Source organism: Grus americana, chromosome 4 (assembly GCF_028858705.1).
Source record: "Grus americana isolate bGruAme1 chromosome 4, bGruAme1.mat, whole genome shotgun sequence".
Lineage (NCBI taxonomy): Eukaryota > Metazoa > Chordata > Aves > Gruiformes > Gruidae > Grus > Grus americana.
In genome coordinates this window covers 58,189,934-58,334,112 of record NC_072855.1, presented here as the reverse complement: position 1 = coordinate 58,334,112, position 144,179 = coordinate 58,189,934, and the positions used below count along the sequence as shown (strand labels likewise).

At 43.7% G+C, this 144,179-nt stretch overlaps 2 protein-coding genes across 4 annotated transcripts; one reads left to right on the top strand and one right to left on the bottom strand.

Annotated features, from left to right (window-relative positions):
• The first annotated feature begins 53,479 nt into the window (after nucleotides 1–53,479).
• Nucleotides 53,480–67,881, top strand: PITX2 (paired like homeodomain 2). Of its 3 annotated transcripts, XM_054824268.1 has the most exons (6): nucleotides 53,480–53,624; nucleotides 56,057–56,112; nucleotides 56,294–56,431; nucleotides 63,561–63,827; nucleotides 64,616–64,821; nucleotides 66,594–67,881. In XM_054824268.1, the coding sequence occupies exons 2-6, from the start codon at nucleotides 56,067–56,069 to the stop codon at nucleotides 67,155–67,157; spliced, it is 1,221 nt and encodes a 406-aa protein (XP_054680243.1). In that variant the 5' UTR covers nucleotides 53,480–53,624; nucleotides 56,057–56,066; the 3' UTR covers nucleotides 67,158–67,881. The 3 variants fall into 3 exon arrangements, with proteins under 3 accessions (XP_054680243.1, XP_054680244.1, XP_054680245.1); XM_054824269.1 differs by lacking the exon at nucleotides 56,294–56,431; XM_054824270.1 differs by lacking the exon at nucleotides 63,561–63,827.
• Nucleotides 67,882–99,501: 31,620 nt separating this feature from the next.
• ENPEP (glutamyl aminopeptidase) lies at nucleotides 99,502–137,788 on the bottom strand. The gene is made up of 20 exons (XM_054825257.1): nucleotides 136,916–137,788; nucleotides 131,929–132,070; nucleotides 129,218–129,349; nucleotides 123,152–123,272; nucleotides 120,842–120,996; nucleotides 120,098–120,211; nucleotides 118,285–118,419; nucleotides 114,515–114,580; nucleotides 113,092–113,157; nucleotides 111,742–111,893; nucleotides 107,855–107,934; nucleotides 106,087–106,214; nucleotides 105,919–105,974; nucleotides 104,944–105,094; nucleotides 104,130–104,203; nucleotides 103,936–104,037; nucleotides 103,656–103,826; nucleotides 101,582–101,722; nucleotides 100,690–100,768; nucleotides 99,502–100,431 (listed from the first exon to the last, which is right to left on the bottom strand). Exons 1-20 carry the CDS (start codon nucleotides 137,527–137,529, stop codon nucleotides 100,285–100,287), a joined length of 2,826 nt encoding a protein of 941 aa, XP_054681232.1. The 5' UTR covers nucleotides 137,530–137,788; the 3' UTR covers nucleotides 99,502–100,284.
• Between the last annotated feature and the right edge of the window lie 6,391 nt (nucleotides 137,789–144,179).

Genomic DNA, 144,179 nt, shown 5'->3' with positions numbered 1-144,179 from the left:
AATCCATTGCCCCAACAGGACTTTCTTGGGGGTTGGAGGCCAAAGGCCTCCATAATAAAGAAGAGTTGGTCTTTTGAAGCCAAGCTACTTTCACCACATAATCATTGAGGTAGCACCCTTAGTTTCTGCAATACCATAAAAAGTGAACCATGACTTACAACATCATAGACTTAAATGCAGTGCAACCCCAAAAGGAAAGAAACCTCCTGTTACACAGCCTACGGCACTTCTGAAAGTAATATTATTAGGTTAGGAAAATTCAGTCAAAGTGATTAGTATGAATATCTGATTTTTAGATCTCTTAAGGCACTGGATCAGGATTTGGGAAACCTGCATTCAATTTCTGTCTCTGCCAGATACTTCCTGTGTGACCTTGGGAACATCACTCCACTTTTTTGGGCCTCTTTGATTGCTCATAGGCAAAACGTGGACAATAATACTTCCCCACTCTGCCATATCTATATTAGTTGTAAATTCATACCATAGCTGTGTCAGTCACTGCCGCACCACCTTGCGCCAGGTTGTCTCGGGGTCTGGGGAATATGAAGGTGAACACTAAAATTTGTTTTAACATCCATTGTTTCAAAAAATTCTAGCCTTTTAAAACTTCTTCATTGCTTCAAGAAGGGGATGTCTGTTCTACAGTGATTCAATAGCTTGCAAGGGAATGCGTCTCCACAGATTTTTGTATGTTTTAAAGGGGCCAGTCTGCAGACCGAGGAAAGAGACATCTGCTTTCCTAACACCAAAACCTCTTCACCACACAGCCTTTTCCTACTTCTCTCCCCGAAACTACTGTTGAGTACCTTGGCTTTTATTCAGTTCCTTCTCTCACTGAGTATATTCAGGACTCTTAAGGGCTACTCCAGTGCCTTGGGATTCATAGTCAAGATGTTTCCTTCTCACAATGCAATAGATTCTCACTTTCAACCTTCAACACATACCCTTCCTAATCATCTGCGTCAAGGGTTGCATGAGCCTAACAGCAGTGTCTTCAAAAAAACAACAAAAAAACTCTAAACCACACCATGTTTAAGAACATCCAACTGTTCCACATGTGCACTGTGCTCAGCCAGACTGAAAATGTGTTCTGAGTAAGTGATGGAAACAGGTCAGTGTAAATACTTGGCAACAACAACAGACATGACAGTGTCCCACTTTTTATTTCAAAAGCTAGCACATATCCTCTGTAATGGAAAAAAACCTCTGAGGACAAGGTGATTTGCTCCAGATAGACATTCAGCATGCCACTTTTGACGTTCAAGCCCTAGAAATCTTTTATTATGTAAACACACCTCCCCAGAGGTAGGATTTATATTTCTTCATTTATTTGATGACCAGAAAGGTCAAATATATTTAATTTCTTCAAGTGACATTAGAACTAATGTCCTATCATTAGCATTTTGAGCTGCTGTCACTGAAGTCAAGCATTTTAACAGCACAGTTATTACTCTCTTCCCCATCCCTTTTCTTTTAGGATGCTCCCAAAAAATTACATCAAGCAAAGTTATCAGTGTGATCATCTTTGCCTTGTACTTGGAAGAAACCTAGCTTATTTTTCACACATAAAACCTACTCAGCTTGTTTAAGTGCTCAGGACAAAGAGAGCAAAAACAGATAAAGGCATTTTACTTTTGGAAGCAGCCCTTAACAATGTATAACTTCATGGTAGTAGGGGGATATGGTTTCAATTCTAACCTGGATCAGACTCTAAATATTCTGACATGGATCAAGCAGAATTGCCAAAACATATTCTTCCCTTTCAAAACATTCCATTGGCTCTGGCCTCATTAGGCAGTTTAAACGCTATTTCATTTAAAAAAATTAAAAATACAATGTTAAAAGTTTACATTAAAATAGCGAAAAAATGTGGAACAGTAGTGTTCAATGGCACTTTAATTGTTCTACTTTTGCACTCTTTGGGATACCATAGCGTTAACTGTCAATTAAAGTTAGGCGTTGCCCAAATGAATAGCTGTTACATTTACTAGGTTAATTTCTATGGGTTATTTTGGAATTACTAAAATTAAAACCGTTGTTTTTCTCTTATGTGGCAGGTTAAGGCAGCTTGCTATAAACACCACTATGAGAAACACTTCAAGAACCACAGCTGGCCCTGCTTCAGAGTAGTATTGGGCCAGATGACTTTCAGAGATTCCTTTCAACCTAAATGACTCTAAAAACATCCTTAAATATCTTTTTCCGCTTCTTTTTCAAATTCATTTCCCGAGCATTTTCTTACTTGCATTAACAAATACATTAGATATCACACACAGTTTCTACTGGCCACACAAGTTGCTCAGTCACATTTTCATTCAACTCTATAGCAGCATTCAGCATCACTATGTCTCTTCCACTGTCACAACTTTCCTTTGTACTTGGTTACAAAAGAAAGCAATCAAAATACTATTAAAAAAAAGCATGTTATACTTCCCTTAAACAAAGGTGTTACCAGAATGTCCTGGGGTAAATTTACTATATCAACTTGTGCTCCTGATTGGTAACATCCCTGACAGGATGCTCTGAAGCAAACCACACCATTAGAGAATTAGAGAGAATGTCATCTTATAGACTGTAACTTTTTTTTTAAGAAAATCAAGATAAGGGGAGGTAAATTACTAATCAGCTTTCACTGTGAAATCCTATATGATATTATATAAAATATTATGCATATTATATTAGTAAATAGCCCAGAAAACAGTAAATAGCAAAGTGACAAAATAACTGTCTACTTCAAACAAGCTTTACATACATATGATTCAGAAAGATCTTGGAGCACTTGTAGAACATTCCCCCAAACATCAGCTGAACAGTGAAAGCATGAACTGAACTTAACAGATTATTAGAAAGTTACTAGCAAACAAATAGAAGACATGGTATGAGCTCAAGATATGCTTGCTGAGAAAGCAGACAGTGTACACCACAGGGAAAATAATTTCACATTTACACTGTTTCTTATAATTCTGCCTATCTGCAGGTTAGCAAACTCAGAGACGTCGCAAGGTCCCAGATGTATGTACCTTCTATACCACAATACCCATCCTTAGGTTTACTTAAGTACCCAAAGAGTTCAACCACCAGAGGAATAAGGCGTTTCTCTGACTTATTTTAGCCAGAACTCTTCATGCCACATTTTGCAAATATTAACAATGACACTGAAAAGCAGTAGAATTTATTGTTTCCTTGAAGTGCTTGAAGCCCAACACATCAAGCTAGACCCATAGCTACATAATACTCAGTCACAACAAAAGTCACAGTTGCATGTTGAGAGCTCAGAAATGCACAGATTAAAAGTTGCAGAAAAAAAAACCCGACGTGAAAATTTCACTATTAAAAAAAAAAAGAGGCAAACAAAAATTCTTAGCTTTTATACTTACTTTAAATCCAACTTTAAAAAAAAAAAAAAAAAATCACTAGAGTAGCCCAGGCCAGCAGTACCAATTCATCTAGTTAAATGACACCAAGAAATGCTGTTCATACCACTAATAAGGATTAGCATGCTGATGGTATTCTAAAGATAGCATTGTTAAATAAGCCAAATATACCTCAGGAATCAAGCTTAATATATAATGCCAATCTATGCCCGTCAATTAGGATGACACATAGACTGCTAAAAATATACATATTCATAACAACCATTGGTCCTCTGAACCCAGTCCAGCTCTCTAAACGTACAGGCTATGGAAACAGGCTGATAGAGGTGGCCTGTCAAGTCCAACAGTATTTGTGGTCAGTAGTGCTCAGTTATCACAGTCTGCCGGGAGCGCAATACTCTTATTATCTGTACCTCTGTAAGGCATTTTGATCTACTGCTAGCTGTAGATAGCAAGTATATTACTAGTTTTTCAAACGCTTTCACATAATTTGAAATTCATAATTGCAGAACAGTTAAACATATCAGCCCTCTAAATCAGCCTTTACAAGAGAAGGAAGCTCTGGGAAACTAGGTTAACAAGCCTCTCCTGAGCAGCCATTTGCAACAGAATGTTTCCTACAAGGAAACGCATCCTGAGCTGCGCAGCCAGTGCTGAACCACCTCAGAAGAAACACACTAATGCCTTGAACTAGACATTAGCAAAGTTGTCTTTGTAAGGGGCACAACTTGATGAGTCCCCTGTCAAAGATGAAGGAGACAGAGGCACAAAGGAAATGAGAGAAAAGGAGGAATAAAATTAAGGACTTAAGCAAAACAACTTGGAAAAAACCCACAAAGCATAGTACTTTGACACTTTCTAAAATATTCAGTCTTCTAGCCATTATACGTGCAGATGGTAAAAAAAAGAGAGAGAGAAAGATTGCGTTTGTGGAAGCCTGGCTGATTTAGTTTGTTAGTAATGTGGGTACCACTGACAGCAAACAGTAAAGATGGGAAGTAAGCTGTTAAACTCCCTTGTGATTGCTACTAGTGTTCTGCTTCCCTCCAAAAACCAGCAGAGTGAACAGTTCTAGCGAGAACAGCATAAAACAGATAAAAAAAACCATGAGACACAGCTGAGTAGTAATACCTAGCATGCTTCCACTGCTGGCATGGGAGGAATTCCCTTCTGGTTTCCATTTATCCCCATTCTGCAGCAGCTTTGACAACAGGTCATAAGTGACTGCAAATCAGTTGATTCTCCAGATCCCTTTTCATTCTTGCAGGGTTTGAGTAGAGATGCCAGGCCTATCTCTAGGATAGCCACTCTTCCTCTAACAAACCAAAGTAACTAACTTTGATCTGCCAACCTTGTTTGTAGAATAGAAGCACCTTTGACAATTTCTGTGCTCTCAGGAAAAAAACAAAAGGCAAAGCATCCAAACACACACAAGGGTTTTCTCCTTTTCTAGCTTCACAAGCAAAAACAGCCCTGAAGAAATTGCTCCACAAGGAATGATGAATAATGTGGTTCAAAGAAAGCTAAATTGAGAGTTTCAGCTAGGTAATTGATCACAATCTTTAGCTGGCCACATGTTTCATTTCACCACTTTGGGATGAGATAATACAGCACCTGTCAGTGAAAAAAATAGCATCACGACCTACAGTTGTGCCCAAACCTATCAAGATTTAGGATGATTTACAGTTCTGGACACGCATTTTGGACAGCTATTAAGTACGTAAGTGTATCCTATTTTGCTCTACTTTCTGGGTTGTTGTTGTGGGGTTTTTTCCTTATTTTTAGGGTGATTCCCTAACACATCACTGGTTAAGCTTTAAGTTTACCTGATGTCCCCAAATATACCATACATCTTAAAAACTCTTGTTATAATGACAAGAGAACAAAAGCAAAAAACCTGATTCTTTGTGGCTTCAGGTACCTGTAAAGCCAGCACTAGTCTTTTATCCAAGCCAGTTATAAGTACACCAATACAAACCTGAGAAAGTAAGAGCAGCCAGTCCCAATGGAATAAAGGTCTAGCAAGACTAACAGTGAAGCGCAGGACCAGTTAAAAAGGGTGTAATAAGACAGAGGCTGAAGAGAGTGACCTTTCCTCCATATATCCCAGTGCCTTCAACATTTCCAGAAGCACACAAAATATTTCATCCCAACCAGCACAGCTAATAGTTACCAGTGTCTCTCTACCTTTTATTGATGCTTCAGATACCTCTCAAAGCCTCCTTTGCTTAGTCCCATGACAAGGAGCTCCACAGCTAAGTCATGCACTGTCTTGCAAAAATGATCCCTCCTGTTTGCTTTTCAGCCTGTTGCCCGATAATGCTACATGTAACAACTGTGAAGCTTTCACGGCCGAAATTAGATGCTTATGTACTAAAGTACATTTTTGGCAGAAAGTAATTGCAAACTCAAGGTATAGATTTGCTTTAATACATCTCTGCCTCCAAATCATTGAGCAATTTTATACTTCGAAGTTATTTTTACACATACAGAGCATCAGTAAGTACAGTTCTGGAAAACCAAGACAAATTCAAATGCCTTGTGAAGTGACAGACAGTAGGTACAATACCTGGAACAGTTCTATATTTCCAATTGGTGAAACTCTTTGGTATGACAACCACATATTCAACACATTAAGATTATGCTGCCAGGCATGTTTCTTTGCATACAATGTAAAAATGAAATCTAGACCATCTGACTTGACTGTAAACCAAAAGCAGCATTTCTAAAGAGAGCATTACCCAGGCACCCTCCCAAAACCAACTCCTATGACAGCTATAAAATGCAAAAGCTCTAAAGAACAAGGTGCATTACTCCCTGCTTGTTGTGTAAATACTCTGACACTCAAAAAGCAAGGAGAAAACCGAAGACATCTCTTGGGGGAAAGTGGGGGGGGGTGTCACATACATTTTGACAGTTCTTTAAGAAAGAATGCTTTGCCTTGCAGGAAATTTCTTTTTATTTGTTGTACACAAGTATTCCAAAGATGCACAAATATAACTCTGTAGCAGGGATTATGTTAGATATTTAAAAATGGAAATCTAAAAATAAACCAGTGGGCTCAATCTTCAAGTTCTGGAGGCAAGTGCATGATTAAATGACTTTTCCTCATCTGAAAGAGCTTTCCTCCCACTAGGAAAGAATAGTAAGAGACTGCGTAGATTTTCATTTCACTTAATTTCTTACATTCTGCTCACTTTTTCTTATATAAAACAGAAATGGTGAAGCTATCCCACTTGTTTATTTCAGGTTTACTCACTAATGATCAGCGGAAAGAACTTCTATGGAGAGCACGTAATGCTTCTACATCAGGCTGCACGAGGGACATGGACCCCTTTGGAGCAGAGATCCTTTTATTTGGAAAGCCAGAACATCTATTACCTCAAGCCAGCTGGAAAACACAGGAGGACAACCGCAAAACACTTTCAGCAGTAGCATTTTTATTTCTAAGAAAGGTTATTTTGAAATTAACAATGAGTTACAGGTTGGATTTTAAGTGCCTGGAAATTAACTGGACTGCATTAGAGAAAGACTTTTGGTTGGAAGAATTAAGTAACTTTCATAGAATCATTTGGGTTGGAGGGGACCTTAAAGATCATCTAGTTCCACCTCCCCTGCCACAGACAGGGACATCCTCCACTAGGCCAGGTTGCTCAAAGCCCCATCCAGGTGGGGACTTGAGCCACAGGTGTCCCTTGAACACTTCCAGAGAGGGGGCATCCACAACCTCTCTGAGCAGAGAATTTCCTCAATCTGCATATCTGAGAAGTCACGCATGGCAGACTAACAGGTTTTAAGAACTGCTAGAGACATTGTGAAAAACCCGCAAAACCAAGAAAAAAAAATTAGCTTCATTAGGATACAGCCTAATATCTAGTAAATGAGCTGAGACAACTCTTCAACACTGGTTGCAAAGGTAGGATGCCTATTCACAGCTATTAAGAGATGGAGCAGTTGCACAGTTCTGTAGGACTGTTTAATTAATGTTGAGCCTGACAAAAAGTTGAGATTTGAGACCATACCTTAAGGCTCACGAAACTGCACATTAAAGAAGATGCAGTCAAAAAATACAGAAATAGAGTGCTTTCTGAATGTTTGCTGCAAATGTGTATCAGATTTAAAACCAGCAATCCGTTCCTGCTTCTTAGTGGTGTACAGCATTGCTGTGGACTGTTGAATAGCTGTCGTGCTATGCAGCCTGGCTGCTTTCCAGTCCTGGGTGAAGCAATCCCCACAGTATTGGCATGGAAGAAATGATGGGTTCCTTTGATGTGTATGATCTTGAGTGAATAAAAGGTGGGTTTGGGTTTTTCTGGCATTTATACAAATTTTTTGTCGATGCTTCTTGCTTACAAGTAAATACCTATGCCAGGTGTCCCAGAAACTCATCAAAATGTTTAAGTATTCTCTCTGAAGCACCATGTAGAAAATACCCAGTCTTCACGTCTTATGTTATGCTAGCCTTTGCAAAAGCTGAAGGCAATCCCTTCTCCAATAGCTGTTTTTCTGTATATTCAGGAATTGTCAGCTACAAGTATGCTGTGAAAAAGACAGTTCCTTTGATACAACACAAGTGTAACATTTTTATCGAAATGCATTTGTTGGTTTAACTTTACAGCTTTAGACAGTTTCTGCAAATAATTTTTTTATAATTACTTAAATGTTTTTTCATATGAAAGTCATTACTGCTAAAATCTGCACTACTTCAACCAGCAAGGAAAAAAAAAAAAGAAAAAGACAAAGGGGCAAAGTTGCAAGCACAGCTTATCTATTGTTTCTGACTCAAGCAGAGTTGCAAGTGCTAGAGAACATTGGCATTTTGAAGTGTCCAGATATTCCTGCAGTTTTCTAGAATTACATGGTATGGATCTTGGTGCTCCACAGACATTGCAGCTGATTTACTGAGAAAAATTAAAGATGCAATTCTCAAAAATTGTGTAGTATGCTCCATGCCTGATTGAAAACAGGAAATCCGTACACCGATGGCTGCTTAGTCAGGCACGCAGAGCCACATTGTCATGGTGGATTTAGAACAGGTGTAAGTTTTGCACCATAAAAAACATAGAGAGGGTGTGATGCATGATGTGCTCCAAGTGTTCATCGGCCTAAAGTCCATCTCTACTCTGATATTTATTCTTTTGTAACAAAGGTCCACTAGTGTTAGAGGCTTACAGGAGGAGAATAGCATGCCTGCTGTTATGAGCAAGTCTACATTAAAACAGGATTCAAACAATAACAGAGTAAATCCTTAACCTGACTAGGAAGCACTCCCAGCCTGCCAGTTTATGTCACCTTAGAGTTTACTCCTGGCCGTAAGTGATACTGGCAAACCCATGCAGAAGTTTCTGAAACAGGTGGACCTTGCAGCATTATCTGTACAAGTGGGTCAGTAGGAAATCGGTGAAGCTTTTTAGTATCTGCACAACACCCTCAGCCTTCACCAGTGACGTACCAAGCAGGGACATCCTCACCTCTTTCATGCTGACCAATGATTATATTAGCCCTGGCCTGATCCTGACACCAATAGGACCATTTGGGGATTTGAAGACCTAATCAAGAACAAGTTAAGTGTGCTTTCAGCCTCCTCACCCTGCATATTCATTTCCACAGCTTGGGGTTTTCTGCCCTCCCAGGTTTTTTTGTCCCACTTCCACCTGCATCCATGTTCTGTCAAGATGTGCACCACAGCATCTGCCCAAGCATAAGGGAGAACAGAAGCCAAGTTTATTGTGAACTTGCTACACTTCAGTGTTGCGGTGCTTCATTTCCTCTCAGAGGCCAAACAGTCCCAAAATAACGTAAACCTTTAAAGGAAGGCCCAGAGTGTCATCATTTTTTTTAAGGTACTTTTCTGCAACCAGGTTGAAAAATAACCAGTCTAGAAAGTGACATGAATCCAAAATATTAGAAAAGTCTTTCTAGGAAAGGTGTTTCTCCCAGTTTAGGGACATGTGATTATTTTGTAAGCAGAGAAAAACATATGTCCTAAGGCTTTCCCAGAAGTTTAGATCCATATCCAAAGAAATATTTTGTCTAAGAATGAACCATTGCTTCAGTAAAATAAGTCTTCCGGTTGATGGAGTAATTTCTTAAAGTACAAAAATAAAACATTTGAAAGCAGATCAATTTTATGTCTTCCAGTGACTGGAAGAATACAGGATGAAAAACAGATGAAGTTTCTTTTTTTTTTTTTTTTCAGTAATTGCAAAGGTTACAAATACTAAAGCTTTATATAAGCATGTAGATTCCAATCAAAGATAACAAACCTTTCTTTAAGGCAACCACCAAAACCCAGGAAAATCTAGGCTCCCAGCTCTGCGACCAAAACAAATATCAATCAATCTCTTCAGCAGGATCTACAAAGAAAGCAGCACTGGTTACTCAGGCGCCATAATAATTTCGGTTGTTGCCAAAATTAGTGCCAAGACACTATTCTGGCTCTAACAAGCTCTTTATAGCACAGGTTAAGTCAATTATGTTAAACCTAACTGCTGGAAAATTATGAATGGGATGTCCAAACAGGGTTTGCCTCAACTAATCTGCTTCTCAACCAACTTTAAATTTAACCAGGTCAGCTTTCTTGTTTGGACAAGACACACACACATTTCTGGGATAGTTTAAACATTCTCCAGTAATTAGCATTTATGTTTTCAAACACTGTAGTATAGAAAGTATCCTGAAAAACACTGGGGCTGTTAGGTTCCTGTCAAGTGTTTGCAGTATCTTCGCACTTCCTTATTCATATTAGAAAAGGCAGAGAAAAAAAAGCATTAGGAAGGTTTTTTTGGAGTTGTTTTCAGATTTCTTATTTAGAGTTTTTTTTATTTTTAATATACACTTACATAGCCTTACACTAGTAGTCTGACTCAGTTTTCTAGAATATCTTTGTTAATATTCAGCCACAAAGGAAATTCCAGTGCAGAAAAGAATGACATGTAAATGCATTTCTGAAACAAGCAAATATAAAAAAGTCGAAATAAAACTAGTTGTTCATACTTCAAAATTCCTCCACAGTGTTTGCCTCCCAAGCATTTCAACACCTGAGTTTAAGACATTTAAACTAATTTGTCCTTGTTGATTTGTGGACAAGGAGACCACCATCACAGCACATCCTGAAAGAATAAAAGAAACAATCAGAGCTGAATACCTGTGTTACTCAGAGGTGTTACTGGGGACGCAGAAGTGTTCTATTAAATGAAAGTTACCTTCGACCATCCAAAGTCCCATGATTTTCTCTTCCCAATCCCTTTTTAAAGCTTTACTCTGTCGCTACCATCACACACACAAAAAATCAACTGAGGCCACTAGAAGTGCAAATTTTATATCTGTGTCTACTGTTGTCACTCGTCACATTTTCCTTGCAACTACTGAGACCTACTGCACCTTTTTTTTTATAGCCATGTCCATGGATAGTCTTGTGTAACAGAGACCTAGGCTTCATACAGTGCAATCATTCAGATGAATAATATATTTAACCAATGACACTGAAACCAATGGGAAAGAATTTAGAAGCAGGGGGAAAATATGGAGGGCTAGGGGTGGAAATCAGTCAGATACTTCCACAAGAGGCTGGAAAGGTTCCATGCATTTGTGTGCCAAGGTTTCTTTGTAAGTGTCATTTCAGTGCTGGTGGCATCGGAAAGGTTTATCCTAATAAGCATGGCTTTTTAATGGTACCAAGATATATCCTGGTCTCAAAAATTAATAAATTCAGTCCAGTTTAATACTTAATACAATGTATTCCATTTAATTGGTGAATAAAGAATATGCTTTTTAATTATGTACAGAGACAGCCTGGATTTAACAAAAAATAAAGTATAATCCAGAAACTGGAAATGGTCGGTGACTAATAGCATTTGCACTTTCAATAATCGTGGTCAAGTTTTCTTTGTGTAGAGCTCTAGGATAAACTCAAGTGATGATTACTGTAATTAAGGAATTTACAGATCTCTTTCTTTAGAGACCAGCTATTTGGCAGAGATTTGCAGTCTCTTGAATACACTCCCTCCAATCCTCTGAAGCCACTGTCTTCTGCTCACTAGGTTCCCAACCAGCATATGTGTGCTGCAGATACTGGTGTCGGTGAAAGCCCCAAGCCAAATGGTTCTTTCAAATAGAGATATTTTCCAGCACCTGACTTCCTCAGGCACATGGGGGCCTTTCCAGTCCCAAGGGAGGAGGCAGACTCCAGCAAGCTCCAACCCACTTGATTCTCACTCAAGCATTACACAGCCAACCACTCCAGTTCCAGTCCCAACTACGTTAATACAAAGTAATTTCTTTGAGAACAGAGGAGAGAAAATCCAGATTTACACAGGTGTAATTGAAATCAGAGAGTTGCTTCTCTCCAAGGAGGTTCCACTTCACACAATCCAGGTCATTAGGGGTTTATATGACACAACTGGGTATATTACAGATATGCAAAAGCAGGTTACACACTGCTGGGAAGGATGGGTTAGAGACAACTCTCAAGTCTCCATTATGAAAAATATTCCTTACTGACAACCCCATCTCAGATTTCAGCTGGGAATAAAAGCATCTAATCACATGCCACAGACACTGAAGCAACTGGATACATCTTCAGATATGGTGTGCTTATGAATCAATGCCTTAGCCAAACAAGTAGTGAAAATACCTCTTTTAACTCTAATATAAGATCCAAGACTAAAATAACCCCAGCTCCTGATTGAGCCAATACGGACTATAGAAGAAAACCTCCACTGATTTGGTTGACAAGTCAGTGATTTGGGTTGCCCAACTTGAAATACCTTAAGTAGTATGATTTTGAGAAGATAGGTGTGGGGGGAAGTGCTGAATCTCTCAGATTCTAGATATAAAAAATTATCACCATAGTTATTAGACTATCCTCAGTGACAAACATGGAGACAATAGCTATTCTTTACGTTGTTATTTAATTCTGAATTCACAGTTACAATATACTTGAGAAGACTGGTTCAAGAAGAAAGGGGAAATTCAATGACATTAGAAGAATTTACGCTGAGTTTATTATAATTCATGCATTAGGCTCTGAAATTCATTGCCACAAGTAAAAAAAAACACCACAAAACCAAAACACACCCACACACTACTATCCAAAGGCAGATCAAATCTAGACACAGACAAGAATATTTAGAGGAGTTAGAGTCACCAACTTAAGGAGACTGCTGGAAAGGATAAAAGCTCCTGCTTCAGTTTTAGCTCCATTTCTCATTAGAAGGGATTAGAATGAAATTTTCATAGAAGCCTCTAATTCCTATGGGGTCTACCATCCTCATCTCAAGCATCTGGTATGGTCATCAGAGAAATGGTAGTACATTAGACAGACCACAAGCACAATCCAATATGGCAATTACTACACGTTTTCTTCTGCTTGATAAAAAGTTAAACAGTCCATCCGATGCTGCTGTCGAAATGCAATCCTGGAACAAAGCACCAAATAAACATTTGTGTATGGATAAAAGAAAGACTGAATATGCTCACTAGCAGCAACAATTAATATTCAATTCAGGAGATGTAAGATTACCTGCCCAGACCACACAGTCTACTCCACCGATCACTTTGGATGCCCTTTTTGTGAAATATTTCTTTAGATTACAGTGAAAACAGGCATTGTCACTTAGCTATACAGTTGGGTTAGGAAAAGGCAGAGTTCACTGTTTTATTTTTCAGATCAATGTGGGCATTTCAGTAGGATTTTGCTGCTCAGTGAGAAAGGGCAAAGGAACAAGTAAATTATTTTCTTCTAAATATCTTTTCTGTTCTTTGTGGAGCAGGTAATACAGCAATTGTCCTTCAGAGCCAAATGAAAGGAGGAACAAGGAATATTTAAATCTTAAAGTTGCTGGAAATATGCTATACTTAAAACTCTCCTTTAGGCAAATAAAGAGAAGGGGAATATTGTTGTTGCTTCCTGCTTTCTCCAAATCAACCACTTTTCTACAAATACACTAAAAAAAGTGATAAATACTAGTCACATGACCTCTCATTTCTCTTCCTGCCAGCAAAACTGTGTAGGGATTACATATTTTATTACCTGTTCTTTTTTACATAATTTAGCAAAAATACAATATAGGCCAAATACGTTGTTCTTGGAACTAAGGTTTAAATTCATGCTCAGACCTTGAAGAAACATGGCCCAGCATCCTGGATCAACCCTAAGCAAATTCTTTCTTAAAGAGAAACATAGGTATCCCAATCACAGCAGACCCATGATGCCAGCAACGGATCTGCTCTCAAGCACTTTGACAGGTGAAATGATTATCACATGTTAACCATTGTTCCAGTACAGCAATAGCAATAAAACAATTTTACAAACCAAATTTAAAAAGACAGTCACTGTACTTGGAAAAGATTGAAGTAAAAATCACTTAACACTAGAAAAGAAAGAATGGGATAAAAACCTATCAGTTGTCTCAGACAAGAAAGCACTAAAGAGCTTTCTAGCTCCTTTTCCCCCAGAATGTGCTAAACCATGAAAAAAAGTAATGGTAGGAGAAGCAGTGGGAAGATGTGATTTTTCAAGCAGGAGAAATACCTTACTTCCTTAACCTGTACAGCTCAGTATCTACAATGTGAAAAATGTCTCTTGCTTTTGATACATGTGCAACAAGGGAAGTCATCTTTGAAAATGTGTTTTCCTGCATACTTTAAAATTTCAACCAGTAAGAAGCAAACAGTAAGAGAAAACAAAAAAGTAAGACAGTGTTTCACAGCATCTTCTATGTCCTTTAATCAGAGCCTAGAGAATGGGACTCTGCAATGAGCGCCTTGAAAGGGTGACTTCACTTTTATGCCTTCACTCCCCAGCCTAGGCAGGAAAATGATAGTTACCCACCCTCAGAAAGTGCTTTGCAATCTACAGGTAACAGGTGACTTTGGAATGGTGTTATACAAGGATTGTCTTAATACGTATAATACCTACAGAATTACTGAAACATGTTGTTTTCTCTTACTTGATTAACAGCTATTTTCCCCTGATTTCTCTCTGCTTACTCAGTGACCAAAAATATTTCACACTCTTTTGCCTGTGGGCCTTCTCTCTGTTAGCTGGCAAGAGGAAAGCCTTGTTTCTCCTGGCTCTTACCTCTGGTCCCTTCCAAAGTGATATGCAGAGTTCATTGCTTACCTGCGTCAGAGGACACCTCAGCAGTATAATGAAGTCACCATAAGCCAAAGCAGAAACCCTTCCCCAAGCCTGAAGAGACTCAGGAAAATAGCACAGTCTGTGATGCTAACTTAATTCATTTCAGCAGATAATAACTGATGCTAATGAAGCACTTCAAAAAAACACCAAGCACATTAACGATTTTACTGCTAAGCAAAATAGGCAGGCAAGCTTGAAGACAATCTAGGGTTATGAAAAATTAATTCCTTTTTATTTCAGCCACAGGAACCTCTCAACTAATCTATACTAACTAGCTAAACATTGTGCTGCTAGCCAGTATGAGAAACTGAGGAAAGCCTGAAGCATATTTAGCATAGTCTAAAACTAAAAACATGCATAGAGACACTGGATATTTGCTTATTCTTCCCTACAACAGATTCATTTCTGCATCTGTCTGAAACACTCTTGGAGAGGAAAAAAAAACACAAACGTCTGGACAAGTTAGAAAGACATTCCTGCACTCCAGAAAGCATTCAGCTCCGGGAAGGAGAGAAGAGGAGCCAGGAGAAACTAAAGACGGATAGCCTTTAGGAAGATACAGTGGAGCTGGAAGGGATATGATTAGTTCCATTTCTTGAAGAAAGGATTCAGCTTTCTAACATATGGGGAGAAGTGGCTTATGTGGGGGCGGAGGGAAAGGAGTAGAAATCAGAGCTTTTCTCAGTCAATAGGCTGATTCTTGCTCTAAGGCTACCTTTTATGTGCATATTCTGCAGTAATCACCTCAAACTTTAATGTAACAGACTTTACAAACCTAAAATGTAATTTATGTTTTTTATCTAGGATGATCCATAGGAATGAAATTGATGGCTAACACCATTATTTTTGATACCCATGAAATACTTCAACTAAAAGAAGTGAAAAAAGGAGATTTTGTACCAACTAAGCCAATGGAGCTCTCACTGAGAAACGTGAAATTATGCAAATGTAGACTTTAAGAGCAACTGAGGAACTTTCTTCTATTATGTACACACAAGTATGAACAAAAGGTCACACAGTGGTTAGCTAAGCTTCACAGCAAACACAGCCTATGTAGGAACCACGCAATGATATATAAAGACTTGACATAAGTTATCAACAGCTACAGCAGTGATGTAAATTTGTGACTTGTGGAATGACTGTTAATTCTTAGCTGATTTAAACAGGAATAAGCTGCTGTTCTTCCTGGACCCAGATGAGATGGGAAGTACCAGCACACCTTGGGCAAATAGTGTTTGCTCTGAAGAGAGGATAATTTGTTTCTCAGGTCAAAAGCAAGCATAAATATGGCATACTTTAATTAAAGGTATCTTTCTCCATATTTAGTCAGTTATACCCACAGCTTTTAAGAAATTAGTTTCTACATTTTTACTTTTTAATCACATCTTTCTGATGAGCAACACATGCAGCTTCAGGCCCATGCATATTTAAATGTTTTTTGTTAACTATTTGCTCACAAGATGAGTTAGAGGACACTAATTCTAAGTTAAATTCTACTAATTCTAGTTACAGAAGCTGAGAAATTGGAACGAGCAAAAAGAAAAAAAATCCAGTTTATATCACTTCAAGATCAGGACCAGTAGTTCAAAACCCATGAAAAACAGGATTGACATTCTTCTTGTACTTTCAGATTTCTGAAGCATTTTGTATTTTATTAATATTTATTAACAAGATAAGCCACAAAATAGTTCTCTGCTGATGCCAATCATAAAACAGTTAAAATATCAGTAGGTATTAATTTCCAGGGGAATTCCCAATAAATTTAAAGTTATTATTAACATGACATGCCAATTTCACATCTACCCTACACACATTTGAGATCACTGAGGCTAGTTCCTGTTTTGCAAAGAAACTTCTTTCACATTGCGTTATATCGCATTCTTGGTTTAGAAGCTTTACTCTACACAGGGTAGATGTCTAGAGTCACCACATTTATTATCATTATTTTTAAAAGGATTCACAAACTTTATATTCTCATAATTGTGGATTGTGTGCATCTAAAGATGCAAACGTAGTATCTCATTAAGTGTTCCAAGATTGCTGGTTCTCATTACTTTCAAACACAGTCTAGTGCTGGTAGCATATTGACCTTTACAAGTGCCTTGAAATCACAGATTTTTACTGTATTTAAATTACTACTAAGATGCATTTAATTTGCAAGAAATCCCAGACTTCACGCTGAAGAGTAAAAATAACATGATCTCTAATAGAGAGAGGCTGCCCTTAAAACTGCACTATACCTGACATACTGGAGCATACCGTTGGATTTATCCATCCAAGTGATCAGGCATGAGTGTGAATGAGCCAAATGCACAAAGTAGAAAAAGCTGATCAAGTCTAATGGTTAGATTTTTCAAAAGCTCTGAGCTTTAGATCCATTAAAAAAGCTAAAGCCATCTCTGCTAAACAGACGACTGGTAACCCACCTGAAGACAAAAAAGTTGCTTCTTACTTTCTTATTTTAACCAATACATTTTAAAATATTTTTGCAGTACACAAATAAAGGATAACTTTTTCCAAATCACATGATACAGTGACTTTCTACACTTTCGAAAAAGATTTTTCCCCCCCACACAAAGTCACGATCTTTCTCTTCACCACAGCAATAACAACCAACCATGCAGTACTGGCACATGAGGAAGGACAGGAGGACAAAGGGGAAGTTCATTTGCACCACTGGTCATCATGTCTTACATGTCAGTTTGCAACAGAACTTGAGTACTAGTAAAATTTTTACCCAGAAATAGCTACATCTGATTGAGCTTTGAGAGAATTTAATTTATGCCCTAGTTTACAAAGGGGATTAAGTATTTGAGATACCTTACATTAGCTTTCTTTAAAATACACAACACTACATTATAATAAAATAAATTGACCAGAGTATTTCTTAACCCTGTAATTCCATTTTTTTTGATAATTCCATTGCTAGTCACAAACATTTCCAAAAATCTTCCGTGCTAGACCGAATTTAAATACTAGAATAACAGATTTATTGCTGTTGTAAAAGCACCAGCAGGTAGACAGGATGCAGAAACAGGAATTGAATTAAGTCTTTAAGCCTTATAGCTACCATCGTAGCCTTTCAATGAGTACACAGGCTGCCTTGCTTGTTTTCCTCTGAGTAGTCTTTCACCAGCATTTTGCAACATCACACATGTCCTATGGGCTTTACCCACTAACCTGAAGTAATCTGAGGTTAGCCGACAGATCGCAGTCTTCCCCTACCCCTTTGGAATGACTAGATTTTACTAAAATTGTACTTTTAATAAAAGGTAAAATGAGTCAAGCTAGTTTCCCACTAGGCAGTACATTACCTATAGACATACAAAGTGATTTAGCACAGGAAATACTAACATGCAGAGGCAGCTCCCCCACACTACCACACGCACAACTGTCAGTTTACTGCTGAAATGACGCTTCAGTGCATTGAATTGGTTACATTTGTTTTGATTTTGCCCAAGTACAATTACATCTCCCATCTTCAGTTCATTGAAACTTTATTCACCGTATCCAAATCTGGATTTCCCTTGTGATTACATCAACACCTAAACTTTAATGAGAGCTTTTACTAAATCTAAGACTAATTTTTACGTTGGCCAACGCACTCAAAGGTTACAAGACTAAATCCCTGCAAATCCACCCCAGCAGCCTGTCTTTTATTCCAATGGCTGAAGAACTGACTCTTGAGTGACCACACACAGATAGGACTCCAGAAAAGGTTGCAAAATTGGTGTCCTTGGCGCTTGTATACCAATATCCAAATTCGAGCTATATTTTATATACATAAAACATTGTATATGTGTATCACAGATGATGGACCGCAGCTTTTTTATGTCCTTTATGACAATATTTAAGAGGTCATCTTCTGTACCTCACTCCCAGCATAGTATCAACCATGGTTTGATAATTCTCAACAGGTACTTACTTAACTTCTTCTCAGTGTTCTCCAAGAACAGACCATACAGTCACCCAACAGGGTATTTCAGTGTTTCATCTCTTTTTTCTAAAGAGAATGTCGCCAAAAACCTACTTCTAATCCATCTTCCTGAAGTTCAAGTCCATTACTACTTCTCCTACTCACCACAGAGATAAAACTTACTTTGATTTTAAGGCAGGCTTGCAGACTATTGTGTCACCTCCTCTGGTACTCCCTTCATCATGTTAAAGAACCCAGTCCATTCAGTTTGTCCTCATCCTCCTAACATCCAGCAATTCTCAGTGCTTTCCTTTTGTCTCCCTGCAACTAGTCCAAGTCTTTCTTGAAATTTAATGCTCGAAACTGGATACAGCATTCCAGCTGAAGCCTTAAACTGACAACAGGGAAGAAAAAGAAAAGGTGTCCTTCCTGTTATAGTCCCGTTCAAATCTTTAGCAATAGAGCAACACAGCTAAATCATGTTTCTCTTGTGACTTAGCACTGGATCTTTCTCTGGAGAACCTCTGCTTACCCCGTTGCTTCTCACCTCTATGCAGGCAATTACTACCACCAAATAATCACTTAACCCCATTAAATTTCATCCTATACTTTTCAGATCACTTCTAATTTACCAAAATATTTTGAATTCTAATTCCACTCTCAAACAGAATTGCAGCTCACCCCATCTTTGGTTCATTAAAGCCTTTAATAAAATAGCCAAATTGTCAATTAAATCTTCAAACAGAATCAGGCTCCAAACAGACCCCCAAGAAAGTCTGTTTGGTAGAGCCTTTCATTTTGGCCACAAATCACTAGTAACTCTTCTATGGTACAATTGCCCAACTGATTTTGAACCTACGTTACAATAGTTTCACCTAGCTCACATGTCTTGAATTCATTACAAAAGTGTTGTGTAAGACTGTTTTAAAAGCTTTTCTGAAGCCAGGATACAGAGGGATTTATTGCTTTGCCGCTATCCACAGATATGTTGCCCTGCCATAGAAGGGGTTACATTAGTTAAACATGATTTGTTCTTGAGATATTTTTGGCTGCTCTTCGTCCTCTATTTCCTAGATATTTCCAAACTGTACGTTAATTTGTTCCAGAATTTTGCCAAAGATTAAAATCAGTCTGAGTAGTCTACAAGGTCCCCTGCTCCCTTCCTTTCACCAATCCCTCTCTATTTTAAAAGATAAGCAAGATTGTCCTTTTGCTCAGGTTTTAGTACTTCATTCACCTTCCACAAATTTTAGAGATACTTATTAAACAACTGAATAAATTGCTCTATGGTCAGATGACCAGTGAAAAATCCAAGGCTTACTACTTTCCTATCTCTACAGAAACACCACCCCTTTTCCAGGGGTATTAACTGCACTGGTCAGCAGCGTGCAATTGCCCCCATTCAGTGACAACAGATACAAAACAGTTAAAAACTTTAGCCTCTCAGCATCCATCCTCAGAGACACAGACCAACTTATGTATTACATCCCAGAATTTTACTCTCCTGAACCAGAGGCAGAACGGTTCCTCTCAACCAGCAAAATGGAGGAAGAAATCCTTCAAGCTTTCAGACCAGATTGATCACTCAAGAGACACAGCTAACTCGGATAGATGTCCAAACTCAAGGTTGCTTTCTGAATTGATGCTCTTGAGGTTTGCTCATACCAATCATTAGTCACTACCATTTATTAGCTTGCAGATAAACTGAAATAGATCCTGGGAAAGAGAGAAAAACATTCTCCCAGGACCTTGGTTATTAATTTTATTTATTAACCAAACTCAAGCTAAGGCAAAATTAATAACTTTCTACGTGTGTAGCAGAAACTTGGAGGAGAGAGGGAAGCTTTATAACACTCTGAAAGCAGGCCTCTCCCATTTGTATACCTCTGAAGAGGTCAGCTTCTATCATAGGCCTCACAAATTCAAGACCATAAAGATCAGCGAGCATTAAACACCAGGAGACAGGAGCGAGGCACGCACCAGGTTATTTGGGAGGCATACCAAAGCACTCCACCAGCACAACCCTCAAATGACCCCTGCCACACCGATTCTCAGACCCTAAAGAAACAAGCATGCACAAAAAGACGTTGAATTTCTCATGTCTGACAGATAGGAAATTTGGAGCTGACTAAACACATGCCCAACCCTATATTCTTAGCCCAGATAGCACTTTATTGACCCCTGGCTGATGGAAATGCCAGAAGAGTATCATCTGAATGTGACCCCTTAATGTAGTCCATGTGTGAAAACCTTTAGAAACAGTTCTTTTTCCAGTGGAGGCCAGGAAATGAATGAAAAACGTCCGCTGAAGTCAAGGGATTTACATTGGCATAAATCTGACACACAGAAAAGTTAGGGATCCAAACTCTGTCCTCCGATCTGAGGCCAAAGGGATCCCAGGCAAAGATCTTCTACAGCAGTTTCCATATCCATAGCCACATCATTCTGTTTAGAAAGGTAAAATAGACACTGCCATATTCTGTACCACTAACAAATACAAAATTTGTCCTGAAATAAGAAAAGGTTTCCTTTGAAGAACATAATTTATTTTTATGTAGGCCTAAACACCTTTCCAACTTAATTAAGTTTTCCAAAGAGCCTAGGGGCATAAGGTACTGAAATTGTATTGAAATTCAATAGGAGACTGAACACTAAAATCTTATTTCAAAAATCCTAGTGTAAACTAGTTATTTGTAAAGAGTGGATCTTCAGAAAGATTTACTTCACTAAATAGATATTCCCAGTATGTATGATCTTTGCCAAAACAAATTTGTATTTGCTTCGGCACGAACACATCTATACACCAATATTTATAGATTACACCTCTGTAATTCATTACTAAAGTCCATTTTCTGTACACCAGTTGAGTTAAAGAATATTAAAATTAATTCTAACTTCCTTGTTGGTTATGGAAGGGCATCATTTTATTGACATCTTTATTTAGCAAAAATGCTTTGAGAGATGTATTTGACAAATAATATTGCTCTTACAGATCTCGCTGCTTCAGAAACATGACTTCTCTGAGGAAACACTAGATCTTGTAACAGAAATATCTTTAAATCTTTTAGATAGCCAGTCCACAGGGAAAGGTTTAAGAAAGGATCAAAGCTTGTCCTTTCAGCTTGAATTATTCCATTACAGCTGAATGTGACATAATTACAAAAGATGTTGGATGTGGAATCTCATCAGGATTATCTGACACTCATCTTTGTTGAAAAAGTCTCCCCAGCTGTTGCTCTGATAGCACAAATGTGACAGGAGTGCAGAGCACAAGAGTAGTCGCAAGTGACTGCTGCTTTGGGGCTGGTTTAGGTTCCCTGTGCCACATTGTGACTTTTCAGCCACCGCAAATATTGAGGCTGTTTAGGACTGACTTGCAGGTGAGAGGGAATACCAAGGATGCTATTGAATTTCTGAATAAGAAATTAGTTTAAAGCAGCCCATAAACCAATATCTAAGTTATTTAGCTGATGCACATAAACAATTCATCATCTTCCTTATGCTAGGTCAACATAATTCAGTGAGTAGCTTGTTTTTGTTGTGCTGTTTTGGTTTGGGTTTGTTGTTGGGGAGTTTGTTTTGTTTATTTTAAAAAAGTCTGCTATATTGCTTGAGTTTGTTTTCATTGAGACAAGAACACAGTGCTGCTTACAACATCCAAGATAAAGCACATTCTCTTTACAATCTACATTTCTCTCTGCACTTGAGGTATTCTAAACCAGTACATGCAACCTCAAACAGCAAGGAGCACAATTATTCCTATAGTGCCACTATATTTCTTTTGTGTGTGTATGTATGTTTGGGGTTTTTTTTATTCTGTGAAAGGAGCTCAATTGTAAACTATAACATCAAACATCAAATCTTGAATAATTACCCATTCCAGAGGATTTGGTAGCTGTAAAAATACTTTTCTTTCCTTCCTTGTCATGGATTACATTTCCTTCATACATTATTAATGAAGTTAAACTACTAGTAACATGCCAAATGTGCTGCATAGGAGATTTGTGCCTAATCCAGCACAAAACAGGCCCAGTCACATAATGATGGAAAAAAAGAACAAATGTCAACAGTTTCACACTGGGACTAGATTAAGCAGACCATACTTACTGATTCCTTACACAGGGATTATCTCACTTTTAGTGCTATGAGAAGACAAGCCACACTTCTCCTATGTTATTAACACAGAACTGCACCTCAAAAAAAGACACCAGAATCCCTGAATCTGCTTCCAGACAGACACACACAGAGACTTCTGTTTAATAAACATAACAAACTCTCCTTTAGATGATGGATGCAAAACCAATTACTATACTAATAGTAATATAGATATATATATCAAAAATGCCCTCTTACTGTTTTAGATTTGTTCCAACTTTCAATGGAATTTGTGGATAGCCCTTAAGAGGATATTACTTACAATTAGACTCCGACTGAATCCCAATTGAATTAACGGGTGTCTATGGGCTTTACCTTCCTACCATGGAAAACTTTCTTTGGCTTAGGACCCAAATCATGCCAACAGCTAACAAGTGTTAGCCCGATAACTAAAGTGCTCACTGAAGCCAACAAAACTATACTTACTCTTAGGCATTTACAGGTCTGGGCATTCGGCACAAAACCGCCTGTCAAATAAGCAATAATAGTGTCCAATCAAACTAGAATTTGCCTCTTTTTTTTTTAATCTATCTACAATCTATATTCCCTAAACCCCCTGTGGCACAGGTAGATGTTTACTGAGATAGCATAGGTATGGTTTTGTGAGATGAAGAATATTGCTTTAAGATGCTTACTGCCTCATCAGGAATACTGCTGTTGCACAGACTGCAGAGCCAGTGAAAACTCACTTGGTCATTTTAGATTTGTTAAAAATGTTCAAGGAATAGCTGTCCCAGTAGACTAGGCGAGATCAGGTGTCATCTGTCTACACCACTCTTAACTTTATGCTGGATCAGGTATCGTCTCTGCTACCACAGCTGGCATTGGGCTGGTAGCAACAGCACAGCATGTGCTGCCCCTGGCTCAACATGGCACAACTGAGCGTACACGCTGATCCAGACCTAATCAGTATTAGCAGAGATCTGGCAGGAAGGATTGTTGAATCACAGACTAAATTTGCAGCTCAAAGTTGCTTTTTCTACAGGTAAACAGGCTTTAAGTAGTTGTCTTGTCCAATTTTAGCCCTGTCCAGTCAGAGCCACCTGGTCTGTGGAAGTTACCATCCCCTTCATTGTGTCATTCACCTGCTTGTGCGGCTGGACTCCAGAGCTTTGAGGGGTCCCTGGTTGTAAAAGTCAAAACATTAAATGCATGCTGTGTGCATGTTTTATGACCTGGGTCACTTCAGAAATCTAGACAGGAACCTACAAATGGCTCAGCGATAGCACAAGGACACATCATTCCCAATATAGGCCCACCTTAAGCCAGTTTTGACAGCACTTACATCCTGTAATCGACTTGCCATCTACCCAGGGGAAAGTCCAATCTGTTAGCGGTCCCACAACATGCATTAGAATATAGAGAGCAAATAATTAAATCAAACGAGAACTTATTCAGCACACTGTACATTCATTCTGAGCACCTTTTCCGCAAGCTGAGGGAAAAGAAGCGAGCAAGAAACTAGAAGGTTATCTTGTACAAGCTCTAAAGCCTTAGTAAATCCAATAATTATATAGTCACTAGCACATAACAATTAATTTGCTTACTAAGAGCCTAGGCTTATGCTCCCTTACTGAGAACATGAATCATTGCAGTCACAAGATCCTACACCTTTTAGTTTCTTAGGGCCTTCCACTAAAACTCATGAAGAAAACAGCACATTGTGTCCACCAGACAACCTTCCTGCATTTCTTCTGCACACACACCCTCCATGGCAGCATCCGAGTGGGGAATGCTGAAGGCAGGAAGAGACGATAACTTAAGCATATGCATCCCAGTCATCTCTCCTGAGCATCAATCTCTCTATAAAGAAACAATCCACAGATTGCTAGAAGATGCAGACAACATTATCTCCATGGAGCCCCTCCACTCCATACCAGGCTTAACATTTGTTGCTCTCATAGTGTGCTCCACACCACGTAACTCTGTGGAGCTGCTCTGCTGGAGCTTTCTGCAAATACCCCATGAAATGCAGTTTCTCACTGCAGAAGGGGACCCACGAGGAAAATGCTAGTCAGCATCAAATTCTTTCCACAGCCTATGGACATTTATTAATCCAGCCCTTTTCCTCCCTAGTCTGGGGCCTCAGATTTCCCTAAGCTCTGTTTGGACCCCACAGGCAGCAAGAAATGGTGTGTCTAAAGAGGCTTAATATGAAGGTTAGGGAACATCCTATCATAAAGGTTTCCTGCTTTGCAACTCTTATTGAGCTACATAATTCCATGGCATTGTCTAAAGAGGACACTGAAAAATAGATTTTTATGTTCAAGTTTGTGTGATTTTTCTGGCACACTTGCAGTTACTTAAATATTGATTTTTAAACCCATGAAATGTGTTAAGTATGAAATGTCTGGCTTCAAAGCAATATAACACCATGAACTGCATGCTCAGTTTCAGAAAATTCTAATTCATAATTGCAGCCTATGCTTTACCCACTTTTAAAGTAGTTACCAAGTCAGAAAACAGTCACATTACATTTCATTCAGTAAAAAGAGCACATCCCAAATGAGGTGTCTTTAAAGAAAAGAAACAGGACAACTTGCACTGACAACATTTATCCTTTGTACTATGCAAAGCTCTCGTGATTCATCACCTATTCATCTGCTGCAGCCACATCACTGGCCAACATCTGTTTGCCTCTTAAATCATAGCCTTACTGTGAACTCTCTCTAGTTATGTTCTCCCAGTAAAGTACAAGTCCCATTCCAATATAGTCTACTGGAAGGAGATCTAGGAACTACTGGAGGATTATAGTATGAGAATGTCACAACTATTTTTTCTGTCTTAATTGCTATCTTGCTAATTATAGCATTTCTTTTGATTTGTTAAATTTAATTATTTTGTTGTTTTAGGCACTTCAGATCAGAAAGGTCCAAGACCAGTAGTTTGCTTTAATGCAGAGAAAGACAGTTTCTGGTATTACTCCATTCTAGAGGAAAACAGCTGAAGTTCAGGACACTGGCCTTTTATTCATACCTTATTCTTTTGACCCCCTGCTGCTTTCTCCTCCATATACCTCGGCCTGCTCCAGGCATCATGCAAGTCTTGTAAGCAAACATCTGTCAGTTATCAAGAGCATGTCAATCACTAGCTGTAGCAAAGGTAGAAAGTTATGAGTGAAACAAGTTTTATCTGCTAGTATGGAGAAAAAACTAGATAGCTAGTTACTGGAAAACATGGGCCAAGGGAGCTAATGGATGTAGTGAACAACAGTATCTTCTCAGTTTTGCAGGCTTGTAGAATTTCACCACCATTCAGGATTTGAGCCTTTAATTTGGCAATTTGGGTATGTGTACATGAGGTTTTTGACAACTCACTTTAAAGAAATACATATATATGTACCTAGTGATGCACAAAGAGACTTCCCTAAGAAGTACTATAGGGAATACATGCTCCTGAACCAAAGTACTTTAATATTATCAGCCCACATGGAGTTTCTGAAGATACAGTTTGGACATTTACGCCCCAGAGCTACAGTGCCTTGACCCAAATGAGTTTTCCTGAGGAAATCTCTCACTGTGCCACCTATTAGCACCATTCTCTGCTCAACTCATTCCAGGAGAAAGAATTGCCTCATTTTTCCTGGTTTGCTCCTTACTCCCTAAGACACAAACAACAGAAGCAATCTCCACACTTTCCCCAAATGCAACAAAGCAGACCATGCGTGCTTATTTCTGCAGACAGACCCAAATGTTGAAAAAGCATTCCTCCAAGGAAAGAGCTAACCCAGTTACATGACTGGCAGGAACAGCCCCATGAGTCTTGCAGGAGAATAGGTTTCACTTGTGCTCCAGGTAACATTTCCATATCAAAAAAGCCAGGAGGCTTGCAACATTGGAGGCTTTGCAACAAAATAGGACATCTATTTGTTGAGCTCTGGTTTATGTTATACACAGTACAATAAATTAAGCCAATGAATGTTTTACAAGTGTGATGTTAGTATTCTATAAGGGATATTTCTCCATTAGAAAATCCTGATACTTAGAATGGATTCAGAGGGACTAATAAATTGGTCTGGTAGGTGTTAATCAATAATATAAATGAATAACCAATGAAAAACTGTCACTAGCATGCCAAAGGGGAAATCATCCAAGAATGAAATCGGTGCAATAATACAAGTGCATTGTATCCTTCAACAAATACACGTAAAGCATACTGGATAGAGACCAATTCCCAGTACAAAACCATGTGCTCCTTTAGACCACCTCAAAATAACTAATTTTATATGATATTTTTTTAAAGGATAGATTTTTTCCTAATTGTAAGCACTGATGAATTAAATTCAAAGATACACATATGTTGTGCTGGTGCACTGGATATTTTGTTTAAATTTTGCAGGGTTTTTTTCTTCCTTTTTAATTATTCCTGCAGACAGCTTTTTGCCAGAGCTCTGAACCCCAGAGGAAAATCCCTGGAGATTTACATGAAAAAAAGCTGGCATTCCCTCTTATTTGCCTACTGAACACATGCATAGTGACAGATTGTCAGGATGGGCAAAGTCTATCCTGTTTTAACATCTGAAACATCTGTCCAAGATCCTCAGACAGTCTCCACGCATTTACAAAGCCCTGACTTTAGTCAGGTTAATAACACTCATTTTAGCACTCTGCAGCTTACAGTGCTGCCCATAGCTTCTGCAAGAGTTGAGCTTGTCAATTTTTTGCCACTCAGAATTCCCTCTCAGGTATCAACTACTGGTGTCCCAAGTTCATTTGGCTGTCTACTTTAGGACTTCTGATAAAAACCCACAGAACACCTGAAACAAATTTTTATCATCTTCAAAATTAAACCAGGTCCCAAATCTATCTATGAAATACTTGAAGTTATTGGAACTACTTCCTTTGACAACAAGAGAAAGCTGGACTTTTCCTTCTTCATTTTCTAAGCAGGAGGGAACAAATGAACTAACACCTTCTAGGATCATTTGTTTCCTTTGTATTAATCCTTTTTTCCTCCCATCACCAAAAACTCATTGGCTCATTCAGCTGACCACATCTCCACATTCTCCCATCCAACAACACTGAAGGAATGGCAGCTACAAAGTTGGCACAGGGAATTTTGTCTCAAGATTGGCAATACTGATGCTGAATATTTGAATTATCATCAAAAGACAGTTGAAAAGTGCTTAAGATGTCCAGAAGAATTTTACATCTTGCAGTCCACATCCCTTGCAAGACTTGAAATTTTTATCTTCCATTAAATCTCAATAGCTACTTTTTGCCAACATTTGGGCAATAAAACTCCATATTCAGTAAACTCGATCTTTTAAATCTTCACACAGCAGTGTTATAGCTACAGTTGTCAAAACCCACACTTGTCTTGAGAAGCACTGAAGCAGCTCATCAGAAGGGGGACTGCTAGTATACAAAGCATCAAAGGCAGTCTCATGTCTAAAGCTGCTAACTTTGTTGTGAGGGACAAACACCCTTCTGAGTAGTACAATAGTTTTACACAATGCTAATCTCAGCATCGTGAAACCATATCACTGTTCAAGTCAGTGAAAGTTCAAATCTCAGATGATGTATCCAGAGAAGTTGTGCCTGTACTGTTCTTCGTTCAGCAACTGGTATCATATCTCTGCACTGGTGATCTGATGGTTTCTCTGCCTCATACTGATACATATACTTTTAAAGTTTATGTTCCTTTGGATGGGATAGGTGTGCTAGACTATCTACAAATCAGGAAGCAAAGAACAAAATACAAAACACTAGAAAGCAACCAATACCATAGGTCTCTGAACTAGGTATACAAAATAGTTGATGTAAATCCACCCCACCTCACCCTGTCACTTTGTTTTATGTTATTCCCACTCATGCCTACCACATCCCAAATTTTATGGCAAGAATTCTGCTGTGCAGCGCTTGGCCCCAAGTCTAAGCTATATTTTTATTGTGCCTCCTCACAGGAGAAAGGTTGTAGCAGCATAAGTTTCATAACATATTCGCATTTGCTCTCCTTTATCCTTGAGCTGGTCCCAGGCACAATAGTTCACACCTTGCTTCATGTGGACTCAGAGAGCTGTTCTGGCAGCCAGGAGTTCCTAGTGTGTGGAAACATTACAGCCTACTCACGTTTGCTCAGGAAAGCATGCTTACACTGAACAGGAAAGCAGAAGCCTTTTCAGGCAGTAGAACTGCCATCACTGTGACCTTCTGTCAACAGAAGAGTCTTCCAGTCATGGGTTAAGCCAACATTACAGCTACTTCACACTACCAGGTAGCTAAGCTAGAGACCTGTCTGCTCATCTTTTCTGCAGTCTTGCAAAAGGCTCCATCTAGGAAAAAAAAAAAATAGATAGGAGGCCTTTGACAGGCAGCACAAACAGAGTATGTTTGTCAGTAACGCCATGTAAATCTAGCAACAGATATGATATGTTGACACAGATATAATAATGTGCAGCAGGAGCACAAGTGTGCCTAGCCCTCCCACAGGTATCCAGTGAGCTTTTCCTACTCAGATCTGCAGCGACTGGACACATATGGCAGGTGCAGGAGGTTTTAAGATTGCTCCTGCATCCCTGCTGCTGCACAGAGATTTGCTGGCTTTATTTCAGGCATTTACCAGACTCTGCAAGCCCTTCTAGGCTTAGAATTGATAACTGCTGGATTGCATGCAAGAAGATGCTCATTAGAGTTGATGTTAAGGGAACTATTGGCACTCCATTGTTTTAAAATTCCATTCTTCCCTATCTCTGTATTTAGGAATAAAGTTTAAGGCCCATTTTTGCAAATGGTGTTGGTTATATCTTCAAAAGAAAATATACTATAGCAATAACCACATGCTCACAGGACACTTCAAATTGTGGGTAAAATTCTTCAAGCCAGTAAGAGACATTCAAGTATTACACGGGCTGAAAAGGTGTTATATTAAATATTCCCCTCCAATGCAATTCAAGTTTGGGTTTTGGGGGGTTTTTTCTTCATTAGCACTCTGCAGAGAACCACCCCCAGTCCCATAGATGATTGTTACAGTTCCCATAACAACAGTTGTTTTAATTAAAATTTTGACTCACAACAAACTATACAATAATGAATGGGAGTCTCAGTGCATTAAAGAAGGACCTAGAATATCCTCATCTGTATGTTTCCACCAGACTAACACCTATCAATCTGCTACTAAACTAGCAAATGTTATCCATATATGCACCCTATCTTCACTAGAGCTTGATTAATTTTTAATAAAATTCCTCTACATTCAATATATTTAAGATATAACTTCAACCTACTGTTAAACAAAGATGCAGAATACATTGAATATTTTAAGTATTAGGTTCAAATTTTAGTTCATGTTAACATTGGAGGTACAAATTCATATTTTAGTTGGACTGACATTCTTTGCTACTCATCCATCATTATAAACCAGAACCCAGTAGTAGCTTTTTTAACATCAATTATACAAATGTTCACTGCAAAATTCCTGTTCCTACCAGGAAAAGCATACGTAGCCTTACTTAAACTCCTTTTTTGCAAATCTTTCCTTCTAACTCCTCTTCAATTCAAATTATTTTGCTAAACCACATACAGTATCTTGAAAAATCCGCAGTAGTAAATTTGATTAGTGTCAATTCTGGCATTCCTCAAAACCTCAAGGACTTCAGAGACTTGTGCCTATTCAGAAACATTTTCAGCTGTTGATAGAAAACGTATCATAACATTATGGTTTGCAAAATTGTTTCCTGCACTTATTTAGACATGCCTAAATAAGTGACAAGAAATCATGAGTTTGTATCATTCAGGAAATGAAACAATTCGCAGTTAGAATAAAGCAGTCTCCCGAGCACCTCCAGGACAGCTGGTCTCTAGTATCCTTATTACTCATTATTTGAGACTACAGTAGATAAATAACAGACCATGAACTGAAACATCTGCACAATTCAACACAAATCTTTTTTTGGATCCCCTTATAAATATGATTCACATTCTGGGTTTTAAGGAAAGTTAGACATAACATTACCACCACCTCCCTGCTTCCATTTTTACTAATTAACACAACTTCATAAAGTTGATAAATGAAGGACATACCTCCACTACTCAAGATGTGCTCCATGCTTCCTATACTTGAACCTATATGCCTCTCTGAAATGACCATTCACACATATATTCTTCAAAAGGCACTCACATATCTAACTGCAATCTTGATCTCGCTTCTGTCACCTTTACAAGCCTTTGCCATAAATTTTATTATTTGCTATTCAAGTTTCAGCTTCACCTGATCTGCAGCTTTCCCTGGGTAATTCCACCCTCAAAAAATGCAGAGGAAAGCAGGTATGAAACAATTCACCAGTCAAACAGTCAAAGTATGTGCATCTGAAGCCTATTAAACTGGTAAAGTCATCATGGATAAGGAACTCCAAGGACTTGAAAGCTTTGATCTCCTAGCTGTGCCATGGAAACTTCCAGCATAGCCTTGAGCAGAATAGGTTGTCACCCCCATTATCTGCAAAAATGCAATAACAAAGCTACTTTTACCTCCCAGTCTACAAGAAACTTGGCACGTCCTGAAGGCATTCACAGGACAACACAACACCACACCACACTCAGTGGACATTTGACCCAGTTCTGAGCAAGCAACAAAGCTCCGCACGCAGCACGACACTCAGCGCTACCTCAGCACCACAGTGCTACATCAGCATAGTGCTGGGCTCACACTGATTTGGTGTGGTGCCCAGCTGACACAAGAAAGCTGCTCTCCCAGGCTCAGGTCAGTCAGTTCTTGCTCAAGTAGACCGTGCTACTTAGCACAGCACAGGTATGCACTGAAGCTGCAGCCATCCACACAGCCATCGTGAGACCACAGCCCATCGTGCACGACAAAAAACACTGACTCCTATCTCAAATTAACCTACAAGTCTGCTGCCATGCCAGAACACAAGAAAGTGACCCACTTTAAACCACTTTTTGTGGGAATGGGCTGAAATTGTGGCTTTGCAGGGAGAACTTTGACATCTTCAGAAGGACCAAGATTTTACCTGAAATCTTCACAAATGGGATTTTTCTGATCAGGATAAGAGCAGGGAGATCTCAATGATGTTTGACAAAATGGGATAGAAGGGAAGAACTTTAAGTAGATTACATTTTCTGCCCTGGCCCAAGCAAATTATTTTAGAGCAAGATGGTCATGATTTATTGGATAGTTGGAAAGTTTACCTATTTACAAGAACTGGACAAACTTCTAAAATGTGTATGTAAACAAAAAATAACATATGCAACATCTAGCCTTTAAATAAGGGGATTTAGTTTTCTGAATGAACAATTGATATATCAAGTCTTACAAGACCTGTAACATTTTTATCGATAAAAAGGGAGAAAAGAGACTAGTGAGGAAGTTGTTAGAGGCTGGTTTGTTTATACTCCGTGAAAAGAAGCAGTTATACAACCTATTAAGGGTCACCAATTTCCTCCCTTCTACTTGTATGCTTACCTCCCACAGACAGGTTGACAACTCCTTTAGCCACTGCATATGCGCTCTGCTGGTAGAAGTGGTGATATAACGAACTGTCTTAACAATTGCTCATTAATTTGGTATGTGATTAATCACCAACAAGAACGATGGCAATGCCCCTCTCTTCAATGGATTACGTTATCACTACAATACTTTACACTGCTAAATTTAAGTGTGGTTCAGCTCACACTTCACTTAAATATTCAACTAATGAGACCTTTCCCTTGGATATTCCTTGCTTTAACAGCATTCTTTCCAGATCACAGAAAATCTCTGCAACCAATATTTAATTCTGCAGTAGTCTTAAAAATGAATTATTGATCTGGGTTTTTTAAAACCACCTACATCATCCCAACTATTAGCAGTTCCTTCCAAAGCAGCAACTAAAAAGTCGAAATAAGGTGAAATATGGACATACATTGAGACCCTTGCAGGATCACCCATATTACCTCTCCCTCTGCCAAGCCCACCACCACACATACATTGAACTAAGCCTTGCACAGAAAAGCTGCATGCAATGGCACTTGTTAATTAAGTCTGTAGTAAGAGCATTTGTCTGAAAATAAATTCCAAACATCCCAGCACAGCCAGCAACATTTGGGCCTACACTTGATGTACAATCTTTGTCACACTCCTTGAGGATGCAGTCCAATCACCTGATTCAATCACATTATTGAACTCATGCTCAGAGGCATGTAGCAGATGACAGGTTCTCCATCATTTACAACAAGCAAAAGAGAGCATTTCAATATCTTTTCTGCAAAAGACATCATCCACATTACTGAGGAAACAGATTATGACTCCGGAATAGCAGGCATAGCACTGCTTAAAGTCAAACTTGGAAAAAAAAAAACTTTTTTTTTTTTTTACTGCCCTACATGAGAGAACTTTGGTCACTCCAAGACACCCAAGCAGCATAAAACTGACCCCTAAAAGCCACCATGACATTCTGACAGTGATGCATTGCTATTCCTTATGTCAAGGGAGTGCACATCTCAACAGCTGGCTGATGCAGGAATTGGACACACATCCTTTCACTGGAACACAACCTCCTTACGACGAGCCTTGCCTTCATTCCAGTTTGTCAGAAGAATTTCTTCCACTGCACCCGAACATATTGCAAGTGTTTTTCCTGTTTGGTGAAAGGACTTCTCTTTATTTGTTTCCTCCCCGCGTGCAAGATGCAGCCCCAGGGAATCTTCCTCACACATGAAGCATTTGTAGATAAAAAACCATACTTTAAGGCAATTGGTTAAATAATAAGCAAAGCAAGCTGTAAGACACTCTTAATAGAATTGTTTTTTAAAAAGATGACCTAACACTATGGGACACTTTCCACTTCAAATATGTAGAACTGAGATTCCATGTAGATTTTTTCATAAATTTAGTTTGAGATGGTTTAAAATACATAGTTTATGACAACTCATAATAGAGTGAAAAAAACACTTAGTTAAAGTGTTGTTGAATATTGGAATGTAAATCTCTGAGCTCCTTATCTTACGAAGTAAGTCTTTTTATGTGCATAAAATACAGTTCAAAGTTAAGTATCTTCTAGAAAATGGGGGACAAATCCCAGTGTAATCTTTAGACAAAGTTATTTCAGATGCTTAATGCCTGTAAAATTATAGCTGTGCCTGGTCCTAAACTTGAGGGTCTTTCAACATTTCCATTATAAAAGCAGTTTTTCAGGGGCTTATAACTCAACCATAAAATTTTAATTCAAGATGAATCTTGGCATAAGAATGCTCAGCCTGGAATATACCTACAGATATGCCCACAGATACAGGAGAGTGCATTTTCACCTGGGCATAGGTCCAGGTTCTCTCTCTAAAAGACGCTATTTGCATTTAGAAAATTCATATTTGTACCATTCACATACATGGGATCAGTTTCAAGAGAATAGCAAGCAAGCTGCATTTCTAGCTATCTGCCCTGTAAGCCTGCACCGGGCAACTGAAGAACAAAAGCCCTTGCTTTGTACAGTGAAGTGATGGTCATGCAAAAACTCAAACTATTTTATCATGTTCAAAAAAATAAAATGAGCACTTTCAGAAAAAAATAAAACCAAACAACTAAAGCCTGTTCCCAAAAAGATTTTCCTGATCTACAATATTATTTTAAGGTTAAAATAAGAACTACTTAGATACTGTAGTAAATTCTGAAAATTGCAGGTTTTTTTAAACCCATATGGAAAAGAATAAGAGGGCAGGCCACCCTGATGAGGCCTTCCTGCTGGTCTTCGGCAAAGGAATAAGGTAAATTGAGAAGCCGGATCCGATCCTAAAAACTCTCTTCAACAACATGAGACTCTGGCAAGAGCAAAGGGACAGGCTGGCTGGTTATTTTAGCCAAGTGCACGTGTGCTACTGCCTGCAGCTCACAGCTGCTGAATTAGGCAGTGGGAGCAAACAGACACACGGGCAGGCATCTTTAAGCAGAAAAGGATACAAGCAGCAACGTTTGGATTCATATTTCAAATGCACCAGCATCCAGTGGCACTCCAATCCAGTGCTATGGCAGCAGACACAGCTCTGCTTTCATTGTGCTCATCCACAAATTAAAACAAACAACGGAGGAAGCGTTTGCCCGCTCCGCAGTATGGCACCCTAGGAGACTGCCAACTAGATTAGGATTAGGGCTGCCACTGGCTCAAAGTCTAGTGGGAAGAGAGGCAGCTGCGGTTGAGGAACACACGGGTGCCTGAAACCAGCCATCCTCATTCCTACTCTCTTGTATGTTTTAAGTGCAGTGACAAACTACCTTCCAGATATTAGCCCCATGGCATAGTGAAGGGACAGCTAATCCTTCCTCCCCTCTTCAGAGTTTACAATCTAACTGGAGAGACAAAATGCATGCAAGCATGACCAAAAAAAATCCACAAAGAAATAGCAGTGCTAACAATTATAAATACCCACATGTAATCTGACTATAGGAACAACTCAAGTAACAACCAAATCATATTAAAAACAGCAAGAGACCAGGAGGAGGGAGGGCGCAGCTCAACTATTTGGTACCATTTAACTCTTGCCAGTTTCAAGTGCGCTTCACAAACATCCATCTTTACTTTCCCAGCAACAGCCCATTTCTATTACATTTGTGGGTTCTGCTAAAGAGAAGAGGAGCAGAGGCCTGCCAAGAAGATTCCTGATCATTGCTATGTGCCAAACACAAGTCATAAGCCAAATTATCTTTTCCCATTGTTTCTGGGGCTATGCTCTAGACAGCAACAGTCCCCTTCCCCCCCCCAACCAATGCACACATACTTCAACCCTGCCCTGGCCAGTCGCAATGACATGAGTCTTCCTCCCCTGTCTCTGCTGGGAGGCTTCCATGCCCTGGGATGTACTTGGGACATTGCCAGGTGGCTCCTCTCCTACCCTTTTACCTGTAGCTGGCAAAGTTATTTTATTAAAAATGTACGGACTCCTTACTATTCATATTTGGCACTTAGATCTCTACCTTGTTGAGCTATTGTCCTGGTTTTAGCTGAGAGGGTTGATTTTCTTCATAGTAGCTAGTGTGAGGATATGTTTTGGATTTGTGCTGGAGACAGTGTTGATAATATAGAGATGTTTTTGTTCTATGGACTTATTGTTGAGCAGTGTTTACACAGGGCCAAGGCCTTTTCTGCTTCTTGCACTGCCCTGCCAGCGGGATGGCTGGGAGTGCACAAGAAGTTGGGAGGAGACAGACAGGACAGGTGACCCAAACTGACCAAAGGGATATTCCATACCATATGACGTCATGCTCAGTTTATAAGGAGCTTGGGGGGAAGAGAAGAGGGGGGCGGCGGCGTTCGGAGTGATGGCGTTTGTCTTCCCAAGTAACCGTTACGCGTGACAGGGCCCTGCTTCCCTGGAGATGGCTGAACACCTGCCTGCCCATGGGGAGTGGTGAATGAATTCCTTGCTTTGCTTTGCTTGTGCGCGCGGCTTTTGCTTTACCTATTAAAATGTCTTTATCTCAACCCACGAGTTTTCTCACTTTAACTTTTCCAATTCTCTCCCCCATCCCGATGGGGGGAGGAGCAAGTGAGCGGCTGCGTGGTGCTTAGCTGCCGGCTGGGGTAAAACCACAACAGCTATGTATCAATAGCCTGGCATCTACCTGCCAAGAAGCTTCTAGCCTTTTCCAGAAATTGGAAAGCTGTCACAGAAGGGGGGGGGAATCACTATTTTAAATGGCAAATCTAAATTTTGCCATTTAGGATGAGATGCAAATCCAAGTCAAAACAGCTGCTGAACTGCTTAAAGTCAAGCCAAAAGAAAGCCCACACCCAGGTATTGGCAGGGGGTTTTTTAATTATTTTTAATAATATAATCAAAATACCTCTTCTTCACTTGAGAAGTTAAAACCTAGTGGGCAGTCAAGATTCCATTCATTTCAGTAGATAGCTAAGTTCTGCTTTCCCTCTTCCTCTCCCAGGTCCCTTTCATCATCACGCTATTATGCTGTATCAGTTAACATAAATAATGCCACAGCAGCTACACCTCCAGTAACTTACTATATCTCTCACTAATTAGAGAATTAAGATAAATTGACATATATGTTACTAACAACAAATTTAAAGATACCATGTCTTATTTTATACACTTAAATTCATATTTTACATGAAAAAGCCTATACCACTGCTGTACAAGTGTATTGTAACAGAACTGTGTGCCTAAAGGATCTATCGTAATTGTGTACTTTGTATGGTCAAGCATGAGGAAAAGCTTATGTGCCTGACAGTTTGTCTACTTTATACTCCCCATCCCAACTCAGCTGCCTGACTGGCAAGAAAGGTACGTTTCATTGGGAGAGACAACATACCACTGCTGTATTTTGGAAGCGACAGTGAGTTCGCATGCATGATAGGTCAATTGAAAGCTGACAATGAAAAGATTTCATGAGTGTCTTTTGGGCTAATAAGAAAAAAGTACAGCACTGCAGAATACATGCAAACCTATATAGGACACACTTATAAGAAGCATGAGTAGAAATACTCCAGCAGTGCTCAGAGGCCCCAGCCGAGATGCAGTTGTAACATACTAAGTGATGCACATATAGTAAGAGCCATGATCTCAGCAGTGCAATCTAGATAGGTACATCATTATAGAATCTATGGAACAACATTTGTTGTTCCATATGATAAATTTTGCAGAGAATGACAAGTATTTCTCATATTTACACAGAACAAATATAGTTAGCCTACTAGCATCTTCTTGATAATACACTCTAAAACCACACATTCCTTCCTAGATTTCTGTCCATACTGTGTCTGTATATTAGTGCAGCTAAGCACACCAGGCTGAGCCATAGACCCCTAAGGATGAATTCTTCACTCTCACCCAGCCCTTGCTCAGAGCACAGACCCCCACAGGTCTCCACATACGTCCCACGTGGATGGCAGTATAAAGTGCTTAACAGCAGCCTGCTGGGAGGGTTAGAGAAAAATTTTGGCCCTAATGTTTTAAGAGCAGTACAGAGTTATATTTTAGAGCACTATTTTTAAAGAAAAAGGGACAAGGGAGACCAGAAACAGATAGTGAGGGGCAGATCATTTTTCAAGTAGGGCTGCACGTAAAGTTTTCCCCTGCATCAACTATGACAAGTCCCGCTGGCATACATACACAAAACAAGAGCTTCTTGGTAAAAGCCTTCCCAAATTGGACCTGCCAACTTGTGCTCTTGACTTTCTGGGCAGAAGCTAACATTACCATTAACTCCATGGCACGGTCACATTGTTTTTATACAGCTTTTCTCCACATGACTCCTACGGGAGTTTCACCCACAGAACAAGGGTTTATGTCCTGGACGTGCTGCTGTACTGAACTTTGGCTAGGGGAAGAATATAATCAAGTATAACTAGCAGTGCCTTGCTGCTTTGTATTTCTCTTCAACAGCTGAATTTAAGGTATAAGGTTCTTTTTGAATGGAAAAATGCTTTTCTATTGCAAAAGCAAACCATCTGTAGGTCTCTACATTTCTTGAAGCATCCTCTACACATTCCCTATTAACTGACCTCAATTAATCAATACTCAATTTACAAAAAAAAAAAACAAACAAAACAAAGCCAAGCATGGATACTATACTTCCCAGGCTCTGCGCAGTATCAGCTGAATAAAGCACAGGAGCATACTGAATCTAGAGTCTTAAATTCTGTGAATCTTCAGTACATGTAGAGTCATGACAGGCCATACCCAAAGACCATAGAACCTGATCATGGATGTATCCTTTGTGTGATCAAATACAGCTGTACTTACAGAAGTACCACCCTGAAAATGCAAGGGAAGGAGATCAAAGAGAACTCTAGGAAGAGCAGAAAAATATTAGTAAGACACAAAGGAAAGAATATGGGGTCCAAAGAGAATAAACACCAGCAACTAACTAACCAGGGAAACTGGTGCCTTTGGACCTCTCAGCAGAATTGTTGCATCATCTTCATGTTGAAGACCAAACTTGAACACACACACCCCAAGGTCAGCCTATGAAAGGCCTGTGGAAGAGAGACTCTGGCAGGAAATGGGGCAGAGGGCGGGGGGGAAGGCAGGGAGTGCAGGTAGTCAGGGTTCACCCCATTTTGGGCAGCAAAATAACCATTATTGCTCTGAAACTGTTCATGCTTTATTAAAAAAAGATACATTCTTCTGTGGTACAGGGCTATGAATCACTTGTCTTCAGGTGTCAAATTATGGTAATCTGAAGGAAGAAATAGCCTTAAAAAAATCACCATGGACAAAGATACTTCAAGACAAAGCACGTGTGATGGCCTCACTGATCGAGAGGGACCTCAAGATGTTCTGTGGCATGAAGCACAGAAGTACAAATCTCAAGATTATCCAAAGTGTTCAGTTCTGTGTTTTGCAAACTACAAAGCAGAAAGCACAAGGTCTTTATTGTAAATACTTACAAACTTTCAGTATTTTTCTATTTGAGATGCTGCTACTTCTACAACTGATTCCACCACTATGGTTTTAGTTTTCTTTGGGTATTTTGTCAAAGGATGCCAGTCATTTTCTGGTTAAAACCGCTCTGTCCAAAGCATTCCGAACACTAACAAATCATTTTCCTTTGATGGTACACACACAGTGTTTATATTTCTATTTTGTACCTGATAAGAATACTGCACTTGGCAACAAGTATTTACATCACAATGCCTACTCCAACTAAAATTGGATGACTACATTTTATGTAAAATTTAGACAACATATTGTAAAGCTAAGTGCTCAGTTTCCCATGCAAGTCCACAAAAAAATTTTAAGAACTCAAATTTTAGAGTGTAAACAGATACATTAAACCAAGAAATCTTAAAGGGTTAAGTAAACATCATTACCACTGGCAAAACTGGAGTATTCCTGGAAGCCTTCATCTTTATCCAAAAGCAGCAGTTTAGTAGAAGAGATTTTTAATAGTCAGTATAGAACACATTTTCTTGATGTGTTAAGGTGCATATATATAGCACCACCAAAATAAAACCATTTATGAGGGAATGCACAGGTAACGAGGTTAAACTGCGCAGTTTGGTCAATTTCCATTTTAACTTGCAGTAGATTCTGACTATGAGAACAAATCAAAATTCAAAACCAAAGACATTTTTCAAGTAAAGCCACAGTGTGTATATATTTTTTTTTAATACTCCCAGTATTCTTGGCTACAAAATCTCTTCTGGCCAAAAGACAGACTGAAAGTAAACCAGAAAAGCAAATTATAAATATCCTTGCATGGATACCAGATTAAAGGAACTGCATGCTCTTTTGGTGTGAGTTACCTAGAGTAGTGTGCATCCTCATTTTATGTTCAGCCTGAATGCCTCCACTAGCCTACATTGCAAACTCATTGTTTTCATTCAGCAATCTTAACACATTTTAAGCAGATGTATCACCAAATGTATTACATGCCAATCTGTTTATCATTAAAATGAAAAATCAATATGTCCAATTCAAGCGTAAACAGGAGTTGAATGTTCAAGCTGTCATTGAAGATGACATATAATTATAGAATATGATTTGTACTTGGCAAATTATTATTTCCTGAAGAGGGCAAGAGACAGTAGCAAGAAACTTTTCACAGCAAGTCAGTATAGTGCCACTTATAGCCAGGGAATTAGCTTTATGAATGCAGAAACATACCTATGCAGCCAAAAGGAGCAATAAGCAAACAATCACTGTTAAATTTAATCATTATGTATGTTCAGCTGATGAGAGAACATGTAGCTTTATGTTACTGGGCTCAGTCCAGATTTTTATTTAAAACAGAAGTACTGAAAATAAGAACTTCAAAAAATACTACGAGGTTTCTGTTCTGGACCATTAATTTTTCAGTCAAATCAAACTATCATTTAATTGAATCCTGATGCTAGAACTTGGATTCTACATGAAAAACTTGAAACTAAAGCACATAGAATAATTTGCTATGTTAAACTATTCAGCCCAATACATCTAGAAAAAAAAATAAGACGAACTCAAAATAAAGTTAGCCTACTTTCTGTGATGACACAGAACTAATAACAAAAGGAAACAACCTTTGTCCTGGCCAAGAAACTAAGCCGTTAACTACCATTTCTTTCTAGTGGATGCTTAATTTAAAAACATACTTGCACAATGACAGAAAGTACTCAGTGGTATTGCAACATCTATAGGTACTACTTGCAAAAACCCAAGGACTTTCAAAGGCAATCAGCAATTTTAGGCATCCTCTTTGAGCCAGTACAAAAAAAGGTTGGCTTTCAGGAGCAGCAGAGAACAATTGCCAAACAAAGAAAACTACCCTAAAACTGTGTCAAATCAAATGCTTAAACACGATGGAGATGGAGCAAGGGACCACCTCACTGCCATACTTGTAATTTGATACCTAAAAGAGAATTTCACTTCAAGAAAGGAAACAGGAGTCCTTCCTCTCTGATTTTGAATTGCAACTTACAGAAGCCTCCCAACCTGGCATTTTGGAACCTTCAGTTAACATTTTGCTTCTCCTTGCATCTCATCATTTTTATTCTCCCCCACTGCTAAGTCACTAGTTAGCATCATCTGCATAATGAAAGAGGAAAGTCCCTTCATGTCATTCAACAAACCAGCTGTGAACTTTTTCAGAGACAAGAACATGCTGAAAGTATATGGCAGCTTTCAGCTGGGGAGCCAAAAGTATCCTGGTTCTGCTGAACAGTTGACAGCTTCTATTTGCACATAAACTAGAACATCTCTGTCTTAAAATATAGTCTTGGTACACCAGAAACCATCTGAGATTTCAAACAATGATAGAGAAGCCAGCATGCTGCTAGGTCACAAACAGTAAGAAATCTGAAAATCCTCACTGGATCTTCCCAATGACAGTCAGATAGACTAGGACAAAAGGTAAATGGGCACAGAAAGGGAGGGGTGAACAAAGGAAAAGAAAAATCAGTGTTCTAATTATGGTCTTGCATTTTGCCTCCAAATCACTTGCGTTTTTCTCTAGTTAGAGAGTTCACAGCTGCAGTCTATAAAAAAATTGGTATTACCACTTTGTAGATAGAAGAAAACATTAGCCTCTTCAACACTTTTCACATGTAAAGATCACCTAGGACGACAAAGTAAAAGTAGCATTGTTATCCTAATCATCTGATTAGGAAGACTAAATTTTAAAATAATTGTGCCACTCCATAGTATCTTTATTTTATTGACATTAATAAGAGCACTAAGCACTTAACACATTTACAGATTGTATCAGCAATATCACTGCCAGAAGTTAAGCATCTGAGCTCTAATTTTGACACTTCTAAGTGTATTCTTATTATTACATTTCCCTCCTTCCCCCTCAGGCCAGGCAGTTTACAGAACTGAAGGGTACATTTTAATATCTGCATTACAGGTGCATTTAACAAACCCCCATCAAAGATGCAGCAGCCTCCAGATACCCAATTGATATTCTAGCCTACACACCAAACAAAATGATTTTCAAATAGTGTGTGTTGAATTAGCACAGTCAGTTTCTTTTATTCAGCAAGAACACGCAGACATGCTTTATTCTCAAAAAAACATTTGTAAAATACTTGGAACTGAAGCTATACTATAATACCCCTAATAAATAGAATGGCTCAATGCCTTAGAACTCCAAGCTGTGCTAAAGATCTTTTAAATGCTAGCCTGCTAATATAAGCTTAAAATTCCCTAATAACTAAAATGCAGTTTTATTTTACCTAAAACCACTATCTCCTCTGTTACTGCTAAAACTAGGACTGTCTAACCTTTAAGAAGAGAGCAGCAAAGAGTTTGACGTATTTAAGATAGGGATACAGTAAGAAAGAATATAGCAAATTAATTTTTTCAGTTTCTTGTTATAAGACTAGAGCACAATTATCTTGTGTATTCATTTATATATATTCAAATTATTAACACTATTAAGTCAGAAATGCAGCAATCTGCATGCACTCAGTACAGTATCACAGACCCTAATAATAAAGCCAGAAAGGCAGGGGGAAGGAGACTTAGTTTGCCTTCCTTTTTTGCATTAGAAAAAAAAAAATAATCAGGAAGAACAAAGGTCTGTTGTATCAAAGAGCAGAAACAAAGACACCCTAAAAACCCCAGGTGCCCCACCTTCTCTTGAAAGCTTTATACCAACTACAGAGCTAATGAAATGATAGCACAAAACAGGAAACTCAGAATCTCAGATATACACAAAAAGTGCCAAGTCTAGGACTAAGAGAGGTCATAAGACTACAGAAAAGCAGAAGTTTTACAGATAGTAAAAATATTATTAGCTAAGAACAGTCCACAGGCTTTTACACACCACATCGCCCACAGGTAAAATTCCTCTCGACTATAGGTCAGCCTAGTCCACTCCCTAAGCACGTGGGCTCTTCCTAAGTGCCATTTTGTCACATCAGCCAGTCAGAAAACATCATTGGCATCCCACCAGCAAGGATAGTCTGGTCTCCTCCAGCTCACACCACACAGCTATGAGAAGATATGAACTTGACCACCCACACAATAAAACCACCTGAGATACAGAGAAACAGGCTAAGGCATTGACTCTATGGATTACAGTATCCACAGCATACCTTCTTGAACTGAGGTACTCAGCTTTAAAGTCCTTTTCTGGATATCAACTCAAAGCCTAATTCTGCTGATTATTAGGAATTATTAAGTGTAACAAAACCTTACCTCAGTGGAAGAGAAAAAACTTCCAGCAAACATCAAATCCATCAAAACAGCCAGGAGTAACAGATTTTTCTGGTAAATATATATATACACCCTCATACGTGTGCACACTCCCTTAAGGATGGGGCAGGGAACAGGGAGTAAAACAAATTAAAACCCTCCCTCTGTAACATTTTTAGGATGGAGCAAAGCCTATCTTAACCCTTAGCTTCCCAAGATGAACAGACCCTCAACCCCAACAAAAATAGTCCTCTCAGAGCTGGTATTCAAAGTGCTAACACCCGACTGGGGTTAACAGGTGTTAGGAGTTATGGAAATGGTGCTGTTGATTACTACTGGGTGTGTTTTCCTCTCCTACTCATAGTTCCCTCACGCTGCCTTGTCATAAGACCAGTATTCTTGATTGCTTGTAACAATGCTAAATTTTAACTGGGAAGGCAGTACTTTTCTGTGTTGAAGAGGTGCTCTAGGAAGAAAAGTCAACCTTTGATAAGCTAGTAACTTATCAGAAAAAGAGAAAGGTAAAATACTTTTCCTCTCTTAAAAAAAAATTACATGTTAAAAAAAAAAGCTTGAGAAGTTTTAGCATATGTATGTTTTTTTCAGTAATGCCTAGCACTTGGATGAGGTTCTGCACTGGGGTGAATTTTCTGTATCTCTAGAAAAATACATAAGGCTAAATTGTAATCCTCGTATAAACTGTGCATAAACATCCTCAGAATAGAAACCTGGAGTAAACCTGTGAGACCAAAAATCTGGAGAGCTGGTGTGGGAGAAAGAGACCACAGAAATGAGGAAAGAGTCTCAAAAAGTGAGCCCTCTGGCAGGCTGATGGGATAGGAAGATTGTAATCAACTCTGTAGTTCATCCTTCCAAGTCAAGCACAAAAAACTTAAGGAATGCCTAAGCGGCCTAAAGATGCCCTCCTTTTGTATTATCATATCATCTGCAAATACAGGATTACTTACTGTTCGTACCATAGCTCAGCAGGCATGACAAACAGCCCAAAAGTGGAACACTTTGTGTTTCATTGTGCTTCAGCAGATTAGGAAAACCCACAGACAGGTTTTCTAAAGAAACAGCCTGTCATTTGTTACAGGCTGGGCAGCCACAGCCTCAGCTGCACGTGAGCTGACGACGTCTGGCCTTTTCAGGTACCAGGCAGAGCTAGAGTTTGGCAGGCAGCGATGCTGCTGCCCATCACACCCTTTTCTGTGCCCACCACTGCTATTTCAGCCTGCCCAGGCACGACAGAGCTCCCTACCTGCATGTTCCCAGGAACACTTCTGCCATAGCAGCAGCTGCGGCTCTTGCTTTAGTATCTGGAAATCTTTTTCTCTCACCCCCCTGTCTGTGAAGTGCCAAGAAGGAGCCCAGCTGTTCAGTATTTCATTGCTGATTTCTTTGGGAAGGCCCAGAGAAGCCACAAGTGGGTTGCCTTTCTTTTCTGTGGGAGAAGAGGAGCCTTTTTAACTGGCAGGGCGGGGGGGAGGCAACTCAAAAGTTTCCTTGCTCCCTTGCCCTGTGTGAACTGAAGAATCTGAAAATCTTCATGCTCTCTGTATTTTGAGCCTCTCTCTGCCCTCTCGCAGGTCTCAGAGCGGCAGAGGGAGTGTCTCTGCCTATTACTCATCGAAGGGCTATACATGAGGCAAAGCCCATATTTCAGGCTTCTTGTTTCTTTGCAGAGACAGTGCAGTCTGCTACTGAGCACACTTAGAAGAGATCTTATCGTGCCTTTTAAAAGGATTTTTCTCCCAAACCAAGCAAAGTGGGAGTGGCCAATGTCATCTATATTCATGCCACGTTTTATAGCTCAAACATCAGATCGCTCTTGCTGTAACCCAGTTTGTAAAGTGTGTTTGGAGGGAATGAAAACAAAGCAAAAAAGTGGTGTTTTTTTTTCACTGCTTGCAGATCAAAAGGCTTACATGCTGTACTTTCACCACAAAGTAAATGTTTGTGCTATGTAAACTCCCAACAATTGAGATTATAATGAAAGCACTAACAGCCATTTTTGTTGACCTACAGCTCACTTATAATCACAGGTATGTTCAGTAGCTTTTAAAATCTGAGAAGAGACAGAAATAACTTCCTGGCTCTTCTTATTACGCAGTGTTTTCTGAGCCTCCCTGCTTTAATTCAGGCTTTCATTTCATGGCAAGGTGGTTGTCACAAAGTGTTCGTGGCCCCTTGTGTTCCCAGTGCTCTGAGGCAAAAAGGAAAATAAATGAAAGACAAATGGGCTGTGTGAAAATGTTTGGTCTCAGAAATCAGAAGGGAAAACAGTAACCAGAATCAGCTATAGCTGCCCAGTAGCAGGCAGAGACAGAGAAATCAGCTGCAGAAAGATCTCCTCCTGTCTCCAGCAACTTTTGTCTGTCAAATTTAAAAGGACTCTTTCTTTCCTCCCCGAAGGGTGCATGGGAAATATATTCATTTAAATGGCATGATGCTAAGCAGAGGAAGGCAGCATGGCTCTTATCCGCAGAAATGGTGGCATGAGTAAACCCTGCCCAGAATGGTAAAAGCCTGCAAAATAAGGCCAGTAGAGAGCAGACTCTAAGCGAGATACGCTGGTGTGGAAAGAGTTCAGTCGCGACACCGATGGCTGTAGTTACCATGAGCAACTCCATAAACGCGCATTCCACGATAGTCCACAGAGCATAGCTAGTTAGGGTCAACGGCGCAGGGATGGCCCAGCTGAATGGAGAACTGGTTTACGTAGTATGCTGTCCTCATGAAATTGTATCAACATCATCAGCAAAAGCAGTTGGAAAGGAGCCTGCTCCTCGCTGCACCAAGCCGTGCCTGCGCTCAGCAGAACGGTACAATGCCAGCCGAACCAGGGGTCATGCTGCTCTCCAGGGAATCAAGGTTGCTGAAAGGAGAGAAACATGAAGGAGAAACCTGCTTGTGGGCTCTCCTTTTCTGCTTTCTTGTCTACTGGAGTGGTTTGAACACACTGAACGCTTTTCTGAAGCACTACGTACATCTTACCTTTCCTCTCCAAATCCAACCTCAAAGTCAGTGTCTCTTCTGCCTGGAGGAAATGAAGACACTCCTATAGTGTACCTATAAACTTGTCTTTTAGGGTTCTTTTTTAACCTGGCGATCTTTCCAACTCTATTCTGCATTTTATTATACCCACATTTTGTTTCCAAACACTTTTTGATAAGCTGTCCAAATGCCTCAAAGTATGGCTTTACATGATTGCCACGATGTCATCAAGAGTCATTTTATCTAACCTACCACATTAAGCTAACCATAAATTTGAATAGCAGGTCACATCATAAATTCCGTCAGAACAAATATTTTTCTAAAAGCATTCAACGTTTTCTCTGATGGAGGATGTCAGAACAGCTTCAAATAAAAGTAGCGAAAGGGGGGAAAAAAACAAAGTAGGGAAGCAGCCCTCAACTGGTGAAGAAAATTTACCATTACGTTTCCAAGTGAAACACTTTTTAAAAGCAGTGTCTAATAAGGAGCCAGCTCTTTGACACGGTGTATTACAGTGAGTAAGAGAGCTTGGCCATGCTCCCAGACAAAGAACAACCCGCTGGGTGCCGCCGCCTTTGCCCTTCCTCGAGCAATTTCCCCAAATGCCATTTAATACTTTAACCTTTCCAAAGCACTGTGAGGAGGGCTGGGACACGGCCTGACTGGCTGTCCCGACTGCCCGGCACCCGCTTTAGGGTAGAGGGATCGTGGCCGAGGGGCTGGTGCCGGGGCGGCAAGGCCTTCCCAGTGAGGCAAGGGTGTCAGGGCTGGAGCCTCCCCCCACAGCAATAGGGGTTACTCAGCCACCCCAAATAAGCAGCCAGGCTGCTTTTAAGCTCAGTTTCCCTCACTTTCAGACGGCTCCTTGGGCACTGAAACCTGTCTTGATGCTGGGCGCGTCCTGTGTCCTCCCGCCATAGAGGGCAGCGGCAGGTGTCCCCTCAGCCCAGGAGCGGAGCCTCCTGAGGGTGGGCAGGATTTTCCCTTCCTTCTCCCCACTCCACCACCGGCAGGGAGGGGGGTTCGTGACACCCTGCACCTCTGGATGTGTTTTGTACGTGTCCTGGCCACGGGCGTGGAGGCATGGTGGTTGTGATGGGGCTGCTGGTCGGGTAGCCACCCCGGGCCGGTCACAGCCAGTTCCAGCCAGCTCCAAAGGCCGGGTGGTGGGACAGCCCTGCCATGTGCCAAAACCTGACTGTTGAGCCCCAAAATCTTACTCCAAAACTTCAAAACATACACAGCACCCCTTCCCAAATCATTTTACCAAAAAATCCTGGCAGCCACAGGGTGGGAGATGCGCTCTGTGGGCCTCCATGGCAAAGGGAGGCAGGCACCCTCCCTGAGGGCCTGTGGCCGCGGGCGACCTGCACCAGGGCAGGGACAGCCCAGAGAAAGCCAAAAGAAGAGAAAATGGTTTGCTGTGAGGAACCATGTGAGATCAGACAGAGGTAGATTCTTACTGTGCACATCTACCTTTTCAGCCACAGCAACGTGTAGTTCAGCAAAGATAGCAAAACCCAGGAACAGATCAGTCACAGACCATCACATCAGATGAGCACAAAAACGTGTAAGAGCAAAGCCTAAGCAATGCGCAGTTACCTCATCTTCTTCAATAAGCTTATTCACAATTACTTCATGCCCAACAAACAAAGAAGAGGTACTCTCTTTTGGGTAATAAACCCAAAATATATAGATAATTCGAGGTCATTCTGGCATCATTTTTCCCCCTTCTGCAGAAACAAAGGTCGCAGCTGAGGACCACGTGTGAACACTTTAGGCAGAACGTTTCGTATCTTGAGGGATGGACTGGCAGCAACAGAGGCAGGTGAGACACAGGAGAAACAGTCACTTGGTGAGCATGACAGAGGCTCCCTGCAGAGGGTGAGCACAAACACTGCCGGTACTCACAGCATGAGGGATGGGTCCCTCCACGCCGCGATGGACAGGAGGTGTGACACCTGCCTGCTCTCCAGACAAGAGCAGCAGGCAGGCTGTGACGCCCCAACGCTGGCAGCACTGTTGTGCTGTACCTGTTTTTTGAAAAATGTGACATCGCCTTCAGCTCACACCTGCAGCACTTACCAGAAGGTCTAATTTTACCAAGTTTGGATGAAAATGAGTTAAGCAGCTACACAGAGATCCTGGGTTTCCGTAAGCTTTTGAAAAGGTGTTCAAAGCAACATGGAAAGCCATGTCAAAAAAAAATCCAAGTGGCACCTCTTCTAGGGTTTCTCTGCTAAGCTCCCAAATCTCCCAAATTTGAATCCAGCTCCTGTAAGATAACAAGGGACGGTCTCGTTCATTCCCTTTGCTACAACATGACACTGCTGAGAAGGAAGTCCAGTGACAGTGTTGCAAAGCGTCAGGCACGTAAGGGAGAAGATAGACATGTTAAGTATACTGTGCTGTACACGGGATATGAGCAAGCTATGGGCTGAAGAGTCCTGTCACAAATGACTGAAGCCATACAATGAGGCTTGAAAATGAGTGCTAGGCCATCTAATCCTTATCAATAAAGTGTTGCCACCCTACATACCAGACTTTGAGGAGCTGAGGCTCAACAGAGAGTGTAAGACTGGGGTATAAGCAGACAGCCCTGGTTGCCATAGCTGAGCAGCTGAGCCACTGGAAATGGGAGAGGGGTGGCACACAGACAACAGGAACATTGTCAGCCCTACGCGAGGGGGAGACATGAACTTGTGGGGCTGGCATTTGCTCGGAAAGGACAGTGCCCCTTCAAAGCTAACAAGGGTACAAAATGCTAAGCAAAAGCCTGCTAAGCGTTCGCAGCCTCGGTCCGGCCACTGTTGCGAGGTGGACAGAATCAGAGATGCCGAAATAGGTGCTAATCCTGTCCCTTAGCTTTCTGACACCAAAATAAAGAGCAGCCACACATAAAGGGGCGGGCAGGGGAGGAAGAAGGGGGGGGGGGGGGGAAGATGATGCCCATAAAGGATGGTTTGCTTTGTCCTGCAGAAACAGCAGCCAGAGCAGGAAGAAGAAGGAATGTGCATGTGTGTATGCATCATGTGGGACAAAGGCAGCGTATTTCTTTTCAGCCAAGAGCACTGCTGTCATCTGTCAGCGTTGTACGCCTGTGTACAAGAAACACCAAGCATTATTTGCCTTCCAGTGCCTTCGACAATAGGTTTTTCATGTCGATTTCCTCAACTGAATTTTCCTTTCGGCTCCCCTGCTCAAAGTGTATACATGTAGTTTTGATGACATTCAAACAGCTGGCTGCAGACAAGTCACAGGCTTGTAGGTCTGCTGGAGTGTAACACCCGCACACACGCACACGCACATGCACGCCTCGTCCTGACCTCTCTCCCTTTCTCCTCTGCAATCTGCTGCACATGAAATGTTTTCTTTTGCAACTCCCTTCCCAGGCTCGCCTCCCCAGCCCCCGAGGGCTGCTCCGCAGACCTGCCCTCGGTCCGGGTGAAGGCAAGGTGGGGGTTGGGGGGGACGCTCAGCCTCGGCCGCCGGGCGGGAGCGCGGTTTCACAGCGCCGGGTCCCTCCGCAGACCTCCGCGGCTGCTCCGCGCCCGCGGGCTCGCCGTGTCGCTGCGCCGGTGGACCGAGAGCTCGGGGCTGCGGGGAGCGGAGGCTGGGGCGGGGAGGGGGGTGTCTGATTACAGGGCTGCGATTGCAGCGGTGGGAGCAGGAGACAAGAAGAGTTTCTGAGTGGTTAAAAAAGTTCGCATAAGCAAACTCTTGCTGTCAAAGATTCCCCCCCCCCTTTTTTTTTCCCTACCCCTCCCCTTCCTTTTTTTATTTTTAAGGCAGTTGATGTGGTAATTAAGAATTTGGTGAGAGCCCGGTCAGGTCACCTCGTTTCTCAGATCAGAGCCCCATCAGAAATTCTTTCAAGTGTCCTTCTGCGTCGCCAAAGATGACAACAGCAAATCAATAAGTGCTTGAAATGAAAGGGGTTGCTGGCTAGCCCCCGAGGCTACAGATTTTCGCACCGCCGGTCTTTTTTTTTTGGTCTTTTTTTTCCCCTTTTTTTCTGAACTTCTCGCATTCCTTTGCACTGCCTCTCCTAGGAAGAGCTACCTTTTTATCCCTAGTCTCATGACGAAGGTAAGTGCCCTGTTAGCATCTCTATCGCAGGACGGGCCCCGCCGGCTCTGGCTGCGCTTCCCTGCTCCCAGCAGCCGGTCGCTGCCGGAAAGGTGCGAGCCGAGAGCAGCCCCGGCCGAGGGCGTCCCGCCCGCCCGGGTAGCGGCGGCGGCCGGCTCGGAGCAAACCGCGAGATAGTTGCGCTTCCTCTTCGTTTTTCCTCCTTTAAAAAAAAAAAAAAAAAAAAAAAAAAAAGGAGAGGTGTAAGAGATCAAAGCAAAGGAAAATGAATACGGGACTCACTGCGTGAAGCTTAGATTACTCTGTGTTAACAGAGATTGCTCCGCTCCGGTTCGCACCGTCATCCTTACCCCTAACGTGCCCCGGTTTAACAATCTTCCTAACGACCGACGTCCTCGGGACGTTTTAATTAGGTAATTCATTAGAGAGTCAATACAGACATTTATATATTCTTTTAGCTCAAGTGGTAAAGCGCTAATTTCGAAATGATTATAAAACATTAGAATACGCGAGGCATAGTAATTTTAATTTATATGCAAATCAACGGGTCCATTTGAAATGTTTAAAATTTTAACAATTATTGTATTGTAGCATCGGGACAAACCGCCTGAATGAGCAATTTTGAAACCAGATCTGGACAGGAAGAAAATATTCGAGCAGCCCAACAAATCAATAATGTTTGAGTGTGTTAAACATAGCGAGCTATAGGTATTTACATACTCGTCTGCTGTCAGATAAGGAGCTCAGAGAGGTGGGAGGAGAGGCTGGGGGGAGACGGGAGGGATTGCTTGCGAGAGGTGAGATCATAATCCGGGCATGAAGAAAGTAAATGGCCGTGAATTGCCCCATCGCACACTTTCGAGGATAACTCCCTTTTCCGCCGGTCCCGCAGCGCTGGCGGCCGGTGCAAGACACGGAGGGATGCCTGAAACACGGCTCTGTATTTAGTCACCGCTACATACGCTGTGCCTTTTTGGTGTTGTTGGCTTTTTTTTTTTTTTCCCCCGTCCCTGGGCAAAACCCTCCCCGGCAGGCAGCGTGGAAGCAGATAGGGTGCTCCTTCGGCTCGCCCACGCTGAGACCTGGGATCACCCGTGGAGAAGCCCCGCGGCTCCCGCCGCCGTCGGGAGCACCGCTGGCTGCGCCAGGTGCCTGCAAACGGATAGTCGCGATAGGCATTTATGAAAACATATTTTTCCGCCTGTCGGGGCGAGGAATAACCCTGGCCCTCTTTCCAAGCCGTTCAGAAAGCCGGCGTGCCTGCCGGGGAGCCAGGACAGAGGGCTCCCAGCCCGGCTATTCGCGCCCCAGCCGGGCCGCGTGTGCCGGGCGCCGGCTGCGAGCCCGCCGCCGCTCCCCGCTTCAGCCCTCCGAGAAAAGGCTCCTTAGGCTCGTCGGGGTTTTTAAAGCTGTTGTCACTGCGCTGGCGGGAGGGGGGAGCCAGACTATAAATACCGCCGCCGCGGCCTTTGCTTGCCCTGAAATCTATTATTACATTTATTGCTTTGACAGAAGGGGGAAAAAAAAAATTTGAAATCCCCGTATTAAGTCGGCTCCACAGTTTCCAGACACCCTGGAACCCCTCTTCCACGGCAGCATGTCTAATGTATTCCCTGGTGATTCTGGGCATTAATTAGTTGTTTAATAGGAGTATGACTAAAAATGTAAAAGAAGGATTAGGAGCGTGAAACGTATGTCCAGCTCCTTCCACACACTCGAGGAGGGAATGAAAATCACCCTGTTTCTTATGTTTCTCCAGGAGCCATTTGCATTTCTCACCAGCTGCTCACTTCAGCCGCTCCGGCTCCGAGGCGGCCGGAGCCCGCTGCCGCCCGGCGCGGAGGCGGGCGCGGAGCCGCGAACGGCCCCGCTCCGCGGCCGCGCTGCCAACGCGGGCGCCGCAAGCCTGCCTTGCCTTCCCGGTCCAAAACAGAACGGGGCGGGGGGGGGGGAAGATGCGCACTGGCGCAAGCAATTTGCTTTTCCCAGGGAAACAGAAGTGCGAGCTGGGAGTCCCCCTCGCTCCCGCTCCTCCTTCGGATGCGCGGAGAAACTGGATTTCACCTGGCAGAGTGCTCCCAAGGACAGAAACGGGGGTAGCCAAGGACACAATTAATTTATTTCTCCCTAGTAAAACACCCACGCGATTTCATTTCTTGCGTGAGGAAGCAACCCTCTCCGCTTGGCGTGACAACTGCTGCGGCGTCACATTCAAAGGGTTTTTCTGTGCACGCCGGGAAGCGGCGGTGCTGCTGAACGCGGCTGGGCTTCCCCAGGAGCCGCCGAAAAAACGACCCGCTGAAAACTTGGCCGCTTCCAAGGGTTCGCTTTCTTCCTCCGGCAATAATTGCCTCGCCCCCTGCCCACGCCTATAAATAACTAAAATTCACTCCAGGCTGAAATAATTTTAAAATAGCCACAAATAGATCAGGTGCAGCCTCCGAGTTAAGAAAGAGCCTATTTTATTTTCGCGTGGTCTCTCTATAAACAAAGCCGCGGAAAAGCTGCGAGAAAAAGCGATCGGTTTAGTTTGGTCTAAATAGAGATACCCGACGTCGTTATTTTCTTAAACACGGAAAACATCACAAAATCGAAAATAAATTTCCCTCTGGCGTCAGCTCCGTGTCGTTTGGGGAAAAGGGGGAGAGAGCCTGCCGTAGTGTTTAGTGTTTTCTCGCTGTCGTCCGTAAACGAGGCAGGGCGACTAACAGAGATGAGCGGCGGGATTTCAGCTACTCCGGCTCTGCGCTAGCGATACGAGCACGAACAAGAACCCCCGGGATTTAAGAAAATTATAGAAAAAATAATAATAATTTTAAAAGTGGGTTAAAAAAGGAAACCGAGACCTCTCACAATGGGTTGGCGATCCCTCTTCACACCTGGTGCAAGGACAGCCGCCGGCCCGGCCCGGGAAACTTTGGCCACAGTTATCGTTCCCCTCCGGCCGGGCGGGGCGGACCGGGGCGCGCTCTGCGCGGGCGCGGAGGGGCCGCGGCCGTCCTCGCTCACCTCGGTTCTCCTCTGGCTACCTAGCCCGCCGCCGCGCCGCCTCCGCCGCCCTTTGTCCTTCCTCCTGCCCCCTGCCCCCTCCGCGGCCGGGGGTCGCCGCCGCTGCGCCCGTGCCCGCGGAGCGCCGCGCAGCCGCCCGCCCGGCCCGGCCCCGCGGCGGGGAGCGTTCGGCGGAGCCTGTGTGACGTCAGGGCCGGGGGAGGCGGGCGGGGCGGGGCGGGGGCGCGGGAGGGCCGGGGAAGGAGGGAGCCAGCGGCGGCGGCGGCTCCGCGGCCCCGCAGCCAGCGCAGGAGCCCGGCGCGGCCCCGCTGCCCCCGGCAGCACCGGCACCAGCACCAGCAGCGCGAGTAGCGGGGCGGAGAACTCAACCGGCCCCGGTGAGTGGAGGGGGGCGGGGGAAGAGCGGTCTCGGGGGTTGTCGGCGGGACGGGCGCAGGGCTATGAACCCGGCCGGTCCCGGCTCTATGCACCACGGGCCGGGTGGCGGGGGGCCGCGGGCCGGGTGCTGCGGGCTCGAATCGCTGATGTCCTCCCGGGCCGCTGCGGCCCGTCCCGCAGGGCTGTCGGCGAGGGGACTGAGCGCTGTCCCCCGCGCCGTTACCCCGCGGTAACGGCATCGGCCTCCCCCGGCGGGGTGGGCGCCGGAGAACCGGCCCCGCGGAGCGGCCGCGCAGGCAGCGCCTTCCCGCCGCGGAACCACGCACCCGGGCGGGGGACGGGAGCGGAGCCGGCCCGGGCTCGGGGCACCAGAAAATCGGGCGAGCGGGTCTGCCGCGCCGGCTGCGGGCTCCGCGGCCGGGACCCTCAGCACCACCCGCGGGGGAGCGGCGGGGCCCGTCTGCCCCTGCGGGCACTGCGGAGGGGTAGGCCCTGCATGGAGCCCCCCTTTTTCGTTCGAGAGCCACCGGCAGCGACTGCGGGCCTCTGACAAAAACCTTCTCGCCGAAACCCCGGACCTCACTATTTCGGGCGTTGCTGAGGTATTTGCCAGGGGACTCTGGGGTTTTTTGGGGGGTTGTGGGTTTTGGTTTGGTCGGTTGGTTTTGGTTTTGGGTTTTTTTTTTCCCCCTCCCTGAAGGAATAATGAGATATACCGACAAGGGAAAAAAAAATAAAATAAATGCCGTGTGACACCGCTTTTTTGTCCGCGCCCTGCAGTTGTTATAGCCGGAGAGCTCCAAGCAGGTTGCTGCTAAGCGGAGCGGGCCCAGCAAGCCGCAGAGAAAGGGAAAACTCGCACGGCTGGTGCGGTTCCTGGGGCTGTGAGCGCACGGAGGTGCTGAGGGATTTAATTGAGAGCGGAGGAGTGCTCGGAAAAATTGGAATGGAAAAGCAAGTGGAGTTGCTTTCGAGTCGCCGGGCCGGAGACAATAGGAAAAAGCTTCTCGCTCCCCTTGGCCCCGCGATGTGGTTTGCAACAAAAATTAAAAAAGGATACGGTGAGGAGGAAGGGAAGGATCAGTACGGGCAACTGAGAGCGGGGAAGGAATAATAATCCGTCCGGGAAAGGCACTTTTCTCCGAGGAGACCGGCGATTCAGGAGAGAGGAAAAACTTCCCCTCGGTGGCGGTGCGTGTGCGTGGGGGGAGCTGTGTGTCTCCACTCGTGAGATAAATCAGCCATCGAGGCAGGCGGCGGGGGAGGGCAGCTGAATTTGTCATGCAGGACTAATCTTGACGGAGACCTATCCCGGTTTAAGGACCATCGGTGAAGAATTAAGGTTCTCTTAATCGCCTTCCGATTAATTTAGGCACAACTCGTGTGCTAGGCCCGGCTGCTGGAGGGAGCGGAGTTTCTCCCTGGCGTCCCTGGGCTTTGAATAGAAGCCGCCGTGTCACAACGAGACCCGGAGGAATCCTGATAACCGCACTTTCCCGTTTCCCCCCTCTTTTTTCTTCTTTTTTTTTCTTTTTTCTTTTTTCTTTTTTCTTTATTCCCTTTCCTCCCCTTTTCCCCGTGTCCCATCCTGCTTGCCCGGCGGCGGGGCCGGGGCCGGCGGAGCCCTGCACGGTGGGCGCTGCGGCCGGCGCTGCTCATCCCAAACGTGCCTCGGCTCCAGGCTGCCGCATTTCTAAGCGCCACCTAATAATGCGACCGGTTCAGACATTAAAAAAGAGGCGAAGAAGAAGAAGAAAGATTACCGAAATGATGGTGACATGCAAATTTCCCCCGAAATTATCATAAGTAAACATTTGAAGCCTGGACTAATAAAATCCCATCTGTGTTACTTCATATCGAGTTAGTAGAGAGCTGTGATAATGAATTTTGTAATATCTCACGAACAGACATCTCAATCAGGCACTAATCCTGTGATTTTACTGCCCAGCCTCTCAAACCGGGGGAGGCGCCGACGGCGGCCAGGGAGCGCGGAGGCGCAGCCGGAGAGCGGGGCCTCGGCAGGCGCAACCGCGTCCGCGCATCTCCCGCCGCGCAGGGGGCCCAGCTGCCGGTACCCCCTGCCCCACGGCACCCCCTGGGACGGGGGTTGGGGTGTCCCGGGGAGGAGCACGGCCGCGACGTTCGCGCACCCTCTTCCACGTCCCCAAATAATGAGGGGGGGAGGGAGGCCGAGCGGTCCGACAGGCTGGGAAATCGCCACGGGGGTTTGCACCTATCCCATGGTGTGACTCGGGTGGGACCCGAGCTTGAGGCGGAGAAAGTGGACACCGTGCGGACGTCACTGGGAAAAGATGGGGGTCCCGCCAGCATCGCTGCGACGCGACTACTGGGCGGCTGGGTTTCTTTTTTGCATTTATTTTTCACTCCCAAAATAATTGTTTTAAAACTCTGGTGCCTTCGTCTTTTGCAGATAACGGGTAATGGAGTCCAACTGCCGCAAACTGGTCTCCGCCTGTGTTCAGCTAGGTAAGAGAAACCATCTCCCGCCGAGCCGGAATGCACAGCGGCCCCGCTGCGGTGCGGTGCGCGGGTGCGGAGACAGGCGGGAGTAGCCCCCAAGAAGCGACGCCGCCTCCGCGGGGTGGTGCGCAGCAGCGGGCGCTGACCGCTTCTCCCCTGTCCCCCTCCCCCGTGTCCCCGTCCCCAGGGGTGCAGCCCGCCGCCGTCGAGTGTCTTTTCTCCAAGGAGGCGGACTTCAAAAAGGGGGAGCTCAGCGAGGCGCCGGAGGGCCGCAAGGAGCCCGCCGGCAGCAAGCTCTTCGGGCGGCCGCCCCCCAGCGCCAATGGTAAGCGGCGGCCCCTGCGCGCCCCTCCGCGCCCCTCCGCGGGCCGCGCTGCCGGGGCGGCGGGCGGGAGCTCCGCGCTGGGCCCGCCTGCGCGGCACCAGGGCGCCCTCTGCTGCCCGCCGGTTGCGCGGCGCAGCTTTGCGCCCGGGCGCCACTTGCGCCTGAAGATGCGCTGCCGCGGGAGAAAGGGGAAGGGGGGTGCGCCGGGCACCCCCGCGGCTGCAGGCGCGCGGTAACACCCACCGCCAGCGCGTTCCCCCTCAAAAAAAAGCATCGCTGTCAGCGCGCCTTTCAGATACCCGCAGCGTCGCTCCCGTGTTTATTTTTATTTTCTATTTTTTGACCCCTCCTGCCTGTAAACAAGCGGCCGGCCCTCGCCTGCCTCCAGAGGCAGGCACCCCCGCAGCGCCCCGTCTGCAGGCAGAGCGAGCTCCTGCCTTCTCTTCCCTTGCCCGTTTCAGGGGGTCTGGTAGGCGAGCCCGACGGGTGGTAAAGAAAAACAGCAATGCAAACATATTACAAAGAAGAAAACAAGCGCTCTGTATTTCGAGAGACTGTTTAATCCAAGATAAACGTAATTTTGTTTAAATAAAATATATTAACCTGAATTAATAATACAGGAAACTAGACTGAATTAATAATGCACGTATTCCTGGTCTCGTGGTTAAACACTTCCTTGTAAGAATACTGTATTAACCCTGTTTGGCCAAACAGCTCGCTATTTGTCAAATAACATCCAGTGATTTCAGGAGGAGCCACGTCCCCTTCCCGAGTACACCCTCCCCCGGAGACTTTAAGCGGGATTTGCTAGCTGGACTTCAAAACCCCTAGAAGAAGAAACGCTTAGGCCAAAGGAAGGTTAGCGAGCAAAATCCGGGGTAATTCCAAACGCGAAGGTATTACGAGCCGATAATTTTTAATCCCGGAAACATACATGATATTAAATTGTGCACAAATCGGCTTTACCAGGGTCTGGCACTTTTTCCCTCGGCCAGTAATAAGTGTTAAATAATGTGGAAAGGAAGGGTGACATTGCTTTATATATGGTTTGCAAATAAGAAAGGCCTTTTTACCCTCCCCTGCCTTTTCCTCCCGACGAACAGGTGGTCTTAATCAAAGCCCTTAGCACGATCTAATGGGAAAGTGGGGACCTTTCTGATATAATAAATTTATGAGCCCTTCCACGCCAGCTTGATTCGACTAAGTATTTATAAAAGTAATATCCACATATGCTCCCTGACACGGTAACTTTTGCTTCCTCTGCCCAGAAACAAATGGTTATTTTCTTAACCATCAATTATGAACCCGGATTATTGTAGTACACGCAAAATTTCCTGCCTCGTTACCGTATCAGCCGGTCTGTTTTTTACCCGTCGGGCTGCAAGGAAAATTGCTATCTAAACACCTTTAATGCCATTAATTAAAATTTAAGTCTGAGCCGAAGAAGCAACGCGGGGTTGCCTGACCATTAAAACCATTTACGGGGAAGGGAAGCTTGGAACGACCGCGGCTGCGGATATATCCCTGCAGATGTGCGGATATATCCCTGCAGATGTGAGGGGGCATGATCCTTGTGTGCAGCCCCAGCCCGTGTCTCTGAGCGATGGATAATGGCAAGTCCTGAGAAGCCCTGGGCTGCTCGGGCGACTCGCTGCACATCGTAGGAATCACGGGTGTTCTCTCGCGATTCAGGCGGGTTTTGTTGGGGTTTGGCTTTGATTTGCTTTTAATCGCGCGGTGCTCGTTGATTTTCGTCTAGCCTGACCGTCAGAACTTCGTGCTTTATGTGATTTACTTCGCAAAAAGTCTGGTCCTTGGGGCGAGGAAGCGGAGCAGGGGTTAGTTGGGACCCCCTCTGTAAAAGTTCAGTTTCGGAAATTACGAGGGCGGCCAGGTAATTTCGCGAGTTAGTCACCACGGGTGGGCACAAGGAGAATAATCGCTAACTAGCAGCATTGATAATAATAGTAAAAATGCGAATATTTGGTCAAAACGATGCTCCTGTGAAAGGAGGAAACGAAATTCAGTAGGAGACGCTCCAAAACAACACGGGCGCCCTGGCTTCCTGCGGGGAAGGAGGCAGGGTTATTCCAGAAGAAACGGGTCGGTGGCCACGGCGGGGAAAGGAAAATGGGAAAGTATGACAATATTATTGCAGCCTAGAGTGTCAAACGCAGCCCGGCGGGTGTCGTGTTTATCCAGAGAGACGGGAAAATTGCTGCTGAGTCCCACAAAATTAGGAAAACTTCAGCACATGCTTCGACAGTCCACAGCACGCGTAAATGGTTGCTGGTGGGTTTATTCGAATAATTTTTATGCAGGGCGGAAGGATGCTTAAACTATTTGTGTGTGTGTATATATATATAATCTATTCAGTTAGCTCTGTGAATGCTACTTAAGGAATCCTTTCCTGTAATCGATAATCTAGGTATTGCTGAAACAGCAGCCTCCAACATAAAACGTTGAAATTACATTCATTCAGCATCACAAATTGATTGTTTCAACTCTTGAAAAAAAAATATTCTTTGGTCTAAATATTCAGTAACTTAACATCTCTTTTTCAAAAAACAAAAAACCCAACGCTGATTCAGCTTTCCGTCCAGAGCAGCTGAAGACACGGCAGCGTGCAAAGCCAAGGTCCCTGGTGCTTTTTTTTTTTTTTTTTTTTTTTTTTTTGAGCCCCGGGACGAGGTGGGCGCTCAGCCTCCGCCCCCGCGGGAGGAAACGGGCGCGGGGGGGGAGCGAGGCGGAGCCGGAGCGGGGGCAGCCGGAGCAGGCAAAGCTGAGCGGCACCCTCCCCGCCACATAACGTGGCCAAATTTGTACCCGGAGTTGTGACCCGAGCGGTGGAGCCGGGGTCTCCCCCGGCCGGGGCGGAGACACTGCCGCCGGTGCGCTGCCCCTGCGCGGCGCCGGGGAAGCTGCGCGCCCCTTCCCGCCAAGCGCAAATTAAAAGTTATTTATTACGCTTCGGATATATAATTCCGGCCCCCCCCAATCGTCGTCTGACAATAATATATGCAGCAGTTGTTAGCCTCACTCCAGGGAAAACTAAATGTATAACGAAAGCTTATTCGTGAGTAGGAATATACTAACGGAACAATCTGATGTTTTCTTAATCCTATGTAAAAAGCTCTGTAGTCTTCCTAATATTGACTGAATGGGTAATTAATGGCTCTTCATCGAGGAGAATACCCGGTAATCCGAGATAGGCGAAAGACAACAAGCCAAAGGTAAAAGACAACAGGACTAGCTGGAGACTCTACATAAAAACCAATTTATCCATTTAGGAGAGTATTACGCCTAGAAGCAACGATCCCGTAAGGAGATAAAGGAAAAGTGGGAAAATAAATACCCGCAGCAGGTCTGGCCACTTCCCCCCCGGCACCCCCAGCCGAGCCGCTCAGCTCCGGGCCCCGCTCCCGGTGCCGCCCGCCTCCCGCACCCGGGCCGACACCGGGGCTCCCGGGCCGCCATCTCCGGCGGCAGGAGCGGGTGGTCGAAAAACACCATCAGAGAAAAGAAAAAAAAAAAAAAAAGAAAAATTAAAAAGGAAATGCAGAAGGTGGAGCGGAGTGGGGAGCAACCCCAATTCCCCAGCTCACTAGGGGCGCGTCCCGGCAAGCCCTGCAGCGCCCAGCAAGAGGGAAAGAGGGAATTCCCCCAAATAGGTTTTTTTGGGGGGTGCCAGCCCCGCGCAGCAGGCGCAGACAGGCGGTACACGGGTGAGCTGGCCAGGACCTGAGCCCGAAAGGGGATGGGAGCTTCCAGCAGGAAAAAAAAAAAAGAAAGAACAAAAATTAAAAAACACTTTTGACATTTTAATTGAAACCTTTACCGCTAATATATTACTTGGGTGACTACAATTAGGTTGTTTTTCGGTTGGCTGACAGCTTTTAAAATATTATTTCACTCGGGAAATAAAAACTTCATCTCAGATTATAGGTGGGTATTTTTGGATTTACGTGATTTATGGTCACCATGACAACTAATACTGCGTGGTAGCTCCCCTCCTGCCCGGGGTGGGGGGAGTTTTAATCAAAGGCATGTAAGGAAATGCCGGCACCCTCTCCCTTTGGACTGCCGGGGCCCGGGCCGGTGCTGTGCCCCGCTTTTGGGGACGCGGGGATGGCCGGGGGGGTCTGTCCCGGTTGGGGCTGGGGGATGCGGGGCTCCCTGGGGGGGAAGCGGGCCGGGACCAGGCTGTCCCCGCCGAGTGTCCCGGCACAGAGGGGGCCGCAGCGGGGCGGGCACCGGCGCTGCGCCCTGCAAGCGCATAAAGCGCGTAAAAAGCGCTCTGAGCTGCGCAGCCGGGAGGGACTTTTCGTTTCGAGTCGCGGCGGAAGAAGCCAGCATTTCTCCAAACTAACTAAAAATAAATTAATGAAAAAAAAAGAAAGAAAAAGAAAAAAGGGAAAAGGGGGAAAGGCCTGATCTGCGAGAGGGCTGCATTGTCCCGTTGGAAAAAAAAAAAAAAAAAGAAAACGGGGGCGGGGGGTACCACCGTATCCCCTCTCCCTCCGGTTCGCCCTCCCCAGGGCTTTGCAGGCTGGTTACAACCCCGACGTGGGCGCTGGAGAAGGGCAGCGCCCCCTCCTAGTGCCCCTCGCAGCCAGGCCGAGGCGGTGCCCGGTTTGCCGGGGCAGCTCCGCGCCCGCGGCCACGGCGCGGTCCCGTCGTGGGGAAGGACTGGGGAGGGGAGGATTTCTGGGTGCAGGATCGCGGAGGTAGCGAGAGGTTAAGAAGAAACGGGGATATGATTGGTAAACAAATTGTGCAGAATGGAGCTGGATTCATATTGACTTAGTTATAGGTCATCTGCTGCCGGTGCAAAGGGAGGAAATATTTACTTTACACATATACTTTATGATCTTGGGGGAATTAGAGGAAATTCAATAAGAAAACGGCTAGAATCATTTTAAACCCCCTATTTAAAAGACTTAAGTAAATTAGAGTCTTATCAGATTAAAATCCACTACAAATGTAAGAGCATTGTCTCCTTCGAAACGCTGTGGGGTCTGAGGAAAGAGATTCTTTGCCAAATCTCAGGGATAAAAACACGTCATTTAAACAGCAGATAATGAGCAGAATGTAAATTAATTTAACCTTCTTTACTAACAGGCTGCGAAAGTAATATGTATAATTTAGCGATAAGTAAGATTGCGAGGGATGATACGCACCTCGAAGGAGCATCAGCGGCTCAGGAGGACCCTTGCGGGGGGTGGGAGTGGGGGAAGCAACGGGATACAGAAAAGTTTGGGCTCTGGGATGTGGGTGTGGAGGGCCACATCAAGGGGAAGCTTTCGGTAACTTTTCGATACCCATGACCGTGCAGAGGAGTTGCAGATAGAGACGCAACCTGCATTTTCCGCGTCTGGGCTCCCTCGGGCTCCCCATCCCTACCAGGGCCGCAGCTCCCCGGGGGGAGGTCCGGCTCTGCGGGGGCAGGGCTCGGGGACGGGCTCCTCTGCCCCGGGAGGTCCTGACCGACACGGGAGGGCAACCTACCCCGCGTTAGACCCGCTGGAAACAGCCCCGCTCCTCCTTCCTCCTGCGAGACCCGGGTCCACAGCAGCCTCGCCCCCGCCCTATAAGCGGGCCCGTGAACGGGGACCGCGGGACAGCGCAACCCGTCTCTACTGCCGTTGCCCGGGGCTGAGGGGCCAAATGCTGCTCCCCCCTAAATCTCGGGGTGGGGCTGGTCGGGAGGCCGTGTGCGAGAGGTTTGTGAGCCGGCGCCCGGACCGGGGCTTGGCCAAACCCTGCAAACGGTTTTCGTGGGCGCGGGTTCGGGGGCTGCTCTGGGCGCCGCGCCGGGAAGCAGGAGGGTCCCCGCGTGTCCCCGCCGAGACGGGGGAACGATCCTTGCGGATAACTGCGCGAATAAGGTGTAAAACTGGGGTGGAAAAGCCTCCTTGGGGGCTCGCTGTTGGAAAGCCGGCTGTAAGGAGGGGACGGGACTGGCAGTGCCAGCGAGAGGATTTTTCCTCCGTTTTCTCCACCTTCGGCGCAGGCAGAGGGAGACAAGAGAGCCGGCGAGCGCGGGGATTACAGGTGCTCAGGGGCTGGGATGTACACGCTCTTCCTTACTCCTTTGAGTGTGATGTGAAGCTTTCCGTGGCCGTGCCGCAGAGGGGTGGTTATTGGTGTCGTTCGTGTTTAGTTGTCGGTGTTGTAGCCGTTCCTGCTACTATTGCTGTTACCAGGCAAAGATCCGCCGTCTAACCGGCCGCAGCCCCCTCCCGTTTGCTTTCCACCCCCTCCATAACGAGGGAATCGGGGCTGGGGGTTCCTCGCTGTCTTCCTCCCTGCCGCAGCGCCTCTGTCAGCGCCGAGCTCTCCGCTCCTCGACCCCGCAGTTCCGCCAGGGCGCAAGGCAGCGCGGCGCGGCGCGGAGCGGGCGTACTCAGAGCCGCCCCGACGGGGCTCCCCGTGTGCCGGCCGGCGGAGGCCGGGCTCTCCGGCCGCGGGTACCGCCCGCCGGGCTAACCGGGCGGAGAACGCGAGGTTTTGGGGGGCGGGCGCGCCCGCTGCCGGGAGAGCGCGGGGGGCGGTGCGGGCCGCGCAGGGCTGCGCGGGCGGGGCGCGGGGCGGGGCGGGGGCGGGGGCGTGGCGCGGAGGGGCGTGGCGGGGGCGTGGCGGGGCGGGGGCGGGTGACGTGCCGGCGCGGGGAAGGCCGCCGCCGGTTTAAGATGTCAGGCCAAGAGGGAAGCGGCTGAGCTGATGCGGTGCGGGGCCGGCCGCGGTGCGGGTCCATGCGCGGGCAGCAGAGAGGAGCGCCCCGCGGAGCGCCGCCGCGCCTCGCCGCCCCCGCCCCGCGGAGCCCCGCGGCGGGCCGGGGGCCGCCGGCCGGGGAGCAGCCGTGTCGCCGTGACGGCGATTGCAGGACCGGACTCGCTCGCTCGCCTGCCGCCGCCGCTCCCCCCCGGGCGGCGGGGGCTTCTGGGCTCGCCGTGCCGCCCGGGCGCTAGCCGAGCGCCGTCCGCCCCGACGCGGCTCCCCGCCCAGCAGCCCTGACCCCCCGGAACCGCGGGGCTGCTCCGCGCCCGCGGAGGGGGCGCCGCGCCGACCCTCCTACACGTACCGACACCTACAGACACACGCACACCTTCTCCTGTCGACCCCCCAGGCGCGCACGTAGACTTTGGCGTCCTTTTGCCGATGAACTGCATGAAGGACCCGTTAAGCCTGGAGCGCCTGGGAGCCGGGAATAAGCTGTGCTCCTCCTCACCTTCCTCCTCCTCCTCCTCTTCATCATCTTGCCACCACCACCACCAGCCCGCGCTGGCCATGGCGACGGCGCTGGCGCCGGGGCAGGCGCGCTCCTCCCTGGAGTCCGCCAAGCACCGGCTGGAGGTGCACACCATCTCCGACACCTCCAGCCCCGAGGCCGCAGGTAAGAGGGGGCGAGCGGCAGGGACCCCCGCCCGGCCCGGCCCCGGTCCGGCCGGCGGACCCGGCAGCCCCGCGGCCCGCGATGCGCCGCCGCCGCCGCCCCTCTGCCCGGGAGCGCCCTGCACCCGAGCCGAGACCCGTTTCGTGGGTTTTTTTTCGCGTGCGGTGACTGTGTGCCGGCGTATAGAAAGATAATGACATGTGTAAGGATAGGCGAATGGCATGTGCAGCGGTGGGCGAATTGTGTGGATACAGATGGGCGAATAGTATGGATATAGATCGACGAATGATAGACATATTATATCTATCAATAGAATAATAGAATGTGTAGACAGACAAATATGGGTAGAGACAGGCGAATGATGTGGATACAGATGGGCGAATAATTCGGATACAGGCAGAGGAATAGCACGGTACAGGCAGGAGAATAATATGGGTATAGATAGGCAAATAACACGGATTACAGGTATACAGATGGGAGAACAATACGGATACAGATAGGCGAAAAACTTGCATACAGACAGGCGGAGAAGCGGCTCCGTCCAGCTCACCCGGCGGTGGCTGTTCCTCCGGGAGGAACCCACCCGTGGGTGCCCGCGGGGCGCGGAGAGGCCGCGGCGACGGGAGGCCGGGCGGGTTAATCATTACACCGGCGAGCCGCGGTAGGGGCAGTCAGCGGGATCCGGCAGCGCTGGGGACAAGCCCTTCCGCAGCCGCTGGAGAGGAGGCTTCGGAGGCTTCGGCGCCCTCGTTTTCCGCCTTGTTGTTTTTTGTTTCCTCCCCTTACAGAGAAAGATAAGAGCCAGCAGAGCAAGAACGAGGATGCGGGGCCCGAGGACCCCTCCAAGAAGAAGAGACAGCGGCGGCAGCGGACTCACTTCACCAGCCAGCAGCTGCAGGAGCTGGAGGCCACCTTCCAGCGGAATCGCTACCCGGACATGTCCACCCGGGAGGAGATCGCCGTCTGGACCAACCTCACCGAGGCCAGGGTTAGGGTAAGTCCCGACACGACACCCCGGCTCCGAGCAGCGGGGGTCGGGGAGGAGGGGGGGGGGGTCGGGGAGGAGGGCTGAAATGTTTGCAGCTGCTTTCGATTTCGGTTTGTATGCAAACTTCAGAGCCTTTGCACAAAAGCAGGGCAGAGCAGGACATTTCTGTCAAAGCGAGACAGATTGGGATCTCTCTCTCTCTCTCCGGAATATGGTTTGCTGCACGTTTCGCCCTCACCGTGCAATGCGTCCTGCTCCTTTTGATCGAAACGCTAATGAAAACATTAGCCAAGAAAGGAACTCGGAACAGGCTGCAACCTGCGCTGCCTCTAATGAGAAAAAGATGTAAAATACACAAGGGCTTTTACTTCACTCTGAGGCACTCCCGACGTGCCCTTCCTTGCATTTTCTCTTTCTTTTGGTTTCACAATTCGACGAGCGTCTCTCTCCGCCCTTTCCCCCCTCTGAGATTTATGGGACCATCACGGCGCTGCAGAGATACCGAGGCCGGATCCTGCTCGCCTGCAAACGCCGTGCTGGGGGGGGACGGGGGACGGACGGACCCACAAAAAAAAAAAAAAAAAAAAAAAGCCCCCAAACGGGCCGAAACCCCAGATTTTCGGAAATCCCACATAAATCCTCTCCCCGCGGTTGACTGAGGACAGCGAGAAAGTGAGAACCGGGGACAGCAGCGAGCGGGGCCGGCTCTCCGCCCCGGGCCGGCGGTGTGCGCGGCCGGGGCAGCCCCGCGGCGGGGAGCGGTGCCCGGCCAGGGCAGCTGAGTCGCCAGAGCACGAAGCGGTGTCGGTGTCGGCGCAGTTTTTGCGGGGATGTTTGGTTTCGCGCGGCGCGGTGCCGCCAGACGGGGCCCGTCCCCGTGGTGCCCGGGCGGCCCCAACCCGCCTCTGCCGGGGGTGCTCCAGCAAACACCCCGGGGCGGCTCCAATACACACGGTAAGGCTGCTGCCGGCGGCTGCCCGACGGGTCCAGACACCTAGATGTGGATTGGGAAAGGACACGTTTTCCCCATTGTCTGCGGGGAGGGTCCCTTAGATCTCATTTAGCACGTCGTTAAATGGCGCGTTTATTTTTTTTTTCTCCCCCTTTTTTCCGCCAAAGAGCAGTCGAACAAGTTTGTTTAGAAAGTGATTTTCGGCTCTGGAAGCTTTTGTGCGGGAGGAACTTGTAGCTTTAACAAACTGAAGCAAGGATTTATTAGTTGCTGGCTTCCCTCTCCTTCCCCGTAATAGGAAACATCGCCTTAAAATTCCGCGGGTTTCCAGGCGTTTTGCCCTCGCTTTTGCACTTTTGTATTTCCCCTGGATGGCTCCAGTGCGGAATAAGCCAAGGAAGGAGGGAGGAAAAAGAGAAAAAAGACGGGAAGGAGGGGACAAAAAAAAGAAAAAGCAAGCGTTGGCCTCTGTGGCGCGAATTAAACCATCGCAAATTATGCTGGGGACACAAACACAAACACACACACACACTCACTGTGATGGTGGATGGCGCTGCCACGGGTCTGCCCTGCTAAACCCCGGCGGCCCCGGCAGCACATCGCTGTCCCGGCCCAGCGCGGGGCTCCGCAGAGGAGTAGACGAACCTCTATATGTATGTGTGTGTGTGTATATATATATATATGTACGTACACATTTATATATACATATGTGTATACGGACACGCTCGGCTGTTGCCCCGAGAGCTTGCAAAGGGCTGCGGTGATGGTGGTGGTTCCTGACTAACTGGCGTCTCGCATCTCCCTCCCTCTCCCCCCGTTTCCAAAGGTTTGGTTCAAGAACCGCAGAGCCAAATGGAGAAAGAGAGAAAGGAACCAGCAAGCCGAGCTTTGCAAAAACGGCTTCGGTCCACAGTTTAACGGCCTCATGCAGCCCTACGATGACATGTACCCCGGCTACTCGTACAACAACTGGGCAGCCAAGGGCCTGACCTCCGCTTCCCTCTCCACCAAAAGCTTTCCTTTCTTCAACTCCATGAATGTCAACCCTCTGTCTTCTCAGAGCATGTTCTCCCCTCCAAACTCCATCTCCTCCATGAGTATGTCTTCAAGCATGGTACCCTCTGCAGTCACCGGGGTCCCCGGCTCCAGCCTCAACAGCCTGAATAACTTGAACAACTTGAGCAATCCCTCCCTGAATTCTGCAGTGCCAACACCAGCCTGTCCTTATGCTCCTCCAACACCTCCGTATGTTTATAGGGACACATGTAACTCGAGCTTGGCGAGTCTGAGACTTAAAGCCAAGCAGCACTCCAGTTTTGGCTATGCCAGTGTGCAGAACCCCGCTTCCAACCTGAGTGCTTGCCAGTACGCGGTGGACAGACCCGTGTGAGACAACCAAGTAGGAAACACTGCATGGGAATCCCTCCCCATTTCCCGCAGAGACTGAGAATTACACTAGAAAGTAATGGGCACTAGAGAGAAAGAGAAAGGAGGAAAAATCAGAGACAGAGAGAGAGAAAAAGAGAGAGAGAGAGAGGAAAAAAGAGGAAACCACTGAAATAAGATAGTTCCTTTGTTTTCAAAGGACCTCCTACAGATTCTGAGATCTTTCTTTCACTAAGAGTATTTCAACAGTTACAAGGACATATATATATATATATATATGGACAAATGTTTGACTGGATATGATATGACATTTTAATGTTACTATAAGCTTGTTATTTTTTAAGTTTAGCATTGTTAACATAAAAATGACTGAAAGGATGTATATATATCGAAATGTCAAATTAATTTTATAAAAGCAGTTGTTAGTAATATCACAACAGTGTTTTTAAAAGGTTAGGCTTTAAAATAAAGCATGTTACACAGAAGCGATTAGGATTTTTTCGCTTGCAAGCAAGGGAATGTATATACTAAATGCGACACTGTATGTTTCTAACATATAATTATTAAAAAAAATTGTGTGAATATCAGTTTTAGAATAGTACTTCTGGTGGATGCAATGATGTTTCTGATATTGCAATGTAAAACATGCCCTGTGTATAACATTTCGTACAATATTATTGTTTTACTTTTCAGCAAACATGAAAAAAAATGTGTTTTATTTCATGGGAGTAAAATATACAGCATACAGTTTTGTCTGGATTTTTATTTACTGAGCCAAGCTGCGCAGCGGTAACTGGTCTGCAGTGATTGACTGATCGCTGACACTGGATCTCGTTCTCTGGAAACACAGGGCAGTACTTTTTATTGCAATAAAAATAAATGCTGACCCTTTTTTTTTTCACCCACGTAAAAAAGAAAAAAAAATCAATCCCTTGTGCTAACGTCGCATGCTAGAGAAATGCGGGGCTTCGACATGCTGCCTTCCGTGCAGCAGGATCCTTTTATTCCCCCGCGCAGCCCCGAGAAAATGGATTATTTGACATCGTTGGCCTCGAGAATTACCAGCTACAAAGTTGCTGTATCTCGAGCATAAATTTCTCCCGCTGTGAAGGAAGCTTTTATTACATTAAAGAAGAGGGGGTGGGAAGAAAAAAAAAAAAAAAGGAAAAGAAAAGCCAGTTTGCAAGCAAACTGCTCCTGTTCAAAATAATCTGTCCCCTTTGCCGCCCCCTGCGCTCACCTTCTCCCTTCAGCTGGGAGATCCTTCATGTAATATTACATTTCTATTTCCAAATCCCCCTTTCAGACATGAAGAGAAACAAAGAGCAGCCCAAATAACCGCAACCCCGCCGAGCGCGGGGGTTGAGAGGTTAGCCCCGAGTTTCCTGCGACTTCGTGCTGCAACATGTCGTTGAAGGGAAAGGTCGTGCTCTCGTGTGTTTTGTTTTAAATAATACCGACCCATTCATTCTCAACCTGCTTGTTCGTGAAATTATACAGGATTATAACTTTGCCATCGCCGGACAATTGAAACAAATCAAGATGAATTGCTGCTCGGCCCTCCCATCGGCTCACACCCCGGGCGGGCAAGGAGGGGCTGGCGGGGGGGCGGGGGAGAGCGGCGGCAGGGCAGGGAGGGAATATCGATATCCGAAGAAATTCCGCAGGCGCGTAAACTGGCGAGGTGCGCGGGGGACGGCAGGGAGGAAATTCAGCGCGGTGGGGGCGAGCTTGCTCTCTTGTGCGGCCTTTGCGTGCTTCTTGAGAGCTTTTGTAAGGCCAGAGCAGCCCGGGGAGGACACCTCTAAGGGGGTTCCCCCCCCACCCCGGGGTTAGACGGGGAAAGGAGCAGAGAAGACGGGGAGAGGGGGGAGTTCAGCGCCCTGTGCTTTCCCACGGGGAAAACTCTTCCCCCACCCCAAAGCAGGGTTCCCCCCACGTTCCCATTGTGGGCAGGCCCTAACGGCCCCCCCCCCCATTTTTATTACCTTCTTCCCCTTCATTTTTCTAATCTAATTTTAATTATATTTTTTCCTTTCCCCCCCCCCTTTTTCTGTTTTCTTTTTCTCTCTGTGTTGTTGCCAGGGGGTCGGCGGAGCGCGAGATCCTCCGTGCTTTGGAGGGGGGGGGGGGAGAAGGCGGCCCCCCTCTCCCCCCCGGCGTGCCCGGCCTCGCCGCCTCCCCGAGCCAACGCCGCTCCCCTCGGTTTTTCCGCACCGTGTCAACACCTCACCCGGGTGAGTGCCAGGGGCTTCCAAAAATGTCCCCTTCCTTCTCCTTCTCCTCCTCCTCCTCGCTGGGCTGCGGGCGGAAGGTCTGGGGGCGACGCCGGCGAGGGGCTGGCAGCCCGGGAGCCCCCTTCGGGGGTCGGGGAAGCCGGAGAAACGCGGGTGCTTTTCTGCCCAAACCCTCTCGGCGGGACGGGCTCGGAAATCAGCGAGCGGATCGCTGCGGGTATCGGCACGGTATTTTACACGCTCTTTTCGGCTCTCGTTTCTTCTCGGTGGCATTGGTTATTTATAGTCGTCTCATATATATATATAATGTCCGTATGTATGTTTAGAATATGAGTGTGCGTGGAGAAAGAAAATATATATAATATATAGTATACGTATATACGGTTAGAAGAATAATATATATCGTTTCCGGACCAAAAAAAAAAATTGGATCAGAGTTTTCCACTCTACTGTGTAATGGCTCAAACGATGAAAAATCAACGTGACCGCTCAGAGAGGACATAAATCACTCCGAGTGTAATCTGAATTTCTCTTTCTCCCCCTAGCTGAAGCCTTGAGGGTCATCATTTTTCTGCGCCACTTGACCAAAGATATAATGTTTTGATTAGGTCGTAAATCAAAATCTTGGGTCGTGTTTTTTTCTTTTTTTTTTTTTTTTCGGGGGCTTTCCTTCCCCTTATCGGCGGTGGCAGTATGAACCTGGAACAATGGAGGCCGTAGAGACGGGGCGGGGGGAAAGCCACAACGAAATAGGGAATTTGCAAAATATCTATTTGGAGAAGCGAGCCGGGGGAGGGAGAGGGGTTAAACAACGGGCTCGCACCCTCCGGCCCCCACATCCTCGGGAAGGCCGCTCCGGGACTCCTGCTGCGCGGCCCCCAGCGCCGGGAGTGCGAGCGGGCAGCGCCGTCTGCCTCCCAATCCACATCCCAATCCACATCCCAATCCACATCCCAATCCACAACCACGCCGGCCCCCGCCGCCCCCCCGAGGCTGCGGCCGCGGGCGCGGAGCGGCCCCGGGAGTGCGTCCCTTCCAGCCGGGGGGCGCGGGGTCCCCCGGCGGCCCGGGACGCCTTCTCCCCGCCGGCCGGAACCCCGGGGCCGTGTCCCGGCTCGGCTCCGCTCTTTTGTTTTCGGACGGTGCCTTCCCGCACTTTGAACCCCGGCGGCGTGCGCAGGGCCCTGGCAGTCGGATCGACGCGCCTGCAAAGGTCAAAATTAAACGTAAATATCGATATATCTCCTTTGGGTTATTTTCAGTGCACTTCCGTCTGTCCTCTCTTTGCGTTGTTTTCATGTAAGTGTGCGCACATCCGTGTGTGCCTTCCTAAAATAGCTAGATAGCGATCTTTACATACCTGTACATTTGTTTATATCTATAAAATAAAGGAACCTCCCCCCCCCCTTAAGAGATTGATTAACATTTTTGGAGGGAAATAACTTCCTTGGGAAAATAGTTGACATCTGAGCCCGGGGAAGCTTTGGGGCTTGGGGTTTTTTTTGGTTTGGTTTTTGGTTTTGTGTTTTGTTTTTTTTTTTTTTTTTTTTCAAAAAGCCTTTTTGCCGCGTCGTGGGGCAGGCACGGCGGCAGCCGCGGGGCGCGGGGCAGGTTTGCAGCCCGCTGTTCCCCCCGCGGTCACCGCCGGCCGGGTGCGCAGCGCTGCGCGAGCGTGGAAGGGGGTTGCGGGGGTATGCGAGTGGGCTGGGGGGTCGCACACACCAAGGAGAGAGGGCAGGGGAGCGGCTCACGGCGCGCTGGCGCTAATACCTACGCGTTTTCGGGGCATTTACCTTGCCAAGTGCCTGCTTTGGTACGCGTGTTATATATGCATACATGTCTGAATATTTTGCACTCTACGGACCGTAACAGTCAATAATCCAGGAACTAGGAAGGATTTACACCTTCGGAGCTCCAAACAGTGCCGGACTAATTGCTAAATTTAAAATTGTCTAAATGCGAGCCCTTTTTTTGGGAATTAATTTCTGCAGTTGCCTGTATCTTCTCAGAGAAGAAAAGAGAGGAAATAAAAGAACCCCTCGCTTGTACATTTTTAGCGGCGAGGTATTTTTTTTCTTTTTAATAAAAAAGGTGTTTGAGGCCGCTTTTCGCCAGCTCGGCCCCCGCTTGCGCCGGGGAGAACCGTGGGGCTGGAGCAAGCACAGCAGGGCCGATGATCCGCGCCCCTGCGCAGGGGCGCAGGGAGCTCCGCGCTGCCCGCCCGGCGAGCCAGGGCTCTGCCGGTGCCGGATGGAATTGCCCCGGTCGATCCGTGGTTTCAGGGTCGCGGGGGGCTGGTTTGGTCGCTTTCTCCCCTGCGGCTGCGACCACCCCCTGCCTGCTCCGAAGGCGGAGGGCTGCGACGGGGGCGCAGGGGGCAGCGCGGGGGAGAGCAAACTCTGCCGCCGCCAAAGCGGGAACCGCGCCGGTCCTGCCTTCTCGGAGGGTGGGCTTGTGCCTGCTCGGGGGGGCCACCGGCCCGACCCTGCGACTCCGCACGGCCACCGCCGGCCCTTGCCCGGCACCTCCTGCGGCGTAGCCCGGCGATGGCAGCGTGCGAGCGGAGGCCACACGGACTTCAGCCCCACGGGAGGAAGGCAGCGTGACCGAGGTGGGGACAGGTCACCTCCCGCGGCACCGCCTGGGGAAGAGCCTGGTCCTGACCCCACGCGGGGAGCGGGCGGCCGGGCCGTTCGGGCAGGTAAAGCGGAGTCCCCGGGGGCGAGCGGCGCGATTTGCGCGGCTGGAGCCCGCCGTCGGGAGCGGAGGATGGACGCGAGTGACCGCCAGCTCAAAACCGGGAGAAAAAAAGAAAACAAAAGAAAGGAGAAAAAAAAAAGCCACAATGCCCCTAGCAGCCCACCCGGGAGCAGGAGCCCGCGGGTGACTCGCTCCGGCAGTGAGGAAGACCCGGGAGCCCTTCGGCCTCAGCCCCCTGCCCGGACGGCGGGGAGCGGCGCTGGGGAAGGAGCTGTGTGAGCCCTGTGTCTGTGTCTCTGTGCGTGTGTGAAAGTGTAAGAGTGTGTGTGTGCGCGCAAATATGAGTGTGGGAGAGACCCGTTTCGGCCCCAGCGGGGCTGCCCACCGAGCCGAGGTGCCCCAGGGAAGGGTCTCAGATTTACGTCCGCATATATATATATATGTGCACACATACATACATATATATACATGCACACAGAGATATGTATTACACAGGCATACATATTATACATACATACCTACACACACATACATATACCCGCACACGCAGATAGCGCTGTGCGGGCTGTGCGCTGTAGCCGCTGCCCGCAGATGAGAGGGATGCTCCGGCATCGGTGAACCGGAGGGGGGGGGTGGGGAGCGTGATCGCCTTCCACTCTCTCCTTCTGTCTGACCTTTTTTTAAGGTTTTTTCCCCCACATCCCCCGCTGCCAAGCCACAGCCCGCGGCCTCCCTGGGGGCTGCGGGGCCGGGCGCGGAGCGGGGCCGACGGCCGCAGCCCCTTCCCCGGCCGCGGGCTTATGCCCACCGCCAAGCCCGCCCCGCGTTGAACATTAACAGGCTGGAGCGGCTCAGCGGTGTAACATGCTACGTATAAAAATGAATCATCTCCCAGGTTGTAGTAAAACGTCCTGTAAAGTCCACCTATAAATCTTGGTATGCACTTAGTGCTCTCGGCTTCACGTCTTACCATTGCTACGGAATATTTGCCATCCCCTCCTCTCCCCGCTCTTCCCCCTCCCCCGAAATTCCGCCGGCCGTCTGCGGTCCTAACCCCGGTCCCGCATGCCCCGGAGTGGGGTGCGGGCAGCCCGGAGGCGGGATGCGGCCTCTCCCCCGGGAGGAGAGCGGGGTCCCGCGGGGAGACCCCCGAGGTGCCGGCAGCCGCAGCCGTCGGGGGCGCTGGGGCCGCCCCGCTGCCTCCAAACTGCAGGGAGGGACAAAAACCAGCGGGACAGACACGGCCCTTAACCCTCCAGGGCGGCAGGAGCCCCCTCCCCCCGGGGCCAGCTAAGGTGGGGCGGCTCGCAGATGTCCCTGCTGCTCCCGCCCCGTGAGGGGGACTGTGCCTCTATGTGTGTGATAAGACGAGATACTCATATGTGGCAGCAAGGTCCTATAAAACTCAGCGAGGCTCCCCCCTGCAAATTCATTACGTATTTTTCTCTGGATTAAAGGGAAAAAAGGCAGAATATTTAATCTGAAGAGAGCGCAGTGCTGTGCAGCCTTGGTGGGTACGCAGCATGGGCATGGATCGATGAGCATGCAGCAATCAATGCAGCCCACAGTTTAAATCCACGACCGAGATTTATGCGGTTGGAAAGGAACCCGAAGAACAAGCCCCTGGCCTGCTGGGTGCATATGTGGAGAAATGGCAGCACTCAGGAAAACACGAGGGTGGAGCCATGCTCATCACTTGATGTATATATTTAGTGTGGTTGTAGTTCCACTGGCTCACAGGGGACTACTTCCATGCTTAAAGTTATTCACATGCTTGAGTGATTTGCTGGATTGTGGCCATATGTAAAGCAATAAATATAAGTGGCTACTTCTGTGCAAATAAGAGATCCAGAGGTCTCACAAGTAATTTTCCAGCAGATCCAGACCTCGTACTGTTAAGATAGAAGTGAAGAGAACTCTTTTCTCTCATTCAATTAAAAAAATACCCCACCAACAATTAAGGTCACCGGGACAATACAAGCATAAAGGAGCATAAAGCCTTTCCTTTAAGAAAATCCTTGTCAGGCACTTTCAAGGCTGCATTATCTGGAGAGGAGCAGGAATCTACAAGCCCTGTACCTATGCAGTTGTTTTCAACCTCCCCAGCCGCAAATTCTTGCACCCTCTTTGGTGGATGCTGAGCTAAGGAACGAAGCAATTTCTTGCCAGGCTGGAGGACGGTGTGTCGGTGTGAGAGTGGGTCCCAGACCGTTTGGTGCTCCTTTGAAGTCAGCAGAGCATGAGCTGGCAGCGCTGAGTGCGAGGGGAGTTCCCAAGCAAGCAGAAACTCTCCCTATGAGGTTCAGGGTGGTTGAATTCCCATGATTTCTCTGGGGAAGGTCATGCGTGCTTCCTCACGCATCCCGCAGCTGGGATGGTAAGAGCAGTGGAGATGAAGGTGGTTCTTCTGCCCTTTCTCCTATATTTGCAGAGCCAAAGTCTCTGGCAATTCACATTTTTTTAGTGCAAAGTAAAACAGAGTTTGATTAAAATAATAATATGCAGCTTTTGGCAATGCTTTCTATAAATTCATGGCTTTAGCCTGGACTGTCTCATGGCCAGACTGTAAATTTTCGCGTTCTAACTCCCTGTGACAAATCTCTAGCCCCAGTCATTGTTATTTCCTTCAGCTTTCACATCCTGCTGGCAAAAACCTCCAACTCTGGTATTCTTCCCCCAAAACAGAAATTCCTACAACAAGGGCCATTACCCTGAGAACATTTTTTAATAAACATGTTTGGAAAATGAAAACAAGACACATAAAATATATGAATATGAGTAACATCAAATGAAGACTTGGAAGCGATTTCAAGTAGTATTACAAATAGGAAATAGCTTTCCAGAGATAAAAATACTCCATGTGTTTTGTTAACACCAACACGCAGTCGGGCTTTATTCTCATGGTTTATTTGGATGTTAAGGGACACCTTTGTCCTACTTGATGTACTTGTAACTGCTGGCTGAGCCAGGAGGGCTGAGACTTTAGCTTGTAATCAGTGGGTGACGGGCAACATCCCTGACAAATAATGTTGGTGTGACACGATCAGGGCGACAGCTATTCTCTCATGTCAACAGCTATGGCTCAGTGAGTCCGAGCAAAGGACGTGGGGAGCAATGTTTCATAGCACAGGTCATTTTCTAAAGTCCTGGTCCATGCACCTGAGATGCTGTTCAAAACTTCAGCCCCTGATACAGAGCAGGGAAAATGGCTCCTACTGACAAGGGTGTTCTTTTTACTATTTTTATTTTTTTTCAACAAAAAGGGATATTAATTACCCTGAGAAGCAGCCTCATTGCTGACTTAGTGACAGTTGTAGGCTCTCAGCATCTTATAGGGTGTTTTCTTTTAATTGTCTAGGGCATGGGGAACATTGCAATTTTCTGTCTGCTTAACAAAAAGGCTTCTGAAACTGGAGCGCAGCTCTAACAATTCTCTCTGTGACAATGGAGTACTTAATTCTTGCAATGGCCAGGCACTGCCATTTGAGACCAGTCAAATCCCCTCTGGTAGAACTGGCAATTCTGGGGACATAAATAACACAGCTTGGGGATCCGAGCAAGCATTGTTTGCATGGTAATATTATGGGCACGCACTGGTCAGTGTAGTGTTTTCCTCCTCACACTGGAAGGAGTAGAAGCTGTGACACGTTTGTCGATCCAACGGAGCATGTATGCATATGCTTCAATCCCATTGGCTTCCAAGGTAAAATTAGCACGTGCTCATCTTGTACCGGAGGAGGAACAGAGCATGTGCCCGCAGGCCATGCTGAATCAGGACCAGGCTCCATGGCTGGAGAGAAAGAACTGGGAACAAATTCCCTTCTTCTGGCCTTAGACAGCCTCATTTCATCTGGCACAGCTGGCTGAGGAGAATAACCGGGCAGGTTCTGTTGTGCCTGGAAAAAAAAAGTTCCCAACCAGAAAATACTTAATCTCCTAACACAGAAATAGATCAGCTGTTTGGGACCAGGGTATGTCTGATGTTTAGGGACATGAATGACCTAAATTGGAGGAAACTCTCCAAAGGAGCCCTGTGAAGGCTTTTCATGGGGTGAGGAAGGGAACCTGCAGCCCAGCCTACAGAGACCATGCTGACCTTGTCTGGAGGCTGTGGCCATGAGCAGACGTCAATGCAGCCTTGTGTTAGAAACACGTTGTATTAGAAATCACAGAGTGGTTCCCTGACTTTTCTCTTCTGGCTGGAGAAATGGAGCCAAAGGAGGAGTAAGAAGAAAAGATGAATCAGCTTGAGAAGAAGAAAAGAAATCTTATTTCTGGTGCCTGTGAGGTCTCTTGTGCAGAGACTGTCACAAGAAGAAACCTTCATCGAATACAATGCCACTGGAACCAATGTGAGGTCATAATAAAAAAAGTCTATGTGCTCTCTAGATCAGCTCAGGCGTAGTATGGTATAGGAGTGATAATTCTGAATGTCATTCTTTGGCGATGATGCCCAAGCAATTACTTTTTATTGACTTATTTTAGTGGCAGACTTTCTTAAAAGAAATCTAGTTGAAATAAGCTTGCAGAGGGAAAATGGGACAGCTAAGTTGGTAATCTTACTGTAGTTTCTATAAAGGCAATGATGATTCTTATAATTTATTCTTTGTTATTCTTCATGGCATCTGATTAGTTTCACTGCAAAGCTTAGTTCATGCATACGTGCAAGCAGAGCACGTGGAGCGTTGTGGGCAGAACGCCCACCCTCACTGTCCCAGAGGATTAGGAATGCCAGGCTGTTACGAAGAGAACAGCAGAGCCTAGCACAGGCCTGAAGAAGAAACCCGTCGGTCCTGCCCTGCCACCGTTTCCATTGGAGGGAACTGTGGGGTGCTTCCCTTTGAGGAGATACCTGCTCAAGGAGATGTCCTCAGCATAGGGAGGTCTCCCAGCGGGGCAAAGAAAAGCCTCGCTCTGTCCATTAGGAGATGCCTGATTTGAGGCTGCAAACATGGACTTCAGCCAAATGAGTGAAAAGTATAAAATCGCAAAAAGCAGTTATTGATATCCTGGCAAGAAATTCAAGACTGCATCTGACACTCATCTACGCCTAATGCTATATAGTCCAACACTACTTTACTCTTAAGGGCATGACATTAGATGTGTAATCCTGGCTCTGTGGCCTCTGTGATTAAAACACTGTCATGCAATATAGCTTAGTAACTGGTGCTGGATGTGCTTACAGTACCCCAAGGGGCTCTTGATGATTTAGACTGTAGCCAAGAGACTCCTGCGAGTTGCTGCAGACTGGAGATGCTGTACTAACCCGTCTTTCAGCTGCTTCCCGCTCTCATGTTTGCCCTGTGAAGTGTTTACGGATGGGACCTCTCTTTCGTCTGAAAGTGAATTCTTCTCTCCCACCTCCCTCTGTGAGCAAACAGTAAAAACCCAAGGGAGCTGGGGGCTGAGTCGGGTTGGGGTCCCTTGCACCAAGAGGATGAGATGGTTGCTGGATATGATACCTGTGAGTGCAGAACAACCCTGTGCTTTTAGCACAAAGGGTCAGACAGACACCCCATGTCTCCTGGACCCTTCTACATGCAGGGCCCTTGGCTGTGATGTTACTAGCCCATCCTGGAAAATGGCAGCTCCTAAAGCTGAGCCCAGCTAACTAGGTGTCAAATCGGCTGTGAATCTGCTGAACTCAGTGAAATGCAGGACGCCAGCACCAGTTCATGTTTCAGGCGCATGGACAACGTCAAGCCACTAAGACTGTTTAAACTGATGGACCTGGGATGCTTCCAGACCTTCAGACCCAGGTGCATATCCAGGCCATCTAGCTTGGCATAATGCTTTGAAGCAGTCAAAACCATGTTGAATAGTCATATATATTCAACCACGGAAGGAAACCAGGCATGCAAGCAAGCTAAGAGGGAACCACAAAGTGTTCTCGTCAGGTCCTTGGTGTGTGCCAGAGAAGATGGGCACCTGGAAAGCCCTGTGTAGTTCATGTGCCATGCAGGCTTGGTTCAGACATACTTTGTAAGGTACCACTTTCACCTGCTCTTAGCTGAACTAGCGCAACAATTGTTTCCCATGTGGTGTGAAGATAAAAGCATGTTGGTGGTTGAGAAATGCTCAGCTAACTTGGTGAGGAAGCTCATTTCAGTATATGGACAGCAAACTAAATCCCTAATTTCTACCTAGCAATGGGCACTTATTGGGCATAACGCACCCATTCTTTTTTTTTTCTTTTTTTTTTTTTTTTTTTAAATACCTAAGATTAGCAGTTCCAACTCCAGGCCTTTTATTCAGGTGAAGAGCATAATCTTCATGAAAGTCTCTAGAGACAAAGTGGCTTGTTGGCTTATAAACTGGAGATAGCTTACCTCCACTAAGCGCCACAAAAGATTTCATTCAAAAAGGCAAGCGTAGCTACAGGAGAAACTGACTCAGAATGAAGCAGCCACCTCACTGCAACATCATTAAGGAAGGACTTTAATAGGCTGGGACAGATTTATAGTAATTAATACAACTTGCTCATTACCTGAGACAAGGCATCTACAGCATATAGCATGTCTCTGCGTGAAGTTGTAGACTTATTTGCACAAGTGTGGGCCGATTACATTACATGTAAGTAGCGAGGTGAAGCAGGACATTTGGTCCAAATACATGTAAATAGAGTACCTAATGTTTAGAGAAAGTCATGTCATGGGTGGTTTACATCTCTCTAACTTTGTCAAATCATGTTGACCAGGTTAGACCTTTTCATTTTGTCTCCCCAGGGAGAAGAGCACAGCATTTTAGGGACTCGTCTCCAGAAAAAGTGCCACAGGGGTAGAGATGCCAACTTTTCATTTTCCCAGTGGGTGGTCTGCTGCGAAATCCCCAAAAGGCAAAGGATCTAGAGCTAGCCAGGGCCTCCCTTAAGCTGAAGCGTTTAAGAGATTTTTATGTGTAATTTAAGATGTTTGCTGAGAAATAGAGACTCTGATTTAACTATTTGCAGCTTATGATTTTTCCATTAGAAAATCTTAAGGAACCATCAGCACATTCCATATTTGACTGACCACATAATCACAATTTTTTCCCTCAAATCTATTGCCCCACAGCAATGTCCTTTGTTCTTCTCCTCTCTCATTTGGCTTGCACTTACTTGGAAATTGTCGGAGAAGACGCTCGACCGCTGTTATTCACACTAAGCAATACAAGCCTCTAAAAAGATTGCCACTAGCTTCTTCTGGGGCAATTTGCAAAGCAAGGGTTTCATCTGGAAGGCTGGGTGGACTGACATCCTGCTTAATGTTTAATACAACTCCCCCGAACACCTAAATGTTTCGCTCAGCCCTTTCTGTGCAGATCCTTCTCTTTAACACCCTGGGAGCTCAAACCGAAGAGAAGACACACAGCATTCTGAAGCGGCACACAGCATTCTTGCATGTAAACCTCCCAATCATCTCAAAGATGGAGCTGTGTTGCCATAGGCAAATGCAACTACATCTAATTGTCTCCCTTATTTAAGTGTTATATTTTTTGTATGAAATATATAACTTTTGTTTGACAGTGCAACAGGGTGGTCCTCTTTAAGTAGTCAAAAGAACCTGGAGCCAGTTTCCCCTCACACTCCCCCCTCCCAGTACGCTCTTTTTAAGGAAGTAGATGTGTGAAGGAGCAGCAGACAAGATAGAGACCGGAGCCAGATGTTCCTCCAAGAGCTGCCTCCTGACTGGGATAGAATCCCAGCTGTTCGCTGACTCAGGGGGATTCCAGGCAGAAAGCTCTGGGATTTGCCGTGTGTGCGCGAGAGAAAAGCACAGCCTGCGCTTCCCTACACTGACTCTCCCTAGCTTGCAGATGGAGGGGGGAGGTGTGTGCTTGGCTGGGAAAAGGATGCTGCGAGGACAGCGAGCGTGTGCCGAACAACCCTTCTGGGAGAAAGCCTCAGCTCCCAAAATCGTGCTGATGAAGTAGGTAGACGCATTTCTCCTGGGACCTGTATTAAGAAATCCTGCTCCGTGAAGCAAACTGCTGCCTTAAATAGTCTGGGCGTTAGTCTAATTTATAGGAAGAATGCTGAGGAAATGGCTCTGCTGTGGATGTGCTGCAGGCTGACAGCTTGCGCCTGGCTTGTAAAATATATTAGATATTTCTGGGCATATTTACAAACAACTCCTAGTTAGGATAACAAACTGCTTGGCCAAAGTCAACATAAGCTGCAGCACACATTATATCCCTGACCAAGACATACCTTCCATCCAAAAATCATGATTCGGCCTCAGAAAATCTCTCTGCTCCAACCTGTGATTATTGCCTTTGATTCTGTGGGAAGACAGAGTTTTCCTCCACCATTGGTCCTGTGTGTCACAGTCCCTAACTGAGGGTCTGGTGGGATATGGCTCCACAGGCTGTACAGGTCACTTGCTTGGAGATGTCTACAGAGAATGTGCCACAAAGAAGGAAGAAAAGCCCATCCTTAGGGTGGTTTTTATTTTATACTTTTTCCAATGTTCAGGAACAGGTGCCACACATGCAAATGCCCTGCCAGATAGGTATGTGAGGCTCTTGCATATAAATTCTGGAGCGGTGCACAGTTATCCAGGACTCTGAAGAGGCATGGTAAGCCTCTGTACTCTGTACCTGTGCTTATTCATGGGGCGTTTCATTATGAGACACGGGCAGTGACAATCACCCACACCAGAAAAACTAGGGCAGTCTGTGGCTCTTCACTGCCGAGCAGGCATGTCATTCAGCTGCATCTACATTACCTCTTCAGGCACGGGGGTCTTGGGCTGTGAACCACCTGGGTTATCGGTCCTCTGCCACTTCAGATGGGGTGTGCAGGTTAAGGGGAGAGAGCTGTGCACACAGTAATGCCGGTGGCTTTGCTCTGGCTGGCTCAGCAGGGCTGAGTTGCCCATGAGCCTGACCCTCCTTGGAGCTGGCCACCGCTGATGGTCCCCAACCCCTGGGACGATGCATAACGCCGACCCGGGGCTGTGAGTACAGATGGCTGAGGTCCAGCACTGCCGACAGAGTTAAAACTTGGCAGGCTCACTTTCACTCATGGCCAGGATTAGGAGCACCTCTCATCCTCCTTGATAAAGCTCAGCATGGGAGTGGATTTGAAGCTCTGCTTCTGCAGATTTGAAGCTCTGCTTCACGTTGCTGCACCCCACATCTTCATGGTTTTGAGACTTGTCTCCAAAAACCTGACTGTAAAGTGGTGGTGTTGGTGATGCCATGTCTCAGCTTCAGCTCCTGGACTGGAAGAGCAGAAGTGAAGTACTAGAGAAGGAGGAGTTACTGCTCCTCTGACTGCACTAAGATCCCCGCTGGAAAAACAGCTTATTAGTATTTTATACTAGTGCTTTTAATTGGTAGTGTTACTTGCTGGCTTTGCAATACAATAATCCCAAGAAGACGGGTTCGCATTCGGCTAAGCACTGTTAGCTAGCACAAGGTGAGAAATTCCCTGCTCAGAAAGGCTGCCATTTAAATAGATAAGGCAAATTGTAGGAGGAGAAACAGAGCTAGAGAAAAGTGAAAAGACTTGCTCAAGGTCACATGGCAGATCAGTGGCAGATCAACAAAACTGTCTGGGTCCCTGAACTGCCAGTCTGCTGTCCTGCGAAATCTTTGGAAAAAAGTCTCTGATAGCTGTAGCTGTCCTCGTGCCCATAGCGAGCCTGTGCAAATAATATATCATAACTCAAATTCTGGCATCCCAGAAATAAGAATTCCATATTTTATGCACTTGGAGTATGATCCTCTAATTTGAAAGCAAAACGGTTTGTTGGATTGGTCATTTATTTTTAAAAATTAACTTTTGGAAAGCATAGTTGAACTGAAGTTTATTTTTTTCCGTGGTGAGAGGAACATGCTGGTGACCATAATCTTGGCTAAAATATAGGATAAGGAACTCTTCGTCCTTCCCCCCCATGTGCTATTTTGAGTTGGCATGTGTTTACAGAGATAACATTTGATGTCATAGTTGCCACATTTGACAGAGAAAAGCCTGAGAGAACCATTAACTATAGGACGAGTCAGCAAACTAAGGCATCTTTGTCCTTTGCTAAATGATTAGCCCAAAGCAATGCTTCTTCTGAAGTTTCCAGCCCAAGAAAATCCTACAAACAAACATTCTAATAGCTATTATAAAATAAAGAATCCTTTACACATAACAGAATTTTACAACTGTGCAAAATCAACTCATCTTTATTGCCCACAAGAAAAACTATTTATTTGTATTCATTTCTAAATGCATTATAGCAAGGTTAACTACAGATTTGAAGGCATCAGTGAATGAGAGAATAGAAACTAGAGACAAATAGGAGTCAGGATGCCAGATTTCTTTTTCTGCATTGTTGCTTTGTAATCCTGGGTATGTCACTTAACCTCCCCACCTCAATGCATCTATATGCAATGAGAAGAGTTCTAATTCACAGAAAGATGCTTCTCCTGCTGTAGACCCAGGTACTTGACAGAACCAGGGATCTGCTTGTGAAGGTTTTGGGAGAAGTTTTTTTCTCAATGAATCCAGGTAATCCCCAATGAGCTGTGAATCCTACAGGATCATATTATTCAGTAGATTAGACATCACTGTCAAAAAGAATTGCATGGAAACTGCATTCCCACAACACTGCTGGTCACAGCTGCTTTGAAGACCCTTGAGGGGGAGGACGATGCTGGTCCGTGATGGAGCCCCAGACCACACTTGATTCTCTTAGATGCCTCCAAGCAAGCAGAGGAGCCACTGATACTTTTGCCTGCAGCTCAGCTGGTTTTTGGACTGTAAAACTTCCTCGCCATAACTGCGAAAAGGGGAAGATGGGAACGGGATAGGGACAGCTCAGTTTGTCTCTGTAGGGGAGGGAAATACAGCACACAGGAGGTCCTTTGGATAAGGGGATCTGAGCAGCTGGGGGAAGATCCCACGGTGAAGCATATTTAACTTCACTGCTAATGAGTTAAGAAGAGGGAGATTATTTTTAACACACTACTTGTGAAACATTTTTCCTGTTCCTTGAAGAAATACTTTGACAAAAGGTGTGGCACAGATGCCCGTAATAGTAAATGCTGTTACTGGGAAACATGGCACTACATTGCATCCATAAGAATGTAAAGTTCCCTTTTGGAAAAGACTATTTTAGGCACTTCAAATTTTTCCATACTTTCCTTCATACTAAAAACATTCATGAAGGGTGTCTTTCTTTGGTTGATGATTTATTTATCTTTTGGTTAAAGATTCAGCAGAAATGGCTCAGCCAGGGATAATGAAATTAATCTGTCATTTGGCTGGTTTTCTAAAGGGAGAAAAACACCTCCATCCCGCTGCAAAGCACTGGCTTGTATGCGCTTAGGAGCAGGGAGGTGAATTTGCTGACAGGGTTACTCTGGTGTCAGGAACATGCCCTTTGCTTTCCTAAATAATAACAGTCAAATTTGTGAAATTCTAGTTTGGACACACTCTGGAGAGACTTGTTAGAGCTGGGCAGCTAAATTTTCTGCAGGTTACACATGCTGTAGCTTTCATCAGACTACGGCTGCTGTAGAAAACACGCATCAATGTGTTACAAAGCCAAAACACCGCAGTATGTCCCAGCTCGTTCCCCACGATGACGGTGAGGTGGGGGCTGCTGCTTGCTTCACTTTCTGGAACCACCCAGTCATCTGTCAAACAGACCCGCAGGCTGCACTTTTGAACCCCAGCTATCCAGCCCAGGCTCCACTGGGCTGGGCATGCTTGTCCTCGGCTAGCTTGGAAGATCTCGAGGAGAGTTTGTGGTCAAGTGGTGGTTGGAATCACCACGTTTCGTAAAGCAGAGCTTGCCAAAAGAATTAAGTCACCCAGGCCAGACTGAAATTTAGGGAGGGCTGAGCGTTTTCTCCGTAGATATGATGGAGAGCTAAGCATTGCGCAAGACAGAAGGGTATGCCTAGCTGGAGGCCATGACAGACAGCATGGACAAGGGCACTATGGCATTAAGGAATTGCTGCAATGGGTTATATCCCCTCCAGAGTTTGTAAGGACGAGCAGAGGGCAATTGGCATGGATAAGGGAGGCGACACCAGCGGTTGTGGTTAGAGGTGTTCTTCACCGGCATGGTGAAGAGCATGCTGGGGAAAGCAGCTCAGCCTGAGCGTCTGGGCCCTGCTGCCTGCATCACCCCTGCCGTGGCCGTGCAAAGCCAGGTGGCTGCTGCTTCCACCCGGGAAGGGCTCAGGGCTGAGGTGACAGCAGCTGCAGCTGGCAAGGAAGCGGGACCGTCACCGTCAGCCAGACTAGGAGTGACATGCCTCTGTCCCCAGGATTTTGCACATAGGAACACAGTTCTGGTCTATCCCATTTTCTCTTCCCTCCATCTGGCAAAGCAGGCTGCCTCTGCCTTTGTCTTCTTATCCCAGGAGAGAAAACCGGTGGTTTGCTGCACAGCTGAGAAGCCTCAAGCTGAATCTTTGCTCATGGGTGGGGACAGGGGACCAAAGAGCAGTACTGGTGTGCAGCCTTCAGCTCCCAGGACCGTGCCTATGTAATCAGGACTGGCAGCACTTCAGACTTCCACAGTACGTGTCCCGGCGATGTCCCCAGCCCATGGTGGGTCAGGACCTTGCTGTGCAAAATTCCCCATGCCTGGCATGGAACTGCAATAGGCCCCAGGATGGAGACCTGAGGGCACACGGTGGCTCTGCCGCAAGTCAACATTGGAAGTTGGCAGCTTATACCTATACATGAGCAGTTTTATACCTATGCATGGAGATTATGACTTGTTATGTTAGCTAGAGAAGGGAGATGTGGGGAGCTGGAGTTTGAGGAGGCTTGTAATCAGTGCCACCCTGATCCTCCTGTGACAGAGCAGGAGGCTATCATCAGAAGTGTTGGCTCTAAGGGAACACTGAACAATACGTTTTTCTGCAAAATCCTTTCTTCAAACACCATTTAGTCCAATGGCAATAATTGCTAGACATGTTACAGGTAAATAATGCCCGCAGGATTTGTACCATGTAACGGTGAGTACTGGAAGAACAAGATCGTCCCCTCTGAAGTATCTTAGCTTTGTGAAAACTTCTCGACTTTAGCCTCTCTGTGCTTATTTCACCATGTTAAAAACGAAGACAATACTTTTCCTTTTTTTTCTTCCCCAGGAAAATTTTATTTGCCTTCTACCCTCAGGAAAATAGAGACAGAAACAAAAGAAAAAAAAGAGAAATAAAGCAAACAGAATTAGATTTCTTTTTCCTTAAAAACTTCGAACATTTTAAAACCCAAACATTTTTCACAAAAAAAGCTCACATCTGTTATTTATAAAATTCCATTTTTATGTGATTTTTCTTTTTTTTACTGGCTCCCATTCAGATACCAACACAACAAATCAGGCACAAGTATTACATGTTGTACCAGTAAGTGCTAGAGTCCCTAAAAGAATATAGCAGCGATTATTTTTTTTCTAAAGATTTGGCAAGGGAGGTGTATTTGGAGGAGGGATAGAAGGAAGAGTGGTAGCTTGAGAACAAAGAGAAGGGTGATTAATAGAGTACAACCCTCTTTATCTTCTTTGTCTCCAGATACCAAAAGTATTCAGGTGAGTAAGGAAAATGGCAAGTAAGCGTTACATCCCTCATGAGAGACTCAGTCAAATGAAACAGACTTTCAGATAAATCCATTTTCTTCTTCAGATGAATATACTCAAAAAGGCACAAGCTTGTCAGCTTGGGCACTAGACTTATTTTTAAACATTTATCTAGTCAGCATGCCAAGCTCCTACATATGCTCACAAGCAAAATTCTTAAGCCCAGTGCTTTATAACTGCAGAATGGCGCTGTTGTCTTTCTTGGGAAATGCATTATTTCAGCGGAGCCTGCACACAGAAGCCGTGTTGCTTCAACCACTCGGGCATAAGAGCACCAGCACAACCTTTCCCCTCTCCCCCACATCGTGACTGCCATTATACCAATATAAAGACCCCATACCGATATTATTATTCCTCTCCAGGAAAAGGAATGAATTGCAAGCACCTTCCTGCCACTGTAGGTGAATTGATACCAGAGGCTGTAGATGCAGTTAAAAGACCCCCCTCATGCTTCCCCCTCCCAGGTCTCCTGCACAACCAACACAGTTATACTTGTACAAAATCTAGCTATAGAGCAGGCTTTCATGGACCAGGAGTCTTTACACTTTTTTAATCCACTTAGATTAACAGCAGTGTGCTGCTAATTCGCATGGCAAAGAGCAAAGAGCTTTCTGCAAAGCACAACTTTTTCTTGTAGCAAAAATAGATGAACCCACTTTCTCCAAAGAATTGATTACTGGATCCTTTGTGGATTTTGTACAGCGCTCTGGTCGTGTGAATTATATGTAGTTTGGAGAAAGCAAAAGCTTAACCCCCCCCTCCTCCAGCCACATGTGGAGAAAGAAGGAATTTGTGTTTAGGTTTAGGATTGTAAAAAATACAACAGCTGTATTTTTTTTTACATGTAACATTTTCTGTTTTACATGTAATACCAAGCATTTTAAAATAACAGAAATACAAAGCCCTCTGAAGTTTTACTAAAATGTCTGTCACGCTAAGAATCTCAATCTCCATTAAACTGGCAACACATTTTAATGGGAAACAAATAAAATCATGAATTTGTTATGTTAAGGGCTAACTTTGTCCTGTTAACATCACTATCCAAAGGAGCTTTGGTCCATAAAGAAGTTTCTTATGAGATGGACAATTAAATATTATGGATTTATTAAATATTAAAGGATTATGTGCACTTTACATACATAACTTGTTCAGATTGGGTTTTAGGCCAGTCAGGATTTTCACTAATAGGTATCAAACAATTCAGGATCCAGGCTGTTGCTGCTGCCTCAGTTGAGATAAGCTGCTAAAGCAATTTTTAGATACGACATGGTCTCCTGCATACTACCTACCATTTGGTTACATCATTACTATTTGACCTAATGCAATAAAAAGAGGTGCTGCAATAACTCTAAGAGAATAGAAATATATATATACATGGCAGCAGGTGTCACCAGAAATGATCATAAACTGGAGGGGAGGCACCTGAAGGCAATTTGTACCCATGGTCGTTTAATTTTTCAAATCTCCTCTAGCATTCAGAATTTTTCTTTCTGGAAATTTTCTCAAAGCAGTGGGAGATCCCTCAGCAATTAAATTAAAATAAAAATATTTTAAAACTTCCAACACTGGGTATAAGTATATGAACCAGGCAGCGACATTATTCACATAGTTAAAGTTAGGCTTATACTTCAGTACTTTGCTGAAAGAACCGAACAGATTTTTCCCTGCTTGCTCAGCAAAGGAGTTACCTCAGTGTTAACAAAAAGACTTTCTGTATGAACTGGTTATTAGTTACATTCTGTCTGTCAGATTTCGCTTCCTCCTTGCCTGATGCCACATCTACTAAATCTCCATTCACCTGTAGAGTAAAGCAAATAGAATAAACCAGGACCTGATTTTTTTGTATGAAGTATTACCAGAAAATCTCAGTCTGGAACCGAAAATAAAAAAAACCTGGTGGATTAGTAGAGATTAAAACTACAAAATGTTATTTTCTCCCGCTATTCAGTCACATTTGAGGGTAGCCTTAAATCTGCACTCACTTGCACTTGCCATTCTTTTAAAATCTTCCAGTGAAAATTGAGATTTTATTTTCTTGACAGTAAAATGTCAGTGGCAGTATAACAGGCCATGATGGAGATCAAGATTGCATGGCCCTTCTTTTCCTCTTCCCTTCCTTGGGCTCTGTTTCAGTTTCTTACCCTGTGATAAATGGCACTTAGATCCAGGCGGATCCTGCTATACTGCAAGCACAGCTTCCTTAAGCATAACATCGTGCTCTCTGTACCAGCACGCAGCCGGAGCCTGGGGTAGAGCAGAGCACATACCTCCACCCAGCCTCCTGAAATGCAGCGAGGATATGGGAGGAAGCTGTTCTCTGTGTACGTCAGATCTGGAAAGTAAAAACTGATTTTTGTTTTGTATAAAGCATAGAGCCATCATCATCACCAAACATAACTGTGATGTTGATAATTTCTGCTAATAATGACAACTTCAGTCTAATGCATATCGTGGGGGGTAGTGATGTTATCTTGCTTACCAACATGGAGACCTTTTCAGCTCCCGTCCTGCAAATTATATCACACAGTTGGTGCTCCATAGAGAAATGGCTCCTCTTTAACGGACCAGATGGCAGGTTTAGAGCTTTTAAAGGCTGTATCCAAAACACACCAGAGCAAACAGACTTGGTCATTTTGCATCCAGCGACTCTCTGCTGAGCACATGAAACAAAGAGCTAGCTTCTGCGCTCACATAGATGCACAAAGCTGATCATTTCAGCTTTGTGAGGAGGGATTAATTCCTGGTGGCTGTGTCTCGCCTGTGGGACAGGGATGTTCTGTATTACCTCACCTCGTGGAGGTCTCTCCGGTTCCCTCCTAGCTCACAGACCCCCTTTCCTCCCTCCAGACCGGGCAGGGGGCAAAGCAGAGCGACCGCATCATCCCAACACAGAGTCAAGACGTAGCTGAGGCAGACAGCAGGACCCAGGAGCTAAGCGGTACTCAGGGTCAGACTGCATAAACACAGTCAGTATTAAATCTGTATTATTTGCTTTCGCTGCAGTGCCTTGGGTCTCTGAGAACCTTACTGTGCCAGGCACTATACAAATCCAGAACAAACTTACCCCGATATAGACTTTGAATAAGGACAGTATTGAAACATTACAGATTTAGAACACAGCTTTTAAAGATATCATTAAAAATATTTTAAATCCCTGGTTTTTTTGAGCAACACCACCCCCCAGCCCTTTAGAGGGGAGACCTTGTCAGGGACTAAATAAATGTTTACAGAAAGGTGTTTATGACTCAACATTAAATAATGATTTAAGATGGAAATGTTGACAGAGTCTGACTGCTAGCAATACTTCTAAGAATCTCGATGCATTTGGGAATTTATTTCCTTTTACAGCCTATGATAAAAAAGAGAATAGCTCTATCCATGTTTAAAATAAAAGCAAAACTTCAAATCACGGGCCAAACAAAATTATCCTTAATTCCAGAAAACAGGAATCTCTACTGGAAACAGGGACAAAACCTCTACTGTAGGTGTTTTAGCAGGAAAAAAATCAAAAATCATCTCCATATGTCACAGATTCTTTTTTCTGTTTACAATTCATTGTTTCAGAAGTTAGGATTTTTAACTAGTGCTGTATTTTCATTTCTCCATTCCTCTTGTTTGTCTTTTTATCTTAAACTGTGTATGTTTCATAAAAGTCTTCTTAATTTTGACCCACTGGTGGCCCAACTAAGCGCTGAGCTAATATTGACTAATATTTCAAAATAAATTGCTCCCTCTAGTGAGATCGCAGCAGTACTGATGTTGAGCAGATGTGACTGAAACCTGCTTGAATGTATTTTTCTGTACCACTCGATTAAGTGGTTGGCTCATTATGGATTTGATTCTGCACTCCTTACTCAGACAAAACCCCAGATGATCTCGAGGAGACTTGCCTGACCAAGGAGTGCATGATAAGGCCTTCTGTATTTAAGATAATATTATTTACAAAGGCTTATGCCTCCTACACCATTAAAACCTTCCCTTAAACAACACGCCAATTAACTAGCAGACCTTTGGAGAAGCACGCTAGCTTGCAGAATGCTAAAGCCTTTGCTATGAATAGGTTTCATACAAACAATACTGTTATCGCTGTCTCCTTCATTTCTTTCAGCTCCAAGAAAGAAAAAAAGTCCAATTAAAGGTAGACCTCATTCCAAACATGAGCCGGATGAGCTGGATGCTTCAGGGTGCTTCCCTATGTCCAGGGGCTTTTAAAGTAAAAAAAATATTAATATGGTATATTTTGTGGCATCTTTAAAAGGCTCCTGAGCAAAAACACATTAAAAAGGAACAGTATTAGCATTCTTTTCAGCACCTTCTATCATGTCAGCATGGTAGTATTGGAAGTAAAACATTTCATAAAAAAATGGGTGCCCTTTCTCTTTTTAATTAATAGACCTTCTCTGGGACCACTTGGGAATAACTCCCAGGGAGGCAAGGAACCAGGTGCTGGGACACTTCTCTGCTAATTCATGCGAGCTCCTCATCGGCAGCATTATCCTGAAGCTGGCTACGCAGTCACTGCATCTGGCCACACCGCCCAGGGAGGCCATTGCTCAAGGAGGTCCAGCCTGGGCAGCCTCCTGGCAGCTCCCCAAGAAAAACCGTGCTGGTGGAGAAGCAGAAAACCAGTAATTGGTGTCTCATGATCAGCCATCCTGCTCTCTGCTGGCAGCTGGGCAGGGGCTGCTGCTGGCGGAGGGTTTGTGCCCGTGCTGCTGGAGAGGCTGGCGGTGGACCTGCCGCCTGTCCCCACCAGCGGCAGTGGGTCTGGGGGGCTTTCGGCAGAGGCTACCCACCAGCACGGCCAACCTGACACCAAGAGCAGCAGCACTGTGAAGCGATGCTGGCTGCCCCAGGGTGATTTCATTAGCAACACAGCCTGATTTCATTAGCAGGATGATTGGATTAGCGTCTGATGAGTGGCTGTAATGAGAGCAGCCCCAGCCACCCGCCCCTGCCCTCCCTCACCTGCCAGTGGTGTGGGGGACTCGACCTGCTGAAGGTTTGGGTGTTGCCTGACCTCAGGCGGGGTGACGGGGCACTGCAGACCACACAGTATGGCAGCAGGGCATTTCTTTCTCTTGCCTGCTGCATGGAGAAGACACAAACCCTCGGTGGGCACCCACCTTCTCCCTCACGACGGTGGCCTCAGGACAGCCAGGGAGGTGTTGTGCTGGCAGGGGCCATCCCCTCCCTCAGGCTGAGCTCATCCCCAAGCACTGCCACCATCCCCTGCTGTGGTGAGGAAGCAGAGCGGCCATGGGTGACCCCGCTGCAGAGAGCCCACAAGGGGAGCTGGGGCAGCAATGTCCTTGGGGGCTGTGTAGGGCCCTCACTGCCCAATGGCTGGCGTGAGGTGAAGCCAGAGCTGCCCCGGGTGCTTGCGGTGGTGCAGCTGCAGGAGGCTGCCATGCCACAGGGGCCCAACTCAGCTGTTGCCTGGAGCCCAGCGGCAGGGCCAAGCCTCCACCCGTGCTCGCAGGAAGAGGCTTTTTACTTTAAAGGAGAAAAACAGCAGCTCAGCTGGTGTGTGATGGGTATATGGAAGAGGCCTTGGCCCCCTCAGATGGTGTAAGAGCAAGGCCACCCCACTGGATGAGGTAGGCGTGAGGGGAGGCAGGAGACATTCTGGAAATACAGGCACCTCGTGCTCCAAACCTTTGTTTCTCTCAGGGTGAACTCTGCCCCGCTGCTGGGTACAAGGCTTTGTTCACCATAGTCTGTGCAATATCAGCTGTGCAAGGGAGGTCCATCCCTCTGACAGCTTCTCCTCCTGGTCGGCCTGCCAGAGAGGGGCTGCACCACCTGTGCCAGCCACCCTCCCCTGGTCCTGAGGGGACTGGTGCCTGATGCCTGGCTGCTCTCCAGCCTGGGCCACCATTTCCTGGCTTCTTGCTCTCCAGCCTCCCTTTTTAATGCCTTGAAAGCATCACTGAATCGCTGAGGCTACAGACACAGTCATGACCATGAGTCTGGGTCCGTTTTCTGTAAGCAAAGCTTGACTGGCTGGAGAAGTTCTCTGGAGGTCCGAGCAGACCTGTGTGTGCAGGAGAGCAGCCACCATAGGCAGCGGTGGATGATTCGGCCTTCTATAAATGAAGTAATGCCTTAAAGGCAGATGCTAAGTTTTCTTAAACAATTATATCCTAACTTCTTTTCAGTGAGGAATAAAAGAACATATGACTTTCAAAAGCAATGGATTAAGAAAACCAAACACAAGCCCTTTTGAAACATTGAGGACTTTGTTGCCGGCTACTGTCAAGCCTTGGGGGCACACTGCCTCTGAGGGGAAGCAGCTCTGCAGCATGGGGCCTGCCATTCCCTGCTACACCTCTGGCAGCGAGAGCTCCTTCCCAACTGCAGTGTGGGTCCTGCCATGGCCTCTCAGCATTTTGCTGAGTGCAGCAAGTTACCCGGCATGATCACGGGCAGATGCTTGTTTCCACAATCCCTCAAAGCACAAGTTTGTGTGTGTGTTTGTAAAGAAAGTGAAGTTTGCAAGGAGAGGTAATCTCTTTTTAGTGCCTCAGTTGCTATAGGTAAAAAAAGGTAAATACCTGACTCAGGATGGTGTAAGGGAGTTTATGGGCATTTATGATTGCTGAAAATTACACATGCCTGTTTTGGCTAGGATTTTTTTTTTTTTTTTAAGTTGCAAACCACTGCTTGAGGTAAAATAGCCATCATGCCAGAGTCCAGTGTGCCTGCTGAGTACAAGCTCATTGCAACAGTCTCGAGTTCTGAGTGTTTGGCTTCTTGGTCCTTCATAGAAGTGCCCACTGTTTTTTGAAACATAACTTGCATTTTCAGAAATTTCATATACCTCAAATGGTTAAATATAATCTTCAAAAGTGACATAGAAGCTTATTGTATGGGTTGTTTTATTTTTTTCCCCCATGCCTACAAATTTTAGCGTTAATGATTGCCATTTATTCTAGGTTAAGTAGTCTTATGTGATGTTACTTAGAAGCACCTGCGTGCTTAATTACTGGTACTGTTCATAAGATCTCTAAGGCAACTTTTTTATTTTTTTAAGATGTATTACAAATACTTAAGGATGTGTTTCTGTAAGCACGCAGGCTGTGTTAAAGCCGGTATAATTAAATGTAATGGCAACCAACTGTCACTAGAGGCTGCTCTTAATACACTGTGGAGAAATATAAACGGAAAAACTTCACTGCATGTCCTCCATCTCCCATTAAAGCGATTTTTTTTTCCTTTCTTTTACAAGAGGAAAAAAAGTTCATCACCATGATGCATCTGCATGGTTATCCTATTTGTTTCCACTGCTGAACGATTCGTTTAGCCATAAAATCATTCTAGCTATTACAACCCTGTGAGATTAGGCAATACATGGACAAACTGCATTTCCCAGACCACCAATATTCCCTTTTTTTTTTCTAGTGCACACAGAAAATAGATCAAAATTTTTGAGGTGCATTTTAAGAAGTATTTGAGCAATAGCTCCTGATTATAGTAGGAAATTTATGTTTTACTTTAACATATTTTTTGGAGCAGTACATTTCCCATAGTAAAAACTTAATGATACTTTATGAATATGTTTTCTGATGCTTGCTGTTTTCTGCCCTTAATCTTCCCCATCTGATTTGTCTCTGACAGGCTGCATTCATCTTCTGTGTAAGGAGTCCCAGCTAAAATAATAAAAATCCCTTCAATATTTTGCAAAGAACTCTTAAATATTTTGTGCAGAACTGTTAACATCTAAACCAGGTGTATTTAAATAAACAAAACACAGGCTGTTTGTGTCACCAGGTCACGCACGTCAACTTTGCTTTGATAACTTAACTGCATCTCTGTTCGTCTGTCCTGCACATTGTTTCCATGTTCATTTGGACAGCCGCGAAAGTACACCAAAAATGTCTTTTTCCTGAGTAAACCCACCCATCCATTAGATCAGAATGAGCAGTTTGTTTTGGCCAAATGAGGTGTTCTCCATTCTTTCAAAATGTAAAGATGGCCAAACATTTCTTGCCCTGCTCTGTTGTCTTCTAGGTGTGCATCTGCAGACATGAGTAGGGGACGCGGGGAGCAGTCTGGCCGGGGTGCAGAGCAGGTGCCGTATCGGCGTGTTAGCGTAGCATCATGCTTGCATGAATAACGCCCTTCGTCCCAGCCCTGACTTTTCTGACTGGGCCACTCTAGTGCCAACTGAGACACGCTGTTTGGCAGCGCACCCAATTTCCCCCTCCTGCAATCCGATCTTAGCCGTAGCTGACTTTCCCCTTGGTTGAATTGTTTCAATGCTAATTACGCCTTGCTGGCTCTGCTGGCTGTTCCGTTTTTGTAATATGTGGTGACTGACTCAATGTTCATTAAAACCAGTCCCTGCTTGCATCAGCCTTTCTCAAATCGCACAATTGTGTGCTTCTGTTTTGTGGCTAGGGCAATACCTGAGGGTGTAGTTTGCTCTGGTTCACCTCCTCGTTTGCTCTGGTTCACTTTTGTGCCTGGAGCTTGTCTTTCCTCTGTTGCAGTCTGGCCGGCAAGCTCAACAGCCCGTATGTGAAGCCAACAGTGGTGTTATTTCAGGAGCACATTTTTGTTTGTTTGTTTTTCTTCTGAACTAGGGAGGAGGGGAGTGAGTCTGTGCAGCTTGAATGAAGCTTTGTTTTCTGTTGAGGAAATGAAAAGCTGAAATCTTGTCTCGCCTGACACAGAAATGTTCCTTTTCACAGGACTGAGCCTTTTGGTTTGGAGTCCTTGAGGTGGTAAAGTAAAAGAAGGGCTGCATTTACAATAGCACTGGAGAAGAGGAACACCCCTTATGTGCAGTGGTTGGAGACCTTATGCGGGAGGTGGAAGACTTTGTGAATTATTGTTTCTGCTGGAGAGAATTTTAAACCACATGTCTGCCCTTTCAGGCTATTGCCTAAACCACTGTACTATGGAACAATGCTCTCTACATTTCTAATTACTTAGGGCCTATTAATGCAGATCTGAGCTTATTAGCAGCCTCTATTGAAGACATCTATCTTTACTTAAAGTAATAATAAAATATAAGGGAGCGGGAATCCTGTGTTGTCAGGTGCTCATATGAAGCACCAAACTAGAAAGTTACTAATTTGCTTTTGATCGTGGCTATTATTTAAGTGCCGTGGGAGAATTCGGAAGACCAGGCCCACTATACTGCCATGTGGAAGAGTTCACATGCATTTCTGTGGAGGACACAGAACTGAGCATTAATCTGCTAGCTTCCTTTGCCAATGCTCCAGCCCAAGAAAAAGGGGGTGATGACTTTTCATCAGTGATTTTGTAATTTCAGGTCCATAGTGTTTTCTCCAGCTGAAGTTGCTTAACAAACCTGGGTGGGCCGTAATTTCAGTTTGCTGAAAGTGACTATTTGCTAAAATAAATGAATCAAATCAGGTTTTGGCTGCCCACCAGACACCTGGAAAATCTGCTTCTTAGACTGCGACAGCAACTCTTTTGGCTCATAAGAACTTGACCTACGGCTTAACACCTTTTTTGCCATAATGTTGTGCAACTTTTGCTCTCGATAATAGCTATGTTGACTACCCTCCAGAGATCATCCTGCAGTTGTTTGGTTTCAGGCTCCCTCTTTGCAAAAGACATAAAAAATACCCCCGAATTGCAGACCTGCTACAGGTATGAGCTCTGTAGCTCTGTGGTATGTAGTTCCTGGTTGGAGAGGCGTCTTTGCCGACCTGCGTTTGACAGTAGGCAATACAGAATGGGAACTCTGGAATTGCAGAACCTCATGATCTGTGTTTGGCCTTGCACTCCTTGGAAAAGATCATATCAGTGACCAGTCTCTTGTTCACTGCAAACAATTTTAAAAGTTCAGAAGTGCTGGAAAGGATATTTAGAGGTCACCTGGCCATTTCATCCATCTCCAAAGGCAAATTAACATTAATGGTTTAAGCAAGGATGAAAGTTGTATGGTGGATATCACATATATAACTGCCTCATCTATTCCAAACTAACTTTTGATTCTTACTAAGATTAATGACCCTGTATCCCCAGCCTTCCTTTTGAAGAGTTAGGCTCCAGGCCTCTCTCATGCCTGGATCTCTTCCTTTCCCTGATGGCCTGGTTCTTGAGACCATCCATACACATTGCTTCAGCATCATTAAGCCACCAGCAAGCAGGTATCAGCTTGATAGCAATCTCTGGACATCAATTTGTGAAGAAGAGAGGGTCGATATGGAAAGGTTTTCTGCAGGTGAGGGATTGCTGAAACAACTAGTGAGTGCTACTCAAGAATGGTGTCTCTCAGATACTATGTCATAGATAGGTTTTTCAGGATTTGCTCTTTCCTCACAACTCTTTAGAATATACACTGGGAAGGCAGAAACTCTCAGACTTATCTGAACCAAATGCATTTCAGATGCTTTTATAAAAAAATTGTGTTTTTTTCTGAAGCCATCTTGGAAAAGTTCAGATATCTGGGCAGCCATATGATCCACTATAGTTCCTGTGAGCTGGAGAACATTTCCTTAGTCTCATATAGCTATATCTTTCTGTACCAGTTTTCCATGTACAGGCATACATTCAGCTACCATAGGTGTGGATGTGAAGTTGGATTATCTCCAGATCAACTGGCTTCTGCTACACATTTGGGAAAGCAAACACAGCCTTGTTTGACTAACTTTCATAATTGGATACATATAACACAAGATGGAGTTTTAATCTGGCAGTACAGTATTGCTGCTGATAGCAATGGGATGAGATCCTATCCTTCTGACTGTTTAGCTAGTTTTTCCTGCGCCCATCATAAGCTAACGTTTTCCCTTTCACCTTGAGTCCCAAAAGCTGCTGGACAATGCCATCACCCAAAATGATGGTAACCAAGAAATGGCACTTCATTCTGGGAAGACTGGAGGGATACTTCCTAATCATGTCCTATTTCAACAGTAAAACATACCGTATGTATGTGGTACTTTTTTATGTCTGTGTGCTTTATAGTGATCTTAACTGCTGTTTTAGAAACCGACTCAATTGGGGAGTTGTAGACGCCTTGGTATTTGCATTGGTGCTATTCATTTTTTGCTCTGTGCAGTAATACAATGTTTTCAGTTGTTTCTTTACCTGAATCATCAAGATAAAGCATTTTCATGCGCCTATCAGGTTTACAGCCTCCTGGGGCCCATGGGCTCAGGCTCCACAGAACGCACAGCTGTGGCTGATATGAGAAGGATTTGCAGAGCTGGTGTAAGGCAACACTGCAACAGTCACAAGTGGCCCCTCTTTAACTCCACCACATCACACTTCGATTACTCAAAGCGTTTCTCTACCTCACTGCATGCAATAGCTTTTGCTGTGGTACAATAGGAATAGCAGAGCCTCAGAAAGCTGTGAGGATCTAAGGGGCCAGCCGGTTCTGCACTCCCTCACTTGGCTTTATCAGTGGAAATTCCTTCCTCGCTGATCGAATGACCGAGGGAAAATTATCTCTTTTTAAAACAGTTCACATTTCTTTGGATTCAGTTTCAAATTGGCATTCTTAAGCTTATCACAGACCATTTGTAAATGCACTAGTTCTTGACCGAAAGATTTAGCATGTACCAGATTTGTTATCCGTCTAGGACAAACAGTCTGAAAGAGGCACATGCCATACAGTACATTCTCCATGAGCCATTTAAAGGTAGCAAGAGCATTGCATAATCTAAAGAACCTTATTTAAAATTGACAGAACCTTTACCCTACCATAAAAGCAGCCTTATTCTGGGGCTTTTGGATTTATTTCCATGTTCACCTAGCCACTTAAGATCAGTGTAGAAATCCAGCTAACCTTTCTGTAACATGAAAAGTATCCAAACATGGGCCAAATGTCTGTCTGATACAGTGTGGCTTGGGCACAAAATCTGCACATGGTCCCTTCCTGAACAGAGCAAGAATCAAATGACAGGAGGCAATTGCTTGGTTCACTACTTTAAATCCCCTTCTCTCCTCCATTCACTCAGGGTCACAAGCCCAGTAGTTGTTCAGGCTTGTCCTTGGCTTCTTGCTCTCTTTTTGCCTCCACAGTATTTTTCAGTTGTTTCTCTCCGATTGACATTTTTTTTAAATTTTTTTTCTACTACAGCGATACACAATACTGCCAATATGTGCCTTGTCTTGAACAGGGTATGTCTGTGTGATTTGGATGAAGGTTCTTTTTGCTATATCTTTCCAGCACTACAGAAAAATCTTCATTACTTACGTTTTTCTTGTTGAAAGCCTACTACTGTAGCTAACACTGTTGGCAAGTCTGCTCCCACTCAGAGGTAGTAGGGGCTACAAGTAGCAAAGGATAGAAAACTCTTAAAGTAACTACTTAATCTTGTATCATTCCCATCGTACTGGTACCTTGTCCTTTTCTTCCTACAGCAAATTGTGGCAGAAGCCTATGAATGGTTAGAGGATCATTTTTTTCTGCCAAATTGCATTAAATCTTCTCTGAAAGGGAAACCAACTCAGCTATGTGCTTGAACATCTTTATATTGGTGTTGCATTGTTACATGGCCAGCTGCAGTTAAAAACTTTCAATTAAAACACAAAGCACCAGCAGCGCACAGAAAATTTTTCTGAGCCAATCATACTCCTGTATAGTCACAGTGATACAACATGCTGATAGTCAGTATTACAGTGTGGTGCTACCAAACCAGTGCATGACCTTGAAACCAAGAGAGCTGTTTTTTGGCTTCTGCTCCTTCAATTCACTCATCAAAACTGTAAAATCATGAAGGTGAGTTGACAGTTGTCCTGCTGAGGAGGCAGCTGCCCAAGGACAGCCTGCTCCCTGTGTGCTGAGCTGCTGGTAGATTGGGTTATGGCAGCAGCTTTGCTTTCACTGTCCTCTGTGTGTGAATCTGAACAAGAAAAACTGGAAGAAATTGCCTGGCCCTTAGCCACCTCTTTACCTTAAAAAGCAGCTGGTATCTGTAGCAAGTTGTAACCACTGTTAGTCAAAATCCTGTCATGTTTTGTTTGCAGGAGGCAAATGACTGATATTTTCCTTTGACAGGACAACTGACTTGGCCACCAGATTTGTCTGGGCTTGTCGCAGCTATTTGAGTATCCAGGGAGAGGCCCAAAACAATACCAGCCTTGAATCTCCTGGGGGAGCAGGGTAAAGCGTTTCCATCTGGGACTGTGTAAGCTTCTCTGGAGCCCTCTGTGCCGTACCAAGGCCCAGAGGCAGGCAGAGCCTGTACCCCAAGATTTCTGTACAGTAGAGGCATGTCCTCAATATTTCTAGCTTTCCTTTTGAATAGCATTGCAGGATGAAGGGAAGAGAAGTGCTTTCCATGCTTCTGTCCTCCCATCCTGCTGCAGAGTTTCCTGACAGCCGCGCCTAATCTCTCTCAGGGCTACCTACTGTAAGATGCTCCATGGTCCTGCTCCCAGGGCATCCGGACAGGGATTGGCTCTACCTGGTTCCCTTCCGCTGCACCTTTCCACTCAGGAGACCAGGGAGAAAGCAAGGAGGATGGGGCTGATGCTCATGTCTGCTGCCCGTACGATGGCAGGACACAGCACATGGAAACCTGGGAGCTCCCAGACACCCCAGCTCACAGCTTGAAAGGGGCAGGTGGAGCAGCCCCGCTGCCTTCTCGAGCATCATCGTGACAGAGGGACTTGGGACCGAGAGTTGTTTCTTTGCTGCCTGTACTTCTGCAGGAGACTGCAGTAGTTGCAGCAGTGGGATTCATCTGCCCCCTCTGCCTGAATTTGCCTTTTTTTTTTGTATTTTCTCAGAGGAGATAATAGATATTTCCCCCTCAAAAGTCACTGAAGCTATAGCATAGCTGGGCTATGTAACAGATGCTTTTCTTTATGGCAGGCAGTTTTACCGCTTTGTTAGAAAGAGACTGAGATTTCCAGGTAGATTTTTTAATTTTAATTTTCCCTAAGAAAAGAGACAGTAGGTACCGTATGTCTTGTTTGCAGTAACAGCTGCCACAAGTTCTTCTTCTGAGAAGATTTCAAAATAAGACAAAAAAACCCAAGACAACCCCTACCCCAAGCTACAGAATCCCAACTAATATTGAAAAAGAAGCTATTAATATTGATCCCTTGTGTACTGATAGTTAAACTTCAAAAATCAATGGAGAGGGAAGCTTAACTGGCCTTTCTGTAGTATCAGAATGCAAAGCTAAATCCCAAATGTAGAATTTTTACAGCTATAAATATAGGGGACAATTTTCAGACAATGTTACAATTACTGCTTAATTCCCTTTCCTTCAGGAGAAAGCTCCTTTGAGGTGCACTTGGAAAGGAATCCCTGAGTGTAGTAGATATACTTCTGTGTGAACCAAGAAGTAGCTTTTCAGAGTGGTATGTGGAAGGAGTAAGACCAGCTGGATCAGTGAGGACCCCAGTTCTGCCATCACTTCTTCCTTGAGTAACTTTAAACATTTGTCCTGTTTGTTCAGGCAAATTCATCTCTCAAAACATAAAGCTATTCCTGCACACAAGTGCTGGCAGGATCTGGGATCAGCAACTACACAAACATTGCTCTGGCAGTGGTCTCCTGAGTGTAGAAAAAATATAAGGCCTTGGTCCTCTAAGGTACCTAGGTGAGAAATCCACATTGCTAAATCCCTCTGAGGATCTGAGTGCACAGAATGAGTGCACTTAACTTACTTAACAAAGTAAGACTTTAAGTGCGTGTCTGTTCTAGCCATATTCGTATTTCCTCCTTGTTTAGTTTTAGCCATTCAATGTTGTTCTTCACCTGCTCAATTGACTGACTCCTGGGCAATTCTCCTGCCCCAGCATTAGGATATTTCTCAAAGAAATTTTCCATCTGGAAAAGAGAGAGAAAAGGAATTGACATGAAGCAAATAACGCTGCTATTGGGCAAATGGCTTTTTACAGGGACCTGGTCAAGGGCAGTTTTGGCTGGGAGAGATACTTAAGCTCAGGCTAGTGTCGCTGGGATAGTTTTACAGTAACTCATACTGCTTTACACATTTAGTGGATAAAAAGCCAAGTTTCCTGGCCAGTAGATTGTTAAATATATTCACTTAAACCCAAGTCAATATACCGAGTGCTGTCGCCATACCTGCCAAAGCTGGAGCTCAGTGTTGAAGTTTTGAGTAATAGTTACTATTCGACCAAGGTTTCTGTCATTGATAGTGAACCTAGAAAAATAATTTAATAAATTATATTTGATGCAAATCCATAAAAAAAGAAAAGGTACAAGTAATTATCTGAAGCTTAAACGTCTAACTGTGCTACAATAAAACACACACTCAGATTTAATCATTTTTGGAAATACTTGAAAAATACTACTCCTATATAATATTGGTGCTATTCTCAAATATGTTCACTAATGGAGTGATCTCTTCTAGGATATTTTTTTTAAATTAATGACTTATTGTCTCATGCTGGAAATTAGGTGTATTGCTGCTCAACAATACAAATGTTGTCCAGTTCACAGTTCTAGGCTTGCGTGTGTGCTTTGCTTCTATGCCCTCACCAAGCACATAGAAAGGAGAAGGAAGGAGAGAAAAGTCACTCAAATAGGGAAGAGCAAATCTAAAAGGTTTGCTATTACTTCCACTATTTGTCTGTGTGTCTGCTGCTTGCTATTACTACTGAAGAAATTTAAAAAAATTTCTATACAGTCTTCTTATGAAATTAATAGAAAGAGTGGAGACATGACTGACTAATTTCCATGCAATAACCACATTTCTATGGCCTTGGTAGAACTTTCTATACTTTTTAATTGCCATTGATTGGTAGCAATCATTTAGGGAAAGAATGGTTTTCAAGTTAGCAGCAAAGTCCTTTTTGACAGCAGATATTTATAATTGCGTTGAATACACTTTCAGTTTTCATTATACTAAGGCCAGTGATTATACCTGTGTAGTGAAAATATAGAAAAGCATGTCATATAACAAAATATACAGATGGATGTAGACCTAAAGTTTCCGATGAGTTCATTAGCATACCTGTCAACTAAGTACTGCCAGTTAAGTCGTATCCAGTCCCAGGTCATTGTTTTCCCATAGGTGTTATACGAGATGTATCTCAGGACTGTGAACACATCTTGGGTTTTGATGAAGCTGGTGTTGTAAATATATTTCAGATACCTAAGGGTAATGCCATAAGAATCAATGGGAGCCTTTAATGAAATATCGTGGAAAGCAAATAATAAGTTAACCTTTTCAGTGCAGACTTAACTGATGATGATGAGAAATAATACAATGCTAATGTTTATATTTCTTAAGTATCTACCATCACAGTCTACAGCCCATCTCCAAGCAGGAATATTATTTTTGTCTGCAGCATTTTAAGGGTGAAGCACACTGATCTAAAACATAAGTATCTGTTAATAACTGTGTCAAGAGATAATTATATTGAAAGAAATCTAAGCACCTAGGGATCTCTTTAGAAAGTAAGTAGGGTTTATGTCTCTAAATTACTTGAAAATAGCAAAAATCCATTATTATTCCTATATTTTAATCAAGTAGTGGAAACAAGATTGGATCAGTCAGTAGTCCAGCCTGTTTGGGTAGCCAAGCACCCAAAAAGTAGTAGTCCAGGCTATAAAGATCTTTTAAGGGACCATGAGTACATACGCAGGTGACTTGCTCACACTGAAATCGGTGCTGTTTGTTCTGAAACTCTTATCCACACAAAATTAAAATTCATTTGGGCATAGCATGCCTGCAAGTGCTGCAGTTATACTTCCAGTTACAGCAAAAATGATTTTGACTGACAAGAGTGGAGGGATCCCTCAGCACGCACAGTTGCAGGGAGATGAATAGTGTGGTCATGGCTTCACAGCAGCAGCTGCAGAAGAACACCCTTAAACTGTTGTGTGCTGGGATTGTCGTCTTTTCTCCTGTATGCAAGGGGCAATTTTTCTCCATGTTTGCACTTTTCCCCTTCCTTGTTATTTTAATTGTAAATTAAGAGACAAGTTCTCCCTGCTTTAGGGGGAATTTTTTATTTTCTGCAAATATAGCCTGATCTAGCTAATTAATTAATGTCTTAATCATGTCCGTGATTAGTTATTGAATGGCTTTAGATTATGGCTGTTGTGGTCACAAGAATTTAGGAATACAGCTGCCTCCTACCACTATTTTAATTACTCTAACTCTTGTATTTAGTCTTCCTGAACCTCTTATACTTCCTTGTTTCATCTTGTTTAAACTCGGAACTCTTCCAGGCAGAGACTGCTCCATCTTATGATATTTAGATAGGGCTCCAACAAAGTGGTGAACAGCCCTAGTGAAGATGTTGGCCTGCATCTCTGCTGCATCATACAACTACATGCAAAGATAAGTTTAAAGAAGCTGGTGTGTCTATGCAGAGCAGCAGCCTGGGGAGATGCTCACCCAGTTTGACAGCTGGACCAGCCTGGAGCAGTATCCAGACTCCCCATCACTGCCATGGTGGCATGAATACATCATTTCTGGTTCTAGCTCAAGTACCTCTGCACAGCACTTCAGGGAGCATTGCAACTTCACACAAATGCCTTCATAGGACTGTTAGTAACGATTGTTCAAGGTTGTTTGCCTAATTTTGGCTACTTGGAAGGTAGACATCTAGTCTAAGTAAACTCCCTCTCTAGCCAGTGGAGGATGACTGGCAACACCTAAAAGCAATTCTTCCCATTGATTTTAAGTCCCTTTCCTAGTCTGGGATAAACAGTGCTCTGGAGGTCCTGCCTCCCTTCACTGATTATAGAGGAAACAGGCGATTAATTTTCTCCTGATGCTTAACTATTAGGCAGCTAAAATTACACAGGGTGAGGGCACTGTTGGAAGATCTGAAGGCTGTTGATTGTGTGCAGAAATTATCGTGTGTTCAATATCTTTCCACTAAAGGAACAAGGCTTTTTTTCTACTATAGTGCAATCTCAGAGGGGGGTGTTAGATAACTGGTCTTGAAAATGTGTTGCATTACTGATGCTGTAATCTGACAAAAATGACAGCATAGGAGAGAGGAGAGGGGAATGAGTAAATGGTGGCCAGTTGCTTCCGTAGGGAAAGAAAAATCTTTGTGTGTTTAAACCACCTGTCCAAAAGGGTGATGTTCTTCACTGATGCCAGGCCATACAGCAGCTTTTCTTTTTCTTGCGCTAATGAAGTTTCTTGGTATTTCTCGAACATGTAATTCCACGATGACTCATTGCCTGAGTTCTGCATTCCATAGCGATACACCAGGAGTCGGAGATTTGCAGGAACACTAAAATAAAGAAACAGTACTTGAATATTCTTCCCCCTTTCTTGCTTGAGATCTGTGACCAAGTCACATGCTGTGTTCTTCACCAGCCATGAAAGCCATGAGCACTCACGTTTTTCCTTGTAGCCATTGCTCAAATAGTTGAGAAGCATTGTTCAAAGATTCTGTGTCATCCATACTGCAGGCAAAGTCTAGAACAGACGCACGAAGAAGCCTTTAAAAGAGAGGGAGAGAGAGGTATTTTCCTACTGCTTAGGACTCTTTGAATTTTTATGTAGTATGAGAAGGAAAAAAAAATTGTTCAACCTCTCCAAATGGCTTCCAGAATCATCCCAGTGCAGTTGATCCACAATGGGTTTTACCAGGGAGCGAAAATATTCCTGAGGTAGAAAAAGGGGGCTGGTTACTTGTGCAGATTTCATTAAATAATAATATATTTGTGTTCACAGTTTATTCTCCTTCATTTTCCCCAGAACTAGAATCTCTTAAACAAAAAGTAACACAAACGTGCACAAGTGCAATCTTTCCAGATCACGACAGCAACTCTCAATCCTTGCAATACTGACGTGCAGATAGGACAAAGGCAACCTGCTTCTCTCCATCCTTGTCTGTGCTCCCAAATGAAGGTTAGGGTACAGCAAGGACACACTGCCACAACTGTTTTCCAGCGATAATGCTGAGTTCAGGACATGCTTATTTTAGTGACCGTTAAATCATGTTCAGCATGTTAGGTCAACTAACAAACCTACTCAGTGCCACATTGAGATATAGCCATCCTTTGTGCTGAGGACAGGTGTCAGAGATTTTGCTGCCCTATACATATTTCTTTATTGGATGCAGAACAGCCTTGACTAACAAATGTCTGCGCTGTGGCTTATGGTGATGGATTATAAGAATAATTAGGCATAATTTCTTTCCTCCAAGTGCATAGCCCTGAATTGAGAGAGATCAGTACTAAGCAGTTTTCAGCACTTTTTTTAAGAGTACAGTAACAAAAAGTAAATACTGATAGCTCAGCAACACCGAAAATCATTTGAACTTCAATATTATTGCTGCTACAGATCCTAAACTGTCAGATCCAGTGGTCCCAGGCAGAAATGGCTTTTTTTTGCTTCATCACCTGAAACTGGGGATAGAGATTTGTATCGTCTTCAAGCATGTTTGCGAGGTCCGTTACAGATGATATAACTCTATGCCAAGGTAAATAGTCTGTTTCATTTCTTAGGTATTTTGTGAGGTCCAGGGGAACAGAGTAATTCACGAGTCCAGGTCTGTGGGGAGAAAACATAACTTATTTTATTTTAATGAATTTGAAGAACTTGCTTCTTTAAAGATATTAGAACACTATTTACTTTAGAAGGTCTGAAATAATAAATTTTGGGAGTAGGAAAATAGTCTGGAATGTAACTTGGGAAGGTGTTTTCCAAAGAGACCACTGAGGATCACTGTGGGTCAATGCCTAACCGCAAGAGCTCTCACTGCCGTGAGGAGGCTGATCACATTGTACAGCAGCCCAGTGTGCCCAGAAGTGGGTAGCCCTCAACTGGCTACATTAACTTCTGTCACACAAAAAGGAATTGCTAACTCTGGAAACATCCTGAAAGGCTGAGAAGGTTCAGACTTACAGGCTGTCACAGAAGGTCGCATAAAGTTTATCTGCGTCAGCATGGCTGGGTACAAGAGCTAGACGTTTCCAAGCAAGTTTCTAAACAAGATAGCTGAGGTGGTAACTTCCTAATGCCATGCTATGCATTGTAGGCATGCCTCTGATTTTCTGGACACCTAATTTCTTCTGGAGTGCTTCTATTATTGTTACTTACTTGGCAAAAGCACCGCTTTCTAAGACCTGTGCAATTAAAGCCCTCTTTTTTACTGCCACTGAGCTGAAGTGGAGCATTTCTCTTGACTGCATTGGTACTGCAAGTTGCCAATACATACTTGAATTTTCCCCTTTTGGAGGACAAAATAAGCCAATAAACAATTAAGACTTGTAACCAATTCAGAAATTTTCTTTCAACCACCGGAGTTAATTCTAATTAATAGGCAATAGAAAGTGAAAAACTTGTGTTGAAGTCTCTGCAGGGAATTAGTGTACCTTGCTAAAGAAAAAGCATCATCCAAAATCCCTGCACGGTCAGCAGCTGAAAAATCCTGTGTGAAAAGAGGAAAAGAGTGATCAAGAATATACAGATTATTTGCAGAAAAAACAGCCTCTAAAGACCTCTATAAGAGACCTATAAGAGACAGGTTAATGTTAACTCACTGTGTGGTTGCTGACCAGAAGAGTGCTTAACCTGTCCCAGTTTTGACTATCGTAATTCACTCGATAGAATCCAATGTGATCTGGATTAATGTTCGCAAAAGTATTAGAAGGCAATTGTATTGGAATTCCTGCAAAACAAACAAAGAATTTGTGCATCTTATAAATAAGACACAGAACTCACTGGAGATTCCTTGATTAATATTTGGTTTTAATGAATATAAAAATAATTTAATTTATTTCATTTTTTTTAAATGGCTGTGAGTAAAGATGAGTTATTATATTACTTTAACAAATGCCAGCACTTGTCTTAGAATAGTGAATTGTGGTAATTACTTGGGCCAGCTAGTTTGTTAAATTTAAAAAGGAGAACATTGTGATTAGGGAGAGGATGGTGAAAATTAGTGTAACTCTAAAAAGTAAAAAAATGCAAAGAAACAGTTCTTGCAAATATATCTTTTAAAAGGTTTTTAATCCTCATGATTACTATTAGTTTTGAAGTTCTCATATTTTATTCTTCATTCATTTCATTTTTCAGTTTATTTCAACTCACTTTTCAAGGGTTTTCTTCCCTGTACTCTTCTCTGATTCAATTTTTGTAGCTAGGTAAAGGAATTACAAAATAGGCTATGACTTTACTCAAGCACTCATGTTTAAGGAATTTCCTATTTAAAATGAGTCCTTGAAAAATGTTCCTTTCCCAGAAGTTTGGCCTGGTCCAGTTGGTGCTGCTAGTTATGAAAGTTTTTCTATTGCCCATTGAAAGCAGTGGTCTTCAATCTGTGTTTTGAGGGTAGCTGGAGCTAAAAGCACTTTTCTGTTTGGATGACCCATACAAGGTACTTCAAAAGGCAATTTTCCCCTACAGTTGCTGTTTGCCCTACTAGCCAAGATTTTTAGGGATGTAGAAAGAAGCACCTAATCATGCCTTTGCAGGCTTTGTCAAGTTAATAGCCCCTTACAGCCCACCATAATGCATTGTGGAAGTTAGAGAAGGAAAATTTCTTTGTGTTAACCTCTGACTTGTATCATGACATAAGACTTTTTTGTTTGCTTTTGCCTGGATACTAAAAGCAAGCAGGTTAAAAAACCAAAAAGCAGAACAAAAGACAAATTAAATTTTAAATAGGTAACATTCAAGCAAGTACAAGAAAAGAAGAGCTGATTGTGGTATTTCTGAAATGCCAACGTGATGAAATTTAAAAATTAGAAAAGTCAGTAATTATTTTTCTTTCTTTTCCCATTTTTTCCCCATTTTTGGCCACTAGAGTTGTAGAATGAGAAATTCAGATTTGACTGCATAATGGAATTCCTGAAATCAGCATTAGAAAATGTGTTCAATCCTTTGCAGCTCTTTTTCTTTAACTGAACTCAGTTAAAGTAAACTTGCCAATTTACTAAGCTGCAGATGGGTTCATCAGACTCCCACTTCACCTCTTTTCTTAGACTCAACAAAGGGCATATCTAAGTCCCATTGATTTTAGTACATCATAGTTAAGAGTATGTTTCGATGCTTCCTCGAATAGGACTGGATTTAAACACATGCTTAAGCACTTTACTGGATTGGGCCTAAATTGGCACAATGTATGTATAGGGGAAATAATCATCTTATTGCAGAAATGACTGTTAACTTCAGCACAACCAAGCTGTGTGCTGGTTCCCAGATCTGAAAACTGAAAAGCATGAAAGTTAATTCCGTGTTTTATTTATTGTTAAGGACATTAAAAAGCTTTATCCATCCATTACTCTTAAAAAAGAAGGGGAAGTTTACCTGCAGAATCTGATGCGTTGTAGAGATTATAATTTGTTGAATTCCCATGTCTCCATTTCACTGGTATATTCCATTTGTAACTGAAATTATTTAAAGGGAAAGAGAATCAAATGACATTTGAAACCAAATGCTAAAAATAAAACTCCAATGTATCTTTTTATTTGTTTTAATGCTTACATCTTTTATGAAGCCAGCTGTGTGCTTATGTATGTATACATTTACCAAATATCCCTTGTAACAAAACACAATGTTTTACCAATAGCTGTTTATGTTGTAAAGGTGTTTCTGTGCTATGATACTCTATTCAGGCAACAAGATGTCAGATATTGGTGTGGTATGATTGGGGCAGTTATATTCCCTGAAAAGCAAAATAAAAAGCATGAAGTTTCTGAGCATGTTTGCTCTAGAGATGGGGAAGAGCAGTAGCTTGTCTTAATACTTTGTATTTATCAATAGCTCTCAAAATGCATCTGGTGGACTGAGCAAGAGAGTGGAGAAGATTTTGTCCAGTGCCTGATGTTGACATATTAGTCAAGTTAATGTGATACTGTGTTAATTATGTGCCTAAAGCTGCATAATTTATCTGTGGGATTTTTTGTTTGTTTGTTTGTCTGTTTGTCTGTTTGTTTTTTAAATCAATGGAACTGCTAGGTCCCTGCCCTTCTGAATGCAATCTTCACCTCTTGGTGACTCTGTATGCTGGGGAGGGTAATAATTATCCATAATCAGAGATCATGTGAATGAATTTCCATTGTGCTATACTGTGTAGCTTATTACCACAGCTCTGGAACATGCAGCCCTGCTAAGCAGTATCTTCATGTCATGTCAGATAATAATCTAGCAGGGTACAAAGCAATTAATTTAGTAAAATATGTGGATGGTTGGTATCAATGTTGATGTGTCTAGGGCTTTGTGCAGACACCAGTTAATCTTTGCAACGCTGACTTGAAATAAGTGGTTAAGTATTATGGAACCTTTTTTACAGATAGAAAAACTGAAAGAACTTAAGGAACCACTGTGATACAGCCAGTAGGACCTCTTGCCTTTTCCAGCCTATTTTCCTTCTCCAGGACAACCCTAATTCCTCCATTATAAAGCACTGGGAGCCAAATGTCACCTTACCTCTTGCTCTTTGATCCCTTGAATACATTCAGGGCATAGGTGCAGGCTCCTCAGTCTGGGGCATGCTCAAGACGAAGCTGAGACATTTGGGCTGGAAGGGCGCCATGGCACAGCCTGACCAAGACTGTGACCAGGCCGTCAGGGAAGTAGGATGGCAGAGCATGCCGTGAGCGTATCTGCACAGTCACCTGCATAGGACTGCTAAAATCATTAAGCCCTTTTGAGCAGTCAACTGCTGTTCCATGTTAGCATATTACAGTCCACGCCAGAGAGATTTTTCTTCCACATTAAACCCCCTGGTGACTAGCGCTACGGGAAAACCTGAGTCATCTTTACAACCCTGGATGAAGTGAATGGTCATTAACTTCCAGAAAATACCAAAATGAAGGCTATGGTATGTCCTGCTGCCTCCAGGAAGAAAGATCAGCTATTGTTTTGTATCTTCTAAACAAAAAAATATTAACAAATTTATACACTTCTGTATTTTACTAGTTCTCTTAGGGAGATTACTGCCATGGAATTTAGAGAGGTTATTGTTTGTCTAGAAGCCTCAGTATTGTGTTTCCCCAAGAGAAAGCCCATAAAAGGTGTTTTGTGGTTGTGGTTTTTTGTGGTTTTTGTTTTTTTTTTTTTTTTAAAACCTTGGGTTTGTAAATGCATTTTATGAGGGGAATTTTATTTAGTTTTCTTTATATGTTCCTGACATTACATACATAAATACTTTTCCTGAGAATAAGATACAATAGCTGTGTCCTGTTAACTGTGCATATTGAGGGCATGTTCCTGACATGCTATGCTGTAGCTACATATTTGCCCAGCAGCACTATTTTAAGAGCACAAGTTTTTGAACTGCCATTTCTTTTGAGTGCCAGCTTGCAGGAGAGGACTCTTTCAAGCCAAACAAGCTTGAAGCAAGCAGGCAGTTCAGGAGATTATCCCTGCAAGGTTCAGAGAATAAAGCATACACAAGGCCTGGAGTTTTCATTGCTTAAATCAAAACCCTGCACCTGAACATGAAATAGGCCAGTCCTATCTGGGGTAGGAGCTCTTCAGCAGCTTCCTCATCCCTATCTGTGAGGATGGAAAGAGGAGGTACTGATTTTCAGTGGACTGACTTTTAGGCAGGGGATTAAGTCTGTTCCAGGATAGATAATATCAGCATTATAATATAGATTACTGCATTTTATTTTAAAGTATTTTATAAAAACTACATAATCAGAAACAAATTCCCCTCTTGCTTTGGGAATAGCAGGAGCAATGCACAGCTCAGCTTCTTGACAGGTTAAGGTAGGAACAGTGCTGGGATTTCTACTCAAGAAATGACAAATGGCAATATACTGTAAGTCTTGAAGTCAAGAAAAAGTAGGATTCCTGAGTCTGCTACCTCAGAGCATTGTTCAATAAGTCAAAAATTTTAACACAAAGAAGTATTTTTGCCTGAATGGTCTGTAACACCATCCTTCAGATGGCATAGTGCTGTAGTTTGTAGCTAGAGTTGCTTCAAAAGCCTGCAAACTTTTCTTCTTATGTTGGGAGAAATATAACATTGCAAATACACAGGTAATTATCTCATCCCAAGTCTTTTGATACCTATCCAAAACTGCCAATACCATGGGCCTTCTCATTGCTCAAGCTTTTTCTTTTTAATCAGAATGAAATAAAGTGTCCACAACTGTTTCTTCATTTTCTCCTTGATCTTGCTCTTAGTACTAAAATAACTAGTAGAAGCTAATGGAAAATTGCATTTGGGTAGATTTTAGTTCTGGTTCATACAGGCAAGTTTTACTGGTTTAGTTGATTGTGTTAGTTCAAGGAACGAAACCTTCCTAATATGGGTTAATTTGAATCTCTTTCACTGAAATGTTAGCAAAGTTGTATTGCCTCAAAATTGGGGCTGGCTAAGAATATACACAATGCCAGCTCTGAACAGTTATTCAGCTGGTTAATGCCATGGTGCAGCCCAGCCATTTTTCTGTGGAGGTCCACCAGCCCACAGGCAGTGTTCATCTCTCCTCAGGTTGTCATCTGTAAATTAACAAATGCTCCTATACAGTATCCCACCTGTCTTGAATAGGGTAGATGAATGGCTGCAGCTGGCTGGCTGGTGACATAACAGCCCAACATGGCTAACTTTGGCTAGATAACTATCTTTTAGATGGCTAAAATTAAGCAATACCATCCTGAGTTAAATAGGAAAAATAGCTCTTGATGATGATTAATAACATTTATACATGACTAGCTATTTCACAGTAATTCATGTTTTTAAGACATGCAGAGAAGACCCTGTATTGTATGTGAAGACCCTGTGATGTATTATAGATCCTATACCATACAGGAAAAGGAATGGTATAAAATATCATGGTATAAAATACCTGGATGGTATAAAATACCTGGATCATGGTATCTGATTTCTGGCCAGAGACAATTTTGTGTCAGTTTTCCTTAGTCTGGCAGACTATTATTTGCAGTGGTTTAGCAGATGACTTGCAATCATCTAAAGTGTTCAGAATCATAAGATTTTCTGAGAGACCTTGTCCAATTTTAGTCTGCTGAGTTTGAGAAAGAAACCCTGAGAAAAAGGGCTGATGCTATCCGAAATTTGAAATATATGTATCTAGCTTCCTGCTGGTTTCTTTTTAAAAACAAATGCTGAGAGTAAGTTTAGCAAGAATGGGTATAGCACTGCCTACGTGTATGTCAGCTGGGGATAGTATCTGCACAGTATTTCTATGTGTTTTGGATAGACATTTACAGCAGGAACTTACCCAAGATCAGAAGGAGGATGAGAAGCATTTGCATTGGGATCCAAGAGAAAACGTTTCTGTGTGAATACCGAATTACTTCCCATCTCCAGAACAGGGTAACCCATCTGCCTAGTCCATGTGTCCATAACTTCCTTCACAGGTTTATTACTTGCCTATGAACAATGGGAGAAGGTTGCAGTGAAAAAGCAAATTCAGTCCAAAGAGGAAAAAAATAAATATCTCTGATATTGAGAGGAAGAAGAGCAGAAAGGGGCAGAGGAAAGAACCGGTTCAGTACAAAAAATACTCCATTAAATCCTTTTATGGTGCCAGTCATTGAAAGAAGGAATAAGCAGGAAACTTGAAATGAGAATTATGTGTACAGAACACTGGCCGATAACATGGACAAGAAATACCGAGGAACCTTTGAGGCCCCTTGCATGCTCTAAGATCTTTCAAATTTTTTTCTGAGGAAATAACCAAACAGGACAGAAAGGACATAAAGAGACTTTTCAAAGCTATAATTCTCCTTGCAGTGTGCCCCGTTTTGAGTGTGAAGGAGGAGCCAGTATTAACCACCACCAGCTGCATTAATGTAAAATTTGATCCATTCTGTGGACTGTGAACTTCCATCCTAGAGACTGGAGCTGAACAAAGCTGCCACTGCCTCCCAGGCTGCCACTTGTGAGGGGAGGGAGCTAGGATCACTCACTGTTTCCTTCTTCAGACGAGGTAGATGACTTGAAGATGCAGAGCACGAGAGAGCACCCACAACTTGGGCTCTGTGAGTGTCCACAGTGGTGGAAGGAAAGGAAATATCACCCGTGGAAGAACCTGGTAGTATGCAGGTGGGCTTTTGGGGGTAATGAGATAGATGGGAAGAAACAATCCAGCCTCAAGGAAAAGGAAAGATCAGAAAAAGGTGGCACAGAGAATGACCCAACTGGGACTCAGAAGCTGGAGACAGAGATAAGCACCAAAATTACTTGGGAATGGGTACTTTTGAGAGCTTTCAAACATCTCAATCTGGTTAGAGATAAGGGTGAGTATGGAGTGCATGTGTGTGGTGGATGAGGGGTGTTTTCACCCATGAAATGAGTTCGAGTTGCAGGGGGAATGTTTCAATAGCAGGCTGTTTGTAGCAAAGCCTCCTTTCTTTTTTAATCCACTCCCACAATCATGTCCCAAAAAATGAGGAAATAGTATATATTTGCTAGAAGTAAGATGTGTTGGAATATACTGTGAGACTGCCTAGCTTGTGATCTCTCATTGACAGAAGAGCTACAGAATATAAAAGCTTTGGGAAACTGAAATCAGTGGACGAGTTACGAAACATTTATCAGCAAGGGTTCGGGTTGCTGCAGAACATACCGCTTCTAGAGCTTCCCAAAATTGTTGTGTCTTGGCATTCTGGAAATGGTGTGTCTTCAAATATGCCTAGAGAGAGGTAGAAGATTGTGAAAATACTACCAGGTCTTCTTCTTTGCCTATGAAAACAATACATATATTCAAACAGGATCATCTGTACACGGGCAGTAGTAGGATCAATACTCAGGTGATGAAGTTCCTTTGCTTTCCAATGTATCCTGTAATGCTAAATTCAGCATTTTCCAGTATGACTTGCTAGTATGAAATAGATTTGTACTTGAAGAGTTCTTTGTATTTTGTTTGAATGGCCACCAGCATACCCTGCTGCAAAGTTCTGTCTAATGTAAGAGGTTGTTTAGAAGGAGAAAGCTATTTCAGATTTCACCAGCTGCGAACTCAGAGTGGAAGTAGGAAAGCCTAGTCACCTCTAAGTTGTAATCAAAATAACTTTTACAAGGAATAATGGTATTCGGCTAAGTGTTTGTACTTCCTAAACACTGTTACTGTCCTGTGTCTTACCTGCTTGCTTAAGGAGTGCTTTCCTACCCTGTTATCTGGATCCTGGTGATGTTTAGTCAGCAGATGGTGCTGTTTGTTTCACTGTTACACACAGCTACCTACTTTAATATTCTTGAAGGCTCTGAGTAGAGGGGAGTTATTAGTCTGTTGTGGACAAGGTGGCTGTATTTTCCCATCTTTCGGAACTGTCCTTATTGAATATATGAAAGGAAAAATTAAGGAAAATACAACTGTCTGGTAGCAGCCCATAAATGTGCTCCCTCCAGGAGGAAGGGAGATAAGAACAAATGTGGTAAATCTGCACTGTAACTCTTCAGAGATGACAGATGTCAGTTCAGAGGAAAGGGCAGATAACCTTCCTCTTTCTGGGAGGGCTCCTTTCTCCCATTTTTTTCTTTTCATAATTGTGTAGCATCATGTTTTTTCCTCCATGAGAAAGGACTATGAACTATGCAGCATCTCTCTTTTCTACTCCCCATTACCTTGGCTCTCTAGGGCTGGGTGCCCCAGCATCAAGTCTGAGGCCACGGATGAGCTTGTAAGATGTAAGAGTGCATAGCAGGCTTGGGTGGGTTGGAGCACTGTGGCCATATGAAGCTGCACAGAACTGAGTGAGGGATCCTAGCTGACAACAGGATAACAGCAGGGTGGAGGAGGTTTCTCCACTAAAAGCTGTCATAAATTTAGGTCCTCACTGGCAGGCTATACAATCTTCATGCAGTTCACATTCCTGCTTCTTGGGAGCATGAAACTTCTTCCACTTGACGTTGTCCACTCGGTACTGGAATGAATTAAACACTTTTTCTACTAATACCAGGATCTCTGATATTAACTTTTTGAATAATGGCTTTGCTACTGTCACAGGAGGATGGGCTGCATTTCTGGCATATTTTGGTGCCAACCTTACCTGACAGCCTTTCTGGAAGAGATCTGGTGTAATCCAGTCTCGGAGCATTCTGAGGATCGATGCACCCTGAGGACAAAGAGAAAGGGGAGAAGGTCATTCCATGCTGCTCTAACACTGGATTTACGTTCACCTAAAAACCAACATGTGAATGAATATGTTATAAGGTAAAAATAGAAACCATCCATCTGACTTAGGGAGTGTTTTTTCTAATTCTTCCATGGCATGGCATGTCTACCTGCCGGAGCTTAATTCTGGATGTGAGAGTTGGTCTTTAGCTGAGATCAGACGCCTGTTTCCAAGTTCAGCTGTGGTAGGGGAAGGGCTCCCGAGCCCTGCTGCTGGGGATTACTGTCCCACCGCTCTGCCGGTTTGTGTGAGCGAGTCTCCCTTTTTCACTTTGAACGGGATGGGGTGAGGGCAGCTGGGAAACTAGCCCTGTCCAGCAGAACAGCCTGATAGAGGAAGTGACTTCTGCTGAACGCCCAACAGGTAGGGAACTCCAAAAATGCTGCAAGTCTGGGGCTTTACATGTTGGGGATGCCATCTCAAGATTCAGAATGAGCTTTGCTGAGGACTGTTGTATGAGCTTTGGCCTCTGAAGCAGGGTAGAATTGAGATCAGAGGAGTTACTTACTTGAATGTCTCAGAAAAAAACAGTTAGGACCTTGAAAGAAGAAAGAAACAAAGGGAAGACAGGAGAGAGAAATGGAAGAGTCACGTGGAAGAAAGAACAGTATGGGCACGAAGTGATGAAAAACAAAAGCAGTGTGAACCCAATCTAAAATGCAAAATATGATTTTAGGATTAGCATGTTTTCATTTTCTGAACTAAATCAAAGGGCAGCTGAAAGCCTAATGCTATGAATGGTTTAAAAATCCAATTGCCCCAGGAAAACAAGAATGTTATCTGAATTCTCAGTAAATTCTGTTTCCTCTATTTACATGTCTGAGAATAACAACTTGGCTGCATGAGTCACAGCAGAGGGACTGTTCGAACAGATATGTCTTAGACTGCTCTCCAGACTAATGTTGCAGAGGCAAGGTGGTCAGCAGATGACTCTTTTCTGATATAGTAATTTAATGTTTTTGCCATGAAATATGTTCAAAAACGATTCAGTAAAATTTAGAACAGATATCCATTAATGGTAATCATAAGGCTGCTTATGATTAATGGTGATCATAAGGCCCTGTGTGTGCACTAGGGTATCTCAATTCCTCAGCTTTGTCTATCAAACACTTCTTATCTGATACCACCTCTCAAAAACTGTCCCCTCCCATTTATATTAAAAATCAGAGTAGAAATACAGACTTGTGCATTTTGCAACAGTGGAGATTTCTTTTGCTTTAAATTACAATGTATAGTTAGCCCCTTGCATCTTCTACTACTGCTTTTCAGTCTCTTCCTCCTACTCTTGTCCTAACTCTATAGTCCATGATGGAGTGTGTTTGAGAAAAACTCATGCTAACAAAATCACTGGTTATAGGAACTCCAGTGTTTTCATAAATGTAGTTTCTTCCAACTATTTGGGGAAGTTCAGGAAAGTGACCTTGATTTGAATAGCTGACTTTGTCCGATGAGGGTGTGGGGGGTAGTCTTTTATCAACACCCACATAACTTCTAGAGAGTTGTAGTAATCACCAAGTATATGACAAGACTGCACATGGCAGAAATGTGGAATGTTTAATCCTAAGCTTCTTTAGTCGGGAGGTTCCACAAATGTGGGGGTCTAAGAGCAAATTTCTAGCTGAACTTATTTAAGTATCTGTTTTCTGAAAACATAATTAAAGTTTGAACTCCAAAGACAAAATCTCATTGTCAATTTTAATACAATCTTTCAAACAAAGAGAGAGGATTAAACTGGAAAAGAGATGAGATGCAATTAATGTTGAAGAACAGATTAAAAAAATTATATACATTAATTTTGTAGTCACCAGCTCTACTCTAGTACCTCTTTCCTAGGCACATAATGCCCTACTGATTATACAGCAGTCAGAGGTTACCTTACAGAATACACTGCAATGACTCCACAGACCCTTAGGCAATTCATTAGGGTTTTAGCATTGTATAAGCTCGGTAATTGCTCTGGTAAAACTAACAGAGAGCATTCCGAATTATGCTTTATTTGTTTAGTGATGAATATTATCATGAGGAGATTGTTTTTATAAGAAAAATGCAAAAGAGAAGCCAAAATAAAGCAAAAAAGAAACAAGTTAATTTTGTCATGCATTTTTATATAAATACCAACAGTAATTTGAGCTAAATCTACGTGAAGACTTTCTCATTCAAGCCAAATTATATCCCAAGCCAAATTATATCCCAAGCAGACTGTTCCCAAACAATGCATGAGTCCTCAAGTGTTTTCGCTTAAAAAACCCATGAGTTCATGTAGCAATTATCTAGGCACAAAGAGACAAGTAAAAGCTAGGATTTTTTTTTCCATTGTTTTTTCAGACCGTACAAAAGTGTGTCTCTTGCTTAGCTCAACACTAAAATACATTTTTGTCCAGAGTATTTTATTTAGCTCTGTATGTTTCTTCACTTTAGTTAGTTTGATTTAAGAACAGTGTTACACAATGCAGGTTTTCACATAGTTTATGATTTGACTGTGAGTCATTTATGATGCAATAAATACTGGTTGTATTGTTGGATAGAGCATTTAACAATTGAAAACAGAAAACTTGATGGAAATGGATGGATCAAGTCTAGCTAATAAAAGTAATATCTATGGCTACAGACTCCAGCACAGCTAAAGCTAAAGGCAATGCAATACATACTTTATGTTTAGCTGATAATGGGAGCTTGGAGGGAAAGCAACAAGCAGGATTTAATAATGGTGGGTTTTGTGCATTCAGTGGAAACTTGTTGTGGCATCAGATAGGCACTGACAGAGTCATACAAGCAGCTTGTCAACACAAACAGTGTATCAGAGTCAGAAGCAACATGGTCTGGGAGATGGCTGACCCAAGACCCAAGGGATTCTTCCAGTCAGTTCCAGCTGGCTCCTGAAAGAGACATTATAGCACAGGTCCCCACCACCACTGACAGGGACAGCCCAAGGATGAGCAAAAACCTTGTCAAATACCCTGGGCTACACACTAGTGTACTCCACGCCAGTCCTGAGCTCCACAGCTCTCAGTGAAATGTGGAGCTAACTTGTCTCTCAATTTAGGGACAATGCCAGCAGAGGCTGGTGGTAGCCTATCTTTGCCTAAGGCATCTTGGGTGGCTGGGATACTGTGAGCAACATGAGATAAAAAGTTACTTTCCGTTTTTCACTGCTTGTTTCCCTGCCTTGCTTCCTCAAACTAGAAGTTGTACAGCCCTGCAGGTGTGAGGAGGAAGTGAGAGAGAGGACATCTGGACATCTGCCCTTGTATCATCTCCCCGTGCATGAGGCTTAATATTACTGGGCTGCATCAGCACGAGGTAATGAGAAGGGGCTGTGCTAAGTAGCTGGTTTAGCATAATTGAAAAACCGACAACTCTAGTGGCAGAATCTGCTGATGCTGCTATTGCCTTGCTCTTCTTCATGCTGTGAGCAGCCTTGCATGGCACACAGCAGCTAACTGGGGCTCTGGCCACACTGCTCCTCTCACAGTTGCTTTTCACTGAATCATCACTGAACGGTCAGGATTGTCCCAGAAAAAAGATCTGCACAGACACAGCCCACGTGGGTTAGGAGTTATGATTACGAGCTTCCCTGACCTTTATCTCCTTTCCCAAGCCTCCACTTTCTTTGTATCCAAAGTCACAAGAGGAGGATATCCTACCTTACTGTAGGATATCCCATCAAACACAGAGGTGATTTCAGCTGGAGATGATACGTCGACCACAATTGGGTGGGAAGAGAGCAAGGAGTCATCCTTCATTACAGGAAGCACATCATCAATTAAAACCTGTTCAAGCTGAGAAAGAGAAGATGTTAGAATAGAAACAAAGGCAGGACTATACGCCTAACTTCACAAAATAAGTAGCTTGAACTGCAGCTTCTCTAGGGGGAGGCAGTTGGAAACGGAATGAAATTTCACCTCCTCTAAAGAAGGACTTGCAAACTTTATGTCTGCAAGGGGAGGGATATATTTTTTCCTTAACTAAGACAAATTACCTTTTGCAAATCCTGTTTTCCCATGTGTATCACAACACCAAAAAACCCCTTGGTAGGCAAAAAAGGAATCTGTATTACCAATTTCAGCAGTGTGACAATATCTGCAAAGCATTATGGGCTCCTCTCGCAAAAATGGTGCTGGGGAGGAAGGAAAGGAAGTAGGAAGGAGGCAGGGTTCCCCATCCAAAGGTTTATAACTTTTAAAAAATTATTATAATTTTTTAAAAAAAGATTAAGTTCCCTTACTTCCTAATCAATATTGCCCCCCCCCCAATAAATCTCTATTTAGTTTTCCTCTTCTAATACTCACCAGGATGATAACATTGAAATGGCTCTAGATCTTAAATGAATGTGGTGTCTAGATACTAAAAGGTCTTTTAAATGTTAGGCTCAGTAATTAAAATTTTTCTTATGTAGTTATTACAACAGATCCTCTACTTCAAAGTGTAAAAGAAGTGATCCAGGAATGAATTTGTTCTCAGCCTCACATAACACAGATGAGAAGAGATATTTATGGGGAGCAGGGAGGGAGGCAGGGGAAGCACTGAGTAGGCACTACCTGCTTCTAAAGTCACTAGGCTCAGGGGCTAGTAGATTTTGACAATGGGCTCAACCTATGCAAAACCTACCCTGCTTCCTTCCACTGGCATATGCTATGTAATTTGTAGTAGCCAGAATCTCATTACACCTGGACAGCTGGGGGAAATATGTGTGCTATGCGCCATCACATCTGTTTGGGAGGGGAGGAAGGAGAGAGCAAGAAACCTCCCTTTATTCACACACTGTTATCATTCCTCAGCATATAATGCATATTTAAGGCTACACTCTTTGTCTGCAACCCCCTAAAGTGACCGGAGTTGGTTTGGCTGCACAGTTAGCACTGTGGTCCATCCACTATCACTACCTATTTTTGCACTGTGCAGAGCAGAGATTGTCTGAGTTGGAGCATTTGAAATGACACTTAAAATGCTGGCAGCAGATGAATAGGGGTTCTGATATTTTCCTTGATGAATAGCCCGAGCTGTGAAGACAGGCACAGGTTCCCAACCCTCACTAGGTCGGATAACAATCCTAAGACAAGTCCTGTGAAGAGACATTACAGCCTAACTAACTAAATAAAGGGGAATCTCCATCTTCCAGGGCCAGACCTTTAAACAACCTTTGCAAAATTGCTAAGGCTCTGCTCAGAATCCACCTAGGTATTATTTGCCATAATAATAACCAAACACTTAAATCACTTATTAGAAAAGAATGACTCTTCCCTGCAGACTAAAACTTTACAAAGTTTACTTTGACTAGTTTCAGACCATAACATAGGTAGGTGGAAAAGCTTAAACCAACTTTTTCTTTATGTTGCACTGCACTATGTTAGTTTTCTGTAAACATACTTTAAGTCATCTTTGTCCTTGTTTAATTTTTGCTCCCTTCCAAAATGCTCTCCTAGCCTGGCCAACCCTCCACGAGACAGAAATAATTACCATTTGCCAAGTTGGTTCTGCAGCATTTACTCCCAGGAACTCAAAATAACTGGCAAATCCTTCATTTAACCACAAGTCATCCCACCAGTCCATGGTCACAATATTTCCAAACCACTACAATTATAAACATTGAAAGACATAGTGTTAGCTAAACGGTAAATGTACATTTCACTTTCTGACATATCCACATAGAACATTCATTTCTTCAGTTTTCTTCCTGTTGCCAGATGAAAATTATCATAATTCTGGGGTTTAAATAGGAATTCAGGCCTCGCCTTGTTTTAAAACATCACTTTTATTATAAAATTGCATATTACTGGGGAGATTGCTAATGATTCATGTGTCGCTGAAAATATTTTTAGTTTCTTCCTCTTGATTTGATGATTTGTGCTTGTAAGGATATGTTTTCAGACAGCATCCACAGTGTATAGTTGTCCTTATTTGCTTGCCCAAAAGAGACATCTGCACATGCAAATTAGTTCCTTTAAGACATTTCAGACAGATTTTCATAAGCTGGCTCACAGTCTGGACCCAAGCATCTAACTTCCTTAGAAAAATTCAAAGGCAGTAGTTATGGTACTTTAAAGCTTTAACAGGGAACTCTTTTAACATGGTATTTTGCAATCAAATTGTAAGCACACATAGAAGATCCCGAGATGGAGTTAATGACAATATTTTCAAGATTAAAATGTTGCGACTACACGTTTGAAGCTCTCTAAAAATGAATCATGTCTTAAAATGTACCTGATGAACGAGCTCGTGGGCTACCACAGCAGCTACTCTCTGTTTGTTGGAAGAGGCCGACTCATTGGGATCATACAGCAGGTTTGTTTCTCTATATGTGATCAGCCCCCAGTTCTCCATAGCACCTGTCCCGAAATCTGGAATAGCTATTTTGTCTACATTGAAAGAAAGAGAACATGATTACCACTGTATTCTTTAAGCCACTTGTCCCCTTTCTCTGTATTCACAGCCTGTTTGGCTTACCATTTGTGGTTCTGGCTTACTGCTGTGGACTGCAGTCTATAACCTGTGTTTAAGAAGCAGGGAACTGGCTACAGCAACTGATAGCAAGCGCCCTGGCTCTGCTGAGATTAATAGAGGTAGAATCAGTTGCACTAGCTGAGGATCTGTCCTGCGAGGTGATGCTATGCCACCTCCTGGGAGTGTGTGTATCATACATTACTTAATTTTGGCTCCAGAAATTAATAGTATTGTCTGGGGATGTGCTGTAGGCAGTAAACCTCATGAAACTATCTGTAGCATAATGAGGCATGTCATTGTTTGTCACACTGTTGTATTAAAAATATTTATTGACATGTTAACTGAAGTAAATCCCCCATGTAGTGAACAACATCTGCTTCTACTCCTGGCAATTTGTGGGGGTCACTCATTTATGGTCAGTAATCAATACAGGTTTAAATGAGAATTGCAGACTCAATTGGACTGGCATTTTCTTCTGCAAATAATGACCACAGCCTTTCTATGTGGGTTAGTGAAAAAGTACAGATGGATTTAAAACTAAATAGAACAAACAACCCTCACTCCACCCTAACAGAAGATAGGAATTACTTATTTTAATTTAAACAGCTTGATTACAGAATCAAAGCTGATAGCGTGGCAAGGGCTTCACTGACAGGCAAAATGACGATCACAAGCAGAATGGCAATGCCAGAAGCCATAAATCAATATAAAATGCAATGTTTAAATAAACCATTATGCAGAAACATATCTGATTCATCAGGTTTGATCTAGATGACTTCTAATACTGAGGGAACAACATAGTAAGTCAAGATTTGTGATCCAACAAATAGACATTCTGAGAAAACCAGATAAAATCTACAAGAGCATCTGTCCTCTGATACTGCTGATCTGGGGTTACCAGCCCACCCTATAGTGCAGACAAGCCCCTATCCATATGCTGACATGGCAAAGTCATCAGGCTTCTATGGAAATTAAAGTTTGAATATGGGGCGTTGGTGAGATATAGTCCTAGTTATTGCTGGGGACCAGTGTGTGAAAGAATAACATATTGTACTGGTTTCCCTAATTTGGTTGTTATTGAAATGCAAACAGATATTTACAGTAAACTCAGATGATATTTTGAAAGGAGGAGGTAAAAATCTGTTGTTAAAGTAATACAGGTTAGCCTGCTATGTACGTGCATGAATAGCCAATAAAAGGTTTGCATAGCCTTGTTAACAGTCTTCAAAGTTTTGGAGTTTTTTCCCTATTACATTGCCTTAACTTGTTTGTAGTTAATATTTTTCCATCCTTTTAAGTTCATGAACCCAACTGAATTACCTCTTTGGAGGCCGTAGGAGGTGGCATTTCCAAAACTCTGATTACATTCCCAACTTTATTAGTTCAAACTGCACAAATCAGATCGAGAATCCAAATAGCCCAAGCTAAAGGATGCCCAACTGCACTACTTTTTCTTTGCTTGTTTTGTAACCATGGGCAGAATTTGATAGTGTGCCCACTCTTGTTTAGCTCTGGGTCTTTATTTAGCCCAGCAGTAGAAACTACAAATTATATGCTGGACCGCATTCATCTTTCTAAGAAGTGGATACACACCCATTTTGCATGCATGAAGGTTAATAAATAGTATGACATACTCTCTGGCAGTTTACATCTTCACTTATCTCACTGCTGACTTTTGTCCAAAAGTTCCCATGGAGGTGGTACATTTTTTTTCTCAAACTACTTCTGGCTCTATTTTAGCTCATGATGTTCCTTTGCTGATGACACCAATGCCTCCCCTGATTTTCCACAAGACACTTTAAAATAACCATGCCAGGACCAGTGCTTCAGTTCAGCAAACTGAACTGTGAGAAATGATAACTAAACTGTTACTGAGACCAACCCTCCCATCATGACATTTAAGAACATCTTGAATTACATGGGTACAGTTTTAAAACATCCTGACATAATACCAGCATTTAGCAAACAAATGCTTTCATGCGGTTTTTCACCAAAGCACAGAGACCAGTAGGAAAAACATAACCATAACAGTGATTTAACAAAATGAAAAATATAAGTATTAATAATCACCTAGTTTTGGAAGAGAATAGCTCAAATTAAAGTACTCTTCAAAGAAGTCGAATATGATTTTTGTTATATTTGCTGCATATTCTGCTGTGTGTATTTGCAGTGGCTGGGCGTAAACTCTCAGCTGTAAAATAGAGAGAGACAATTAGAGCAGTCTTCAGTTAAAAGAAATTAGAAGGTGGCAAGCATTGAAAAGTCATTTAACATACATATCTATAACACTGCAGGTTTCCTCTAAGAGACTGGCCTGAACACTGAATTCTGTTCCCTAACACATTTATTCAACAAAGTTTTTCAAATGTTGTATATAAGAGAGACCAAGTCAACATAATCTGCGCATGCTATCCACAGTATACCTAAATTGTAAAACTGGCAAGACCCATGTCCAGAACCTCACAGTGGCCAAGCTTGGAGCAGAGCCTGGGTGCATACCAGCCCCTCCTTCCCCAAGGCCTACTTTTCTCAAGGAGGAAGATTGGTCAAGAACAATCAAAGGGAATCCACTTGTTCCTTGGTCTGGACTGATCCCATCAGACCAATCTTTAGGAGCACATCTGTCCTGAAATGTGTCTGAAGCCCATAACAGCTTATTTTCTTCAATTTCTTCCCACCTTTCCTACCTAATATCATCATAATTTCCTCTTGTCCTTGTATGTTTGAAGATCTCAGACCCTTTGAAGATAGTGTGTTTACCAGATCTGTAACTCTTCCTGGACATGCTGGCCCATGCAGGTCAAGTGGCGTTTGCCCAGGACCTCAGGCCATACAGCCACCCAGTCACAGCTATGGTGCTTGCTGGGCTGCTGCACCTCTGGAAATCCCAGACAAAACCCAGCTCTTTCTCTAACCACCAGGCAAATCCAGGAGAACTGGCACGTTTGGTAGCCCTGTGTGCGATAAGTGACCATTTCTGTGCTCCTTTGGCATATCTGAGCATGCTTTTTTTCCTGGATGCAAAAAATGCTGTGTTGAGTGCTAACCTTTCTATCCCTGGGGCTTGGTGCCTAGGACTGCTTTGGTTATTACTGTCAAGTGATAGGAAACCTCAAACCTAGAGTCCTTATGGCACCCATAACCATGATGAGGAGGTCTACAGCTTGAAAAAGCCTTTTAGGATGTTATCTTCCCTTGGTCAAGGAAGATCAGGTTAGAGAACATCTAGGCAAACTTGACATCCACAAATCTATGGGCCCTGGTGGGATGCACCTATGAGTGCTCAGGGAGCTGGCAGATGTTATTGCTAGGCTGCTCTCAATCATTTTTGAAAGGTCATGGAGAACAGGAGAGGTGCCTGAGAACTGGAGGAAAGCCAATGTCACTCTGGTCTTCAAAAAGGGCAAGAAGAAGGACCCAGGAAACTACAGGCCAGTCAGCCTCACCTCCATCCCTGGAGAGATGATGGAACAACTTATTCTGGGGTTATCAATAAGCACATGGAGGAGAATAAGGTTATTGGGAGTGTTCACCATGGATTCACCAAGGGAAAATCATGCCTGACCAATCTGAATGCCTTCTGTGATAGCATGACCAACTGGGTGGATGAAGGGAGAGCAGTGGATGTTTATCTTGACTTCAGGAAGGCTTTTGACACTGTTTCTCATAACATCCTCGTTAGCAAGCTTAGGAAGTGTGGGTTGGATGAGTGGTCAGTGAGGTGCGTGGAGACTGGCTGAATGGCAGAGCCCAGAGGGTTGTGATAAGCAGCTCAGAGTCTAGTTGGAGGCCTGTAGCTAGTGGTGTACCCCAAAAGCCAGTGATTGGTCCGGTGTTATTCAACTTCTTCATCACTGACCTGGACGAGGGGACAGAGTGTACCCTCAGCAAATTCGCTGACGATACTAAGCTGGGGGGAGTGGCCGATACACCAGAAAGCTGCGCTGCCATTCAGTGAGACCTGGACAGGCTAGAGACCTGCGCAGAGAGGAACCTAATGAAATTCAATAAGGGTAAGTGTAAGGTCCTGCACCTGGGGAAGAACAACCCCAAGCACCTGTACAGGTTAGGGGTTGACCTGCTGGGAAGCAGCACTGCGGAGAAGGACCTGGGAGTCCTGGTGGACCACAAGCTCTCCATGAGCCAGCAATGTGCCCTCATGGCCCAGAAGGCCAAAGGTATCCTGGGGTGCATTAAGAAGATTGTGGCCAGCAGGTCAAGGTAGGTTATCCTCCCCCTCTACTCTGCCCTGGTGAGGCCACATCTGGAATATTATGTCCAGTTCTGGGCTCCCCAGTTCAAGACAGACAGGGAACTACTGGAGAGAGTCCAGCGGAGGGCTACAAAGATGATTAGGGGACTGTAGCATCTCTCGTATGAGGAAAGGCTGAGGGACCTGGGTCTGTTTAGCCCGGAGAAGAGTGAGAGGGGATCTCATCAACACTTATAAATATCTAAAGGGTGGATGTCAAGAAGATGGGGCCAGACTCTTCTCAATGCTGCCCAGTGACAGGACAAGAGGCAGTAGGTGCAAACTGGAACACAGGAAGTTCCATCTGAATATGAGGAAAAACTTCTTCACTTTGAGGGTGACCAAGCACTGGAACAGGCTGCCCAGAGAGGTGGTGCAGTCTCCTTCTCTGGAGATATTCAAAACCTGCCTGGACACAATCCTGTGCAACATGATCTAAATGATGCTGCTCTAGCAGGAGGGTTGGACTAGATGATCTCTAGAGGTCCCTTCCAACCCCTACCAATCTGTGAATCTGTGAATCTTCACATCACGAAGACAAAGTTTGACTTCAGAATTTTTGGAGTCTTTTGGGGGTCTTTCCCTCAATCTCTTTGTCCCAAAGCTCACATAGATCTCAGCCCCAGAGCAGAGCCATAGCACTGGAGTATCCACTGGCAGGAGCTGTAGGCTGTTCTCTTCCCCAAAATCTCCAGGATGGAAAATAAGAGATCTTTATATGGAGTGAAGTTTCTGGCTTTAGGAAACCAAATCCATCTTATTTTTTCAGGCTCTGTGTCCCTTATGAATGGGCCACATTCTTCTAGTTGTGTTGGTGTGGCTTGTTTACTCTTCAATGTTGTCTTACAGCCAAGAGTTTAGGGTCCAAATTGAGCAAGGGAACTTGCCTAGTCTAGGAGCCCTCTTGGAGCCTGACAACACATTGATTTCAATACCATGAAATTACACTTCCTCCAACGAGAGGGGAGGATGGGAAAGTGGTCAGAAATAAAACTGGAGTGAAAAAAGAAAACAAAAAAAGCTTATGAAATTCAATCGGGAATCCATTCCAGCCAGGGGATTTCCCTCAGGGTCAGTTTGCAATTACAATCTGTAATTTCCACTTCAGTAAGCTCTTTACCCAATTTAGCAGTCTTTGGTCCCCTAGATGATCCATATTAATGGTTTCCAAAACCTTCAGCATGCACTAGAACTGACTTTGGGTTTCATTTGTATAATCTTCTCTGTGATTTTCCAAACCAGACATTTGGTACCTGACAGGTAATCAGTTCAGGAGCATCGTTTCCAGCTGTAGGCACATTTCCCACCATTGATTCCATTAATGCCTTTGTTAGGGCAACAGCTTTCCGAGCAAACAGCTGAGGTTTTAAATAATTTACCGTGTCATGTGAGCTGTATGCTGTTGCTGTTTATGAAAGCAATATATGGATCACATGAATACTTTCTGTTTGATGAGGGATTTATTGCTAGCAATTTATACACTAAACTATGGAATGTTCTTTTCAGTAGTCAGTGAATCTAAATACCTCATTGCTCAGCTAGGCTTCAAAGTTTTTGGAAAGAAACTGTTTGGTTTGAGGGTGGTGAGGCACTGGAACAGGTTCCCCAGAGAAGTTGTGGATGCCCCATCCCTGGAAGTGTTCAAGGCCAGGTTGGATGGGGCTTTGGGCAACCTGGTCTAGTGGGGGGTGTCCCTGCCCATGGCAGGGGGGGTGGAACTAGATGATCTCTGAGGTCCCTTCCAACCTAAACCATTCTATGACACTATGAAAAGGACCTTCTAAATATATGATTAAAAACTCTAAAGATAGCCTGGTTTTCCTGGGGAAAAGGTAATTTTTAGTGACGGAGTTTATGTGGCTCCCTTAATTAAAAACAATCTTACACATATACTTTATATTGATAAAACTATGTCCATGCTAAGAGAAAGGAAACAATGATGATTTTAACCTCACTTAAAACCCAAGTTTTCTAGTGCAGCAAGCCCTCAGACATTGTTTAGTGAATAGCATTAATAAAATATGTAGTAACCAAGGCCTGAATTAGAAGATGTTTCTTCAGGCAACCTCTGTGCTGACACGAATACCTCTGCTTCTATACACACACACTTTAATCATCACATTTCAGTGAACACTCCCTTCTATTTAGAAAAGCTACAACCAGTCAGGAACATTGTGGGCTTTACTGTTTCGCTTGGGGAAAAAAAAACCAAACAAAACCCAACAAATATTGACCTGTTCTGGAGTGTGGCACAGACAAGCAGAGAAAGTTAACTTTTGCATCTAGAAAACAGAGTTTTACATATGCCTTCAGCACTTTTTTTTCCCCCTACCACACCGTGTTCTACAAAAGCTGCCAAAATTCTGATTCTTAAAATAACTAAACTCTAGAGAGTATCTATTGATGCCAAATGATCGAAGTCCTGTCCCTGATAGTGAATGGAGCAGCCCTGCCGAAGAGCATCTGGTTAACAAAATTGTGTGGCTGGGTGGCTTAAAATGTTCTCCTGTTTTGGAAATTACTCAGCCAAACAGCAGGGATCTAAGAATATTGCATCGCTATCTCAAACCAGGCTCCATTTGCTTGGCTAAATGTAATTTAGCCTTAGTTATTTGTCAAGAAATAATATAAGCGTACAGCGTGATGCTAGCGAGGGCGTAGAGGAGGGAGGCCTCAGCCCAGCACTATGCCAGGAGGTCTTTGCTAAGAACTGGATCAGCACTTTGGAGATTCATACAAGGCAGGTTTTCACATCACTGGACAGCCTTAAGTAGGGAAGGATTTGCTGAGCTTTTTCAAATAGAGAAACTCAGGAAGAGCTTACTTGCTAGGGGAACAGTGGTCTGGCTGAGGCTTTGCTCTAGATTCCCTGTCCATTGGTGTCATTGCCTCCAGAAGAGGAGGAATGTGCTGCCAGCTCAGCTGAACTGCAAGAGCACGTGTTACACCCCTAAGGGGAAAGGAAGGGGAAGCAGCAAGAGCGCACAGCGCTTGGATCATCCTCTGTCTCACATGAAAAAAAGATGTAAACCAATAAATAATTAACTGTGGGTTGAGCATCCCAGACTAGGTTTAGGCTAAATGAGGAATTTATGTTGAGGGACATATTGTATTTAGGCTTTCAGGTTGTGATTCAAAGTAATGTCTTGCAATATCCTTATGCCTGATTGGCTGCACCTTTGGGAGATTTGAATCTAGGCAAGAACTGGATTGGACAGCATGTTGCATCTAAATAAAGGACCTATGTTAATTTTATGGATACAGATTCAAACATACTCACTTCATTAGGGCACCTACCAAATATCCAGCTGTTTAGGCAGGCGCTATCACCTCTATACTTATTTGTAAAGAACTTACACTGGGCTGTTGCATTTAGCCACTGTTGTAAAATAAAGAATATTAGAGCCAATACATAATGGCATATGGCTTTGTAGTCCTATGTCTTCATGATTGTAAATAGTAAGACACCGAGTGCATAGATTCATACCTTTTAACCCACAGAAAACTGTAAAGTATTTGTATCCATGGCCTGTCAATCTCTTGTACCCCTGGACTTTTACGTTCCCTCAGACTCTGGCTTCAAGTCAGGGATGAGGTTGGAGAAACAGTGCTCCTTCCTCTCCCATGTGCCTGCGTGGGAGGTACTTACTGGGATCTCCCCAAGATGGGAGACAGGGAAGGACTGCAAAACACTGTAAGTAGTCAAGGTTAGAGGGACCACTGTGAACACCTAATCTGATAAAACAGGCTGCATAAAATAAGCGATAGGAAAGGGGAAAATATGTTTCCGTATGTATTATAAAAAGCGATGTTTCATTTTTAAAAAAATGCAAATCACAGTACATCTGTCATCTGAACCATGTTCAGGCTGCAACAGGACTTACGGGTTTTCCACTGGCAGATATTCTCTCTACCCACTGAAACTGGTGCACCGCAAAGCATACCAAGTAAGTGCTCATGGGAACTGACTTCTCAAAAGTTGTCTGAGTCCAGCCACCGTCCAGCTGTTCAGTTTTCTGCAGAAATGGAAAAATAATTAATTTGATTTTTGGAATTACAAACACATGCAGAAGAGGGTACAATATATCTATGAAGGCTGTAACTACATAGGAATGATAAATCACCTCTCCAGGTTCACCTCTTCTGGCATCCCATGATGACATGAGAACAGACAAAATGGTTTTTTCTGCAATACTGCAACACATGAAATGGGACTTTGTTTTTCTGCACTAAATAAGTTTACCTGGTTCTAATTTTCATCAAGGATTTGAAATCATTCACATGCATGGGAATTTTGCCAACAGGAGTTTTGCAGTTGTTGCTAGTGTGTTTTGTTCTTGAAATAGTTGCATAAAATAACATCACTTTGGACAGATCAGAGAAGACACTGGATTTTCTCCTCTCTTAAATATGTGCATTCTATAGGAGTTAGGGATTGCAGACATGCTACTTACAATAAAGACCAATGTAATGGATCTATCCTGAACTCATTCAGATACAAATTAGCACTGGTAATCAGTGGGTTGTTTAAGTGTACATAAGGTTCATAGGTTTTATTTTGTAAATCAATTAAAAACCATTCCTGATTTTTCCAAATGTCCTTAGCTGTCAACTGAACTATATGACCAAACCTGCAACCTGTTGTATGTGATTCATCCTCTAAATATTTACTTCTGCTATTCATTATCTGCTATTGCCTGCCTGATAATTTTTTATGCTTCTGAGTGAACTAATTTAAATAGGACAAAAGCAAACAGCATATAAAAGACACTAACCTTCTACTAGAGATACAATACTTCATGAGATTTGTTTGTTATAAACGCAATATAAATAAAACACAGATAGTGAATGTTACAGGTAATATGATTCCATGAGCAAAAAACCCTTTTCACAGATATATTCACAAACCCCTTTTCACAGAGATATTCGCTACCTACTTTTCCATTATTTAACTTATTTTGACTCTATTTTGATATCTTTTGTTCTTTCAATAAAGTCCGGACTTCAGTGAAAAAAAAAATGTAAAAAAAAAAAATTCACTCCAATGAAAAATGCAAATGAAATGTACAAGTTTCTGATTTTGCTGAGCTGATTTTGCCATGTTGATTATAAAGCTCCACACCACCAAAGCTACTACAGGATGTATAAAACACAACGTGCCTTGCATTTGCAAACTACTACATTTCCATCCATTGAAAAGATTTCCCAAAGATCTTTCACTACTAAGAACAGAGCTACTGACCTTGTGAGCACACCAGATGAAAAAGTGCCCTGCTATCATCCATTAGTCAAACCTGAGTATGAACCCAGACTAATCTACATTTCCCTGCCTATACTTGGATTTTAGGAAATTAATTAACAAGTGGTAGCTAGCCCTTTGAAAGCTTATTTTTGTATGTCAATACTAGAAGCAAGCTCCATGCGTAAAGGTGTAAAGTAAATCTCAGAACCCACTAAATCTTGATAACATCTAGTCTCATCCCCTCACCTTCCTTGCCGATACTCTCACTTATCTGGGGTCTGTGAGGGAAGGTACAGCAAACACTCTCCTTTCATATGTTGGTCATCAAAGTGCCTGGTGCTCTGTTAGGCATCATAGAACTATTTTTAATAAAAACAGGACAGAGCTTTAAACTTGCAAAGGGTCTGGGAGACAGCTGTATCAGATTGGTAATAGTTCTCTCAGCTGCATTGCTAGGGGACAGTTAAGGTTTGAGGGACTCTAAATAAAAGTACACAGTAAAGCGGACCTTTGTTTTCTGCGTGGGGGAGTGATTGGGAAGATGCAAATGTCAACAACCTGAAGGCTGGAAGCACTTTTTTTAAAAAAAACAAACTTGGCACTTTATCTCCCACTTCAGAACATATTCATTAGAAATTATACATTGGACTACACATTCAGTTAAACTATTCTCTCAGCTGAAAGCCATTCAATCTTGTTCCAGAGTGCCCAGAAGTAGATAATTGATGCCATTGAATTCTGTACAAAACTTGGAATGTGGCCCACGAGGTCCAGAAATAGATTATTTAGGAAATTGTAGTCATGGTGAACTGACAAGTGTCCACACCCATGAGCTGACAGATGGGATTTCAGATCCCGTATTATTAAAAATAATACTCCTGGACTTTCTTGCTAGCAGGATCCTTTGCCATCAGATTGTGATCAGCAGACCCTTGCTTTGGACCATTATGTAGTTTCAGTGATTATTTTAGACTTCCCATCTGGGAAGCAGCTGTCTTCCAGAGTATTCTTTCTCAGAGTCCACCTGGTTTAACTGAACAACCTGCCATTACCTATTTATAGTTATTAGGGGATGCTCATCTAGCATATCTGAATAGAGGGCCAGCTAGTTAAGAGCTGTTTCATTTCTGCTTTGAATTTGGCTCTCTATTGCCATGTTATGTGCTGGTGGACCACTGGGAGTCTAACCAACCAACCAACCAGTCCTGTTTTATGGAATATTTATTAACCATTAGTTTTACAGCGTCTGGGTGGTAGAGTCTGTGAACGCGTGAGGACCTTGCGATCCATGCTACCTTTCCAGTGGATTTATAGAACCATTCCATTTAGGCAGCAGAATTGGGAAATACATACCTGTACCGGCATGTTTGAAAGTGCTTGGTACGCGTCTTGGTGGATGATAGATATGTTGTAAGTTGCCTTTTTGTTGGGCTCGTCAAAGCAAGGAAATGATTTCCGTGCATCTGTTGGCTCATGATCAGTAGCTGCAATGCTCCTTAAACAAACAACACATTGGCAAGCCTTCATTATATACCTTTTAAATCTTATCTGCATAATTTCTTAGCAATTTCACAAACTAAAGTCAACTACAAATATTTGTGTGTACGTGTCCATTCATAAAAGTAGGTGACACCAGAAATGCACAAATTGATATTGTATAGGCATGTGCAACACATATATCTCAAAGTTGGTCATCAACATCCTCTAGGTTTCAGAGAGAAAGTTAAAGGGAAATGCTTATCATCAAATATTTTTAGGAGCCAGGCAATAAGATAGGAATGACCCCTCATGGATGGTAAAAATTTTGCTTACCTTCCTGATTGATTTTTGTGCCTAAAATAAACTACTGAGGGTATCATCTGAGAGGAAATTAAGGTCCTGGTATAGGGATGTTTACTTAAGTCACTCCATGTGTTGTTTACCCACTAGAGCATATATTGCGATTGGAGTCTTGAACATCTCTTGAGAAGACACCTTGGAATTGTGTAAGTGCCCCTAAAATCTCATCCTGCTTGTGTGTTTCTTTTTCTGCAGTTACCACATACAGTTTTCTGCTGGTGCTGTTATGCTCCCCTGACTGCATTAATGAAACTGCTGGAGAAAGCATGGAAAGTTCAGGTGAACATCCTAGTACGCAACTGATGCAATGCTAGCCATGTTGGGGGGATTAGAAAGTCACCTCAGTTACGCAAAAACAACTGGAGGAGCTAGACAATAGGGGTCATGTAAAAAAATAAGGTGAAGGTTGTGAACGTTCATATCATGCTTGTTTCTCACAGTGACATCGGGCTCCTCCATTAATGAACCATACAGTGGCAGAGTGTATTCTCCAGTGATTGATGGTGAAAGGGATCACAGATGTTTCTTCAATTAATCTGGAATGTTGAGCATTTTCTGACAGCACTTCCACAGCTGCTCCAACTATATTAAGGTAGTTTTTCTTTCCAAACAGTAATTAAAAGTGTACATCATAAATTACAGATCTGCAGCAATCCTACAAGCTCACTTGACAACCAATTTTTCAATGTTTCTTTTGCCCTTGGCATTTCTCTGTGATGGTTAAATACTAAACTGGTCATTAAGAACTTGCAGCAACGGTCATTTACAAGCCTGATGGAGGTAGTATGTCTGGATTCTTACCATTCATGTTCATTGGAATAGTAACTCAAAAGCTCATGGGCAGAAAGCATAATAAACATTCACCTTAACATAACTGCAGGCTCAACAGAGCTTCTTTTGCTTGGTAAATTGTTTGATGTCACTCTCTACTTTTTGTAGGATTTGAAAGCTATTTCACAATTAAGTTAACTTCAAGTTCCCAGGGCAATGCTTCACAGCTATTGCTTAAAAAATTGGCTATATATTTTGACACATTTATATCTTGTTCCTATAGACTGATAACACTGTGATATCTCTGTTGATTTATAAGGTGATAATCCATCTGTTCTCATATATTTGTGAAGGCAAACAGACATCAGCAGTGCAAAACCTTAGCACTACCATTCCTATGGGGTAGATGATGAGAACTCCAGGCTATGGCATGCCTAGAAGTGGCACTAGAAACATGAATTGTTGTAATTTCCTTTCAAACTGTATAATGTAGTTTTTAGATAAGATTTTCTTCACTGCTTGGTGGCTTCTGCCCTTCTACCTGCTGTTGATGTCCAGACCTTTAAATGTGAACTAGAGGTGACAGTTGCAAATATCATAGTAATAGGTGATGATCTGGCTGTGACTGCATCCAGCTGTTGTTCCCAAAATAAAACAACGTTAGAACCATGGTATTTAGAACCATGATAAATTTCCCTTCACCCTCCCCCTCTTCTTTTCCCCCCAAAGCACAGGGGGTTAGTGCAAAACCCCCTCTCCTTGGGCTAATTAAATAATTCTTTTCCTAGTCTTTCCCTAAATTCAGATTCATTGCTGCTTCTGAGAAAATTTGCTCCTTGAGGAAGAAATCCAGGAGTGCTACACTAAAGAATATTTTGCCTTTCCCTAATCAATAAAATCCTAAAAGCAATTCTCCCTGTTAGAGATGTCCCCAGCTGAGTATCTTTTATAAGCCTCTTGTTCTCCTCTTATGGAGGACAGAGAGAATTTCTATAATAAGGAAGCCATACCTTGTCACTAATAGTAATGAAAATCAAAACCAGCTGCTATGACGTGTTTCTATTATCTGTAACATTAAGGAGAAAATAAAAGGGGGTTTTAGCACATTCCTTGAGAGGAACTAAAGAACCCATTACACCAGGAAGGGACTCTTGCTGCGCTCCTTTCCGTGTTATCCAAAAATAACACATTGTAACATATTTATGCTCACTGCATCATGCAAAGTAGGGGAGGACAGTTATTCCCCTTTCGTCAATGGGGAAATGAAATGCACAGACAGAGGAATAGCTTTACCCAAGGACAAGCTGGATTCAGGCACCCACAGGAGGATCTAGGCAGATCTATGTCTAAAATCTGCATTCTCAAAGTTTCTGCTTTCCTGCTCCCTCCCCTCACCCACATGTCCATTTAAATAGTTGTGTTCCCAAGGTATCTCAAAATCCACTTCTGGGCATGTCCAAAAGCACCTTTGTCCTGATGGGAATTGCGTGATCTGTCTGAACAGCATTCCCAAATGAGGCGTTCTTCTCCCTAAATCTTTCAAGGACCCCAGACTTGCAGGCATGTTCAGCATATTTCTACGGGTTTTCCACAAAATGTGGTGCGGGATTTGAATCTAACCAACAGCAGAGCCTGGACATGTGCCCGGTTTGTAAACAAAAGGCATTATAACAATGCTTTAGCAAGCCTTTGCCTTCACAGATAGACAGCTGGGGAGCAGCTCAGTCCTGGGAGCTGACTTTCCGGTGTTAGTAATTCTCTCAAAAGGTCCCGCTGCTTCTAACACTGCCCAGAAGGGATGGGGGAGTACGTTAATTACACGTTGGCTCTCATTTTCACCTCAGCCCCCTTCTCTCTAACATCCACTATTAACAGACTTGCTTGACTTTTGCTATTACCTGATCTGATTTGGATTTACTTATAACATGACAAAAAATGAACTATTTGGGTTGAAATTTTCCAAGGGTGATGTCTACCTCAGGCAAAGGTGAAATAAAAAAGCTAATACCAGTTAGCATCGGTTTTGAGTAGAAAGCCAGGGGAAAATGCAGTTTTAATAAGTAATAAAACCTTTCCCTCACCATCCTTCCTCACCCCATCCTATCAACTACCCTCATGCCACATAGCAGCAGCTTGGTTGGTGTTTGCAGCACCACTTGGCTGGTAGTTGCTTTCAACTGAAAGCTGTACTTATCACTGTCCTGAACATCACCTCTTCCACCCCCACAAGCAATCTGCCCAAACATGAAAAGCATTTCAGAAATCACCATTCACACATTCTTACCAGAGCCCCTCTCACGCCTAACAAACAAACTCACATGCTCAAGGTCTTTTCTGTATTGAGTGTTTTCAGATTGCTGGCTACAATCAACCTTGCAATTGTAGCTTCCAGCATCCAAATCAAGAAGTAGGAACCCTCTCAAAGTGAGCTCACATCTTATGCTTTCTTTAGCTTATGAAGTTCTCCTTTCTTCCTGACATCAGATGCTTGGTCCTTGTCTTCCTACACTGTCTGGATCTGAGGGATGGGCACTCACCTCTCCTTCTCTGTGGCTCAGGAGATCTGTGTTCTGGTCCTGCTGTTCTGGTGTTGTGACAGACCTGAGGTAGTTAATTTAATACCTAGGTATCCTTCACCAATAAAAGGAAGTAACAGACCTCAACTTAGAAAGATGCTAAGAGGTTACACTTTAAAACTGCTGTGGGGATGTCAGACACTCAAAGTATAAAACCAAAGCACCTTCCAAGTCAGAGCAATACTGAGGTGGTAGATGGAGCAAAACGAGAGGGAAAGAGCTAGCTGGGGTTCAAGCTGTTTACTGCATTGCTTCTTCCCAGATCAGATAACTATATTTAAGTATGAAAAATCAGTGCTTGCTTTTTCCTCTGCCTCTTGGATTTGCTGCTGCTGGTGCCTGTCACTGTTACTACTCCTGGTGTTGCCTGTCAGCTGGAATGAGTCACTTCAGAAACGTAAATATTGGAAAATGGATGAGTGTCCTCTCCATAAGTTAACTGTGAAGAAATGCCTCTGAGCAGTGGGCAATAGCTTTTTCAAGCTTCCACCTTTTAGTAGCGCAAACCAGGGAAGCAGAATGGGTTAACTGGACTGGCAGAGGCTTTGTAATTTTTCAATAACTATTGATATATTAAAGAGGAAAACCTGGAGCACAAAACACTCAAGTCAAAGATAACCTTCATTGTTTGGTCTTTCCTACCCATAATTTAAACCAGCTGCAGGAGGGACAGGAAAGTTCTTGTTTGGATATATCTAAGCCTTGCAACATCAAGGAGTGACATTGTCAGGAAAACTATCACAAGAGCATTTTACACTGAAACTGTTACCTTGGGGAGTGACAGGAGAGAGTGGTGAGAGCTGTATGCTATTTATTGTATTACAGAGATAAAACCAGGCCTTGATCCCTCCAGCTCTCTAAGGGAGCCATTTGTAAAGCTCAAAGGTAACCGGGGACCAGTAGAGTTTGAAAAAGTTTTTCAGAATAGTAATAACAACAAACCCCTCATCTCTCCAGCCCACATTCACTTGTCAACAGCCAAAGGGTTTTGAATACAGCACCTTCCTTAGGGGAGTGAGAAAATTAAAGAACAGCCCAGAAATGTCAGCAAGTTGGTGAGAGACAAGACTGAGAAGCTGGAACAGGAGTAGAGCAGGCCTGAGCAAGTAGATACAGAGAAGAAAATTTAATAAATAAAACAAAAACTGCTTTACTTGATCTGTCCGTTCTCAGTGTAGGTGGTCCTATAAAACCCCACCAGGGAACCATTCAGCCAGCCTTGAAACTTCAGGGTGAGTATATAGGGATCACTTTCATTACTGACAGAGAGGTCTGCTTCTGCCTTCATCACTATGTACTCTTGCGGCGTGTACCCAAAGCAGTCACTCAGAGTAATCTGCTGTCCTGAGGATTTCCGCAGTGTGGGCATTTCTGTAATCTTGGTCTCTCGCAGGTGGAGCCACAGGTAGCTGGTAGATTTTTCCAAAGCAATAGAAATACTCACTGTTCCAGTGTAAATGTCTGTCTCCATTTCAGGCTTCACTTCCAGATCATAGTGGATAGGCTTGACATAAGTGGGTAGCCTGAAATGTTTCCAGTCTCCAGTGTCATCATTTTTAGGAGGACAGGGACCCGAATCCACTTGGGGAGGAGCATTTGTTGGCTGATCTGTTTCCTCTGAATGTTGCTGAGATTTAGGTCTGCTCAATCCCACACCAAGCCCCACGGCAAGACCTACAATTACCACAACGCCACAGATGATAGCCACATGCTTTGTCTTCATGCAGTATCTCTTGGACTTCTTATCCTCAAAATCCATGCCCTCCATCTCTGCTCCCGGGTCTGTTCTTAGAGGAAAACATTAACCATAAAAAAGCTTTTTAGTCACTTCAGCACTTGCATTCAGTAAACTCAGCAGACTTGGTTTGTATTTTAATTGTGCAGCTATGGCTGTTCTCTGCCCGTCTCCCCCACCTCGCTTTCCACAAGACACTCAATTAATTAAAGACAACATGCATTTGGAGGAAATGTGAATGATCGAAAGGAGTGCGGCTGGGCTGGGAGACGGAGAGAACTGACACAGAAGAACATTGTTCCTGCTGTGCTCCCCTTATAAGCAGAGCAACCCCACCCCCCAGCCCCTCCTGCTCTGGCCTGAGTTAAATATAAAACAGTGCTATGTTAATCAGCAGTTAGGAGATGATCAGATGCCAAAGCTCTGTCAGCAGCTTTCAGAAAGAGTTTGCAGATAGAGGTGTAACTGCTTCAAACCCTCAACCTTTGCCACTACCTCTTCCTTTTTTTCCCCCTGCTGTGTCTTGTTTGGGTTTTTGAGGTTTTGGGGTTTTTTTATTTTATTTTTTTCCTTTTACTAGCAAAAATTTCTTTGAACTTCCACCCTATATTTTGTGAAATGACATCTCCAAAGTCTAAAAAATCCAGCAAAAAGCACATACATCTTTCAAGGCCTTTTCAGCTGCTTCCCCTCTTTTCTAGGCTCATTTACCTTTGCTGAGTAACTTGAGGCAGTCACGGGCAGAAGAATGCACACTGGAACCATAAATTTTGATCACTGACTTCAAACTTGAAAATGTGTCTAATTCCTCTCCCCCTCTCATAGGGCCAGTTTTCCAGGAGATTGCTCATAACCATTCATGCAAGTTGGTAGCCTGGAACAGCATTGCCTTGTTGGTCAGCACAATTACAGTACTGCCTGTGAATCCTTGCTGTGAGGGACACTTCTAAATAAGCTTTATGTACTAAAGATCTAATCTAGCATTTACTGCATGTCATCACAATGTGGTGCTTCATTGAAACGAATTAACTGAATAGAGCCTGATTCTGCTTGGGGGAACTTATTGTAAGTAAGGTCTTGCTAAGGCTGCAAGCAAGATGTTGCTAATGCAGTATGAAACTGAGTACAGCAGTAGTCTTGAACTTGTTTGATGCTGAACTAAAGGAAAACATTGTTGAATAGAAACCTCAGTCCCTGTATCTCTTAACCCTTTTTCTCCACTTATGGAGCCCACTTGAGTAGATTTTTAATCAGGCACATCAGTTTGGCTTCATGCCTCCTGTTTTAGTTTATTAGGAGACAGATTAACATCACTCTTCACATCAGTTACAACTCTCTGACTACTTAGCCTCTTTTGTTTTTTCAACTGGATGGTTTGACTTAGGCCTTAGAATCAGTCAACACATACTCCAAGTGAGATGCACTGAATCAGGGAAGGAGCTTTTCCAGGATAGACTTCATCCAGTCTTTTTAGAAATGGATCTGCTCACAAGCTTTATGTTTCCCTTTGAAATATCACCAGCCACCATGGGGAACTTTAGCCACCCAATCCGCATCAGCACTATTGCAGCACACTACTATTTATATAGCATCTTGTTTTAAACAGGAACTAAGAAAAGAAAATGTCTTTTTTTGAAGAGCATCAAGTTAACTCTTACTCAGCTATTTTCAAAAGTGAAAAAAACAATACCAAAAAAATCAAGCAGAAAGCTAAAAATCTGTTTCACATTATGTCTGTTTTTATTGTTTCCCATTTCTCTGCTGTGATCAAAACTAGATATGACATGGGAAACTAGTGCCCTTTAATGGATTGGGTAATAATTTAACTTCTAGCAACAGAGCCAGCATTGAAGATCATGGTCTTAACATTTAAAACCATTTCAGCTTTTCTTTTGTTCTGATTGGACAAAACAAGGAAAAAGAGCAAGAATAGATTTTAAATAAGACATCTTAAGACAGAGCAAGCCATAAGTGATGAGATAGTAAATGTGTCTTGATTTCAGGCATGCTTTTTACATGGCTCCTATTTTCATTCTCCTTAGCCAAGAGGTTTTCTGTTACATTTTTAATCTGAAGGTGAAAAATGCTGTTTGAGTTTGTAGACTGTAGAGCAGATTATTTACCATAATTATGAAGAGACTTACAGATTTCTGGTAACAAGTACGTCTTTCAGGAAGAGCGAGAAAACTTATGTGGATGAGTTGGTCCTAAACAGCAAAAATATATATATTTCTTATCCTAGGCCTTAAAAACAACACTAGCAGTAAAAGCTATTACAAGCTAATGAGGAGTGACAAATGAATTAGCTCAACAAGTGGCAGTGATTATTGGTGTCTTCTGCCAGTCAATAGCAGTTGTGCAGTTATATGCAAGCTGTGGCATTGATCTTCTCTTTATAAAAACTGAGGTTCAAGCCTAATTGCAGCCAAAACTAGGTATAATATATTTCTGATAGTGGTAGCTATAAGCAGACTTACCCTCCCATATCAGAAATATGCTTTCTTCCTAGCTGACACCACTGGGGTCAGCTAGCAGTGCTAAGAAGCTGCCTAGCTGCCAACATATCTGGGGACCAATGACCTGATATATATGTCCAAGGATAAGACAAGGCTCAAACTATTAATTCCTCTACACAGGAGCAATAAAGGATGGCAGACGTCCCAAAGGCAATGCCAGGTACTCTCCTGCTTGGCTGTCTCCAGGTAGAAAGGGGCAGGGAACAGGATCTGCCTCCCCAGAGAGGAGACCACCATGGTCTTTATCAATGAGGTATAGATACTTTGTCTACCCTCTCCCTATGGGCATAAGATGATGAATCTCGATGTGGAAAGTGGAAGAAAGCTCACTCCAAGCTGGCCAAGCTTAGAGGGGTTTAAATTGCCTTAGTTTAATTTCTAGAAAACTGAAAAGAACTTAAAACAATCTTATCAGTCACCTGGACAATGCTAACACCTGCTATAATTTGTTTGGTGTTGATTTTTAATTGAAGCAATTTCACTTTAAGTTAGAATTTAGTTCTTAGTCTACACCAGAATTTGCCACACTGCTCCTCTGGCTACCTAAAATGGAGGGGATATGAAGTCACCCTGCTCTGTCATGACATTGCTGGCAGGGACATGTACATGCCTGTAGGAGCAATATCCAGATATCTTCTCAGACAACTACCAGGAATACAAATGAATCCTAATTTTTATCTCCAAATCATCAGCCATTCATTTCCAATATAATTTCCAATTCTGAGTTTGGAAAATGGAATAAAATTTCTTCAAGTGACAGCTAGGATCAGCACTAGCACAAGCCTGCTGTAGGCATTCAGGGAGAAGTCACATAGTCCCAGAAAATCCTTAATTGAAGCTGACAATGAGAAAAGAGCTGCTCTGGAAAGCATCAAAGACATGGAAATAAATGAAGTATATTAAAATTAAAAGAAAAAAACCTCCACTGCAACTGACCACAAATGAAACTCCTCTGATCCAAGTTCATCCTTGGAATAACATGAAACACTTACCGGCCTTATGCCAAGGAGGTCTTTGGCTCCCTGTGCCCAGGAACATTAAGGCAACATGAGGGCAGCAGAGTCTAAGTACCTCTGAGTTCCTTCTGTTCGCTGAGCTGCCCCTGCTATGAGATTTAGGGATCCTCTCTGCCTCCATCAGGAGGAATTTGGCTCTCTTTATGCTAAACTAACGCTCCTCATTAGATTTGTCCTTGCAAAAAAAAAAGAAGGCATAAAGCAATCTGCTGTAGTGACTGCTTTCTGGCGGAGCTGCACTTGTAGACTTCTCCCCTGTGGCCCTCTACGCCCCAAAAAACAAAAAAGTTTAGGACATTAATTTGAGAAATGTGAAACTGGTTGTGGTGTTCCACCAGGTCACAAATGAACTGTGTCAGAAATAATTCCTTTGTCCAGTGTTTTCCTACGTCTGTAATGACTGATTTTGTCTTCATCTTTGGCTTTGAACACCCTCTAGCAATCATTAATCCCCTAGAGTTCATGAGTCTTAGTAATTACTGGCTTGCAGTGGTCCTTGTTCCACTCACAATCTTTTCTACGACAGTTTTTAACTACAAAAAATGTCCTGTTGGGTTTGTGTTGTTTGGAAATGCAAATGTAGTGAACTGATTTGAGAAAGGCAGTCAGGATTTCTTTAGTCATAATTGTTTCCCCATTTAAAATCTGGCCCCAGCTGTGGGGTACTGTTGGCTGCGGTGCCTCGGGAAGACTGTGTTATTTCCTGCTGCAGACTGACGAGCCCCGTATATAACAGTCCAGTTGGAGCGCAGTGCAGTCTCACCACCTATTCTGGGTTCTGCTGTGTTCCCCCAGCAGGTCAGTGCTGGATGTTTTATTTATCACTAGGGTCAAGGCTGAAGGGAGTTACCTCAAAGCGTCTTCACATCTAAGTACCGTGAGTTACCTTTAGTAGACACTTTATTTCCTTTCTTTCTTTTTTTTCCTGTTTCAAATTCCTGGATGCAGATTCTGTGCCTCAAAATGTGAATTTCATCTCCTATACTACCTGTGTAAACAAAGCAAGTCAAACTGTATTCATTTGCTTCACTATATCATATCATATCATATCATTAAGTCTTCCACTACATTGCTACAAAGATGAGCTTGCTTGGGTTCTTTCATTCTAATCATTAACCTTTAATACAAACCTAGAATAATCTGGATCCTGGTAAATACAGTTCCAACTTTCCAATTCTAACATGTTTTATTATTTTTACATTTTAGTACTGTATTTCTTGTCAACACTGATCATTAAAATAGTTACAGTTTATGGCTCTGCACTTCAAAGTCTAGCTTCCAATATGAAATTTCCTGAGGAGAGTTCTACTGTATCAACAAAATACAATTTAACTTATATGGATGTTTTTTCAAACTCACTCAACATACATCTTGTTTAACAACTTCCTAAAGCAAAAGTGAGAAAAGCAACAAGCTTTTACAGTGCGACCTCTAGGGTATGTTGGGATGCCAGCAGGACCACAGGAAAACCAAGTACTGCAGTTTAGAAACCCAGTGGGAAATTCCTTGATGATCTTCTGGAGGCATTTTATCCTCTTAGAATGAAAAACTTCCTTTCCACTCTCTTCACTTTTTTTTTTTTTTTTTTTTTTTGGTGAGTGAGGATGATCGTGATACCTTAGAAGACCTCCTCTCTCCACTTGCAATTCAGGGCACTACTTTTAATCTATCTGATATGAGTTGCAGCTCCCTGAGGTGCCACCTCTGCCCTTGAGCACGCTGTGTCATTTGGTATGCAGTTATATTGATCTGTTTCTATGTAGGTAGCGGAGCATGAGAAGAAAAGTGTTTTGATGGAGGAGAGGTGTAAAATTTCCTTCCTACCTTGTCTGGCCCCAGCCTGAAACTGTTAACCTTCAGGGCAAGCTTATTTGTCCTGCTTTCTCCTTTAGAATCTGGGGGAAGCTCAGAGGCTGAATAAATGAAAATGAAGCATTAGTCAGCCCAGTAATGACGTCTGCTCAGCATGCAGTGATAGTACCAAATCTAAGTATGATACTAGCTTCATTGAGCAGGTAATGGAGATTACTGTGGAAAACAGTATTTTCAGTTGAAGATATTTTTTCACTTACAGTAAATTGTGGGTTTCTCATCTTTACTGAAAAAGACATAGTGGAAATAAAAGAAGGCATCAAACTAACCGGCAAGATGAACAGAATGGAATGATCAATCATCCTTTTAATCACTAAAAGAGATTAAGACACTGAATCTCACTCTTTTACAAATGTGTGCACAGGGAGCAATTCCATAATAGTCAATAGCAAAGTGCTTGAGGATCTGAAAAAAGAGCAATAGGTTATGATAGCAGTGTAAAAATAATGGGTAGCTTAGATTAAGATAGTTTACCTATTCCATAATATAATAGGAATGAAACTCATAGAGCTTTCAAAGACAGTAAATTTAACACAGATTAGAAGAAAACCTTTCATGTTAATCTCACATATACCTCATTCACATTGGCATTCAAAGTGAGGGGCCATAGATGCTGTTTATGAAGCATCTAATGCAAGTCACTGAGAAGCAGAACAGTGAACTGAGAAGATTTCTCATTTGTTTGTTCTGCTATATAAATTCATGCAGTCCTTTGCTGCTGAAGGTGCATCAGAAATCATGCCAAGTCACAGAAAAATAACTGCTCGCATGATTTCCGGCACTAGAAAAGTCTCATAAATGAAACCAAGTTAATGGAAGAGGACATGACAGTTAAACATTTTTGCTCAGTTGGAGATGTAATCTCAGGGGAATTGTCAGTCAACATGTATTTAGGTTACTTCCAAGTCTGTTACCTGTTTCATTTTCTTGGCCAGGGTGATGAAGCTGATAAAACAGAAAACAATTGCAGTGGCATAAACTGTTTCATTTACCATTATCTGAAAAATCCTTTTTTCTCACCCTTCGTAAACAGGATTGAAGTTATATTAAGGCATTTGAAAATGAATCAAGAGATTGTGGGATGAAAAAAAGTCGACAGTTATAGACCTGGCTTCCTTCCCTTGCTCCCCTCCTAGTTGAATTTATTTGCCTGCAAAATGGAAATAGAACAAGCTATGTCTTTGGGACTTCAACCACATTTACTTCATCTGTTTTGCCCTGCATGGAATATCTCTTTCAAGGACTAGCTCTATTTTCATCAGTCCTTACCTCCCTACAG

Bases quoted from the DNA above. Each gene is read 5' to 3' on its own strand.
- PITX2 (XM_054824268.1), top strand. From the start codon at position 56,067: ATGGAGTCCAACTGCCGCAAACTGGTCTCCGCCTGTGTTCAGCTAG. The intron at 63,828-64,615 runs GTAAGAGGGGGC...CTCCCCTTACAG, and splicing joins CTCCAGCCCCGAGGCCGCAG to AGAAAGATAAGAGCCAGCAG. The intron at 64,822-66,593 runs GTAAGTCCCGAC...CCGTTTCCAAAG, and splicing joins TCACCGAGGCCAGGGTTAGG to GTTTGGTTCAAGAACCGCAG.
- ENPEP (XM_054825257.1), bottom strand. From the start codon at position 137,529: ATGGAGGGCATGGATTTTGAGGATAAGAAGTCCAAGAGATACTGCATG. The intron at 120,997-123,151 runs GTGATTATTAAT...CTTTCAATGTAG, and splicing joins CTATTCTCTTCCAAAACTAG to ACAAAATAGCTATTCCAGAT. The intron at 104,038-104,129 runs GTTGAACAATTT...TCTCTTTTAAAG, and splicing joins TCTGGAAGCCATTTGGAGAG to GCTTCTTCGTGCGTCTGTTC.